The sequence below is a fragment of the Drosophila novamexicana genome, unplaced genomic scaffold, assembly GCF_003285875.2.
Source record: "Drosophila novamexicana strain 15010-1031.04,08,12 unplaced genomic scaffold, DnovRS2.1 tig00000986-arrow-arrow-pilon, whole genome shotgun sequence".
NCBI lineage: Eukaryota > Metazoa > Arthropoda > Insecta > Diptera > Drosophilidae > Drosophila > Drosophila novamexicana.
Window position 1 is genome coordinate 2,117,222 of NW_020824835.1, and position 114,716 is coordinate 2,231,937.

Sequence of the window (114,716 nt, forward strand, 5' to 3'; positions counted from 1 at the left end):
CAATCAAGTTCAGTTGCAACATTTTATGTTACTTGTGCCACATTTTTGTTTTGGGGCTTTCTTAAGTTTGTTTTTTCGCCCACTACGTCTTTATTTTAACAGCCACGCCCCGCTACAGTCTAAATACGTGAGAAAGCAAAAGCGAACCCAATAGCACTTTAGCAGGTACTATACAAAAAAGAAGAAGGCTGAAAGGATCTTCCGACCATTGAAGTCCATTGCTGCTGCTGGTAAAAGTGTTCGCCAAGTGTTGAGTTGTTGTTTTTTTGTTGTTGTTGCCGTTGCTTTTTCCGCTTTACACTGACTGATTTTAACCTTTTTGCCTAGTTTTTAACAGGAGGAAAGAAGTTTCTCTTATGTTCCGTTAGGTTCGCTGCTTTGTTTACGGCCAAACACAAAACAATAGCATTTTTACACATGGACGCATTTCAGGCAAGTTTCTCCTGCAGTTTCTGTTGACAACATGCATTCAACTTGAAGTTGAAGCTGCCGCTATAGCTCAACCTCTTCCTGAGCTCGGAATATGACCAGGACGGGGACTCGGACTCGTATTGCATATTTAATCCATTGCTGTAGGTCTTATTGCTCGCTCTAGATTTTTGCTCCTACCGATGCTCAGCTATCCAAAAGTGAATTATTGCTAGCATCTGGCGGCAACTGCTGCTGCAACTGCTGCGGCAACTGCTGCTGCAGCATTTCAATTGGCCAAATCATTCGACTCATTGGCTCGCTTCAAGCTTGAAGAAGCTCCACTCTGCAGCTCTTGGCTTTTGGTTTGCCTTTGTTTGCCGTTGGCATTAGTTATACAAATTGCACAGCGAAAGTTCAACAAACTGCATTTAAATGGGGCACGCCAGCTAAAAAATAAGACAGCTAAAAAACACGCACACAAAGCAAGTCAGCAACAGACTTGAATTTAAAAAAAAAAATGCCGCAGGCAGCCATTTTGTTGCCTTTCTACAGCTATTCAGACATTTTGTGCTTGGATCCATTTTCCAATTTTATTTTTGTTTGTTTTCATTCAATTTAAAAGCTACTTGAGTATCATAATAATTTCAAATATATATAGTTTCGCATTTTTTGTGTTTCTAAACATAATACATAATTTTCTTGGCCAATGCGTTAGTTACAGCTTCTAATCAGCAATCAAGGTTAATGCATCACGTTTCATTAATCAAAATTCTCTTGTGCATGCCCGAGCTAGCCGCAATTAAACCTAATTGTATACAAACTATGTATGAGCACGTGTTAGTTTTTCTAATGCGACACGACACAAACCATAAATTTCAAGTATGCACGCCCTAGACTGTTTTTAATGTTGAAAAAATATGGCATGCCATTTTATAATTATATTAATTTTTTTAGGCTTGAAGGCTTTTAAATGCTAATCATTATTTATGTATGTGTATATCTAACAATTATCAAATTAATGTTATTTTGTTTAAAACCTCAATGTATATTAAGTACAAAAATCGAGAAAGTCATACAACAGAATGGACTCTCATAAACAAACCAATTGTCCAGATTTTAAAATGCATTACATTGACATTTAACTTTTCCTTTCCAGAAACGGGTTAGCTTTATATATAGGTACATCAGATTTTTATTTCGAATTTTTGAGAAACCAATAAAAATTATTTGAATAACCATTAAATTTAAAAAATTATTTTCGAAAAACTAAAACACGTTTAAAATGAGATCATAGAATTTGCATCTCTTTATATCCAAGCTTTCCGAGCTGGCCCTATTTATATATTTTCATTAAATTATGAAGTTTTTAAGTTAATATAAAGTCGTACGAGTGAAAATTATAAATTAAAAATATTTAAAAAATACATGATCATAAATATATCAATAGCAAAATTCGAACACAAATGTCTCAGTAAGTAAAATTTGTTTGTTTTTCAAATAATTAACCGCGCTCAATGATGCTTTTCATATGAAATTGAATTCAGTTACGTATTATAAACAACAGCATCCTACATTTTAGTCAATAGTTCTCACGTGAAGGTCATTTTTTTTTTTTTTTTAATAAAGTGAACGAAATTACCACTAGCTACTTTTATTCATTTATCATTTAAAAATAATAAAAGTGAGAGCTTACCATGTCAGATAAATTGGCCAAGCCGCGCAGTTTTTGATATGCTGCAAATAAAACGGGGCAATAGGAAAAATATATTAAAAGATTGTTTTATAAAAGAGCGGCATCGTAAAAAAAAATGCGCAAACAATAAAGGACCCGAAGCGTCCGATCAATTGGGCCCCAATTAAAATGCTGAACACCAACTTTTATCTCACACGCCCCAGCAATGGAGGCAACAAAATAGCCACATCGAATGTCCAGTGCCCATTTTGTTTATTGACTTTATCGAGTGTCAAAAATGGCATCATAATCAGAGCAGAGAAAGACGGAAAAAATGGCGAACACCAAATAATAATGGCGCAGCTAATGCTAGCAAAACTCTGCGCACAGAGGACACTTCCGGCAGCCATTAGGCGGGGCACTGGTTACAATTTATGGCCCAAGAGCTAAATCAAAAACTTTATGAAATCGACATAAAAAATGCTGTGAGTAGCCCCGTCTCTATATAAAACCTTCCAGCCCTTCCCCCCTTTCCGCCCACATTGTATACTTATGTGCGTATTATTGACGTTGCTGTCAAATGAACCGCTAAAAAAAAGGAAAAAAAAATTACGCTAGGGGATGTTTGCGACTGGGGGCTGCTTGTTACATCAACTTAAACTGCTGACAGCTGAAAAATGCTGTTCAATTTGTTTCACCAATTTTTTGCCCTCCATTTAAAATTGTATAAACTGGCGGTTGACATTTGACATGCCCCGAGCAATACCAAACCGGGCCAACCATCGCGTCTGGCACTTTACGCAGGCAAACAAAAATAGAGTGAAAACAATGTGGCTTAAATGGCTGATATCGAACATTGTTTGCCTTGTTCTGTTCTCTGTTCTCAATTGAAGATAAACATCAATTTTATTTTAAAGCCATTCAATTTGCTTTCATTTATTCAATAATGAAAGGGATATTTATTTGCTGCTTATCGAGAATTAAATACGCTTGCTAGTATGAGACAAATTTATAAATGCAGCAGTGTAATCTCTTAACCGTATTTATTTTCGAGCTTTACAAAACGTTGTCAACCTATAAGTTGCTTACAAGTAAGTGGTTTCTATGGTTGTTTTACATAAATATATTCCGGATATTTATTTTTATACTTGTTCCGTCGGCTTATTTTAAATGGAGCAATGTTATATTTTACAGCCATACGAGCTAAGCTTACAAATAATGAATAACTTTTCTTTTTTACTCTAAAATAATCAAATAATTTAGTTAAATTTAAGTTAAGTTATATAATTTTTAAGTATTTATTTTTGACAAATGTGAATTTTTAATTGCTTACTTAAAAAAAATGTTGCTAATTAACTTTTTGAAAAACCTCTAAGCCTTTGTTTTTATACCTAATTAGTGTTGCTTAGTTTCTGCACAATTCAGACAAAATTCTGCACAGACGTTGAACTATTGAAAGTTAGTCTACTTTTCATTTGTTTGTTGTTTCCTTTATATCTTTTGGTTGATTGGAAAACAGAGACAAGGAATCAATTCAAGCAAGTCCATCAAGTGCTTGAAGCTCAATAAACATTATGCTTTCATTTGTTATTGTGCAAAACATAACATTTATTTCTGATATCTGTTTGTGTAGCGTGTCAGGCATGAGATGGGGGTTATTTGTCTACTAAGTGCATTCCTATGAGGACAGAGGGCGCTTCCATTCATTTTATTGGCTGTTAATTACAAAAAATAGGGCGTGGCATTGCGTTTGGGTATGACGCGCTCTGCATCGGGCACAGCCAGAAATATGTGTGCAAAACGCTCCTGAGCTGTTTTAAAGCTTAGAATGGCCGCCACATTGCCGCAACGATAGCAATAGTTGGGCGCGGACCACACTGTGACCAGTTTCTCATCGAACATGTACTTGAGGCCATCATCGACCAGCTGATGGGCGCGACAGATCAAACTGAGATTATTTATGCTCATAAAGTCGTTGGTCACCTTGTGGCCAAATAGCCAGCCGGCACCGCGCGGACTCTGATCCCAAGCCTCAATATCCTCCGGGTCGGACCAGACCAGATCGCAGAATGCGCCCTTATAGGGTATTTCGCCATTGCGATCAATTGTGCGTATTTGATCAAGTGTCACAATCTCAGGACTCAGTCCGCCATGCACGCAGAGCACCTGCTCGTCGATAATCGCAGCGATTGTGAGCAGATCGAAGACGTTGCAGCAGTATTTCCAGCCATTCGCATTGCCGTACTTGCTGAAGCACTCGTCAAAGAATCCATAGACCTTAGTGATCTGACGCGTTTCGTGGTTGCCACGCAGCAGCGTTATCTGGCTGGGATAGCGCGCTTTGAGCGTAAGCAACCTGGTGAATGTCTCCAGGCTATAGTAGCCCCGATCCACAAAATCGCCCATGAATATATAATTCGTATCGGGTACTTCACCGCCGGTGCTAAATAGCTTCTGCAAGTCGTAGAACTGACCGTGTATATCCCCACATACTGTGACGGGCGTGTTCACGGGCTGCACGTTGGCCTCCTCAAGGAGTATGTCGCATATTATCTTACACAGCTTACCCAATTCATTCTCTGGCAAATACTGACACTTCTCCACTATCTCAATCCATTTATCAACATCGCCCATTATAAGTGTCTCAATTGTGTCACTCGATACTGCTGCAATCCAGAAAATCGGCTGGGAAAGCTCACAGAAAAGAAAATAAACTGAAAGAGAGCTGTTTTCCTTTCACCTCAAGTTACTCAATACTAACTTGATTTGAATAAACGTACAATAAAAGTTAAAAAAAAAGTATTATAGATTCAAACATTATTGATATAAATACTCTTGTGCGGACATGTAACGAATTACAGATTGAATTTTATGCAAGTTATTTATAAGTTCTTTGCAAATGTGAATTCTATTGTATTGCATTCATTCATCGTCATCAAAAGAACTGAGAACGCTGATGACCGGAAATTATTCATATCTCAAATAAAAAAGAATGCTTTTACTGACCACACAAATTAAGATGCAAAAAAATGCATTTATAATATTGGCACAAATGTCGGTTGTGGGAACAAAGTATGTTCTGTCGGTTGCTTTGCAAAATATATTTTTATATAAGCCTGTTATACGTTTTTTATTATAACATGATGCAAATATTTTATATCATGGCTAGAAATACAAAAATATTGTCAGTAGCTCGATTCACAATTCGACCATTTGCTTCCTTTTCATATTCGGTTTGTAAGTCTGCTTTTTTACATTCATTAAACTAAGCTTGGGCTTGTACAATTTTTGCCACAGCTTTGCAATTTTAATAATGAATTATGAATAACTAATATATGTGTGCTTTTTTTTTAATGTACATACGTTTATAAGTTAGAAAGCATCTATCACTTGATGCGCTAACATTTTTTGGGTAGCCAAACCATTTCCCGACGAGACCTTGTCCAAGTGCGTTTTGGTTGTAATAGTAAAAAACAAACGACAGCCTTATTTAAAAGTTACATCATTATAGCTTTAGTTGCCCATGTTAATAATTCCCTTTATATAAACTATTTCGCTTCATTTATAAAAGAGAAAACACTTATGTTTATATTTATTTAAAGCACACACATTTGCTAATTTGAAATAATGACAAATATACTGCCTTCCGGCTTCTCATGGGCCCGAACCCTCAACCTAGTATTGATGGTGGTCTGCCAACATATACATAGAACAAAGGAAATATTTTATTTATTATCATATTCACTTTTTGTTGTTTTATAATTTATTATTATGTTCACGATAAAGCCTGAGGAACCAACTAGACTAAGCTAACTATGTTGTATTAAACATGTATGCTATTTTTGATTCAATATAAAAACATTTATAAAAGAAAACAAAATGTATTATTATTGATTTTTTCTTCGGGTGTAATAATAGCAATCATAAACACGTAAGAGGTTCTAGTCGGGAGCTCCCGACTTCTTCTTCTTCCAACATCAAATGCATATATATATTCTATTTTAGAAGCTATATGTGAAGTTTGGTGACTAGATCTTATTACTTACCTAAATTGCCCAAAAAACAGGATATCGATATCGATTTTTATCGATTGCTTGGAAACTGAGTAAGTTATCGATTATCGGAAACAAACTGCGCAGGCACTGGGAGCACCTAAAATTTCAAGTGTCTAGCTCTTATAGATTCTGAGATCCTTGCGTTCATACATACGGACAGACGGACAGACGGACGGACGGACAGACGGACAGACAGACATGGCTAGATCGAGTCGGCTATTGGTGCTGATCAAGAATTCATATACTTTATGGGGTCGGAGATGCTTCCTCTTGCCTGTAACATACATTAGGACAGATGCTTTCTTCTGTCTGTTACAATCAATTGCTCAATACCATTATACACCTATTTGTCATTTTCAATAGCTTCAAGGTGTACAAATTGAATAAGGAAAACACCTAAGACACCTAAGCCGCAGTCTCAATACGTCACGTTTGCAAGGCACCATAATAATATTAATATTATTAATACCCCCATAGTGCACTTTTAGTGTAAATTTCAGCTTTACACCTTCACAGTTTGACTTGTGCGTTCGTCACCGTTCAGTCAGACACTCAAAACAAACCTACTTGAATGTTTCAGACATCTGCTTAGTCTATATCTGTACATACACGTACAGATGCCGGAGTTCTAAGACCAGGAACAGCAAAAACATGTCGTTACCATAACAACTAAAGAGAAAACAGCAAAAACAACGCCAACAATAGCATTGGCAACAGCAATATAAACCGCCAGCTGGAATAAACATCATTATGCGTACGACTTGAACAACAACTGCAATAGCAAGAAGAAGAAAAACATCCTTTGTGGAATTTGAACCTCTTTAAGTCCACAAATCATAAATCCAGGTTGTTCCACAAGCCCAGGTGGCAAATGAAAGAAATTCTCCGTGAGAAATGCACAAGTTTTTGGTCAAAGCAAACCGGCTGAATTTGTAAAAATTTTGTTCAACAGCCGTAAATACGGCCCTTAATCTAATTAATTTCAAGCATGAATACATAAACTTTTCGAACTAAGCTTCAGAGTCTATTAATTTTCGGGGCGAGTGGTGGGTTGCTCTGCCAGGAATCTATTAGGCTGTAAACTTCTTCCGCTGCAGACACGCACACATTGATTAATTTTAAGACAATAATCATAAAGGCGTTGCCCACCTGACCACAACATCCCCCTCTCCACCTCCAACAACACTAACGAAAATACCGCCTTTGGCTTGTTGGTCCGTTGTATTCAAAATGGCGCACGTGCCTGGGTATATATTTTGTGTAGCATACTTTGCAGCGTCTTTATTTTAGTAAACCAAAGCACGTTGCTCGGCCTTTGAGCTCCTTCTCGGCCAAGTCTTTTGGTCGCCAGCAGAAGTTTTCTTAGTTAATTTGCTGGCTTGCAAGCTCATTGCTCAACTTAAAGCCAGACAAAGGCATAGAGACTTAATCAAATTTGTTCTTGTTGCTCTGCAATTGTGCTGGCAGATCTCCTTTTTTTGGAATTAGAAATAATTTCACACAAAAGCTTTATTTTCGACCGATTATAGTCTGAGTTTGTTTAAAAAGAAAAAACACTTAAAATTTCCCACTGATGCTTTTCAAGATTTCTCCCATAGATATTTATGATATAGTAATCCAAAGTGTATCAGACTTTGCACATAGGTAATATATTTCCGACATTCGTAAAGCTTGTAACCTTACTAATATATGGTGAAAAACAAAATAGTTTACCAAGCAACAACTTCGCATTCGACCGATTATTCTTATGGCAGCTATATCGTACAGTAGTCTGACCCAGGCTGTTCCAATTTATGTACAGCCTGCGAAAAAAAGACGAAGGCCTATGCAAAGTTTCCTGATGATAGCTGTCAAATTGAGAGATTAGTGGCGAATTCAGCTGTTAATACTGATCAAGAATATATACCTTATTAGGTATATATATTGCACATTTGTTGTCAAAGCCATATTACTCTACCACACTCCACCAGGAAATTACTCTATTATATTATTTTCGGCTCTTAAGCTTTTCCCTCTAAAACTAGCCTTTTTTCAAGCTAGCATCACTACTTGCTTTTCTTAATGTTGTTGTGCCTGCGTTTTGGCGCAAATTTTGCCTTATTTGTGCTGTTATCCTGGCCGAGCTTGGCACGCAATCGAGGCCAACAGGGCCAACGGGACGCTACGTTAACTCGTTCGGGGTAGCTGGTAGCTGGGTTCAAAAAGATTTCACCTGGCAAATAAACTTGCACAAACTGTTTGCGTGTTTGGCTGTTATTTATAATATGCTTGCCCATCCCCTTCCTGCTCTTCTAGCGGAAAGCCTTCAACTTGACCACGGACGCCACTTGCACAGCACAGGCCACAGTTCTAGAAAATTTAACATTTCAAGTTGCACCATCTTGACTTTTTGGTTTTGCTCGGTGCGGCGTTTAACTTTTAATTGGATTTCAGTTGATTTTGTTTTAACGTTGCTTTCTAGTTGTTGTTGCTGCTGTTGCTAATATAAGCGCATAATTTTCACAACAATTTTTCCACTAGCTGACCGCCTTTCATTAACATTTTTCTCATTCCGCATTCGCATTTAAGAGTTGTTCGTAATGTTCTCATCATTATAACTACTTTAAACATGCACACTAATCGGGACTTCTTAAAACATATTCATATTCGTTAAATAAGCAAGCAAAGAAATTAAACAGTTTTTACTTTTTTTTTTATCAAAGAATTCATATAAAAAATATAATATATGAAAACATACGAATACCTTCGCACGCCAAATATTTAATACCCTTCTAAAAATATGACTCGCGGTCTTGCATATATGTGAGAATTGTAAAGCTCGTATGTGTTTGTTAGAAATATATTTAAAACAAACAGCATTTTTTGCGAAAAACAAATCATATTTAGACCGTTTAATTGATAAGATTTAAGCGATATATAAGTAGCATAGTTAAACCAGTAGGGGCTGGGTCCAGATACCTTTTCGTTCCTATGGCAGATATGTGATATAATGGTCCGTTGTTGATACGATTTTGGATATATTTTTTTGCATTTATTGGTTTGGTCTAAATATAAATCAAAACAAGTTTTTCATACAAGAAATTGCTTTCCGACCGTTCTTCGATCGTTCTAATGACAGCTACATGATTATATGTCCGATTAAAGGTGCAATCCGGCCGGCTTCAAAACTGAGAGACTAGCTCGTATAGAAACAGACAGGCGGAATATATATATTTTATGGGGTCGAAGATGTCTCCTACACATTACACATTTCATGGCAAATATATAACAAAAATATAATTTAATCACGGTAATAGAAGTAATTTTTTATAGAAACTAAACAAAACTAAAAAGAGGAGTTTTAAAGCTTATATTTTAAGAAGTACACATTTGAAAAGGCTTTGCAGTTTATGCACAAAAATATTTATACTATTTTTACACAAATTTAAATTTCATTTATTTTAACTTTAGCAAAAGGACTCGCTTTTATCATAAGCACTTACAAAGGTCGGCTTCTTAACTCTTACCAGCATTCTTTTGCATAATTTTTGAATTTAGGTCGTTGCATTTGTGGATTAAAAGCGAGAAATATTTTACAAAAGAGTCCTTAAATAAATTCCACAGCTTGAACGCTCAAACATTTCTTTCTGAAATGTACACACACGCACACACACAACAGCCTAGACCCAAGCAGTTTCTCCATTTCCGCATCACATTCCAAGCATGCATCAATGTAAACACATTCAAAGCTATCAACAATTTATCAAGGCAACTGAACGAAATCTCATTTGCAAAAGAGGAAAAAGTTTTGCGTGCGCTGGGGGTGAGAAAGGGGCGGGCGGTGTGGGTGTTTGTTTGTGACGTAAAGGCGCCGCAGTGATTGTCAAACTGTTCAGCGGGCGATGCTGCCACAACAAACAAATAACCACAAAGCAGGTAAGAGAGACAGAGAGGAAGGAGGAAGAGAAATACAAACAAATAAAAACGGAAACCAACGAAAATTATGTTTTGTGCCCAACGCGTTAAAAAGAAATGCAGAAAAAATTGTAAAAAAAAAAGGGCTTGAAGATACCCCAAAAATTATTGGAGAAATGGAAATAAGGAAATCATGTTTAACTTTTGCCCAGCTAAACAATAAAATTGTAAAATTGAGGAAAAAGGAAAATGCCTTACATTTTACAGCAAACCACATATCAAAACACGCACACATGCGACTCGCATAATTCTTACCCCGATTTGTTTGCCCACCCGCGACTGCTGTGCGGCCACCAAACAGTCTACGACCAGCTCCCTAACCATCGAGCGTCGTGAACTTTGTTTCATTTGCGTGAAAAATGCAAAATATTATCAACAGCCAATTGCAAAAACAAAGCAGAAGCCAAGCGTGTGATAGCTGAAACATAATAACATAGCCAAGGGAAAAATGAGAGCTGCATGAAGTGAAGCAGGAGCAAAAGGCGCCACATATATATGTGTATGAGTGTGCCGGAACACACCTTGGTCCGATGCCACCAACTCGTTTTTTTGCCATAACAAAATTGTTGCAAAAACATTAGCATAAAAAGTACACAAAACATTTGCCAAGCTATGCGAACACTTTTCTACGTGACTGTGAAACTTTTGTGGTGTGCCTGGTGTGCGCTTATGTGTTTTTGAGTGTGTTTCGAGAATAATGAAGCGAGTGTAGTTTAAAATTGAACATTGTTGCCCGTGTCTGTGGCTGTACTTCCATGCAGACAAAATTGTCTCCAGTTTTTAATACGTTTATGCGTACACGAATATCAAGAATTTGACAAGAAATTTTAAATGAAATTAAAGAGTGAATAAGCAGTTAGAGAAGTGTGGGGAATATTGATTTTCTTTAAATATGAATAAACGCCTAATCATGTAATTAAAATAATTTATATGAAGAGAGCATTCTCTCTGCTAAAAAATTAAAAATAATGTCAATAATAATAATAATAATAGTAATAATAATAATTATAATAATAATAATTATAATAATAATAATTATAATAATAATAATTATAATAATAATAATAATAATTATAATGTGTAATCAATGTTAAGCCGCATTTGAACAAATTATAGATACAAAGATAACTGGATTGCCTAATAGATATATACCACTAGAAATACTTAGCAAAAATAGTAGATATGACAACATTTGTATGTAACTAATCAAAGCAAAGTACCATATATTAAACAAATATTTTTGTATCCTCTAAACTTTTGCTGCACTTGCATTTATTATAACTTGTCTTCCTATTGTTTTAAATTATCAACGTATGAATTGTAACTTTAAGTAATTTAAATATTTATTTGTTGGCTGGCTCGAGGTCCGTGTTTGTTAAAACAAACAATGAAAACAATTTTATTTTAATTTTCTTCCGATATATTTCGGTTGCACATCGGCAAACCGTCTTCAGGGCACTAACACCAAGATACAAAAAACAATTAACAATTATAATACAATAAATTAAACATTATTTCGAACATTTTACATACATTATTTTACACGTCTGCGCTTTTTGACGTGGAGATTGTTACTGAGGTTGTTTGGCTGTTTAAGAGGTGTCTGTACAAGTGAGCGCAATTTTCTGTGTCTGTCTTGTAGTTTAGTCGTTTGTTGGTTGGTGTGTTAATTATGTGTAGCATTTCCAATGTGTGTCGCTTGTTATAGTGTTGTTCTTGTTGTAAGATTGTTGTTTCATCAAAATTTGGTGTGTGGTTGCTTTTTATACAATGGGTCATAAGTGCTGTTTTCTGTATATTATTTTGATGTCTTAGTTTGAAGTCCGATTTATGTTGACTAATCCTTGTTTTTAGCTTCGATTTTGTTGTACCTATGTAGACACTATTGCACTTGTTGTTGTTTTCCCCGTTTAAGTTTAAGTAATTTATATAATAGCCCAACAATTTTTTAGTTTCCGTATCCCGAATTACGAATTTGCAGCGCACAAACCCAGCTCGTTTATCATATTTTCATGGGTTTGTACGCAAATTTGCCTATACACACAGGCACACACTTACAACTCATTGCCGGCAGGCAAGTCAAAGAGGATTTGTTCTTTATAGTTGCCACTAGACGATTCATTGCTTTCGCTTTTCTTTTTTGTGGACTTTTGGCTCATTTCAGGCAAATGATAAATTCACACTCTTCTTTGTTGTCTGGTGGCGCTTGACATTAAGTTTGTCCGACGCGCTCTTTCCTTCTCTTTCTATCTCGTCTGCTGCACAGATTGTCTGTCCCTGGCAGTAGGATACCGCCATATGTAAATGGCCGGGGGCATGGCATATGCAGGCCGCGTGTCAGACCAAGTTGATGCAGGGATTTCGTTTTCAAAGTTAACGAGCCAGCGAGCCAAAGGCGAATCCCGCAGTCAGTTTATAATTTATGGGCGCTTAAACTTTGGCTCCAGTTGCGAGGTGCAGACAAAAGGAGCAGCCAAAGCAAATTTGTCCAAAAATCTTGCAGGGATTACTGTATTGCAAGAAACATTTGCATTGCTAAATTAATGAACGTGCTAAAAAAAAAGGAAATGCTTTTCTTCGGCAACACCTGGCAACTGTTTCATTCCAGCACGTGCCACATGACGTATCACTAGGGGCAACCCTTTTGTGCCTTTTCTATTAGTAGGCAATTTTCACGCCTCATTTGAGACGTGCAGGAAATAAAGCTTTCAACTGGCGACCCGGCACAGTGCCACACACAGGATCAAGGTGACCCAAACAAACGCACACCTTTTGCACCTTTTAACGCCAGCCCCATATGGCAACTGCTTGCAACCCTCGGCTGTAAGACATGTGCCACATGTTCGGCCACACCCCGCAACGCATTCGAAACATCAATAAATTAAAGGTACAAATGTAATTTCGTATACTGGCCCAAAAGGAAAAGCCATAGGAAAATAAATAAGTTTCATCTAGCAAAGCTCCAATTTCAGTTTTGCCTTTAACGACTGCTTGTAAATAGATTAGGGCGTTGCCATGCCAACGCCTCAAAATGTACTCTGGGACAACTCTGGCCAACGATAATACGTACCACTGGCCTTTTGCAGAACCCCATTTCGCTGCCTGCCATTTCCAGTAACTGGCCATATTTTAGGCATTTTATCACATTCCGGCACAAAAGGGCTGCCAATACAGCCAGTTAACAAATTAACTGCGACTTACTATATACTCTTCATAATGCATTATTGGGCATTAATGAACTCGCACTATGAAAACAATAAATATACCATGCATTCGATTTTCTTTTTTAATACCGAAGTGGATTTTTAAATATATATATTTTTATACCCTGAACCCATTGAAAATCGGTAAAAGGGGTATTATGTATTTGTGGAAATGTATGTAACAGGCAGAAGGAAGCACCTCCAACCCCATAAAGTATATATGTATATTCTTGATCAGCATCAATAGCCGAGTCGATCTAGCCATGTCCGTCTGTCCGTCCGTCTGTCTGTCCGTCTGTCTGTCCGTCTGTCTGTCCGTCTGCCCGTCCGTCTGTCCATCCGTCTGTCCGTATGTATGAACGCAAGGATATCAGAACCTATAAGATCTAGAGACTTGAAATGTAACCTGTAAGCTGTAAGCTGTACCGATAATCGATTACTTACTCCGCTTCCAAGCAATCGATAAAAATCGATATCGACTGTTTTTGAGCAAATTGGGTAAATATTAAGATCTAGAGTCACCAAACTTGACATGTTGCTTCTAGAATATTATATATATATATATCAAGTATCTTTCATTTTACACCTATCGTCACCTCATAGCTACAAATCAAGTTAATAACCCAACTTGTATTGCCCACCAATTTATGCAACAATTAAAATTCAGAAATACGTGTTTGTGGCAGCTAGCGCAAATTCCACGAATTTCTGCATATATGTACACACACAAATTCATGCACGTCTGCTTCGAATTCTATCAAAAGCATTGCAATTGCGATTGTATTGTATTGTGTGCTGCCTTTACCTCTACCTTTATATTTACAATCGTTTCGAATGTGCCAATGACTTCGATGCTTGAAACTATCCTTATACTGATATTAACGCTTCTGTCCAAAAGAACGTCTGCCGTTAGATAGTATTAGCCAAATGTTAACTCCAAAATATACACGGAAACCCATTTTAGCAATACCGAAGACGATACAATGTAATCTCTTTAAATAAAACTGTTTGTCCTGACTGACTGACTGACTGATTGACTGACTGCCTGACTGATTGGTCAGTCAAAAACCGTAAGAGCTAGGATTCTAAAATGTTTTTATTTGATGGAGGTGCACGCCAAGACGGGGTTTTGGGAAATTCCATCCGCAAGTGTGGAAAATCGCGTTTATATATTTATATTTTGTTCTCAAAATCATTCTCAGAGATAACATTTTAAGCACAAAACAAGGCAAGGAAAGGAGGGGAATAGCCGCTAGTATAGTATAATTGTTGATTTTTTTTATTTGTTAATTTATTTATTATTTGTGCTAAAAAGCATATAAAACACGCTTGCAGATCAATAAATAAAACTAAATTTGATCAATAAATCATAATTTAGTTTATCTTCTACCCGTCTTCTTCCACGTTGAATACACTGAAATTCAAATGTGCCCGTTACATAAATTGTGTAACACTGCAAATACCACATTGCATATGCGTATCACAGGTAATCAACAGTGGCCCTCGGCATTGCAATGAGCAACGTACACCTCAGTGCCATCTGCTGTTTGTTACTTTAACACCTCTTTGTCATCATGACGGGGGTGGGGGAGATGGCTGCAAATCCACTTGGGCTCTTCAGTTCCTGTGTTGTCGCATTGCACAGGGCGCACTATCAAGAGGCTGTGTGGCTGAGTGAAAGGCGTCGGGGCGTAACGAAACCTCGACAGGTGAGTGGAGGCAACAGCCCCAACAAGAGGCCATTGATGAGGCAGCTGCACAATGTCAAACTGAACGAGGCCACAAACCAACCCCAGGCCCAGATCCACACCAAGCACTCGAGTCATTGCTCAGTGGGGTTGGAATTTTATTTTATCACACGCTTTAGTTTCTTATGTGAGAAGGGGTTGGGGCTGGGGCAGAGAGGGTTCGTTGCTGGACAGTTTGGTATTGGGGGCTAAGGCACACTCGCCGCTGGGCACACTGAAATTAATGGGTCGGAAAGTGTTGAGATTAATCATGGCCGCAGAAAAACTGTCGCCTGGCCTGGTCACGGAAGTGGCGTGTGTCCAGTGTCCTGTGCTCGTGCCTGTCCCGTGGCTGCTCATTAAGATCTGGCACAGCTAAGCCAAGATACTCGGCCAAAGCAATCTGGGCTATTTAATCAGCCAACGCTTTGCCAATGCACCAAACTTAAAGTCTAAGCAAATGAGCCATGTCGAGAGCCCAGCTAAATGGGAACGCGTCCGTCGGATAACGCAGTCGTAACGGAGGGGAGAAAATGCATTCACTCGCTCAAAAGCCGCTTGGGAGGGGAGAGTGAAAGCCAGTAAACCCGGACAGCAAAAGCGGCGACTTAAAAACACCTGCTAAATAAACCAACAGAAATGTGAAAGCAATTGGAAGGTGACAATGTAAATACTCTGCAAAAGTTCTTTTAACAGGAAAAAGATCAATAAAAATATGCAAACGAAGTAGACAAAGGAAATCTTTCGAATCTTAATACATTTGATATTTTTTATTTTTCTTTACTTGATATATAATATACATTTACTTTGTACATTTAAGATAACGAACTACGTTTAAAATCGAATCTTGTTTATCACAAACTAATTGCTGCAGCTGAAAAAGTGTATCTCCCCGATCTTATCACATTTACTCATCAGAAAACAATCCCAATCTCAAATGATCTGGCCTCTTAAATTAGTTGCTAATCTATAAAATATCGATTTTTTTCTGTCGCAAACAACGCTATATAATAAAACAAGATGAACGGTAAAAACTCAGCTCAGGGCACAGTTCTCATAATCAATGATTCATTAAAATGCATACCATAAAACTTTTCTTTTCATTGCGAAAGGTACTTTATGATTTATGATTATAAAAATATTTCATTGCGCTGCGTTGCAGGTTGCATTACCAAGTGAAATGCCCTCTGGGAGTGTATTGAAGAGAGAGAGAGAGAGAGAGAGAGAGAGAGAGAGAGAGAGAGAGAGAGAGAGAGAGGGACAAAGAGACAAAGAGATAAACAGAGCAACGGTCTACGGCATAGAAACATAAATTACTCTGAAATCTAAGGCAAACACCGACTTTATGCCACAGACGACAGCACAAAAAATTGTTTTGAAAAACTTCCAGGGGGGTAGATGGGGAGAGAAACAAAGAACTAAAAAATGTTTTGGGCAACTTCAACGGCCACTCAGCAATGTGTATTAAAATGAGAGAGCAGGGCGCGACAGGCACTTTCATGATGTGCGGACTATTTAGTTGACTAACTGACATACATAGATACGAGCGGAGGCAGCTGTCACACAGATACAGCTACACATAGATACAAATACAGATACTGTTACAGCTTCAGGCAGATACATAAACGCTACTGATAAGTGGGTAGCCAGAACCACAATGAGGCCAGAAGATTGTTGTTAATACTGAGTTGTGCGCCTCGTGTGTAGCCCACAAAGGTGACTTTTTGACAAGTTCATTGCGCTCCGGGCCCATTACAGATTGTAATTGACTTACGAACAGTCCTTGGACATCTTCGGGCAGTGCTGCCTCTTGCCATTTAAGTCATTTTTCAATTTTTGGCTAGCAGTCGCAGTTTGTGGCTCGTTTGTCACTTGAGCCAAGTGCAGAATGATAAATATCTAACACCCAACCAACCGCTTGGTAGACCATTAACCAAGCCACAGGCAACCACAAAACCACACACAGCCACAGCACCACAGCCACTCCTACAGCTACTGCCTTTTCTCATTTGCACTTGAAGTCTGAACTGAAATTCAAGTGGATGCTGCCAAGTTTTGAGCTGATTCTCATGTCCTCAACAACCTTCAATTCCACTCTTGCTCCGTCCTGTTGTGTGTTTTATGACCCAGGCAGACACTTGATGTGATATTTCCTCTATTGATAGGCAGACGCAACCTCTGCGCATTTATCACATCGATTTAAAGTGGCATTACCTTTTGCCCGCATCGCTATCTCTATCCCTTTCACAAGCTTCTCAATATCTATCTGTGTCTCTATCGGCCCGCTGGGGCAGTCCATAACTAAACACGTACTTTTCAGCGTCTGTCAGATGTAATGGAAGCGAAGGCGGCGTAGAAAGTTGAGGAAGAAAATATTCTGCTGCGCAGAGTCTGAAGCATTCCATTTATTGGCAAAATGACGTACCAGTACCTCGTACCCACCCTACCTCTTGAACACATTCTTCTGGTTGCAGCACCACTATGTGCTGGATATTTTCTACTAAAAGGGAAATATCAAATTGTCATCAGCTTTGCAATTTATTAAAAGAATTTCAATTCAAATTGCGTGTATTTATGATTTCTAAATACTGGCACATAACGTCTTGTAAAATGTTTTTTATTTAATCGAATATAAATAAAAAACAACTCTGAATAAAACTTAGTTATTTGTAATCACTTAAATCGGGAAAATTATTTTACAACTTTTAATATAGCCCAAAATATCTGAAACTATACAAATTTGGATATCGAATATAAACTTTAAATTATATGAAAATAAAATTATTTTGTTGAAGAAGCTTCTTAAATAACTTATAATTTCAGGTGAATACGCTTTGTGGTCTACTTTAGTATAATATAAAATTACTTTCGTTGCTATTTGTACTTTTTTTTTTTTAAATTAATTTTAGATAACTTCTAATCAAAGTATGTCAGAGTATTTCGTTATCGACTTAGCCATATATTTGACTTCAATTCTCGTCCGTTATTCTTATCGATTTTTTGGTCTAGTTTGGTTTTGGTTTTGGTTTTCGTTTCGTTTCATTTGATTTGCTTCGATTTTCCCACTCTCAATCGTTCTCATTCACTCTCTCTCCCTCTCCTTCTCTATGTGCATGCACATTCAAAAAAGTTTTTATCAGACTCTGTTGGCGGGGCTGTCAAACAATGCGATGGCGTTGGAATAACACTGCCAAGTGCAAGCAGAGCAGAAGGGGAGTGAAAGAGAGTTTCTGTGGTGTCCATGGGAGGGGGGAGAGGAAGAGATCTAACTGCAGAGCGTTGGCAACGCTGGCAGCAGCGACATGGATGGCACTTGAAGTTGAAGTGGCCGTGTACACAATTGTAATTTTTCGTAAATCTGCCGAGATGAAAATGCAGAGTCCCCAAGCTAACGATAACCCCGCCGCCCCCTCCCACGGTAAAGCCCATTGCCATTGCCGCCCCACAAGCATGGCAGACGGCCCTTGAGGCAGCCCTGTTGTAAAGTTTAGTTTTTGGAGTTGATTCATTTTAATGAAGGAAATGCTGTTTGCCAAAGTGTTCCGACAGAGACTTTATCAGTTGTTGAGGAAGAGAGAGAGAGAGAGAAAAAGAGAGAGAGAGAGAGAGAGAGAGAGAGAGAAGGAAGGCAGATACAAAATAAATAAGTCATATTCTAATCGATGGCAGTCCTAATAACACGCTGCCACGCCCCGATGTCAGAAGAATGAGAAAATTAATTGCATTTACACCTTGAAATTCTTGTCATCAGGTAGAAAACAAACCGAAATGCAATTAACACAAGAGAAACTGAGCATCAAATAATTGTGTAGAGGACGCAGTGTCACAATTTCAATTTCAATTTTAGCGGGGCTCAACAGTAGCAGGTAACAAAATAATTTATGACGATTATTTTGACATGAAGATGACGACGACACGAACAGTGCGAGCGAGAGTGTGAGAGATAGAAAGAGATATACTCTTCTGAGGACTGCACTCAGATACAAATCTAAAGAGCCTGCACACAAAAGCCATTAAACAGGATATGCATTGAAATATTTCAGATTAACATTCAGACAGAAGGACAGACAACACATTGCAAAGGCTATTATAGCAAAAAGGATCAGCCGACTGACTACCTGACAAGCTAGGGAGTAGGAAGACAACAACCCAGACAACGGCAGCAGGTGTGCACAACAAATCAGTTAAAGCAACGGATCGCCGAAAATATCAGCAAACAGCAAACGGGTCCTGCAACGACTGTCGACAGGGCCGCAGATCACGACGAGCTAAATTTGCACCTGCCGCAAATCAAAGAAGTTGCCACAAAACGAGAGCGAGAGCCAGTAAGAGGAACAGAGACAGAAAAAAAGCTGACTGAGCAGGTAACTCGAGGTAACTGAAGGTAATACAATCCCCAGCAGCGACAGCGACATCTGCTAGTCGTTTTATTTAGCAGAGCGACGTTGGAGGAAGTCGGGCAACGTAGCGTAGGGAGCACACACGTTGCCCCAATCGCGAAGCCGGTTTTGTGACAAGGGTAACCCAAATTTTGGCATTGCCCTATACCGTATACCGAACCGTATAATTTTGGGCATTAGCTTTGCTCAAATTAATGGGCAGTTGCAGCAGCCTGCAGCGACTGGCTGCGTCTGCGACGGCAGCTGTTAGATTTTGTGGCAGGTGAACTGGTTTACGCGTTCGGACAAAACTGTCCAACAAAATAAACTTTAAAAAATTCAACTGCCGAAAATTGGAAAACTTATTATTAAGTTAGATATAAAAAATGTAAATATAAATATAAATATAAATATACAAATATATATAAATATAAGAATCCTTTTGTTTTCAATAGAAATATTTACAACATAAATATAACAATTTGTATAATTTTAAAATATTTTCCTATGATTGAATGTATATTGCATTTAGTACATTTATTAAAACATAACATATTATAGGTATTTGAAAAACATTGACATAGATTCATTTTGTTTAAAGGAAATTGTTGCCTTAGTCCAATGAAATGCTGAGTAATTTCTTTTTAAAGCACCTTCAATGATCATTATTACAAAAGTATTTCCTTTCAGTAGCTTGAAGTTTCAATTTACTAAACAGCCTTATTCAACCTGCCTCCAAATGAATATAAAAATTATATATTGAATTTTATAAACATTAATAATATTTAATGAACCATCTATCAACACATAAGTATCTAGATTCGGCTCATAAACTCGTCTGCACAGTGTAATTAAAAGTGGAAGCCAATTAGAACGTATTATTGGTTGTATCGAAATGTTAACTATATACACATTGATGTAAGTATTTCAATTGCATCGATTAATTAATTGTTGCTACTTTTAAGTCCGCAATTACAGTAAATTACCCAAATATTTCAAATTAACGCAACATGTCTGCCAATTAAAACTTTTAACAAGCGCAGCGCGCACGGAATGATAAGCGGGTAGTTCCTTCCGTCTATAGAAAAGTTGAAAGCCGTGTGAGCCAGGGTAAAAGAGACGAACTTAATCGATTTTTGATTTCTTATTAATGACACGTGCAGGATACGCGGCAACGGAATGTGCCGCAACGTATGCAGCATAATTTCTGATGCTCGACAGGACGACAGGATAACATTAAAATGGAACAGGGCGCATTTTAATTATGAACCACGTCCACGTTTATGAGCTATGGCCATGTTTATTTTATGCTCGCACAGCGAGCCGCCCATGTCACGAATGGCTCGAAAATTATTAAATCAATAATTGATATGGTAAATGGACTAACGGTAAATGTACTATACACCATGTTGTTGCGAGCCGTTAGTTTTGTGTGGCAGCCAAATTGAGTTTACAGCTCGATTTTGTGGTTCGCCCGCAAATGCCTCGCATGTCCCGATGCCTTGAACTTGATGTTTGATGTTTGGCGACAGCGAAAGGGTCGGGAGCAACGGCAATTGTTTTGGCCATTTGGCTTACTGCTATTTTTCGGGGGTTGCTGTTTCAGTATCCCACTGAGCTGGCCCATTTAATCGGGCCATTATTACATGGCCAACAACGGTAATGAGCCGCGCTGCAGCGACTATGGCGACGACTTAACCCATCGACCCAAATTTAAACATGAAATGCAAGCCAAAGCTGCTTAAAATGAGTGGAAGATGGCGCTGAACACAAACGCACTCACACATACATATATACACCGACACACCTACTCATACATGTGTGCACACAAAAAAACACTTGCACAACAAGTAAGAAAATTTCAGTCCACTTTCGTCGACAAACCTGAAGCAGCCATTTTTCGCTGTTTACAGAATTTTAGCTAGAATTTCTTAAGTTAAAAAAAAAGGATTAGAGTTCTTGGAATATTGAAAACCATTTTAGTATATTAATAGTTTTAACTGAAACAAAGTCCAATAACCATACGAAAAAGATCAAAATAAAAAAATCAAAAAAATAAGCATTCCAGGTCATTATTAATTTGCGTTTTTATACATTTATAAAACAGAACAATTGCGCTTTTTCACATTTATTATTTATTTCAATTGCAATGCGAAGAAGGAATGTTTATAAATTAGCCATTATTTAATTCTAGTCTAGTATTTTTTTTTTTTTAGTTTTTCAGTAAAATGTAAACAGTTCTTTAACTTATACCTCATTTTACAACAAAATAGTATTTATGTCAATGGGTTTTTCTTACAGTGAGTATTAAGCCACCATCTCTGTCTGTCTTTCGGATTCCCTCAGACACTTGTAAGCCGCTTTCGCCAAATGTGGACCTAGTAATTAAATTTCAATTTGCTTGACGGCCTGCCTCGACTACAGCCTCTCACATCCTTAATGTCTGTGTGCCCTTAAGTAGGCAACAGCAAACACATCATTTGAATAGTGTGGAGTGAAGGAATAAGGATGCAGCTCATGTGAAAAACAACTGGCGACATAATGAAAACTTTCCACTTTCATTCACGTTTGTATCACAATAAATGAAATCCCACAGATAAATTATGCCCCATTTAATAAAGCTACCAAACGACCATCTTCCGCGCAACTTTTACGCAAATTATGCTCATCAAAACGAGCAGCTCGATAGGCTCGTGCATGACAAGCAGGTAAAGCAAGGAGGCGAACGGATATGGAAATGTGGTTGGGGATGAGGATGGGGATGGGGATGGTGATGGGAATGCGAATGCGAATGCGAATGCGAATGCCATTGCTGACATGTCGCAAGTGGCTTCGTTGATGAGCGGCAAAGAAATAAAAATAATAAAAATAAAAAAACAAGTCTCGCAAAAGTCACGCAACGCACATTCGAAGCGTCACAATCGGGTAGTGGAGAAATGGGAGCGTGGGGGTACCGGAGGTAGCCAATAAGCCGCTATGAAAGCTCAACTGGCAGCTGAGAACAGCCAGCTGAGCTGAGCTGAGCTGAGCTTCTTTCGCATGTGACATGTGGCAAGTGGGGCTGCTTGTCATCGACTTGATAATGGCCACCATCTCATGCCGCATCCCTGCTTGGATGGCTCAATATACATATATATATATATATATATACATATAAATAAAAGGTAAAATGGCAGAGAGCAGAACGCAAAAAGGGCAGGCGGCCATTTAGCAAATGCTCCACGTGCTGCAAAGCTAACAAAGATTAACGAATGGAACCCAACGCCATGTGGCATGTTGAGCACACACCAATTAAAAACGGTAGTGTATACTAAAATGCAGCAAGCAGCTGAATCTGCAGTAGAGTAGCTGCAGGTCGAAGTTGCAATAACCTACCAAAAAGAGTATATACATAATACAATATATAATTAAAATTAAGTTAAATGAAATATCAAATTTCTTATGTTCGTACATATAAGTCATGACTTAACGTAATAATTTTATTAAAAAATAATTAAGATAATTAGTTTGAGATAATTGATAACCTCTCCAATTGAAATTGATTTGGACAGTTACAAACGCTCACTAGAAGTTGGAAAAGCCCATCTCGATTAAAAATCTTAGCATCATACAGATTACTTTTACTAAATACATCCTTTTTAGGTAGGATGTTATATCTAACACAGCAAAATAAACAGGTTAATCTTTCCATTTTGATTATTTAAACTATCATGCATTTAGAGAGCTTTAAACATTTACAATTTGTAAGTATGAGTTGCAAGCAATCCAAATGTGATATTACAAAATATTGCTAGTTTCCATTAAACAGAGGAATTCGCAGTACTAATTAATACTTATTATGGGCATGTCAGTCAGTGGAATAAACTTCTGAATATTTCATTATAGCACCGCGTACAGCACAACAACAACAAGAACTAAGGTCAGGACAGCAACAGAGAAAACAACTTTTAGCAGAAGCCACAGAAATTTAATAAGTTTTAATAGAAAAGTTGGCGAGCTTCATTATGAAACTGCAGCTGTAGTTAGTTGCCGCATCTGTAACTACAGCTGTATGTAAGTATCTGTAGCTGTATCTCTATAAGGTTGTCTGCATGCATTCCATAGCAACGCGTTCTGCTGCTCTCCCTCTCTCATTCTATTCTTCAATTCCCATGCTGTAGCTACTCAGCACTCGAGTGCGGATACTTAAAAGTCTGTGGCTGTTACTTTTCCAAGTGCAGTTGAAATAATTTTACATTTCTTTTATATACTGTATACCCATTAAAAATGAACAGCAGAGGGAGTGCATGTACATATATTCTGAATAATCAGAAAGTTAAAAGTGGATAAGAGAGCTTCAAATTATGATTATATTCCCCTGTAGCCGCATAACCGACAAACATCTATCAACGGACTCACATATATTTTACCATACCTTCTTAAATATATTATGAACTCAAGAACTCAATCCCAGAGCTGGGAACGAGGAATCTTTTAGTTGAGCATTCCCAACTATAACAATTTTGACTTTTTTTTTTTGGCCAACGTCGCGTTTCATGCAAATTAAGTTAACTGTTGTATGCGTGTGTGTGTGTGTCATTGTATGCTTATGCAAATGAGCTTGTTTGGGTGTGCGTTGGCCCATGTAAATGTTTAAACTTTTGCAACTGCGCATATCGCCCGAAAATTGTCTGCTTTTCTCTATTTATGCTGACACCTGATTTATGGTTTATAATAAAATTTTAATTTCACCAACAATTAATATGACAATATTCGCACCCAGAACGCTAAGCCTAAAAGCTCACACACATACGCACTCGCACATATTTAATGGAATCAGGCAAATGCGATTAGCATTTTATACCATTTAAGCTTCAAATGCAGGAGCCAGCAAAAACAATGTGACAATGGCAAAAGAGTTATAAACACCCCTCCCCCACAATTACAGGCAACAAGAACAAAAACAATAATAGGCTTAGAAGGGGCATAGCGGAAAAAATAGTGTAGAACGTTAGGCGGTAAAAATCTGCAAACAAGTGTGCAACAAAGCGCACAATTGTAATTTAACTGCAGTCAGAGTCTAGTTGGTAACAACAACAAGAACAACAACAACAACTACAACAATTGGCAACAACAACACATGCCACAACAAACAGCGCGCGCCTCAAGTGTTGTAAGCGGCTTTTGTTGGCAATTGTTTGGCAAATGTAGAAGACCGAAAAAGAAGGGGTACGAAGGGTCTGGGTAGTGGCAGCAAAATTGGTTGGCAAATGGAATGCACACACACACAGAACACACACACAAGCAAGGGAATGCATACAAACCCATAATCCACTTTGCTGAGGCAACAGACTCAGCTGCTGCATCAAAATCGGATGTTACACATACGCCCCGTTGTGCCGTCGCTCATTCGAGTTTCAGCCCTTAGCCAAAATACCCTATATCTGAATTGTATTTATTAAACTGATAAAAACTCTTTAAAAACAAATTTTAAATTGATCTTAATAATTTTCTATTATGAATCTATTATAATAATTGTATATATATTTATATATTATTATATTCTGAAAGAAATATGAAATATTATATAAATAATTATTTTTACTCAGCAAATGTTTCAGATTTTATTAAGATATATATTGTATTCGCGTGCTAAAAGCTTTTCCATCTCCAATTTTATGTTCGCTCTTTTTGACCGAAATTAAATTTCAATCCTTAATTTCTCCACTAATTAAATAAACAGGAATTTCTCTGTTTCAGCTCAATATCTAAACCATTAATATATATATATTCAGAAAATATTCCGAAATAATTTATATTTGTTTCAAACGATTTTTTTCGATGTATCTTTTGACGACGTGTTCTTTAAACATGTTTTATTATTAAGGTTTTATATTCAAGGTTCAAGGTTCTCAGATTTAAATTCTTAATTCTCAATAATCGATTGTTATTTCAGGGGTCAGCTTTTCGCCAAAAGGGCTAATGAATACAAAAATTCATTCATGTGTTGATAGCATATTAAATGTGTTCAGTTTCTTGTCAATATATCATTCGCTCTTCTGCGCACACTCATCCCAAAGTCCAAGAAATTACTTACAAATAATTCTAAAGCCGATTCCAGGGAATTTCATGATTCATCACTGGCAAGTTATTGCACAATTCTAACTTCCGTTTCTGTTGGTTGCGCGACAATTTGGTTGACAAATGTCACAGCCACGGCGTCCAACTATGCAAAGCTACGTTCACAACATTACAGTCCGATACCCCACACGCGCACACACACGTACACACACACCAATACTAGACACACACACACAAAAGGCTGTCAACTGCCAACAAATGTAAAACAGCATAAAACACTCGTCGCCTTCACACCCGCCCGCTGGCGTACATGCCACGTGATGTTGTTCGTGAAAAACTTGACACTTAATTGTCGCACCCCTCTCTGTCCCTATGTCCCGGAATTTGCATAGTTTTTGTTGCTACTTATTTTATCTATGGAATCGTCTGGCGCCTGTTTCTGTTGTCAATTGTTGCACATTTCCCAGTCGCGGAAAACTCTGCTGAAATTCTGGGCCAATGCCCGTTGCTTATGGAGCGAGGTGGTGCGAAGTGGTGCAGCGGTGCAGCCAGTCATTTAGTCAGCCCCTCAGTTAAGCCAGAATGCTGGTGGGTAACAATAATGTGCTTTGTAAGTGAAACAATGAGCAGCGGAAAAGCATTTCCTGCAGCAGGTAAACACTAATAGAAGCGCATAAAGGCAAACAAAAAACGAAAGAGCCAAAACAGAAAAGCTAAAAGAAAACCAACTGACCAAATATAAAAGAGAAGAAAATGTTTGTAGCTTTTGTTAAAAAAAACTCAAACTCAAGAAAACCAAGTAAATGTTTTGCTTAAGGCTGCCCATAAATTAAAGAAAACTCATTTTTACTATAAAGTCAAAAGGGTTTTATAATAAATTAATTTGGAAATTTATTCGTTTTTTTATCCCAGTGCCTTAAGATGCATAAGCTGTATGGGAACCTACAACCAAATTAATTATTTACAATATTTTTGTTAATCAAAAAGCTTCTAAAACAGTTATAGATGCGGTATAACGATAAAAATATGCAACAGCATATGACCACGTTTGTTAAAACCGATATTTCTTGATAGGTTGGGGGTGACTATATTCGCCATAACTTTCGTAAATCCCAATCTCTTCCACTTCTACAAGCCTTACGGCAATAGATATAGCAACAATTAGACCCCTCACACAATATAATAATATAATAGTTTTCAATAGTTGAGGAAACGTTTAATTAATTATTATTATGAAAAAAAAAAAAAAAAATATTTGGCCATTTTTGCACCAAATTCTGATTTTAAAAACTATTAAAAAAACTAAAAAAATTTTTATCAAAGTAGTACATTAAACTTGTATTTACCCGTCTTATCATACCCTGTGCCCAATATTTTATAGTTATCTATGGCTCTTATAATATACGAGTTTGTAAGATTATAGTAACTCTAGAATAGATGAAAAAAAGAACATAGATTAAGCGAACTGTCTTTTCAGAGCCTTTTATTAATATGTACTTAGTTACCTTAGGGATGAACCTTTCTGAGTCATGCCTTATCAGGCTTTAAGGTGCCCATATTATGTCATTTACCCCCACTCTCTAGCTCTCTCTCTGTCTCTCTCTCTCTCTGTATCTCTCAAACAATCTATCTCTCTCACACCATCTCTCTTCTTCTCTCTCTATTTATCTTTCTTTCTCACTCCATCTCTCCCTCTCCTTCTCTCTCTCTTTCTCTATCCTGCTTTCTCTCTCCATTTCTCTTTCTCTTCGGGTTTTCTGTCTCTTCTCTCTCTTTCTCTCGCGCTCTCTCTCCTTCTCTTCCTTCTCTTCTCTACGTTCTCTCTCTCTATGCTGCCTTTCTTAACTTTCCTCTCTCTTCCACACATTCAATTGTTAATAACCATTTATAACTTAATCAGCAAATCTCTGACTTACGAATTAATAGAGAATGGAGAATTTTTCATCTTTTGTACACTCCAATAAAAGTCTTCCTTTTTGGTGAGTGAAAGCATGTAATCACATTTTAATAGCCATGAAAAGGACATCAGACCATAGATCAAATAGCAGCAGCAACTAAAAATCCGCATTAATGGACGCTCTGCCCTAAGAAACTTTTCGGCAATGTCGCACGGCCCAAAGACATAAAACAAAAGTTTGCTCCCTCACAAAAAGTTGCCCAACATAATGGCAAACACCAAAAGGGACCCAATCAGAGAGGGGGAAGAGAGAGCGAAAGACAGGGCTCCAAGGGGCTCAGCTGGCGCTTGGGGCGCCATAACAATGTGAAATGTGGAGAAATCTTCGAAAAACAAAATAAAGCAAATAATAAAATGCCGAAAATTAACGACAAATTGCGCATCATTAAAAACCGAAACAGGGCACAATGAATAAAGTGGCGGGTTGGGCAGGAGGGCTGCCTCTTCGAAGACCGTAGCCAATAATGAAGACAAGGCACCAACTGACACGGAAAATAGGGGAAACGGGAAGTACGTACCATCCAAGGAGCACCTGGGCACACTCATTTATTTGATTACAAGCTCAACAGAACGCGACAATAGAACCAGCCGAACACAAGGCAGATAGAAAAATGGAAAAACAGCAGCAGGCTGCGTACAACTCAATTCCTATTGGAGCAAGATTCTTGCAAATTACAAAATGTTTGCCATTTTATACAATTTACGCGAGTTGATTTAATAATGTCTCTATATTTTTGCCAGCTTGTCGCAAATTGTCCTCAGAAACAAATCATGTGCTGTAATCGCGAACTCTCTTAAATTCAGCAAGAAATACTCGATTTAACTCAGCAAAATTGACTAATTTTTCAAGAAGACTCTACTGATAATTGAACTACGGCGAAAATTAAGTTTTTGAGAACAGAATTAATCCCAGCCTTTTTTCCCTGTGTAAATATTTTGTTACATAAAGGCCGACAGCGACTGGTAAATTCAGATCTTAATTGCCAGACAAAGACACACAACACACACACAAACCACACACACATACACAAGTTGACACTACGTCGTCCACAGCACAAAGTCGAAGCCCGCAGCTGCAGCGCGCAAAAAAAAGTCCCAATTTCCCAAAAGCCAAACCCGAAACTCGGCACTCAAAATGACTCACTTTGCGGCATTGGAGCTGCAAATTTGTGTAGGTGCTGTCGGGAGTTGCCAACCCTCCCCCGCGCCGTCTTCACCCACTCCGTGCCCTCCGCAGAGACAAAGTGACAAGCCGTCAAGTTGCACGTGAGCTTCACATTGGCTTTCAGTTTTTCACATTTTTTTCTTATTTTCTCGTTATACTTTTGTAAGAAATATGTGTTTTGCACATTTTGTATATTGGTTGTGGTCGTTTTTAAGCACCTTATGAGTAATTTTTGTAATTGGGTTGTTAGAGTGCAATATAATAACCATAGTAAAGGTATCACTTGATGCGAGTTGAGAGCGACATTGGCTGAGGTTCAACGTTAAAACTATCCAATTCTAAAGTCATTAAACTGTATCTTAGATTTTCCCTGCAATTTTTACCGTTTCTTTTTATGCACTCATAGAGGGTATTAAAATTTTGTCATGTAACACATAGAAGAAGACATACCCGACCCCATAGAGTATATATATTCTAGATCAGCATCAAGAGCCGAGTTGATATAGCCATGTCGGTCTGTCTGTTTCTGTGCGAACTTGTCTCTCAGATATAAAGGTATCCTCTTGAAACTTTGCATAGATACGTTCTTTTGTTGCAGCCATAACATAAGTCGATATCAACCGGATCTAAACACTATATCATACAGCTCCCATCAAAACGAAAAGCAAAAAAAGTTGACCAGTCTCGACACTTCTGTACTTCTTATACTATAGACATAAAAAATCTCAATCGTTCGAAAATTGCGTTTTGTTCAGGATATCTTGACCAAACTCGACACTTCTATACTCCATACATATGTGTGTATATAAAAAATCTTATCAACATCAGAGCACTATATCATATAGCTAAGTTGAAAAACTGATTTGTTTATGAAGATATCTGGACCGAACCTGTTATTTATCAGTCATGATTCAAATCTTATCAATATAGCAGTATAGGAAGATTCGGTCGAAAAATTAGAAAGAAGATATATTGAATTTCTCGTTTTTAAACATATTTGTAATAATTAAATATCACATATATATGTAATTCAACTTTATATTATATTTATTACTTTTACTATTAAGATATAATGATTCACAGCAAACGGATTTTGATTAATTTTAGAGTATTTTTACTTCTGCTGTGCGATTTCATGTTCATTTTTATTTGTATAAATTCATTTGATCTTCTTTTTTGGACAGACTCTACATTTTTGTTAATTTTCATTTGATGAACATTTTAATCAGTATTTTTTCCACTAGACTCCAACCTTTCCATTAACTTTGTGGCAATCCAAGCCCCTTTCCTTCCCTTCCCATAGTCTTTCTCTCTTTACCACGCTGGATTTTCTATTTTACTCTTTGTGGGTCTGCGGTTCCATTTTAATCAAAACAAAATGCTAAAGCATACTGAACGATAGAAAAAGAACACACTAAATATTTCTTTAGTCACCCGGGCTCGACTTGATGATATCCTATAATGCGGTAACATCAACTTCTTACAGAAAATAGTTTCCTTAGTAATTTATGTATTTTAGTTATTATAGTACACGTATTATGCGATCGTTAGGATATTGAGCCAAAATGTGTAAAAATACTTGTACTAAAAGTCAAGGTTGTTTAGTAAGGTTTTGTATTGTTCATCATAGTCGCGGATTTTTTACGAGAAGTGCCGAATTGAAATACACACAAAAAAAATATAAAAAAAATCATCTTTAAAAATGAGTTTTTACTCTTTTTGACTCTTCATTCAACTGCAGTTTAGTAAGTAACAATTTAACCTACATACTATGAACATCATATATGTATATATTTTATATAGCAAAACCCCCTATCATAACATTTTATGTTCATTTTCACCCATTCCTTGCGCCCAGGGTATAAAAGCAAAGCCAAAATCAAAAACACACAGAGAAAAAAGTGGCAGCCACTAAAAACTAACCAACAACAGAAGTCGGTGGCTCCTTTTACGCTTCTCACACAACCTTCTGCCCCTTTCGCTAGTTGTTCTAAAACGTATTTGCTTTGTTCGTGTTGCTTGTGTTGTCGTTGCCGTTGTTATTATTGTTGCTGTTATTGTTGTTATCCATTATTAAAAGCATAATGTCACAATAAACGTGAAAGGTGCAAAATGTTGCCCGAAGGCAGCAGCAACTAGAGTTGAGGAGCAGCAACAACAACAACGAAAGATACTCCACTTAATAATACTTTTGCAGTTGACGCGACTTGCGTCCAACAAAACCCACCCCACCAAACCCACATTCTCCTATACCTTTGCATAAATTGTGTTGTATGAGCAGAAAGCGAAGTCTTCTTCTACTTTTGTCGCCGTCGCTGCAGTTGACAGGGTCTATCCCATTCCACTCCAACTCTCCATCGCTCCATTTCCCCATAATTAGCAAAACAACGAGGAGTACGGCTGGTCGGCAACTTTGGTCAACTCGCATCGTTGCGAGGCGCCATCAACGTCATTTGCGTCACTTTTGGACTTGTCGCTGTAGTTAGTTGCCACTGTAGTGGCTGCAGCTTTTTTTTTTTGCCAGACCCCCAGCAATCAGTGCCGACCACTTACGGCCTTGTTTTGCCTTTTCTCCACTCAATTTTTTCCAAGAAGCGAAATTTGCTTGAAACGAATGTAATGCCAGCTCTGGTTTTACGATTAATTTTGGAAATGAACATATAAATGACCAGCAAAATGTACAATGACGAAAAAAGAATCTCCCAACGGACACTTCTATTAGGCGTACACCCCTCTTAGGCGTACAGGTCCTATAAAACCATTATAAATCAGGCCAAACCCATTTGGCCTCAATTAGGCAGTTATGTGACCATCGCTGCCCGCCCAAGGTAGTTTTTCACAGCATTTTTATAGTTCATAGTACCACCAAACTTTTTTATCTGCCGTTTTCTTTATAAGCTATAGAAATAAAGATTTCAATTAGATTCCATTCTTTAATTATTGTAAGATTGACTTACTTTACAATTCTTGTAATTATAATTAATAATAATTAAACTCGAAATGCAAAGTTAAGTATTGTAAATATTAAAATTAACTATAGTACAGTCTTTTCAGCAATAGCCAAGCTAGGGAATATATTTTAAAGTATTTACTCTCGGTTATATTTCCCATTCTAATTGCAGCTGAATTGCAGCTATTTGTTTCAGTGCACGCAACCTTTGACCTCAGTAGACTGTATTGGTTCTGTGTTAATATCAAAAAGCACCTTTTAAATCACAGACTATTGAGTTGAAGTGTTTGCCTTAATTCACGAGTAACTCGAGGCAAACGCTTTCTCACGTGAGTTCCCGATCCCTGCATGAAACTGACCACGTACCGTCCGACCGTCTGTCCGAGAACATCCGCTCCTAAATTTGAACGCACTTGAACTGCAGGCAGATAGCTAAAGTAATGCCAGACATAACTCATAGATCTTTAAAGTTCGAGGCGCTCATGTGTCGCTTGTCTGTTTTTCTATTTTTTCTGCTTTTGGGCAAATGTCACATAGGCACTTGGCGCCGATTGTTAGCTCAGTGTCTCCTAGAGACAGAGAGCGAGAGTGAGAGGGAAAAGAAGACAAACAACCAAAATAGCCGCAAAAGAACTGGGCATGCACTTGTCGCTGTCTCACTTGCGCCCTCTTCCCCTCTCATTCTCTCGCCCTCTCGCTCCTCTTTAATTATAGCCAAGCTACATATTTGGTATGTGCGCCGTCGAGGCGGAAGTTTGTTTAGGATACACGAGTTTTTGCCAGGCAGCTGCACACAGCGGTCGCTTTGGTTGTGCCCCCCACCATCATCATCATATATATATACACACACACACACACACACATACACACACACACCACTTCTGCTCCCTGAACAAATTGCGTTAGTTGCTGTCGCGTCTAGACACGCGCCGCCACATTCTGCACAGCATCTCGCCGCTGCAAATTATTCAAATGAAGCTCGCGCGCGGCATGCCACATACACATTGCAGTGGCAATCGCCGTTGATGCTGTATGCTGTATTAATCTACTCTCAATTATGGTAACTTACCTATCACGCTGCTCGCAGTTAATTATAGTTAGTCCAATTAGCCGCGTCGAAACGATGGAAACGATTTTAAAAGAGATCGCTAACTTTTTTATATGTGTGTGTTTTCTTTTTTATTGCCTTTTAGTTTTATACGCAGCTTTTTGCTGTCTTGCAGTCATATATGTATATATAATCCGATGTGATATGTTTTAACAAGCTGTAAAAGACACAAAATGAATATTCAATTAGTTAGGTTTACATGAATAAACTGTATATGACTGATTGACTGACTGACTGATTGATGATCAGCGCACAGTCCAAGCTGTAAGATCTGATATGAAATCATTGCATGAAAATTTTTAGTTCACCTTTTTCTAAATTTCGATAGTTCATTAGAAGCTTGTTTTGAACATTATGCAAACTTTATGTATGTATGTGTTTATGTATGTATGTATACATGTGTATATATGTGTGTTGATGTATGTATGTGTTTTTTACTTTTCTTATACCAATCGCAGATCAAACTTTCAATGGATTTTTGATAACTTCCCCCCGCTGCGCATCAAAACAAAATGGCGCCCTACTATGCAATTCCCATGAATTCAAGTAACGCGTACAAGTTTTCATACTGTGGATATATGTTAGTGTTATGTTGTATGTATGTATGTACATATGTTCGCTTTTCCACAACGATGTATGGATGCATGCGTGTATAAATATATATTTATGTTAATATGTATGTATATATGTGGGTATCTGTATATGCATGTATGTATGACTGAGTGCATGTATGCATACAAATATATGACATGTATACACAATATACATATGCATGTATTCTTATACCATACGCAAAGAAAATTCAATTTGTATAAAAACTAGTGCTACTAACATCAAACCAATGACAATATAAACATTGTATTGACTTTGATCAAATGCAATTTGCTTGATGCTATTAAAACTAAGGACTTGAAATTAGAGATGGGCACGGGCCGTGCTCCGTGGCACGACAGTGTTGGAAAACACGAAACACACTAAACTATTGACTTTAATTATTATTCAAACAGTTTTCTTTTTTTAACCATCTTTATTCAACACATTGGCTAACAATGTCGGACGCAACGTCTCAATTTAGCAACAAAAAGCATTAACAAATAAGGACCCTCAAATAAAATGAATAGGAAAGGACCGTGCAGAAAGCCAGGTGTAGGAGCTTATTGTCACAAGAAACAAAATTATAATACCCTCAGCAAAGATATAAGAAGATACACGTTTTGTATCGGTTTTGGGTCGTGCCTGCCCGCGCCAATCTCTACTTGAAGCTTCTAATTCTTATACACCCGTGTATACCCGCATACGATAAGGTGGTTAAATTTTATAGCAGAGCCCCTTTGGGAGCAGGCTAGCCGGGAATAGATATTTTCCTCTTTTTATATCCTTGTAGAGTGTATTATATTTTTTTCATGATATGTGCAGCGCATAAAAGGAGACGTCTCCGACCCTATAAAGTGTATATATTCTAGTTTTAGTTGGGTTTAAAATGTCGAGCACGGTCAAAAATATGAAACCGGGTTGGTGTCTAGACCGGCGACGCTCGTTGCAACTTTTCTATGCCAAATGTGAAACAAAACGCGGCACAAAACTTCAGACACGCAATAAAAAGCTGCACAGAAATCAAAAATCAACGGCATAAAGTTGCAAGCCAAGCCCGCAAGGAGCAACCACCCAACCAACCCGCCATCTGTCCATCCGAGTCCTGAGTTCCTGTGTGTGCCTGGCAAGTCACAATCATTGGGGGTGGCTCTGGATTTGACTCTCTGGGCGGCTTTTAGGCTATTTGCCTGCGCTGCGATTGAGCAAGCGGCAAGTGGCAAGTGGGGTGCGGTTGGGAGGCGGGTCAGGCTACTGTCTCGTCTGGCGACGCAGACGCTGCAGACAGTTTTCTAATGGGATAAACTATATACATGTATAGAAATATCAAATACATTTGTGTGTATGTGTGTGTGTGTGTGTGTGAAAGCGTATTTGTGCGTGCGTATATGTGTACTCACTCGTAACATGGCGCGTATATCCCGTTATCGATACACACACATTGAAACAGCTGCTGTGAGTGCAAAAATTGGCAATATTAAAAACCAAATATTAAAAAAAATACATACATGTACAAATTTACAAAAAAATAAAACAAAAGCAATGATGCATACTTTTAACGCGCTGCCATAGTCATAGTCAATGGCTGCAAACAACAAATACAGAAAAATTTACACACATACACAAACATATACACCCATACACTAACACACAATTGACATTTTTGCGGGTAGTCTGACAGAATTTCGAAACAGCGACGGCGCCAACCTGCAATAGCTGTTATGGACGGGGGCGGGGGGTTGACGGTGTGGTTGTATTTTGGGCGGTCGCTTTGTTGTGCCGGCGAAAATGTACAACAAACCGGAATGCCAAAACAAAATTGCGTATATTTGGTTCATTCACTTACCGGCAAATTTCGCCGCATTGCAGGCGGCAACAAAAACAATGGCCAGACAGCTTTAACCGTTAGCTGTGGCCGCTCTTGTTGTTTTTGTTTTTCCTGTTAATTTAGCTGTGCACTTTACACTTATTTATTTTAAACCATTTGTTGTTATAGCCTTAGAAGGCATTCAGTAAGTTACACCCACACTCACACACACAAACGCACAGTTTTTACACCGTAAGCACACACGCATAATACAAAGAATTCTTATAAGTTATGCCGCGACACGTCCTTGCACATCAACATTGAGAGACCATTTGAAATGGTTTAACATAGACCATGTTGCCAAACTGTGCGCGGTTAACAGCTGTAAATGACTCAATAGTGCTGACAACAATCCGTTATGCTCAACTGAACTGTTAATTGAATGTTGATTAACATAGCGGCAACTATATGGTCACACTGCGCTGCACAGCTGTTTCCCACTCAATAAATATCGATATATTAGCTCGTGTTCCTATCGCAGCACCACCACAATGACGAATTATTTAGCCAACAACAACTAACATCCATACAGCATTTCAGCTGCATTGAGCTAAAAGAAGCTACCGAAGAAAGTGCAGCAGTCAACATCCAGTTGAGAGGTGGACCAACAAGAGTAGCGGAATGGTCGAGCTGCATATGAGGAAACGAAACGCTTGCGTCATTGTGTTGGGCGACATCGGACGTAGTCCACGTATGCAATACCATGCGCAGAGTCTACTCGAGGATAACTACAATGTGGACATAATTGGATACATGGAGACACGACCGCTAGATGTGTTGACTGCGGCGCAGCCCAAGTGCAAAATTCACGAGCTTCCAGCGGTGCCCATTACAAATCTAACACCAAAACTGAAGCTGCTCTTCAAGGCGATCTGGCAAACGCTGAGTCTGCTGATGGCATTAATCTCCATACGTCGGCCCAACTTTCTGCTAGTTCAAAATCCACCCGGCATACCTACACTGGTAGTCTGCTATTTTTACTGCGCCTTGACGCGCACCAAGCTAGCCATCGACTGGCACAACTACAGCTACACGGTGCTGGCGTTGGGTATGGCCGGCGGCGAACAGAGCCGGCTTATTCGTCTGACAAAACGGCTGGAACGGTACTTTGGCGCCAAGGGGCACACACACTTCTGTGTCACAAAAGCCATGAAGGAAGATTTGCAACGCAACTGGAACATTGGGTGAGCTAAGGAGCACAGGAGTAGCATTAGCCCATATCTGACTGTTTGCTTACAGACCCGTTACTGTGCTGTACGATCGGGCGCCGGCGCAGTTTCATCCCATTGAACTGGCCCAAAAGCACGAGCTGTTCATGAAGCTATCCAAAGATTACGCGCAATTCATGCCGCAGTGCTATGCGGATCTGAAACAGTCGGGCGTGTTGGAATCCACGGCGCTTACGCAAAAGCTGGCCAACGGCACGGTATTGTACAAGCCTCAACGGCAAGCGATACTTGTATCCAGCACCAGCTGGACCCCGGACGAGGACTTCGGCATACTGCTGCAGGCGCTGGAGTCATATGAGTGCGTTGCTGTAGATGAACCTCAAGTTTATCCATCTCTGCTGTGCATCATCACGGGAAAAGGTCCGCAAAAAACGCATTACGAAGCTCAAATCGCTAAAATGCATTGGCAAAAGGTGTCCATTGTGACCCCCTGGCTGGAGGCTGATGATTATCCCAGCGTTCTGGCCAGCGCCGATCTCGGCGTCTGCCTGCACTGGAGCACCAGCGGCCTGGATCTGCCCATGAAAGTGGTGGACATGTTTGGCAGCGGACTGCCCGTCTGTGCATATAACTTCAAATGGTGAGTGGTTCGAGCTTTGCTTCGAGTCATAATGCTTAAACTCGTTATTCCCTTTTAGCCTAGATGAGCTTGTCAAGCATGGCGAGAACGGTTTTGTGTTTAGCGATCATGTGGAGCTGGCCGAGCAGCTGCGCATCTGGTTTGAGCACTTCCCCAATAATCCAAGCATCATAGAGACACGCTCGCGCTTCGCACGCAGCCTGCAGCAGTTTCAGGAGCTGCGCTGGCGTGACAATTGGCGACAATGTGCTGCTCCCGTACTGGAATCATTTCTTTAGGCAGCTTAGGCAGCGTTTATTGATTTCAATAAAATTTGTGAACACTGCATGGAAGCCCTCGACATATGGTCAGCATGTAAGGTATAAAGATAAGTGTGCGCCCTTAAGTGTTTCGATATTCCATTTGTTGGCATTGAATCTGAACTCAAGGCCTTGTCTCCATATATTTGTAGTTATGGGCAAAGGGGACAAGTATTATTATTTCTCCTATGTAATTGAAGACATGTCAAGTGAAGAGCGTGCTCGCACGGCAAGTAAAGCATGTTGTCCGGCTCCATGGGCTCGTTGCAGATGAAGCAACCGTCGAAGGGCTCATTAAGGCGCATCACAATCTGATCGCAATACGGACATACGCGGCTGGTTTCTCGGTATTCCACAAAGCATGGATGTTGACACAACGCATGACCACAATTTAATCTATGCATATTGACTGGGATTCATTGGCTCTAGGCAAACGGCGCAAAAGTCAGGACGTCTGCGTGAGATTCAAATTAGCAGTTTCTAAAAAAACAAGAATCGCAAGCATTTACCTGTCTCGAACACGCTCTGTTTGGGTTGGTCTTCTAACGTTGACGTTATTATTGGGACGACCTGCAAAGTGTGTGCCAGAGTGCGACTGAGAGGACCTACTGTTGGGTATATTAAAATAAATTGTAGCTGCTGCAACAATTGCGCAGATGCCCATAACAATATCTAAATAATCCATGTTTCCGTCTCCGTATACAGATGTTGTAATCACTAGTTAAATATATTTATTTTCTCTCACTGACTTGCAGCTACTTGTCTGAAAACCCCCTAAAATAAATGTTTCGTTTTAATTTGCCAATCACATAATGTGCTTACATTTATTGCCACACTGTTCAAATAAAATCAATACTACTATTTTACACTAGTCTGGCAAACTAACATATTTATATACGTTTTTGCTTTGTATTTAGATTGGCAAATTAAATTTTTATCAATTCTCATCGTAAAAAATGTAACAAAAACTGTATGTGTATGTGCCTTATTGATATTAGACATAACTCGAAGTTGAGGTATTTTCGTTTAGCCGGCAAATGGTCACACACTCTCCTTATAATTATTTACCTTTGCTCTAAATTGATTTACTTGGCATGAGTAGCACAAGTCTCCACATATCACGTGATATAAATTAAGTTTAATAAATGCATCGGTCGCCAACTACAAGTTACAATTCGTCTCCATTGTGACGCCCTGGCTGACCGCTGAGGATTTCCCCAGCGTTCTGGCAGGCGGCCTGGATCCGTCCGTGTAATTGGTGGACAATTTCAAATGGTGAGTGATTGGGTGAGATCTCGAGTCATAATATTCAATGTCGCTCCTTTATTTTAGCCTTGATCGGCTGGTCATTCATTGCAGGAACGGATTTTTGCTTTGCAAACACTGGCCGCGCATCTGGTTTGTGCGCCTCGCTCATAAATCAAGCATCATTGAGACGTTCGGGCTTCGTTCGCAGCCTACATCAGTGTCAAGAGCTAGGACATTTAAAAACTTAGACAGCGTTTATTGTTTTCAATAAAATTTGTAAACACTAAAAGAAGGCACTTAACCTATTGATATCATAATAACTATGCATATATATATAAAGCTAAGTGTGCGCCTTGGTGTCTTAATATTGCTTTAGTTGATAAAGTCGTTAAAGTTTCTTTGAGCAAAGGGGACAAGTTTTGTAGTTTTCTTTCTTATATGACTCCAGACATATTTTGTGTAGAGCGTGCTCACACGGCAAGTACTGAATGGTCTTTGGCGACATGGGCTCGCAGCAGATGCAGCAGTCGTCGCCGGGCACGTTGATGCGTATTACAAGCTTTTTGCAATACAGACAGTAGCGATCCCACTCGCGGTATTGTGCAAAGCATGGAAATTGACACAGCGCATGACCGCAGTTCATTATATGCATCGTGTGGGCTGTCATTTCCTTTAGGCAAATGATGCACTTGTCGCCGGGTTCGCTAAAATGCAACCGATTACAATTAAGACTATAAACACACAAGAAGCTCATGTATTTACCTGGCACGAAAACGCTGCGCTTTGCCATCTTTTTTGCTTTGTCTTCCACAATCGTTGCTTTCGTCGCCGTCATTGGGTCGTCTGCCAGTGTTGGACTGATAAGAGGACACCCTTGCAGGCATACTAAAATAAATTGCAGCGGCTGCAGCTGCAATTACGCAGCCGATGCCCATTATCAACTGCATATAAACCATTCTTCCGTCCTCGCATATAACTGTTGCAATCGCAGATTGAATATTTTTATTTTTTGTACTGGTTAATTGGGTTGTTGTACAATTATATCGCTTTTTTAGGGATTTACAGCTCTACTTGTCTGAAATCCCCCTAAAATAAATGTTGTGCTAGTTTGCCATTCACTTAACTTTTTTTCCATTTGTTACCACACCGCTCAAACATAATCAGTGCTGCCACATTTTTAAATTAAGATAATCTAACATTTTGCATTATTGCAACAAGCTAACATACACATATAGGGTTTTTCTTTATTTTGATGGCAAACTAAACTTTTGATATTGCTCAACATAACTCATGTAAATAACAATGGTAAGCTTTTGTGCCTTATTGAAATTTAAGCAATCGTCAAGTGTTCACGTCTTTTATGTGGAAAATGTGGTATTTTCGCACGGCCTGGCAGTCGGTCACACCGCGTCCTTTTTAATTCTATGCTTTTTCTTTGCTCAAATAAATTTAAATTGTATAAATTGTAATTGCGGCAGTGCTGCATTTGAGAATAGTTTCTTGGTGTGCACAACATACGATAAAGAATTTAGAACGCTCCATCTACCGTGTGATATCGATTTGAGTGCACCGGTAGCCAACTACAAGCCAAATCGTCTCCGTCGCTACCCCTCAGACCCAGTGAACGATTTTTCTGGTGCAATTAAAGTACATTACTCACTGATAAGGCAACGAGGAAAGCAAGCATGGCGGAACGTGAGCGCAGCATACATGAAATGCTTAAAGACACACCATCGATGAACGACAGCTGCGATGCCGTGCACACTGGCACGGAAGGCGGCAGCCTGGGAATGATGGGGATAAGCGGCAGCGCCAGCAGTCACATTATTGGAACAGGCATCCCGTTAAGTACGTCCGCCAGTTTGCCATTACGAAATCATTCAGGTGTGTAGCTAAACCTTATACATATATAATTCGTGGATAACATTTTGATTTGGTGTTGGCATTCCTTCCGCAGCGCCCACCACACCCATGTCACCTATAAGTCCACAAGCGAGCAACGGTTTCCTAACATCAGCAGACGGCAGCAGCAGCCTGATACGGACGAGTGCTTCCAAGATTGATAGCATCAAGAACTGGAGCATATCAACGTATAAGTGCACGCGTCAGATAATGCTCGAGAAGCTGGGGAAATCACAGCGTACCGTCGATTCGGAACTGGAGGCGCAGATCGAACAGCTGCGCGAGACCCAACGAAAATATTTGTCCATTTTACGATTGACGCGCGCCTTCAGCTCACATTTCCAACACGTTGTGGTGTCACAGCAATCACTGGCGGACGCCTTTGCCGATCTGGCGCAAAAAAATCCCGAACTGCAGAAGGAGTTCATCTGCAATTCGGAGACGCAACGAAACTTGACAAAAAATGGCGAATTACTCTTGAATGCGTTAAACTTTTTCATCTCATCGGTCAATACGCTATGCAACAAAACCATAGATGATACCCTCCTAACGATACGACAATACGAGACGGCTAGGTAGGCCGATAAATCCTTATAAGCTATATAGCATAAATTATGCCTACAACTGATTCATCAATATTTGCAGAATCGAATTCGATGCCTATCGAATGGATCTGGAGAACACAAAGCCAGAAATAACCCAAGCGGCGGCTTCTCTGGAAGAGACCCAGCGCAGCTATGCGCATCACAAGGATCAATACGAAAAGCTGCGTGGTGATGTAGCCATCAAAATGCAATTTCTCGATGAGAATCGCGTAAGTTTTGTTTGCAGCCTATTTTATATGTTAAACAAAAGCGAATACATTTCCAACTTCACGCAGATCAAAGTGATGCACAAGCAGCTCATTCTGTTGCACAATGCCATTGCCGCGTACTTCTCAGGCAATGCCATGGCACTGGAGAGCACATTGAAGCAGTTCAACATTAAGGTGAGTGTGATCCTTCCCATGTGTATTGTCAACACCACTCATTAGTCTTTTATTAATTCTAGCTAAAGTCTCCAAATAACATCACTGGTTCATGGCTGGAACAGTAATATGGACCTGCACATCAGCACATTCAAGAAACAAAGTATTACCCCCTGTAGCACATGAACCACTTTTCGCCTACATGCCGGCATTTATGCGTATATTCAAATATAGCTGAAGGAGTACGCTCTCTATAAAAGCTGCATGACTTGAAACAATATCTAAAGCTTAAATTTAAGTCGAACTTCTAATTGATAAGCAGAAAGTGAAGGCGAGCACAGTCCATAAGGCACGATTTCCATGTAACTATTTACATTTCCACACAACTCGTACTTAAAATAGTTCCTTCTGTTTCAAAATTTATATATTTAAGTTGAACTCAACGCGCTCACCTCAACCACTTCTAGCCGAATAGCGCTCAGTGCAATATATTTATTTGTTTGAGTTTTATTTTAAGCTGATCAGTCAATAAGAACAAGCTACGTTGAAGCAGCGCGGTAAATGTATCTCAAATTTTTTGGCCATCTGTGCGCTTATTGGCTGTCTGGCATATTTAATTTATTTATTAATCCTTTGTATATTTAAACATAAAAAACATCACCCAAAATTCAACAAAAAAGTGTACACAAACCAAACAAGTTTTCGCTAATGTGTACTTTAATCGAATTGTTTACTAGTCAGCATATTATTTACAATAAAGGGAAGTATACAAATAAAAACCTATTTAGTTAAAAACAAAATTAATTAGACGCTGGAGGCCTAATTTTTCTCCAGCTTCAACTCGCTTAGCTTTTCATTAAGCGCCGCTGACTCATCCTCCTCCGCTTTAAACATGTCCTGACGTTCACATGAATTAAAATGTTTCTGGTAAGCAGCTATTTATTAAAGTTATATGGATAAACACCTACCGCATCGTATATCACTTTTACGATAAGCGAACAGCTCGGACAAGTGGCTACCTCCTCGCCCTCTATAAGCTCCTCCTGCCCAGCAGAAAGCGGATATTAGTAACAGCCAAAAGTTGGTTTTTGATGCGAGTTTACCTTGGAAATTTGAAATCGATCGCCGCAGGGACAAGGATAGTAGTACATCTCCTCCTCCTCGTCGTACTCGAAATCTTCAATCTCGACCTCGTCGTGGTAGATACTCATAGTGTCCCTGCTCTCTCTCTCTCTCTCTCTTGCTACCTATGATATTGCATTATGCTTGATTATTCATATAACACAAATGAGACGCACGCCAATAGCCCGCACGTTGCGGTTGCGACGTTGCCAGACTGTCGCGTAGAACAGCTGATCTGCAATCATTTCTACCCGAACTGTAAGCAAATCAAAACCGCTTGTAAATTTTTTTTCCTTACTACATTGAAAGTAAAAAGCGAACACGACTCCCATCCTAATAAGAGTCCTGACTGACTTGTTTATGATTTTATATTATGCGATATCACTCATATAATACAAACGTGATGCATGCCAATGGGCCTCACTTTGCGGTCGCCGTGTTGCCAGTCTGTCACATATAACAGCTGGCATGCAAGCGTTTCTAGCCGGCTTGTAAGCAAATCGCAAGCGTTTCCAAATTTTTGGTTTAACTGAATTAGAAAGTTAAAACCATGACCAACAAGAAGTATAGTGATGTCAACCTGTACGACTTGCTTGGCGTATCCATCGAAGCCGAGCAGATTGAAATACGCAAAGCGTATCGAAAACGCGCTCTCGACTGCCATCCGGATAAGAATCCCGACAATCCACAAGCGGCGGAACGTTTTCATGAGCTGTCCAAGGCGCTGGAAATACTTACTGATGTAACTGCGCGCGCCGCCTACGACAAGGTACTCAAGGCAAAAAAGGCCGCAGAGTTGCGTACCAAACAGCTGGACAGCAAAAGACAAAAGCTAAAGGAGGAACTGGAGCAGCGAGAACGGGCCGCGCTAGACAAGCAGCAAGTAGGTCAGCCGTACAGCACAATACGTAAGAGCGATGAGGAGGTGCTGCAGGAACAAATTGAACGCTTGCGACGCGAAGGTTCCAAACTTCTGGAGGAGGAGCAGCGGGCAATGCGGGAGCAGCTTAAACGCAGCTACAATGAACAACAGCAGCGCCAGCAGAAGCAACAAACACCCGGATTCGACTCTGCGCAGCATCGCATCACGATTAAATGGAAGGCGGATAAGAATGATGCCAGCAACGGCGGCTACACGCACGAGCAGCTCTTGCAGTACCTCAAGAAATATGGCGAGGTTGTGGCGCTGGTCATGAACACAAAAATACGCGGCCGTGCCATGGTGGAGCTGAACACACGAGAAGCCTGCGACATGGTTCTGGCCTATGAGAAAGGCAATCCAGCGAATCCATTGCACTTTCAGTGGGTATCACGGCTGGCTGAAGACAAGCCAACAACGCCCTCGACGGCGCCAAGCAGTGCAACGACACGGGATTACGAGGACTTGGTCATGCGTAAGCTGCGCCAAGCTGAGGAGCGCAAACGTTTAATCGAAAACATGATGAAAGAGGAAGGCGATGAATAACCGTTGAAAAGTGTAGCATAAGTTATAATTTATTAAAACCAGTTGGCAGCACTGCCGACAGCTGTTGACATAAATAAACGGGAAAATAAAGTGGGGTATATTAGGTTTTCGAAATAAGTAAAAGAAGTTTTTGTGTGCTGAGAACTGGAATGGATTGGAACACATTTATGTGTATAGAAAATTATTTATTTCTCATTTTTACGCCTAACAAATTTTGTCAACCCATTATATCAGATGAGTACATATGTTTTACACGTAGTAAATGTATATTTTGAATGCTTCTCTAGCGCAAAATAATTTTAAATAACACGCACTAGACTGCACAACAGAGCGTCCCAGCGTTCAGGCTTGGTACAGGGTATCAAGTAGTCGCTAATGCAGCTGCTTTCATGTTAGTTGAATGTGTATCAAAATGCCACGAGAGAAAAAATAAATTCGCTTTTGAGTTGCAGAAAACCTTGATTATAATTGTGATTGGAGCTTATGCGAAATGGATAAACGACAGCGCGAGCTGGAGGCTCTAGTGACCACGCAGAAGGAGCAACTGTCGCGCTACGAGAAGCGACTCAAGGGTAAGTCCGTGGTGCAGTAAAAATATTTGTTATTTATTATTTATTTCAAAATACAGACGTGGTCACTGCGTACAAGGGGCTGCTCAAGGAGAAGGAAGCACTCGAGACGAGCCTGGCGGCTCATGCGGAAGCTACGGGCGTCAAAGACGCAAGTGCTGCCGCAGGCGCTGTCACAGCCGATGGCCAAGCCAGCGGGGATGCTGCCGATGGATCCACTGCCACTGGCACCAGTAATGGCAGTGATGCGTCTGGCAACGATGAAAAGGGTCAGCTGCAGACGCAAATCATAACGCTGATGAACTCTCTAGCCACGCTGTCGGCGGAAAAGTCGCGCATGGAGGCCTCTTTCCAGGCGGACAAGAAACAGTTGCGCGCTCAGATAGCGCAAAAGGAGCAGAGCATACAGGAGCTGCACGCCAAGGCCAAGGAGCAAGCGCAGCGTGCTAAAAATGACGTGGATGAGGTGAAGGCCAAGTGGATCATCGAGCGACAGGAACGCGAAAAGGAGACCAACAATCAAATGATAATGCTGCGTGAGCTTCAAAAGCTGTATGCGGATGAACGCCACCTCAAGGAGAACATTGAGATGCAGCTGAACAACTTTAAGACGCAATTCGCCAGCAACGAGGCCGAGAACAGTCGCCTGCGGGAGCTGCAGCTGCAGCTAAAGGAGGCGCGTGCCCAACTGAAACAATGCCAGTCGAAGGCGGAACAAACGACTGCCGCTGCCGCGGCCACTGACAGCAGCGCACTGTTGCAGCAGGTGCGCCAGGAGATGCAGCAGCTCAAGGAGCAGCATTCGGTGGCCATCAAGCAGGAGCAGAGACGCGTGCTGCGCGCCGAAGAGCAAAGTCGACGACAGGCAGCACTGCACGAGGATCGAGTGGCCAATTTGGAGGCACGCCTAGCCGAGCTGAGCAGCACGGTGGGCAATTACGATCGCTTGCGCCAACATGATCAGAACAGCATACATGCGCTCAAGCAGCAGCTGCACGAGCTTGAGCAGGCGCAAACCCGTACAGCGCCCGCGTCGCGACTACTCAACGAAAGCGACGCTGACATGAGTGCTCTGGTGGATGAAATTGGACGCCTAAAGAAGCTGCTGGCCAATGCCAATGCGCACTCTTCCAATCCAATGGACCTCAGCCAGGTGCTGGGCAGCAGCAAAGCGGCCGTAACCGCCGATAGCCACGTGCACTGCGAGCAACAGCTGCAGAGCTTGCAGCAGTTGCTGGAGAACGGCAAGCAGCAGCGTTTGCAGCTAGAACAGAAGATTCGTCTGCAACAGACGCACATACAGACGCTGCAGGACAAGGTGCAGGTGCTCAATCGCAATATAGATGAGGCCGAGCAGGATCTGAAGCAGCAGGGCGACAAGATGCGTCTAGCGCTCAAGAACGAGCGCGCCAAATGGCAGGAGGCGAAAGCGGAGCTAGAGAACGAGACACGCTGCAAGCTTAACGAGCTGGAGCAGCTGCTTCAAAAGCAGCGGCAGCGTTCATTACAGCTGCTCGACGAGAAGGAGCAGGAGATTAAGACGCTGCAAACCTCCTTCGAGGTGTTTCACAAGCCCAACACTTCGCCCCTGGAGGCCAGTGAAGCGTTAGCCTACTCCTCGGACGCAGACAGTGTTGAAGTGGATGGAGAACGCGAAGCAAAACTGAAGGTGAAGCCGAAAAAGCTGTCCTTGAGCGAAAACTGTCACATGCTGCACTATGCCAATGAGCTGGCGCGCAAGGACATTGAAATCACAACACTCCGCAAATCCAAATACGCGGCCGAGTCCACGCTGCGCAAGGCTATACAGGACAAGGTCACCGCACAGCAGGAAATGCACGAGAAGATCGAGTTGCTCGAGGAGCAGGTGGACAGGTGAGTCGCGACCTCAGGCAAAGCCAGTGTGCGCTTATTTCATTTTTAATCTTCCACTGCAGACTGGAACGCTGCAAGACGCGCGAAGGCGCCAATTTGGAGTACCTGAAGAACGTCATCATTAGCTTCATTGTCACTCGGGATGCCGATGACAAGCGTCACATGTTGAACGCCATCAGCGCTGTGCTGCAGTTCACCAGTGCCGAGATGCAGACCATTAACGCAGCATTCCAGAAGAAATAGCATTCGATTGAAACATTAACAGTAGATCATGTATAGAACAGATTACATATATACATATATATAAATACAAAAGTTATATTATCCAAAGCCCGCCACGGGATATTTGTCTAGGTGGGCAGCCATTACGCCCGGGAACATGGCCAGAAACTTGAAGCGGCTGCCCATTTGCTTGGGATCGGTCAGCATCTCATAGCCGGAACGTATAATGTTCCGATTCTCGGGCAGCGCATGGGCCAGCAGCTGCTCCAGGCGCACCTCGCCTTGCATGCGCTTCAAAAAGTCGCCCTGCTGCACTGGCCCACAGCAGTGAATGTGACCGCGCGTCTCCGCCACGTGCTTGATGAGCCGAAAGTCTACATCGGCTGTAAGGTCCGCTGTGCCCGGCGCCAGCAGCGGATCGTGCAGTGCATGCTGCTTGAAGCCGCGAAATGTATCCTTCTTATCGCCAAGGTGGCCGTAGTCCATGATCAGCGCAATGCCACCGTGCTGCTCCAAACGCTCCGCCAGAATGCCCACATGGCGCTCTGCTTCCAGCGAGTACTCAAGGTGGTTGCGCGTCTCTTGCGGCACAGGTTTAAATAAACGCGAAACTGGCGTTTGCGCCTTGGACACAACGTAGCGAAAATCAGCGGGTTTTGAGCCCGTGTTCTGAGCCTGGGCCACATCGATGAGCAACTCTTGCCACTGGTCGTCAACAAGCCGCAGCTTGTGCACGGGCAGCGCATCAAAGAACTCGTGCGCCAGCACCAGCGAAAAGCCCGGCGGCACATCCTCCAGCCGGTGGTGCCAATAGGCCTGGGTGCCACTGGCCGTGGTGCCAATCTGGTAGTATGGCAGTTGCGCCTCTTCCGGCACCGTTTCGTGCTTGTAGCAAAACCGTTGGGCCTGCGCCTTGCTCAGAAACGGACTAATCTCGACCATATGCATGGTGAACTGGGCGCCCGTCTTGAATTTGGACAGCACCTTGAGCACATCGCGCGCCAGTGTGCCACGTCCTGGTCCCAACTCGACCAGCTGAAAAGGCGATGGGCTGCCCAGCTTCTGCCATTCGTTCATCAACCAAACGCCCACAAGCTGGCGGCGAGGAACGTTATTATTATTTAAGTTAGACCAGTAAAGTGCACAATAATCACCTCTCCGAAGATCTGTGAAATTTCCGGCGATGTTACGAAGTCACCCTCACGCCCAAACACATCCCGATTCATGTAGTAACCGCCTTGCGGATTCGTCAGCACCTCGCGCATGTACTCCGCCACGGTTATCGGTCCCGTGGCCAGCATTTTGGCCGTCAACTGCCTGGTCAGAGTTCTTTTGCCATTGCCAACAGACTGTGTGGTCGCCGTCTGCTCCGGCTTCTGCTTTTCCTGCACATCCACATTCTTGGCGCCAGACACCGCACTTAGATTAGGACGACGCACAGATTTGTAGCTGTAGCTGCGCCTGCTGCCAATTCGCAGCGCCTCGCGTAACATATTTTTTTACTCAATTCGTTGGAACTGCCAACTTGATCAAAAGTTAAAATAGAAAGGGGTTCTAATGTCGTTATTTTTATGTTTCATTCAAATGCAGTTTCTTTTTATTAAATTAAAGGCTTTGTATTACATTTCAAAATTGTGAATCATCAACTATTAATGCGCCCCTTCTCCCATTCCTTAGAACACCTTGATATCGGGAACAATCTTCTCGTTGTCGTAGATCTCCTTGGCATAGCACAGATTGGGGTAGTCGAAGGCGGCACCATAGCGATTCTTGCAGCCCGAGGTGGCCTTATCGCCGGGGGTGTACACGGGCTGACCAATCACGTTGGTTGTTGCAAAGTTGCAGGTCAGCACAAAGTGGTTATAGTAGTCGCGAGTGAAGCGCACAGCGGCACAGCCCACATGGGTGTTCTTTTCGGACACGGCAATGGTGAACTTGGCCACTTTCTTGTTTGGCAAATCCTCTGGGAAGCTGGCCAGAATCTCGGGCGAAGCATTGACACGCTCGGCAAACCAGTTCTCAATCTGCTCCTTGATGACCTCCGCATCGGTGTACTCGGACTCGGCACCGCTGTAGCTGAAAATGGCATTGTTCTGGCCAGCGTAGGCGAAGCGTTCGGTACTGCGGCACTTGTCTGGCAGTGACTGGCAAGTCTTCACATTGAAGAGGGCCAGATGTGTCAGCTCCTCGCACCACGTCATCTTTGCCATGCGTGCAGCCTTGGGCAGACCTTCGATTCCACCTCCGGCAACCTTGTTGCGCAGCTCATTAAACAGGGTCAGGATCAACTTCTCGTGTGGCTGAATGTTCACCTCCCGCACATCCTTAGGACATTCCTCACTAAAGTTCTGCAAGGCATTTGTGCTTAATTTGGGAGCTGGAGCGGATTAGACACTTACTCCTTTGTTATTGCAGCCTATGTGCTTGTCCAGGCAAGTGGGCAAGGCGCAGTAGTCCACAGCGGAGGCAATGCCTGCCAGGAGAGCCAACAGGAGAAGTACTTGCATTGTTCAAGTTATTGTGTTTACCAACAGTTCACTCTTAACTGATGATTGACTGGTGAAACAGTCGCTTATTTATAGCACCGGGATTACATATGTTGCCGAGTGACAGCAGTTACAGAAGCTTGAAACACATCTTCCTAGAATCACGGCACATTCGCACACACACACACATGCTTGCATTCATGTTTATTCAGAACTTGAGCTGTATATTATAACAACTGAGCTTAGTAGAAATGTCTGCTAAATCAAATCCATTCGAACATCTGCGTGCTCGGCCATTGGCGAATCGATTCACTACCTGGTAATAACCTCACACATGTGTGATTCTTTGTTTACCTAATGGAGCCCGGTCGGGTATAAATTGATCTACTTTCGTGGTCATTCTTCAGTTGCAAGACAACAACCAACATATAAGATGTTCTCTAAAGTATCCGCGTTCATACTGCTGGCCACAGCTTTAGTCGGCCTAGTCGCTTCAGTTGACTACTGCGCCTTGCCCACTTGCCTGGACAAGCACATAGGCTGCAATAACAAAGGAGTAAGTGTCTAATCCGCTCCAGCTCCCAAATTAAGCACAAATGCCTTGCAGAACTTTAGTGAGGAATGTCCTAAGGATGTGCGGGAGGTGAACATTCAGCCACACGAGAAGTTGATCCTGACCCTGTTTAATGAGCTGCGCAACAAGGTTGCCGGAGGTGGAATCGAAGGTCTGCCCAAGGCTGCACGCATGGCAAAGATGACGTGGTGCGAGGAGCTGACACATCTGGCCCTCTTCAATGTGAAGACTTGCCAGTCACTGCCAGACAAGTGCCGCAGTACCGAACGCTTCGCCTACGCTGGCCAGAACAATGCCATTTTCAGCTACAGCGGTGCCGAGTCCGAGTACACCGATGCGGAGGTCATCAAGGAGCAGATTGAGAACTGGTTTGCCGAGCGTGTCAATGCTTCGCCCGAGATTCTGGCCAGCTTCCCAGAGGATTTGCCAAACAAGAAAGTGGCCAAGTTCACCATTGCCGTGTCCGAAAAGAACACCCATGTGGGCTGTGCCGCTGTGCGCTTCACTCGCGACTACTATAACCACTTTGTGCTGACCTGCAACTTTGCAACAACCAACGTGATTGGTCAGCCCGTGTACACCCCCGGCGATAAGGCCACCTCGGGCTGCAAGAATCGCTATGGTGCCGCCTTCGACTACCCCAATCTGTGCTATGCCAAGGAGATCTACGACAACGAGAAGATTGTTCCCGATATCAAGGTGTTCTAAGGAGTGGTCCATTACATATATATATATAGGGAACAGATTATATTGATATCTGAATTGTAATATCATGTCATAATCGATAAACCGTAATAAAAAATGCAAATCCATACTACGCTATTTTGTTGTAGGTTGCCATAGTAGAAGTGCATTGGATAACTCGGTGCATCCGTCGTTTATCAAAATGAGATTATTTGATTTAAAGAGATGGCAGTTGTATGATAAAGTCATCCGATCCAATCGACCCCGAACTATCAGCATATGAAGAATGTGCACATAAGTACGTTTATATAATAGGAAATCATATACAAATAGCGTTTAGCTATTTATAAACTCAAAATATATACACAATTTGATTTTAAGTTGTTATTAGCTTATTCAAAACCACATTTCTTTATTGCGCCGACTCTACCGCAACGCAGACGGTAGAAGCCAGCAATAAACCAAACAAGTGCATTTTGTATTGATGTTTTACAAAGATTGCGCCAAAGCTTAGGCGGTGGTAGGTGCGGCGGCGGCAGCGCTGGTGGTGGCAGCTGCTTCCTCCTTAAGACGGTCCTTCTTGAGGGGACCCATGAAGGCCAGCTTGTCGGCCGGGGTCTGGAAACGACCATGACCCATCTTGGACGAGGTGTCGATGAACTTGAGCTTGATCTGTTCCAGAGCCGAGCGCTTGGTGTGACGCAGCAGGGACTTGCGCAGGGTGATGATGCGCTTCTTGGAGCCAATGCAGCAGCCCTTGATCATGACAAAGTCGTTGTTGACCTCACCATAGTGGGGGAAGCCACCCATGGGCGTGATGCTCTTGTCGGTCAAATCGTACTCAGTAGAGGCATTGTTTTTGATGACCTGCAAATTGGAGAGCAGAGAAATGTGTATTAGACAAGTAGAACACTAAGAAAGGAAAAGTGTCTTGGGTCAAACGTTATCAGTCCTATCATTATAAAAATCACGGTTAATCAACCTTTTTATTTTCTTCGATGTCAATATTTTTTAGAGGTTTTATCATCATTAAAAATGAGAGCGAGAAAGACATATGTAATCGTCTTGTGTGCTTACCTTGCCATCCTTGGTATAGATGCCGGCACCGATACGGTAGATCTTCTTGTTGATTTCAGTACGGTGATGGTAACCCTTCTGACCGGCACGTGCCACGGTGGTGGACACGCGGGACGGATGCCAGGCACCGATACAGGCAACCTTGCGCAGACCCTTGTGCGTCTTGCGGGGCAGCTTCTTGGTGTGCCAACGTGAGGTGACACCCTTGAATCCCTTACCCTTGGTAACACCAACGCAATCGATCATCTCATCTTGGCCAAACACATTGCGGACCTGGATGGGCTTCTCGAGATGCTCACGCACCCACTTGACCTTATCCTCAATGGAGCCACCATTCAGCTGGATCTCCATGATGTGCGCCTTCTTCTGGCGTTGATTGATCAGACGGATCTGTGCGACAAGAGTATAAACAAAAAGTTATTACCAAAAATTGTATTGCAATGTTTTAGGACTGTGCGTGATATGGTTTAACCGTGCGTTCATCGCCTGAGCGGCTGCGCACCGTTACTGGAATATATCAAGCATCGCCACCCGAAGGGCGATTTGATCTGCGACGTTGCATCCATGAACTGTGCATTGAGGGACACAGCGCGAATGCTTTTTAGGCCAGGCGCACCGACCGGCCGCGAAGCACAATCGGCACAACAAGACCAAGGACGTCGCCACTAATAGACTATTCAATACATATTGAGCATAATTACCTGCGAGTGGGCAATCACGCGGATGACCTTGCAGTAGCGGAGCATCTTACGAAAATCGTTCTCGATGCTCTTCTTGCCTAAATCATCGGTCCACTTCTTGCTGGCCTTGGTGAAAGCCTTCTTCTGGCTCTTGTACCTGATTGGAACGAATTTGGAGACGTTGCGAATTAATACAGAGCCGAGAGTCAATCGATCGAACGCTGCATCAAGTCTGTGCGGGCGAAAGATAAAACGGGAAGTGCACCTCATCGCAATTGAAAGCGAGCGGAGATGACATCTTCCATGACGTGCTTACTCACAATTGACGCATTATTGGTCAATGCAGCTCACACGACTTGCATAGATTTGAAAAGCTCTCTCAGCGAACTGATCCAAGAACTTTATAAGTTTCGTTTAAGTTAGTTAACGTCTAAAAAATGGTCCACATCGCACACGCAGCAAGTGCAAATTGTACTGCAACTGCGATCAGAAGGAAGGCAGCAGAAATGGTAGAAGGTTTTTCGACAAAGGTCATTCAGATACCATCTCATCATCATCCAGCAGCACGCAGCACATGCAACTTGCAACGCGTGCGACCATCCAAAAAAAAAAAATGGCGTCCGACATTTTGTTACATACCAGTTCTTATAGAAGCGACGACGGCACTCCTCAGACAAATGCTGGGCCCAGACATTTACCAGGGCACGCAGACCGAATGGCGTCTCGATATAACCAACGGCGCCAACGGCAATCATTGGTGGCGTCTCCAAAATGGTCACAGCCTCGACGACTTCCTTCTTGTTGATCTCTGTAAAACAAAAATTAATTTTGAGGTTAAGCACGTGGTTTTCAGGCGACCAAAAATTCAGGATTTTGCTTAATGCAAATCAGTCCGCCCTAGTTAAGTCATAATCACAGTTGATCATTTGTGTTCTAACCATAAAAATTTAACTGTTTCTCATCATGGAAAATTCGATATAAACATATTTTAAAAATTTAATTACTCACTTGATCCAGGACGATCGGCTTCGCGCACAATGTGCGTCATGCCGGCCTTGTAGCCAATGAAGCAAGTCAGATGCACTGGCTTGGTGGCATCATCCTTGGGGAAGGCCTTAACCTTGCCACGATGACGGCAGGAGCGCTTCTTGGGGTAGAAGGCCATGGAGCCATGACGAGGTGCAGAAAATTTACGATGAGACTGCAAATGTAAGTTTCACAAAATTTCTTGATTATTTGTTCATTTACTATCGAGTTCAATTTTACTTGAAAATGTTTTTTTTAGGTTATGTATGCATATTTAATTTAAAGTTGCACACACGTGTCAAAAATAAGAACTAAATTCACTTTAGCATCATAAGCTACTTTAATGCTCTTACTGCATATCACTACTAAATAATCATAAATATCTAATGTTATTTATATTTATTTAGATTTATTTATTTATATTTTTAGAGAATTTATCTTATTTCTTTTTTAATTTTCACGGAGCTAAACTCACCATGACGTCCGTTCACTTCAGACGCTGAAACAGAAAGAAAGGAAGTGAATGTTTGAAAAGCGAACTCGGCTACGCTTGCTGTGAGCAGTGTTGTTAATCATTTAAAAAAAAAATGAAGTTGGCGTTGATTATCTAACATGAGTGTTGTCAAGTCGCAAGGCTGCCAACTTGTGGCAATCTGAAGCGAAATTGTCCAACACATGCGTAAACATATTGGCGCCGGCAATTTGTTGCATCTCTTACATTATTAATAATATAAATCAAAATGCGAACAGTAACAGATCCCGATCACAGCATATTGATGGGCGAAGCCATCAGTTGCTACGAAATATGCGAAAACGACTTTGCCTACAACCTGATCTGTGTTGCTCAACAAAAACATCTCTCGTTGATATTAATTAGTTTGCCGGCAAGTACAAGAAATACAACAATAGAGTGTATCCATAACATAGAGCTTTCATTTGATTATGTTTAGGAGGAGAGCGGCGATTTCGTGTGGAATCATTTACAGGACATGGAGATACCAGACGAAGACGCCCGCTGTCACAAGATCGCCTTCTCGCCAGATACCTCTCTGAACTGCACGCCAAACAAAGTAACCATTTGCACTTCGATTGGGAAGTGCGGCATGACACTTTTCCACACGAACCTAAATCAGTTTAGCAGCGTGCAATCCTTGCGAGGACACAGCAATTATGTAAACGACATTGCCTGGGTCTGCGAAGGCGAGCTGCTAGCCTCTGTGAGCGATGACTTCACCTGCAAGTTTTGGAACGTCACAACGACTTTTGAGAACGTTATCACCTTCTGCCTGTCATCGGCGGGCGTATCAATTAAAAGCCATCCAGAGGATCCCAACAAAGTGCTTGTGGCTGAGAAGCGTGGTATGGTTTATTTATGATTGTTTATTGGAGCACCGCACCTATTAACACACTTGCCTTTAGGTATTATCCATTTGTATAATGTGCGCAGCAAGCAAACAGTTGTGTCCGTTGAATCGCCGAAATTTCCGCTCATGTCCGCGGATTGGGCAAACAGTAACAGGCTGTTTGTAACGGCTTTGGCTGGCGGAGATATTGTCACTTGGGATCTGAGCCGTCCATTTGTCCCAGCCGATATAAAGCAGGTGCACGAAGATGGCGGTCGCATTGTGCGCTTCGCTCCTGGCAGCACAGAGATCGCAATGGCCAGCATTGGTCGTCCGGATCTTACTTTGAAAGTTTTTGTGGCAAAGTCAACGGTGCCGCTAATTGAGTCGCCCCTGAAAACCTATGGTGGCCTGGCTTGGCACCATCGCTTGCCATACATAAGTGCAGCATCTGATAAAAAATTGTATTTTTGGAAGGTCCAAATTAAATAATCAGGAAGGGAATCATAATAAAGAATTTTTTAATTGGCACCAACTCAAAGTTGGTATTTTAATATTAGATTTAGGTTTGGTATTTTTGTTTGGGTATTTTTACAGATTTTCGCCAACGGTCACACTGCCATCAATGTATTTTTTATTTGTTTTTAATAAAATAAACACATCCCAAAACTGCTACTGGTTATAAAAATAGACGCGCAAGATGTCGACCCCCGAAACACAGGTTTCTAGTTTGCCTATGCCGCCGGAGCGGTACATCAGCAACTACACGGAGGAGAACATAAGGAGAAATCGGGCACCGCGGCCGCCACCACCGCCATCACAACATGAAGTGTACAGCATGTTTGGCATACAGTACAACAACGACGAGATGATACGCTCTCTAGAATCGCAGAACATTAAACGTCTCATACCCATTCACTTTGACCGTCGGAAGGAGCTCAAGAAGCTGAATCACTCGCTGCTCGTCAATTTTTTGGATCTTATTGACTTTTTGATATTAAATCCAGACAGTCCCAGGCGTACAGAGAAAGTGTGTTGATAAATAAGTCCATGTTATTTACATATAATTGATGTTTCCTATGCACAGATTGATGACCTGAGTCTGCTCTTTGTAAATATGCATCATTTATTGAATGAGTTCAGACCCCATCAGGCTCGCGAAACTTTGCGTGTGATGATGGAAATGCAGAAGAGGCAACGCGTGGAGACGGCCACGCGTTTTCAGAAGCACTTGGAACGTGTTCGTGATATTGTCAACAGCGCCTTCTCTGCACTGCCCACGCTATTTGACGAGGATGAAAATGGCGGCGCAAAAGTCAAAATGGAAGTGGATCCCTTGGATTCAAATGCGGCGGCTAAAAACGATCCCAGCTATCAGCATGATCGCATGATGTGCAAGCTGGTGGATGCCATTGACTGAGACATATACATCTATATATATATATATATATGTGCTGGAGAGATATATTGTCAGTCTTGCAAATTTGCCTAGGCTTACCTGAAATATATATAAAAAGAACTGTACCATAATTACATGTATAAGAAATAAATTTATTATATTTTCTATGACATGTTTATAATACACATTGAAATAAGCGACGTGTAAGCTGCAATCATTAAATTCTTCTTTCTGACAGTCATTGCCGAAACGTAAAATGTGCGGAATTTGTCATCAGAATCGGTCGTGCGCCCTATCATAATTAGCTTCAAGCTACTATTCACAATGGGATTTCACCATCTTGATGACGTATCTTTTAAAACGATAATGTTGCCTGGCCAACCATTCATTTATATTTGTATGGCTATTATTCTTTAATAAACAAATCATGTAAGTAGTTTGGTAAACATTCATAACTGCTAAGTCAGGACACGCCGTGCTTAACACGTGTTCCCCAGCCCCCCCCAAAACGTCAGTTATCCAAAGCTATCGTAGTTGCTACCTTATAGCTTATCATTGCTTGGGCCTCTCACTGATAAGCTAAGCGTTGATTAGGGTCTGCATAAGACTGGAGAATGGCTAGACAAAATATGTGTTTAGTTTAGCCCATGTTAGGCCAAGAATTGCAGTTGTCTAATTAATTTAGATTTTGTAAAATACGAATTTAATATTAACGTTTTTAAAAAAAATATAATTTCGATAATTAAAAAAATTTAATTATATCTATGGTACAAGGTCTGCACACCTGGTTTCCTGCGCTAATTAAAGGGCAGCACATACCCTTTTTTTTGTTTTTGCATTTTTCGATATGATATAATACAATGTAAAGCTGAATGCGTAGGGGGTTTAAATTTAACGTTTTAAGTGGGTTAAATTCATTTTTATGCGATTATAATCTTTATGGCAACGCCGACGAAAGCATGTTGACGCTGTGAAATCTATGATAAGAAAGTGTAAAATTTAAATGAATCTTCAATTTTCCACTGCAAGAGATGATAAAAACCTGGTGTCATTCATAACAGCGAATCATTTGCAAGCTGACACGCGTAGTGCTCGAAGTGCTTGGAAATCGTGAAAAACATCTGTGATAAATTAATAACCATATAGTATATTAATTGTTATGCTGATGCTATGGGACATTTTTAATTGACTAGTGCCATAAATTACTTAATAAAAAGAAATTGTGATACTCAAATCAACCATAAGGAATCGTATAGTACAAAAATATGGCCGAGAACAATATTGAAAGTGTCAACCGCGTCAAAACAAAAGGTAATGCTTGAAATGGCATCTATAAGATACAGAAAAAACAACATTAATAAAAACCAAATGTGAAGTAACGAAAGCGTTAATATTTTCAATATTTATAAATTTAAATAAAAAATAAAAACTAAACAATGACTTGTTAAAATTTAAATCGAAGAGACTTAAAAGTTTATTATGTCGTAAAAAAGAATATAGGCATCTTTCAATTGTGTTTTATCAGATTAAAAAAAAACCATTTAAAATTATAAAGATAAAGCACGAATTGATAAAAATTGTACTATTTTTAAGCGATATACAAAATAATGCTGGTGAATTCTTTAAAAAGGATATATTATTATTTTTTATTTTAAATTAGAGACTATAAAAAAAACTGCACAACCGTATACTCAAAAAAAAAAAACAAATTCCAAAAGAATTAATGGGCTGACTAATATTTCAATCCAAAAATTTGCAGACTCCGATACCGATACAGATGGCAATTCCAACAGCACTGCGGTGGCCTCAGCCGCCGCTCCAGAGGATGAGCCAGCAGATTTTGACAAGGCTATGATAGCATCTGGCTTTGGACGATTTAATCTAATACTACTGATAATGGCAATACCAGCGACCTGTGCGAATATGTTCGAGTCGTCGACGATGTCGTATATTCTGCCTATTGCCGAGTGTGATCTTCATTTAACATTAACCGATAAGGGCATACTGAATGCTTGTGCATATGCGGGAATGATTATATCGGCAATACCCTGGGGCTATTTGGCCGATACGAAGGGACGTCGCAAGGTGCTCGTCTATGGCTATTTGTTGACCTCGATTTGTGTGTTTGGCAGCTCGCTCAGCCAAAACTTTATAATGCTGGTGACGTTTAAGTTTCTCGGTGGCCTTATGTAAGTAGCGGGCGCTATCTATTTTATGAGTTGAGAGATTATGTTAAATCTAATTGTTGGCTTACAGTGTCAACGGCCCGGCAGCTGTGCTCTTCACGTATCTGACGGAAATGCATGGACCCAAACACAGATCTCATGTGCTGATGGTTGTGGGTATGATAACAAGCGCCTCCACATTGCTGCTACCCTTGCTGGCCTGGGCCACCTTTCCCCGGGACTGGGACTTTGTGTTCTTTGGCGGTCTTAACAGTAAGTTGAGGACGGGTGTATCTATGACATTTTTATTTACTGCATTTTGTGTTATTTCAGTTCACAACTGGCAGATATTTTTGTTTATATGCGGTTTGCCCAGTTTGATAAGCGGTCTCATAATGTGCCTTATGCCAGAGAGTCCCAGATTCTTAATGGCACAGGGCCGCAATGCGGAGGCCTTGCTGGTGCTGCAAAAGATCTACCAGATCAATACGGGCAAGCCAAAGGACACCTATCCAGTGGGTACATTTACGCTCTAATATAATGCAGTTTGACAGTTGTTTTTTTCTTTTTCTGCACCCCACAGATCAAAAAACTTGTTATGGAGGTGCCCAGTCGCGATGCTCAGGAGGACGAGGCTATCTACACGATTGAGGAGAAGCCGGCGGTGAAGACTGCCACAAAGCGACCGTCGCGCACCCTGCTGGAGAGCCTGAGTGCCGGCATGCAACAGATGAAGCCCATGTTCCACAAGCCCCTGCTGCGCCTTTCGATGCACTGCTACACGATGCAGTTCTGCATATTTCTGGGCATGAATACCATACGTCTCTGGTTGCCCCAGTTGTTCGCCTCAATGGCCAATTATGAGGCTGCGCATGCCAATGATGATGAGTCCGCCAGCATGTGCACCATACTCGAGTACAGCGTCAATAAAACAGCTGAGACCTTGACGGATTACAACAATGCCTGTTCTGAGGTGCGAACAACTATTCAACCTAGATAAGGGCTCTGTTTCTTAATTTTCTTGCATCCTTCAGCTGTTGTAACCATAACTCTCTCTCTCTCTCGCTCTCTCTCTCTCTCTCTCTCTCTCTCTCTCTTACAGCCCCAAGCCATATCCATGGATATGTATATTAACAACATTATCGTCTCGGCTTGTGGATTTGCTGGCTATTTCTTTGCTGGAGCTATAATACGTATGGCTGGCGCCAAGCGTTTGCTAAGTAAGTCATTTTATGTTTATTTAAATTTTATTTATATTTACTCTAGTACCAAAATAAATATTTATATATATACATTTATATATCTTTTAGAAGTTGTATTAAATTAGTCACGACTTGCGTATAAGTATTCTTGTTTGAAAACCAAGTTGGTAAAGCCATGTTCCAATGAAAATATCCATATCCAGGATTACTATGCAATATATAGCTGCCATAGCAATAATCTCCGTCCGTTTTCATAATATCGAATAAAATTATTTTGAGGCGTGGGCTTTAAGTGACAACAAAATTAGGAATATTTCAGTTTTTTGATACTTTCCTCCATAACCCAAAAATGAAAAAAATATCTTAATTTTAACCGCAGACCCTTGCTTATCGTTACATACGTATATCTGGTTGAAATATTTGGGCTCTACAGATTTCCTTAGCATCGGACAGTTAGCAGCGATAATATTATATTATAATATAATATAATAATAATATATTCAAGACTGCATGCCTCATAGTATGTGGCTAAGGAACGCAGAAGCAGAGCTAATGCTACAACTTTATGCTTGAGTATATGTACATATGTGTCCTGTATATGTGTACATACATATGACAAGAGAAAGATTCGAAAGCTTCTAATGACAGCTCAGCGCTAGATTCAGGGTATCTCGCGGATGGACACTCTCGACTAGAGCACTCTTTCATGTTTTTTTTTCTTTTCTTCAATTTTTCATATTTTTTATTTTATCTTTTACATAGCTTACGGTCTATTCATATCGGGTATCCTTGGCCTAGCGCTCTATTGGTCCATCAACAGTATCTCGACTATTATCATTTCTTCGGCTTTTGTCACAGTGGCGGGCATTGCCGTGTCCTCTCTGCTGGGCGCCGTTGTAGCGCTCTTTCCCACCCAATTGCGGTAAGATACACTTTTCCACGTACTGATTGATCTATGCCAAAGGCCAAACCTAAAATTTACTTTTTTATAGCTCATTGGTGGTGGCCACTGCCATGATGTGCGGTCGGTTGGGCGCACTCTCCGGCAATCTTCTCTTTCCGGTTTTAATACAGATCGGCTGTGTGCCGCCCTTTGTGATGGTCGCGTCCGTCATGTTGCGTATGTTTGCCCAACTACAATTTTTATTATTGTCGTACTTGCATTTTAAACATATTTTTGTTATTTTTATTTGCAGTTGCAGCCGTGCTCTCAATTTTCATTCCCAATCCCACAAAAGCGGCCTTTTCTTAAATGTTTACATATTGTTCGGCTCTTACGATTGTATTTTGAATCGTTTTATAGCGATTGTTTATTAAATTACAAACAATTGCACATTAATATTTTACTGTAGTTCTTAACTTGTAAAAAGTATTGTATGTATAGCTTAGCGTGTAAATCTGTATTATATGGAAGTGTTATTTTTCCGCTTAGTTTATTGTTTTTAAGTGCTCGTCTTGTGTTGTATCAAATACATATATATATATATATATATATAAGTTAACAGAGGCCAACGACACCAGCTCCATATAGCACTGAGCTGGATGTTCTTACGAGCTAACAGGGATCAGCAAAATGCAACATAACACCAGCCGCAGATGCTGACATAGCTCTGGGCCGGATGTTCTTGCACGATGGCAGCGCACGAGGCGCAAGCTAAGCATTCTAGCGGCCGTTGTGAAAGCACATAATAGCTTAGGTATTTTTGATCAATCTTGTGTAAATTTAGTTTTTAATGCGGCTTTTACTGAGGCACATCGGCCCAGGGACTTCGCGCTTAAATTAACTCACTCACTACGGCGTATCAGCCTAGTGTCTTAGAAATCATTACCCAAATAAAGTCCAATATAGATAATCCGCGAGGACTATTATAAAAAAAAAAAAAATATATATATATATATACTGTGAAATACATGTATACATACTTATGCATAAAGTGATAACTGTCAAGTTTTCTTTTCAGCAGATTTTGTATTATGCCATTGTTTACACATTTTCATATGAATCCTTGCTAATATCTCCTTGCATACCTATTTTAAAACTTAAAAACTTAAAAAAATTATTAGTAACTTGTTCCGCCTTTGGAAATGCAATCGTTAGTTATTTACAATGGCTATTTATCTAAAAATCTGCTTCAATTGAAGAGTACGATAAGATAATCTGAACTCTTGCATAAGCAATTTTGTCATTTACTTCATGATCCTAGTTTATATATTTGTTGTATATTTTTATTAAAATCATAAACTGAAGATGAAAGTGTAAAATTAAACCAATATTATTTCGTTGAATGAATTCATTTTGCATTTTGTGCATCTGCTTATTTTTTTTTGTGCGCTGTATTAAAAAAATAATGTTATATAATAAATTTGTATGCATTCAAATTATTATTGCATGCAAATAAAAATTCTAGGAAATTTATAGCGCTTAAGTTATTTAAGTATATATCGCTGATTGGATATTGAAGGAATTATAGAAATATACTCTTGCATATATAATAGATCCACATACAGTTGTGCTGCAGTCAATGCCTATGTAAATTATATTTAATTGCGGGATCCCAGCAATATTATTTATCAATCTGTTTAATTAATTCATTTACGGATTCACGTGACAAATATGGAAAATAAGCCAGCGAAATTTAATGTTTGGGTGTATGGGCAGAAATAAACAAAAACACCAACTATGAGAATAATCACGATGCCAATGGAAAATATAAATATGCCAATCTCATTAATACCAATTATCTGCGGCGTTCAATAATGCCCCTTTCAGGAGAATAATCTTGTATGGAAATCAATGCACTCGAATAATGCGGCACGAACTATGTGAAATTGATCGAATAGTGGAATTAATTCATTTGCTTGTGCAGAATGTTTTTATTATGAGTTAAAAATGAATATACAAAAAACCGACGTGCCCATTGACCGATTTTGATGCAATGCGCCAGTGGCTGTGATTTTCTTTCTTCATTTAGCCAAGTTATTTTTTTTTTTTGATTTGGCGCGAGGCAGTTGCGAGAACTGTCTATGGGGTTGGTCGTCGCAAAGTAATGCGGCAGATGACCAGATCCTAGCCACAACGGACAGCGCGAGGCAGTCCTGTGCGTAGTCAGTTGGTTGTGTTGGTTCAGCAAGCTGTTGTGTATCTGTAATTGTAATAATTAATTGATTTGGTTTAGATATTTATTTTTGCTTCACTTATGAATTTTGTTAGTTCTCTTAAATATAGCTGTTCTTTTGTTTTTAATATATCTTCAGTTGACTCAGCGCGAGTTAAGATTTTGTATTTTCTTCTTAATCTATTAAATTTCTGGCATTGGAAAATTGAGTGTTCTGCGCTTTCTATATCATTGCATACTTCACACATGTTAGTATCAACTTTGTTGATTTGTGTAGATAATTTTTGTCATACGTATGTCCAGTGAAGAGGCGGTTTATGAGTTTAATATTAGATGCTGTCCACTTTAGCTTCTTATACCATGGGTTTTCTGTTAGGACCGGCAAAAAGCTAAAAAAAACAAGTAAGAGGTTCTAGTCGGGAGCTCCCGACTAGGAGATACCCTGAACCCTCTTCTTCCAACCTCAAATGCATATATATATTCTATTTTAGAAGCAAAATGTCAAGTTTGGTGACTCTAGCTCTTATTATTTACCAAAATTGCCCAAAAAACAGGATATCGATATCGATTTTTATCGATTGCTTGGAAACGGAGTAAGTTATCGATTATCAGAAACAAACTCGATCTGCGCGGGAACTAGGAGCATCTACATCTACAATTTCAAGTCTCTAGCTCTTATGGGTTCTGAGATCCTTTGACTCATACATACGGATGGACGGATGGACGGACGGACGGACTGACGGACGGACGGACTGACAGACATGGCTAGATCGACTCGGCTATTGATGCTGATCAAGAATATATATACTTTATGGGGTCGGAGATGCTTCCTTCTGCCTATTACATACATTTGGCTTTCGCACAAATACAATATACCCTTATACCCATTTTTAATGAGTCCTTTCGCTGCTCTAAATGCATCTCCCACACTGTAGCGATGCGCCAGTGGCTGTGATTTTCTTTCTTCATTTAGCCAAGTTATTTGTCAATAACTTCGGGACTTATTATCCGATTATTTTGATATTTCCGGAATAAGTACACACTACTTAATTTGTACATCGATTTTGTATCGATTTTGAGATGTTAAGAGTTATCGATGCTATGTATGTGATACACGGAATAAACTTGTGTTCCAAATTTGATATCCTAAGTAGATGCAATTTCTAAAATTGGAGTGTTTATACAGATAGGCAACTTGTGGACACGACTGTATCGACGCAATTAGTTATCCTGATCGAATATATATATATGTATTTTATCTTCGATCAGTTGATTGGGTAAGTACAAACATATTTTTCTTAAAATTTTAAATGTGTGAACCTAGAAAGCCTTCAATTTATTTTCAAAATTAGTTTTGTCAATTTTAGTGGGAATTGGTTAAAACCAAGCCCATATATATATACTTACGATTCAGATGGCTCAAGCAGGAGATTCAGGTAACAAAATTGCGGATTTCGAGACGGCGATTGCCGAATGCGGTTTTGGGCTATTCAATGTACTCATTATGATCTGTGCCATGCCCTGTCTATCGGCTATGGTCTTCTCCGCCTCGTCCATGTCGTACGTAATGCCAACAGCTGAGTGTGAGCTGAAGCTGACCGTGTTGGACAAGGGTCTGATGAATGCTGTGACCTATGCAGGTAAGGCATATAGAACGCATGTGAATCCCATATAGGAAAAATTCTAATGCAGCTCTGCAGGCATGATTATCTCAGCCATACCGTGGGGCTTTGTGGCTGATACGATGGGACGTCGCCTGGTTCTCATCACTGGCGGTTGGATCGATGGTATCTGTGTGCTGTGCTCGGCCCTAAGTCAAAACTCCTCGCAGCTGATGTTATTTAAGTTCTTCGATGGACTAGTGTGGGTATCGAGCCAATCGCATTTACTGTGCTTATCCAAACGATTTTTGATTCTCTGCAGTATCTGCGGTCCATTTGCGGTGGTCGTCAGTTATCTGGCCGAATTCCATGGCAGGCAGCACAGGCACTATATTATGCTTTTCGTTGGCTTAAGTATTTCCATCGGTGCCCTGACATTGCCGACAATGGCCTACTTTCTGCTGCCGGTGCACATTTACTTTACTGTTGGAACTCTGCGCTGTAGGTTGATTTATGATATGCTGAATAACCAAATCTGACTTGATTGAAATCCACCTATGCAGTTCACACTTGGCAAATCTTTTTGGCGCTTACCTCAGTGCCCAGCCTGCTGAGTGGCTTTCTGCACATCTTTCTGCCAGAGAGTCCCAAGTTTCTCATGTCCCAGGGCTACTACACCAAGGCGCTGGCTTCCCTGCAGCGCATCTATGCGGTGAATAAGCGCAAGAGCCGCGACACCTATCCGGTGAGTTAGTTATAAGCCTTTAATTTGTGATTTTATGCCCATACATCCGGTATAACCTGGATCAGATCAAAACTCTGACGGATGCCACGCCCGAACGAACCGACGAGGCTCAGGATCCAAGCAAACGCGACTCGGTGGCGCTGCGCTTCCGTAAAACCAAACGTAAATTTATTGATGGCCTGAAACAGCTGAAGCCCATGTGTACCACTCCCTATCTGGGATTATCCGCGCGGGTGTATTGCCTGCACTTTTGCCAAATCATGTGGTAAATTCAGTTTAGAAATGGGCGCGTAACATGCGTTTGATTAATGCGTTACCATTATAGGAATTTTCAATCTTATTAATCAATTTAATAATTAACAATTTTTTATATCAGAGTGCCTAGGGGATAAAACAAAATATCTAAAGGCTCTCGAAGATATTAGTTATTATTATTTATTTCTGCATAGATAATTGGTTGAGATAAATAATAGAGGAGTTTTGTGTAAGTTCCACAAATCTATTCTAAAGAGTCAGAGATTTAGCAAATACTTTATTTGTACAGCTACTATTAATTGTTCTTTATATTTATTTTTTTCATTTTCTTTTCAAGTTTGTTTACTAGATAAAGTGGCAGGAGTAAAAAGCATATAGGCAACTTTTTTGTTTCCATAACAATTTGAATTGAATAATTTTGACGTAAAATTGTATTACAATAGCTTATGGTGTCTTTCGTAAACTGTATTAGGAAATTTACGAAAATCATGTTAAATTTACTATTAATTTAAAAAAAAAATCCTTTTTGTAAGCGTCGGGAAATTTTTGTCCAGTCACGACCATGTCACGCGTCCATCTCTTTAACATGCCTCGCTTATGATTGATCAGTAATTATGTATTGACAGCGTGAATTCGGTGCGCCTATGGCTGCCACAGATCTTTGCCACAATGCACACCTTTGAGGTGCAGGGAATCGACGATAGGAGTATGTGCGCGGTCCTGGGACTCAATTTGTTGCGGCGCAACGGTACGACCGCAACGAGGGAGGAATGCGACATAGTAGGTAGGCGGTCTATTGACCAAAGTTTCAAGCATTAAGGTAATGAACCCAACACGTATAGCATCAGCAACCGGAAACATATAGGGACAACATAATTGTGGCAGGCATTGGCCTAGTTGGATTCCTGCTCATCTTCCCCCTGCTGAGCATTCGCGGTGTCGCCAACCACATACTAAGTGAGTTTGCATAATTTACATATGATTATTGGCCACTTTTTTTTGTTTATCCTGCACAGAGGTCAGCCTCTTTATATGCACGTTCCTGGTGGGTGGTCTCTACTTTGCAACGTCGACGCTGGCAACGCTTATTCTAGCCGCGGTCTATTTGACTGTCATGGGCATTTGTGCGTCCACGGTTATTGGCATGTGTGTGGTCGTGTTTCCTACATTGATGAGGTATGACTGTAGTTTTTAATTAACTAATTAATGCTCAATGTGGCTATGCTTTGCAGAACAATGGTTCTATTGCTGATCATGACATTCGGCCGTTTGGGTTCGGTTACTGGAAATATATTACTACCCTTCTTTATACAAATGAGTTGCTGGGCCCCATTCCTTTGGCTTTCCAGTCTAATGGCCAGTAAGTGTGTTGATTGTTTCGTATACAACATATTTAGGCTATAAGCATTTCTTAACTTTTGTTCAGTTGCATTTACATTCTCATTGTTCCTGAAAGTGGATGTCCAACAGTCACTTAATTAACTGATTGATTGGTGTAGTTACAAGAATTTAATAAAGTAATATGTAAAAATGTATGTAAAAGAAAAAACCAAAATAATAATAAAAAAATAAATTAAAAATAATGCAGTAATTCGAATGCACAGCTTTTTCCCTTCTATTCAACTTAAATTTACCGACTGCTCATTGAGCAGTCCTTTAAGAGCAATAAATTTTTAATAAATATTAAATTTAAAAAATTAAGTTAATATTTAGTTTTAATACATTTTTAAGGCCTACATGCATAAGAGTAAAGAATGGTCCCAAAGCACATTCTAATTATTGAGTCAATATATTTTAAATGCTTTAAAGGCAGTTCATACATGAAACACAGTTTTAATATATTGATATAGAAATCAAATGTTTTCTCTAATTAAACTTATACATTTTTACACGTAGCTACCATTAAAGAGCTGAATAAATTTTTCCAACTTTAATGAATCTACGCCCAATGGAACATGAACAAGTATTTGTAAGTTTTATTTTTTCTGAAAACTAATGCCCAAACCACACAATGGGATATATTAATCAAGTTAGTCGAGTGTATTGCGGTTTATGCAAGCTAATTACATTTTAATCACCACGACAAAGCAAATGCTAATGGGACCAAGCAGCAAACCCGGAACCCCACTTTCCAGATGTGGCCACATGCAGCTGTGACATATTATTAAAATTTTTGTGGTCATCAATTAATTAGCACGTGCTATTATGAATTCAAATTGCGCTTGAATGGCTGCCAATGTGGTTTTGCACATTCCATATCAAATAAGTAAACAATATTAAGTATGGGCAGAGGTAAACTTTTTTGTCAGAAATTGTATCGCATAAATCAAGCAAAACAGTTGAGACAATTTCTGCCGCCATTTGTTGCCTCGTTTTGGGCTGCACACAAGACAAGCTCAATGTATGCCTATCATAATGTACGTACGCATGTATATATGTATGTATGTTTCGTGAAAAATATATGTATTCCAATGGGTTGGCGCCACCATTTGCTATGTCACTCGCAACCCATTTCTCATGCTGTCAAAGCAAAGTCAAGTGGTAATTGACACATGTTGACTTGTGGCAGCCACCACGTGTTCGTCTCTTTTCTCTGCTTGGCTTGATATGAAATCTAAATTAATAGTTTGGGCTTTTGATGTCTAGCATAGGTCCACTTCATTTCGGATTCACAGCCAAATTAATTGATTGCTCAGCTAAGTGCCTTTAGTAAAATCGAATAGAGCTGAGGCAATTTGTCTTGGAATACTATTTCGAAACTTCTCCAAACAGTTCAGTTTTGATAATATAATTAAAGGAATAAAGCAAACGGAAGGGACATTACAATTCGATTTTTTAATAATATGTTTTCTGCAATCTATTGAAAACTACATTTTGCAATTTCAAATGTTGTGTTCCAACGAACTTGTACAATTACTTGAATAAATTGGATGGAACTTTTCTTAAAAGTATAATAAGTATTAAGTTAGGTAAGTACTACCTTTATGCCGCAGTTGCAATTTAGAATGAATTTATGTGAGCTTTTCGAGAGGTTTCCTGTGAATCTCGTGATTTTGTAACTCAGCAAAGCATGAGCAGCAAAAGTGCTTTATCGATTCCAATTCGACTTTTTCGTTGCATAGTTTATTAAAGAAGTGGTAACACACAGCGAAGATTCGATTAGACTGGTTGCCCAATGGATACCAAATTGTATGGAGATTCAAAAGAATTCAACAAAAGCGTTTTTGAACTTTTCCTACACGAAATAACGTTAAATAAGACTTATTATCCTGCAAAAAACGTCGGATAAAGCGAAAAAAAATTGGCTAATTTTTGACAGCAATTTATGAATTAGCTTTCCTTACAGCATAAAAGAGAGAGATAGAGAGCGTGGGAGAGAGAGAGAGAGGGGTGATGGCGAGGGCGGGGTGTGCGTCAGATGCATCATTAAGTGTGTCCCCAGACTGCGCTCTATAAAACCAAAATACAACAAACGCGCATAAATTTAACATAATAAACATGTTGGAATCAGTATGAATATAAACAAGAGAGTGGTCCTCTGCAAATGTGCAAATATGCTTAGGGCGGGCGGTTATGAGTGCGTGCGTATGCGTACGGGGCGTGGTCATGGGCAGGTCATAGTAAATGTATGCCATAAACTAAACGTAACAAAAAAAACAACAACATAAAAAAGAACAACAAAACGAGAATGCATATGCGTGCGTATAAGAAGGCGGCTGAATACAGGGCAACGCGTGTATGTGTGTGTGCAGAGATGGTATGTAGGAGTATACTTGGTGTTGGGGCAAGAGGAAATGTCCAAATGGGCAGTCATAATCTGAAATGTGCAAATACATGTGTATACACGCACACGCACGAGCATATAAACAGCCAGATAGGCAGACAGAGAAACACACTCAAGCATTTGCAGACTTGAGCTAACACAAATACAAGAACATTACACAAACAAACAAGCACAACAAATAGACGCACGTCCCACACATTTGCGCTGCGCTTTGGCGCTCTGTCCTTGTTCATGTCCTCTATAATGATTTACAGGTCATTCATCATATCAACACGCAGCGAGAAATTTATTTGCCGTAGCCGCAGCCGCAGCCTAAACACAAACCAAAGGCAATAAGTGCAAACGGCACTAACAATGCTGCCAGCAAATTAGAGAGCACTAGCATATACGTGCTTTAACTCGCTCTCTCTCACTCTCTGTCTCGCTCTGTATTGCTGCTATAAAATGTTGCTGGGGAAAAAATGCTTAGCAACATGCTGACAGCTATTTATTACTAACTTCTCTCAACAGGTTGTGCAAATGTTGCTATGCCTGCGTCTGTGTCTGTGCTTATGTTGCCTTGCTCATGGCTATTCCGCCTTGGCATACGCGGCAGATATTTTGTAGTCACAATGTAAAGCGGACAGTCGTCGGCAGAACTCGTAGCACCAAAGTTCACGCGCAAGCACGAGCTCCTCTTACGGTAAAAAGTCCTGCGATTGTGTTTCAATGTTGCTGTAGTGTTGCTGTACCTAACCCCTAACTCTGTCAGAAGGCAGAGTAACACGAAACAAAAGACTTCGACAAGCGAATTCAAATAAAAAATGTGTAAATTCTTAAAAAAAAAATAAATTTAATTCAGTGTATTACAATCTGTGTTTATTGCAGTGATATGTGTTAAGTGTTTAATGTCAAACATAAGAAATGTTAAATTAAATATGAGTATAAGCTAAATTTTATTAAATAAATTTTAGTATAATTTGTTTACTAACTTATTTCAAATGTAATGTTAAGTAAATGAAATTTAAATGCTAAATGTGATCAAATACTTATACAGTTTCAAGTTTTGTGCGTTTAATTAAAGTATTACCTAATTAAAGAGCAAAAATTATATGAAATTGGAAGAATAATCCTAAAAATAACTCAATTAGTTAATCGAAGAATCTAACTATAATTTTTGATAAAAAACCCAGTGTGAAACATTGAATTTGATAATATTTATTTAGAACTCTACAAATGCTCTAGCTCAACTCAAATACACGAGATGTTTAAACATTTTTTTACAAATCTAAGCTGCGTATACGCAATATTTATAATTCATAGAGTTTAAATTCAAAACGAGAACCAGTGCAATGCGTCGCAACAGCGCCATTAATTTTTTCGCTGCATCTCTTGCAACTTGCTGTTCGCCCAACCACTCGGTTTGTTAAAAAATTCATTAAAGACGATTTAACTTGCACCCGCGACTTTCTCATTTAATCCTTAAACTAAAAGTAAACAAGTTAAGACGAAAGCGGGTATTTATATCCTGCAAATTGGCATGTGCATGTGCTCCTCGCACAACGCCCCCTGTTGCTGCTATTAATGCTGTGCTCCTGTGCTGCAACGGTTTTCGCGTTCACCTATAGAGAGCTCTATGAAATTTCGGTGAAATAAATTGCCGTTAAGCGTGCGGGTTTATTACGCAACCAACGATTAACGGCTGCCCTTGCACAGCCCGAATTGCGTATAGTGTCGACCATACCCCCACCCATAGGATAGAATTATGTCGGAAATTGTGGATACGGAACTGTTAGTGAACTGCACAATTCTCGCCGTGCGTCGTTTCGAGCTGAACACCATTGTGAACACGACGCTATTGAACACCCTCAACCGCACCGAGGTGGTCAGCCTGTTGTCCGGCATCATCGAGAACCGAGATAATCTCGATAGCATCAATGAGGCAAAGTGAGTTGAAAAAGCACAGCCCTACCACAAGATAGCCCGGCTCTCCGGTCAAAAATTGCATTCACTTTTATGTCATTTCCTGAATTTTCATTACGTTTCCCCACTGTTGCAGTGAAATGCTGTACTGCAGTTGATTATCAAAGGAACTTAAAAGGTATGCAAAGTTAAGGATGGGTGGGGTTAATATCCGGAAATGTATCTCAGCGGGACAAATAGAAAGAAAACCACAGCATCTACAGATTGTTGAAAGGATAATTATTTTAATAATTAGATTAGGTGTACTTTTTTTTTGGTTGATGTGAGTCTACCCTTTGCGATTAATGGCCACCCTCAAATATTTTAATGTGTGTGTTGACTATTTGAAATTTGAAGTCTAGTAAAACACGCATATGATAACTAGGTTTTTATACGGTTATTGTATGCTGCGTACAATTTTTATTAAATGATACGCTATAATACCAGTTTTACATATATGTATACATTTATATTTGTCTTCTTCTCCCAAATCGCTGTCTAATATGCCCAATATTGGAACCAGCCGTAACATACCCAATAACTGCTATTGACAGTCCAAGAGAAAAATAAAAACAAAAATCCTTTATATATCTGCCTGCCTCTTAGGAAACTCAAATTTAGCTCAAAAAATTATTTAAAAGAAATTCTAATTAGGTTTTATATTTATTTTGTAATTATATTAAGTACAGAAGGGACAAAATTGTAGCTCACACATACTTGCTTACAAAACTTCTTCCAAAGGAATTGCAGCTAAGATTTTGGTATTTTATAATTATGAGAAATATACAAGTAAAAAAAAAACTAGCTTAAGCAAGAATTATAGTTAAGATTGGCTGTTATAAATTAATTGTATATATAGTCAATTTTTTCTACATTTCCGTTCCGTCTGCGCCAAATGTGCTCAAAAAGGATAAGCAATGCCATTTTTTTTTTCAATTTGAAATATTACATGAAATTGAATGGGCCTGAAAATATGTAGATATGCCAGCTAATAAATAATACCAGCAATTCGAAACGCCCTTCATTGAACGCGATTTCAATTGTGTGGTGAACCAATTTGTAATACATTGGTAATTATTTTTGGGCTAACTATCACTCGTAATACCTATAAATGGAGATTTAATGCGCGCCATGGGAAAACGCTAACTGAAATTAATGTGCGGCGTTAAAGCACTTAATTGTGAAATACTTAATACTATTAAGTCAATGTTTTCATTATGCTAACTACGTGCATTACGGGAGTTAGGCAGAGCTCTTGGAAATTGACCGTACCATTCGGAATAATTGGAATTCCCGTCTGTTTTGCAAATGAATTGTAAGTTCAAACTATAAAAGCTCTTAATTTTGGGGAAATTTAATGCCCTAGCGTCATCTGCTGAATTCCTATTTCCATGAATTTAAATAGGTGACAATTAAATTTCAACTTTATCTGACACTTCGACGGAGGTGTTTTCTTATAGATAAAAACAGTTAAATGCTAGAGGAAAATATCTTAATCTATAGAGCTCTTAATTAAACAAGCAATTAATCGAATTAAGATTTTTTTATCCAAAATCTTAAAGTCTATAGTGTTGGGAAGCCAAATATTTTATTGTTAAGTAACAAGTCCAAGTTAAATTTAAATAAATATAATTGAAAATGATTTAAGGTTTTTCTCTTAAATCACATTTTATTTATATTTTTTGGTAAAAAATGTTCCAAAACGACATTTAGAATGTATGTGTATTGTATGGGAATGAATGGACCGTAGAGAACTTCCCTATACTTCACACAAGCAAACATATCTAACATGTGCTCAAAAGCGCAAACAAAGTGACAATAGAGAGCTTTTGATGTGAAGCTGAAGGAATACAAATACAGTACATGTGCAAGTAATTGGAATAAAAACATGTTGGACTCAAGCTGAGGCAAGTGAGAAAAGAAAGTACTTACGGATGTTGACAGAAAAGAAAAGCTATCGGCCTTGCCAAGATTAAATGCGCATCAAAAAATACTGATAAAATTGTGTGGATTTCAGATTAAATATCAATGCTAGTTTAAGTTTTGATATAGCCACCCAAAATGCACACTAGACATTTTACCTCTCATTCAAATGGTTAGTTAGTTTTTACATTGTCCTTGGCTATTAAATTTGTGGCTAAGGCTTACACTTTTATTAACTGTTAAATATACTCACATATATTTTGTGAGAATAAACAAATCCTTTATCAGTCGCTTCAATTAGATTTATGAATCGTTTAGTTCCAGTAGGTTCTATTGTTCATTCAATTGCGCAATAAATGTAATTACAATTAGTAACACGTTACAATTTCCCACATTAAATCTTTTCAAATAACAAAATAACTTTTACCATTTAGTCTCACTTTTTAGCAATTACATGCCTCATAACAAAACATCGCAGCACGTTTTGTGTAACTTTTTCGATTATACTCTTTGTATTCTGTTGGCGAACAACTCAATTAAAAAGCTTGGGTGTTTCCCTTGTGGGTGCTTGACTAGAAGATACTCCGTGGACTAGCCGAAAGTTGTCTAATTCTAATACCACAGTAATAAAATCTGTATCTGAAATAAACCTAAGATGTGTGTGATACACGTGATCAGCATTTGCAGTTTAATGTGTCTCACGGTCTCCAAGATCAAAATTCAGACAGACGGACAGATGGACATGACTAGAATGATTCGGTTCGTGTTGCGGAATGCTGTTCAACTATTTATCAACTTTACGCAGGCAAAGATGCTACCTTATGTTCGCATAACTTAATCACTCCCCATATTTCGACTCAATGGACACAGGGTATACAAATTTTGAATTTGTTTTCCCAGCAAAACAAGTTGATAATTGTGTTTGGCTTCAATTCGTTATTATATAGCCACATTGATGGTTAAAACGCAATTAAATATAAGCCTTTAATGTTTCAAATCCGGTTTAGCCTTAAGATAATTACATTTAAATTGCACTTGCTCGGAAACTGTTCTATATAATTTGATTTAATTTTTGATTAGGATCTGTAATTGTCATAGGTAATAGCAATAAATAAGCCGAATTAATTTTGGTTTGAAAGATAATTTAATCAATATGCTATATTAATTATTATCGGGAGTACCCAACTATAGGATACCCTGAACCTATTTAATGCTGACCTATAATATATATTCTTTACTCTTCCTTTTGCCTGTTCTGGCTGTTTGATCTGTTGAACGGATTTTTCCAATTAGATTTTATTGAGCGTCCATTATGGGGTGGCATGCCACGTGTCCACATTAACTGGTGTCAACACCTAACATTGCGTCATTGTACTTTTATTACCTTGTTCGGGAAACTGTCATTAAGTAAGCACTGGGTCAGAAATATTGAAATGAGCTGACTGTTTGCATAAAAATGAATACAATTTGGAAATGCGAAGCATTTTTGCCTGTGTAATGGATATTGTTGTTCATTTTGTGTATTTCTGTTATTAAAACAACAGAAACAATAAGAAACAAGTAAGAGGTTCTAGTCGGGAGCTCCCGACTAGGGGATACCCTGAACCCTCTTCTTCCAACATCAAATGCATATATATATTTTAGAAGCTATATGTCATGTTTGGTGACTCTAGCTCTTATTATTTACCAAAATTGCCCAAAAAACAGGATATCGATATAGATTTTTATCGATTGCTTGGAAACGGAGTAAGTTATCGATTATCGGAAACAAACTCGATCTGCTCGGGCACTAAGAGCACCTACATCTAAAATTTTAAGTCTCTATAGGTTCTGAGATCCTTGTGTTCATACATACGGACAGACAGACGGAGATGGCTAATTCGACTCGGCTTGTGATGCTGATCAAGAGTATATGTACTTTATGGGGTCGAAGATACTTCCTTCTGCCTGTTACCTACATTTGCAAAAATACAGTATACCCTTTTTATCCATTTTCAATGGGTTCAGGGTATAAAAAGGGTATCTTAATGATATGTAGTAAGTAAGAACTGGAAAACTGTTCTGAACACTATTCCTTGCCAGAATCAGTTGTGTCCGTATGTATGAACGCAAGGATCTCAGAATCTATAACATCTAGAGACTTGAAACATAAACTGTAGGTCTTCCTATTACTCGGGCAGATCGAGAAAAAATATAATGCAAGTATCTTTCATTTTATTTTATCACCACCTTCCCGCTCCTACCTCATAGATATGATTCAAATAAATAAACCAATTTGTACTGTAATATAAGCCACAATTTAAACGAAATTGTCATTTTGAGAATACAATAATATTCAATAGCACAAAAGAAAACATGTTTTGGCTTTCCTCGTATCAGCGACAGCAAGCGCAAATTGCAAGAATTTCTGTATACATGTACACACACATTCATACGCGTCTTCTTTAAATTCCATCAACAGCATTTTAATTGCGATTGTATTGTTTTTTGTGCTTTTAATTTATTCAGATTTTTTCTCATTAAGACTGAATTATTGGTGTGGCTGTTGAGTAGAGGCGGCAGCAAGAACCCTGCCGGGGGAATTTTTTTTTTTAAATATATTTATATTACTTAAGCATATATTACTAAAGTTGAAATAAGAGGGTTCAGGGTATCCCCTAGTCGGGAGCTCCCGACTAGAACCTCTTACTTGTTACCAAATTATTTAGTGTACAACACAATTGGGGAGTGTCCAACAACGGGGCACGCAACTGGGAGTAAATAAAAGCCGCGGCTTTTCGAAATTCGGAAATTCGCAAATTGCTTTTTAGATCTCACATGACTATGTTCAGCTGGATAGAAGCGAGCAACAACAAATAATTAAATTCAGAGCAAAATTCTATGCGACAAATCCCCAGCAGAACTTTGACAAACAGTCCAGTTAACAACAACAAAAAAACGACAACAACTAGCAAATGTCCAGCGGAAAACTTTCATCGAAATATGCGCAGCTAGTCCCCAACCCGCCTAAGCAAAATAAACACATCTTTGGGATTTATTTTGGCCAGCTTTGCAGCTTGGCTGTGTTCAAAGTAAACTTGCGTTCTTTATGCGAACTAGTCAGCTTTGCTCTGCACCAGGTGAGATGTGTGAATGCGTCTGCGTGACACCAGTCCCGCCCCGCACGCCTTGACCGGTTGTCCGAGTTAAGCTCATTATGAGGCCTCTGGCATGCGGCTTAGTCGCAATCAACGCAAATGCCTTTTATGTGTATACGTATGTGTAAGTCTGTCTGAAGTAACTTTATGAGCGGCGTCTCGCTTTAGTGCCGACCACGGTGCGTATACGTATCTATGCATCAGGGGGAAGGCCGGACCAGGCCAGGCGGTAAGTGCACATTCTACAAGGTTCTTGGGTTTAAAGCTGGCAAAAACATTTTCTTTTGGCATTTTTATGCTTATGACTTTCGATACGCTTATTGATTTTGATGCGACTCGAATGACAAGAACGAGATGGCACGCACACACACACACACACATTCCATTTTAGCCATTGGGCGGCTTTGGTGTTTTTATGGCCGGGTTTCAAATCCAATCACAATTTATGTGTGCGCATAAAAATAATTTAAAGTACTTCAAGCAGAACACACTCGCAGCAAAAGCCAAACGAAACGAAACTGTTTGGCTTAGTCCTGGACAACATAACAAAGCGTTCTGGACAACATAACAAAGCGTTCTGGCCAAATGTACGTGTGTGCGTGTGCTCTCAGGCAAATGTTAAGCTTACAAAAAATGCCAAAATGGCTACGATGAATGCGACTTGAAAAATACTCGCAATTATGCCGCCCACTTTCTTGCTTGAAGTGGGTCAAGGCACCGCTTGGCCCTTGCCAAAATTTGCATATGACAAATTTTTCAATTAAGTTTTTCTTTTGCGTTTCACATTGACTGAAAAATGTTTTCTGTTTTATGGCCCCCTGTTGAGCGGGCGCAACTATTGCAGCAGTCACATGTGTCAAAAGGGGCGAATAGGTGGACAAATACATTTTGCGGCTTGCAACATGGTAGGTTGTTATCACTGAATATGTTCGTCCATATGGGGTATACCCCCTATCTAAGATATTTTTTCTTTAATCGAATCAGACTCGTTCCCTATACAATAAATACAGTAAGATACTTGTAAAACAATATTGTAAAATTTAAAATTCGTTTAGTTTATTTCAGATTTTAAATACATTTTCTTTAACTTATTTGGAGTAAAGCTGAAACCTTTATTCATATTTATGTATAATGAGAAAAGTAGATTATAATTTATGCTATTTTCACATTAAAGGATCCACTCATTAAACAGACTTAACTAGGGTCTGGGCACGCACCGCTGTCTATTATATGCATAAATGCTGCGATGTCTCTGCTAAAGTCCGTAGTAACTACAGCTTTTAATAAATTCACTTAATGTTTGGCAGCTAAGTACCGATGCCCCTTTATAATTTTAATTAAATTGCGAAAATTCCCCGTCTACACATTAGTATGCACTTAGTGGGAACAAAATTCAGATTTCGGTCGTTTTCCAGGCATTGTTCATTTGCTGCTCGACACTTCCGATAGCTTTCCCTAAATGCGGCCTGATAATGGGAGATGCCAAAACAATGAACTATACCACAATCTCGACCCATAAATCCAAATTGAACTGGACGGATTTGCATTACATCAAGGGGGTAGCGGGAGCGGGTTTGACTGCGTACGTGCCCTGAAATTTGTGTCTGTGGACCCAGCATATACTTATATAGTATATACGCATGTATGTAAATGGTCATAGTTTCTGGGTTCGGCTGTCGATAATAATGAGCCTGATGATTCGACTGAGTGGTCATGATTTTCACAACAGAGCTCGTCCTTGGCCATTTTTCAAGGGGTGAAGGGCGGTTGGGGGCGGCGGATTGCGATACCATTAGAAGGATTTCAGTGAAATGGATTTCTAAAATTTATTGGTTTGTTTTTGAATTTTGTCAATAAGCTGGGCAATTACTTTGACATCAATTTAAACCGAAGCGCACATCAAAAGTGAAACTTTTGTACTTTTCGACTTTTAGATACTCTTATATAGTTCGTACCGAAAGGTAAATGGATATATATTATCCAATTATTCGAAAATTTGAACTGATTCTAGATTGTGGCTCAAAAACTTGGTATTATGCTTAAAATTCACGCCGGCTAATAAACTTTTCAAGAACGTGACTCTGCGCATCATAAGCTCTCGCCCTTACCTAGCAACAGCCACAACTTTTCCAGTTGCTATTTGCAACTTTTTGCTTGCACCTCTGCAGCTCACCTTGGCTGGAAAATGCAGCTGCGGTCGCGACCATAGTATCTGCGAGCGTAACTGTTACAGCTACAGTGACTCGAACAAAGGCAGCGAGCCACAAACCCCTCAATTTGGGCTGCTTCGTTGACTGTTCGGCACTCGTGAAATATGCACCCGATAATACTAAATGTCAGCAGCCCCAAAAGTCAGCCAACTGCAACTGATGTGCATACAAAATGCGCCAGCAAATAGCCAACAATAATTTTTGTCTGAACTCGTAAATACACATATATGACATATACATATTTCAAAATTGCCAACATACTCTTGCGGACCGACAACTATAGGCTACCATAATTATGAAGGTTGTCGCGCGCGTCAGTTTTGCCGCTGCAGAGCAACTATTTAATTGAATAATTCGTGCCATTTAATGGAGGTAATTTGTTGTCGGTAGCCCTCGTGCCTACCTTCACTATAAACGTGTGTATAATATATATTTAAACATCATATAAATGTGTGGCAAATTGCCATGGGGTGAACTATGATTGATGTTAATTTCCTTAAGGCCGCAATTTACTTCAAGCGCTCAAATGTAGGCAAGATTATTTTAACTGAGAGCTAATAGCTCTATTTTGATGGTGCTTATTTGCAAGATTACTACTGCTATCGATTTACAGAACAATTGAGAGTTCTCAGTGCTTTGATAACTAAATTGCTTTATGATATAACATGGCGTGTATGACATTTTAATGGGCAGAGCTTTTAATGTATTTCAATTTACATACGAAATTGACCAAGCAAGTACACAGTTACGACATTTTTCAGCTGCATTTATATTTAGTTCTTTTTTCTGCTACATGCGTAATCGAGTTTAACTAGAATTTGAAGAAACACATAAAATATTATTCTGATACAAGTGAAGTTTAAATCAGCCATACCCAGCTTATGGCACGCGCTTGCATGGACGTCACATTTTAGTCAAATAGACACGGGCTGTTCGCAGAAACATTCAATAAAATGTGCACTGTGCAACAAACGAAGTGTAAATATTAGTCAATCGTTTCATCAGCCACGTGACAGTCCAACTTCCCTTCTAAGTGAGAAAACAAATTTGTTTATTCCAATTGATTGTTGATAAGAATTATAAACAAAAAATTAAAAATTCGAACACTATACCTGCACACATGCCTGCTTCAAAAAAATAATGAAAGAAAACTGTTTTATTTTTAGAGGAGTTATGATAACCGTTAGAATTCTCTGTGTCAAATATTTTAATTGCTTTTTTGGGAATTTTTTTTTTAATAAACAAGTTCCATCCCATTTAATTGTCAGTCTAAAGTCGAAAAATATGAGGGAATATTGTTAGAAGCCGTCCATATATATATAGAATATATATATATATATATATATATATATATATATATATATATATATATATATATATAAATGTATATATTCAACATTTAAAGGTCTGTGTCATATCATCTAACTTTTTTAAATTATTCAAGTCTGTTGCTGGCAAACAACCCTTTCATTTTTTTTGCTTACAAATGCAATTGCTCCGTAATCAGTGCAGATATACACTTGGAACTTTCTAATATATGAAATGCATTCGATGCGCTTGCCAAATCTGCTCCACAATAGTTTTTCCACAGATATTTTTCTTGCAAACAACAAATAAAAGGAAGCATACATAAAATAAAAAAAATAAAATAGAAAAAAAGTGTTGTGCAAACGAAAAGGTGTTTGCCCTGGCCACAGTAGGCTATATTTATTATGTCAGCAATTATTTTGCTATCGTGAAATTAATTAATTAATTTTACTTCAAATAAAGCTGAAATTTATTTAAATCCTGTCAGGATAGCGACAAAGAGGATTACTTCGCCCGTCTGGTTGTAAGCAGCACTCAAACCTAGACATGAGTTTTTGTTCGAAATTTGTGTCTTTTATTTCTTTTTTTGTTTATTATTTCTTTCCGACAGTCAAAACAAACAGCAATTACCATAATTACACGCGAATCAAAATGGTGAGTGAAGGTTGTATGGCTTTCGTGTAACTCGGCACGACAGATACACGAACCGAATATCGAAATTTACTGAATTTAAAACAATTTTATCAAACGTTGATATTTTTATAATACAATTTTTAAAACCATCTAGTATTTCTCACCCCTTGATGCATCGTGTGGAAAGTCCGACCCCTAAGGCACGTACTGGCAAGGAAAATCTACTTAATTTGCTTCTGTAAAACAATTCATCCTGACCGACTAAGTGATTGCTGTTCAAATACAGTCCAAATCGTAGGAGCTGAAATTTTTTACTGTCTTAACCTTATTTTCCATCCCATTAAAGACGTCTGTATTCTTCTCGATTAGAAAATGGGGGTTGAATGTTGCCCCCATAATAAGTAGAATAGGGATGTGGAAAATTTAAAAAAATTAAAATTATCTCGGGCAGAGCCTGATACAACCCGATAGTTAGCTATAGAAAGTCAAAGCAGGGAAACGCAGGGTAATACCAAGTATTTATCGTGTCGTTTTATGTACGGAGGCTTTGCTTGGCAGGCACGAGCTCCCGCGGTAAACGATATTTTGATATACAATACGCGGCCAACTCTAATTGGTGTGTCGCTATACATTTTGCTGCGCAAAAGTAGGCAACACAAATTGCATGCCACTCGTGAACAGACAATAACAAAGCTTTTCCGTTTCCTTATCCCTTATCCCTTTGAGAGCATTATTGCATTGACAGCTAAGCTTAGTTAAGTATTGGTGCTTGGGTGAAATTTGCTGTTGCTTGGCAGCAGCCGCAGCATGCAATTATGCAAATTAAAGTCAGATACATTTTCAATTTACAGTGCACTAATATATCCATTATGCGCAATTTCGCAGGCGTACTTTTTATTAATATTGAAACATGATATTAAGTGCATTCTCAGAAAATTTACACAATTCCATAGAATTGCGACGAATGTTAATTCGCGTGTGCATCAATGCAAATTTCGTGTCATTTATTTTGACTCTTTAATTGCCCCTGAGGCATTGTTGAAAAAAACAAAGAAGCAGATAAACAGTTTGTTTGGACCACACTATAGTTGCCATACTAGTTTGTTTTATCCTCGTCATAGTTGTAGACGCATCGCAGATACGTTAATTCTCTGTTATTATTACAAATAAGCCAAGGAACGTGAACAGCACTTGAACACACACATCCTGTGCGATAATCAAATCGATATTGTGTTTGCCCCAACTAATTGAGTGAATTACGAGTATGTGCGGACTGGTAAACATATAATTAAGTAAGAAATTTATATGCCGTTTTCAAACACCATTGAATAAGTTAAAAGAAGCAGATATTACGACAGGAAGTCTCAAGCATTTCGATGGAAATGTAATCGCTTTCATTTGTTGTATTTTCATGAAAGTTTTGATATTCTTTTGAAGAAAATGAAAGCTGTTGCTGTGCACACACATTTTCTCGACATTCGCATTGTGCAGGTTCGATGAATTGGACTATGTATTTTTTTTTTTCAAGAATTCGATTTTTTAAGAATTCAGTTTTTAACCTGGCTGCCGGTTGAGCTCACGTTATTTAACAAATATTTGCTTTTACCACCCTTTAAAGTTACACAACTTAAGTAAAACATTTTAGATTTTAAGCGTGCAGGTGTCTATATTATCGCAAGAGGGAAGAACCGTCAATTTATCAATTCTCGACTTTCTCAATTTCCATTCAGAGCTGTATGCCTTTCATTGCTTTTAAAGGGCGCAAAGATAATTTCTCGGAAGAACTTCTTAAGCCCCATGGCATGAGTTTTTCCAATCCATGTAATTGCAGCCAATCGTGTAATTGCAGCCAAACTTATTTTTGAACTTTCCATTTTACATTTTAGCCTTCAAATCTGACGAAAGGATTAGCATCACAGGGAAAATGCAGTAAAAAATAATAGCAAGCTCTGCTAATTTGAAAGGATTTTTTTTATCAAAGGTTACATGTAAATAGGAAAAATAGGATTTAAAATGAATCATTAGCTAATACTTAAATAGCTGAAATAGTTTCAAAAGCAAACAGCACAAAAACACGCATAGGCATTTATTTAAAAAAAAGAGCATTTAATTAGCTTGAAGGTAATGGTAAATCCCTATTTAAATTTCTCATTTAGTTATGCTTAATGTGGGAAGCCCAATTAGAAAATAAGATTCAAAATTAATTATGATGACCTTTAACCACACAATACCAAAACAGCGAACATTTTATAAGTATAGTAATATGTGTGGGTTCAGTTGATGGATGAACGCAAAGCAAATATATATATATATATATATATAAGTATGTATATATATATAGATTGATAGGTAGGGGCTAGGGGATAGGGGCTTGTAAGTGAGCACGTTTGATAATAAGTATCTTTTACATTTGGTAAATCAGAAAATAACTTTCTGTACTATCAGAAATGTAGTCTTTAGTATACAGCTTCGGTATATTTTAGCAAAGTATACTGCACGAGAAACCATATACCAGGTTTAGTGCAACTATTATTATAATATTCGAGGTATATCTAAGAAAATTCATGCCTTACAATCGAAATTTTTCGATTATATGAAAATGGTATGCGAGAATATATATTTTTAAATTTAAAGTCTCTATTCTTTGTGGTCCTTTCCTATTCTAGCGTGTCCTTCTGATTAACAATATTTATACTTAATTTAGTTTTATACGAGTGTCAACCTGAGTATTTAGGAAGAAAGGTGTTCGTAGAGAAAAAAGTATTCTTAGTAAAAATAATTAAGAATAATATTTGCTAACTATATTTATGAATAATAGATAATAAATTACAAAAAAATGAGACAGATGGAGATGCAAAATAATATTTATAGAATAATTTATAGTGATCTTGTGACACGAAATAGTTTTGCATAGCGTAAGATGTGATAATTCTTGGTAGGTCTGGACGGAATAGATGATCTAAAAGAGAAGAAAAATCTTTCCCGCCTTATTTACTTCTCCTTTAACCCACACACGTTATTCAAGAGTTTAAGTTACTGACCTGTATTCTTGGCAATTGCTCTGAACTGCTTCGAATAATGTTGGCTGCATAGTCAGGAAAATTAATCCCAGGCCAACTGAGATGATAAGATATAACGCAGAATTGATTGCACGTTGCACTCTGACAAGCAGCGGTTTGTAAAGCTGTGGTGTGTAGCACAATGCGGCGGTTGCCTAATTAATGAGCTAGACTTACCATTGGCCACTAATCAGAAGGCCAGTCAACCAGCCAGTTGAAGAGCATTTTAGCTTGACTTCAAGCGCCCACTAATTACCTTAAGACACGAACATATATGCTTATCAGTGTGAAACCAGTGCAGCCTCGAGTGGAGCTTAAGTGAGATTCTGTGTTTACGTCGACGTCGTTTACCAAGGACTGTTGCTCATTTCCACTGGCGAACGGATGCAGCTCAAATGAAATCACTTAAAACTACAGATTTGATTTTCTGCGCTACTGCGATTCCCCTTCATCATCATCGGCAGTTTCCTTTATTCAATTTGCTCTCATCATGAGCTTCATTGATTTTCTATTGTCCAAGTTGAAAAGGTGAAAAGTTAAAGGCCAAATAAATCAAACCGGAGCTTGTGCACTCAAAAATCAAATTAATTTTCACAGTTGATTTATATATATATGTTTGTATATATATTGTACTTGAGCTTAGTTTTTGTTTTTTTTATTAAGCTTAATTTATCCCCTTATGTGAATAAAAGCTTCTCTGAAGTTTCTTGCGGAACATGTATATATAAGTATTTCGTTATCTCTTGATGCAACTTGACAAAAATTCTGAATTCTGCAGGTTTTACACCTGTTTGAATCGGCGAAATCAAATTGATTCTTCGCTTAGCTAGAACTATAATCGGATTCTTTATTCAATTGTAAATAGAACAAACATTTTTATGGTCCTCAGTAAAATATCGTATAAATATATTAGACTACTTATGCCATAGGAAAAATCAAATTAATCCAAGCTTTATAGCATTACTGCTTTATGGCTGAAAGAGCCTCCGCATCGCGTAAATATTTATATGTAATATAAACTTTTTTTTTAAATTAAATCAAAAAGCGTTTTGAAATTCAGATGTGTATATGATTACTTTGTGCATGATTTTGCTAGCTTTGTTCTCTTCGTTGCATACGAGCCTTAAGTGGTTATAATTTCAGACTGATGATACATATTTAAAGTTGGTAGCCTGGTGATAATAGAACCGGAAGGTTTCTGAAGTAGTTATATAGACAACCTGCTCGCTTTTGGTGTTGTTGTTGTTGGTCGTTATGACCATCATTTGGCCTTGAGCCGGACAGCTAAAAGTTGAATTTGTCTAAGTTTAATGCATTTTGAACTTCCTAATAACGATTTAAAAACTGACCAAGCGATGTGGTCCTGCTGAGTGCAGGTCACACCACAGAAAACAACAGAAATGCTGGTTTACACAGAAATCCTTTGAATACTCGTGTTTGACTCGTATTCAACATATGCACATGTGTGTTTGGTATGCAGTTTTATTGAACCTACTGTTGCGTAAATTCATTTATATTTTGTTGAACCCATGCATAGACACATGTATGCGCAGCCATGCTCAAAGGATTTGTGCTAGCTCGTGTTTGCAATTGCTGTGCATATTGAAAGATTTGCATTTGTTTATGTCTATGGATATGCATATGCATGTATATATATTAAACTCAGTTTCTCTCTCTGTCTCTAACTCTTCCGCTCTCTCTCTCCCCACAGGGACTTCCTCACTGAATGTTTGTTTCCATCACCCACGCGTCCTTATGAGTTGCCGTGGGAACAGAAAACGATTTGGGCCATTGTATTTGGGCTGATGATGTTCGTGGCCATTGCGGGCAATGGAATTGTTCTCTGGATTGTTACAGGTAAGCACTTGATAGTTAAACAGGCTTTAGATTGTTTTATGGCTGAAAATGGAAGAAGAACTTAAGCGCCACTTTAAAGCGTATTTTCGACTTAAATCGCGCATACGCCACGCGGTCGCAATATTGTTTGGTCGCTTGGCTGCATCGATTGCTGGCGTTGTTTTCAAGGATAGGTTGCTGCTAATATCCGGTGGATTTCTCTTTGTTGTCACGTCTCACATTTTGGCCACTTTTCGTTTTGTTTGCAGGACATCGCAGCATGCGCACGGTCACAAATTATTTCCTGCTGAACCTGAGTATCGCTGACCTGCTAATGTCCACCTTGAATTGTGTCTTCAACTTTATATTCATGGTGAATTCGGATTGGCCATTTGGCTCGATTTATTGCACCATCAACAATTTTGTGGCCAACGTAACGGTTTCAACATCGGTCTTCACCCTTGTTGCCATCTCCTTCGACAGGTGAGTGCTAAGTGTTTGCTATAATCTTCATTGCATCTATACCCGCATCCGCATCGGCTTCCGTTTGTGCATCCGTGTTCTATCTTTGCAGATATATTGCCATAGTACATCCTCTAAAGCGGCGCACGTCGCGTCGCAAAGTGCGATTCATTCTGGTACTGATCTGGGCACTGAGCTGTGTCCTCTCCGCGCCCTGCCTGCTCTACTCTAGCATCATGACAAAGCAGTAAGTGAAGCATTTCCACAATATATATATGACCTTGCCGGCCCCACAAAGTCAGCAGCGGCAAGTCACAGCATCAGGGGCAACAACCGCCGCATATTTTGTTTATTTTCCGCTTTTTCTACCTACCAGCCGAGTAATAAACATAAAGAACTTTGTAAGACGAAAGCTCAAGATACTTTTCACGTAGATACTTTCTCACACGAGCGCACCACCTGCAGCGCAGTCGCCCGCTGTGTACCCTGCCCCACACGTACGAGTATTCTCATCGATTCGCTGATGCCCCTATCCGCAACATGTATGCCGCGCAGACCTACATATTAGACAACATTATGTAAAGGCGTCGATCTAGACACCTGAAGCTAAACAGGCCAAGTAACTTAACTTTCATTTGAATTTTACGCAAATTTGCTCACTTCAATGAACCAAATGGCATATTCACTTAATAGAATTGAAGCATTTTTTATTATTTAGCCTACTTGACTGCCTGACTGACTGGCTGACAGCCTGGTTGGTTCGCACAAAGCGCTCTTGACATAAAACGTTGCCTAGGGTAATAGACTACGGCTCTAATAAATGCAAGTTTATATATCGAAATATTTATAACATTATGGGAGGCTAATCTGTACCTAAGTGGAGATACAAGAGGCATAGGCAAAGTTGAATAAGGTAAAATGTGCAAATATTGGGCCTGAAATAAAGTACTTTCCTTAAGATTCGTTATAAACACGGCTAACCTTAGGATTTATAGCTGCTTGGTGAATGAAATTGGCAACAGCAAAGGTTGTTGGTAGCTTAGATATTTTTCCTGAGAAAACTTGAACTGTGCTTTAGAATGAGCAGGATTGGAGTTAAATGAAATGCGCACATATTTATAATATAACAACTTTTTGAGAGCACGGTAATTCTAAGACCTGAAAAATATACTAAAAAAATCGTTGTATATATATATATTTTTAATTGAAAATATTATATATATATATATATATATATATATATATATATATAGTTGTGGAGAAATATAACTAGCAGATAGTTAGTCATATATAACACTGAAGATGGAGAAAAACAAATCATATTTCAGCAAATTCATCTAATTGCTTTCGTTCAAGTCGCGTTCAACTGAATAGATTTAAGTACAACGAGGTGAATACCGCAGAGAATTCAATAGAAATGCCATCTGCTCATGCAGGTGACAGGCAACTGGACTAATTTAAATGCTCGAGTTGGCCGACAGTTCGCCCAAGTAATTATCTGACTGCCAGTTGCATTGTTAATGGGTCCCGAATTGGTTGTTAACAAATTGTCACCTATGGGGACAACTCTTTTAAGTGCGCACGCCACGACGCATAAAAGCTGCGATAATTTTCCAAATTAGGTTTTCATTTTGCCATCAAATGGGCATGAATAACTTCTACGCTAAAATGCTGTAAAAACTCCTTTCAACATGTTGCTTTCCGTCTGGACGCTTCTCGTTTAACTTTGAGGCGTGATAATATTTAAGGGGCACTTTGGTTTAGGTTCGCTTTCCGTAATTAAATAATGTTGAAAGTGTTGGGGGCCACAAAAACGGCAGAAGCTCCTTTATACATTATATAAAATTCACTTAGGCGCGGGAAAAGTTTTGTTTACCTTGAAATTTAAAATAATTTACCCCAGTCGAGATAACGGTAGATGATTTATAATTACATGACAGTTATTACAACGGCAAATCGCGTACAGTTTGCTTTATGATGTGGCCCGATGGACGTTATCCGACATCGATGACAGACTATGTGTAAGTATTCGAATGGTATTTACCATTATTAAATAACCTGAAAATGTTTACCTATTACCAGCTATAATGTGACCATATTGGTATTAACCTATGGCATACCCATGATTGTAATGCTTATATGCTACTCGCTTATGGGTCGAGTACTCTGGGGTAGTCGCTCTATTGGGGAGAACACGGATCGTCAGATTGAATCGATGAAATCGAAGCGAAAGGTGGTTCGCATGTTTATAGCGATTGTGTCCATCTTCGCCATTTGCTGGCTGCCCTATCATCTGTTCTTCATCTATGCGTATCACAACAATCAGGTGGCATCCACAAAGTACGTGCAGCACATGTATCTGGGCTTCTACTGGCTGGCCATGTCCAATGCAATGGTGAATCCTATAATTTATTACTGGATGAACAAGAGGTGAGAGAAATTAAAAACCTTGCAAAGTATAAAATAAGCATAGTCGGGAGCTTCCGACTAGGGAATACCCTGAACCCTCTTCTTCCAACATCAAATACATATATATATATTCTATTTTAGAAGCTATACATTAAGTTTGGTGACTCAAGCTCTTATTATTTTCCAAAATTGCCCAAAAACAGGATATCGATATCGATTTTTATCGATTGCTTGGAAAGGGAGTAACTTATCGATTATCGGAAACAAACTCGATCTGCACAGGCACTAGGAGCACCTACATCTACAATTTCAAGTCTCTAGCTCTTATAGGTTCTGAGATCCTTGCGTACATACATACGGACGGACGGACAGACGGACGGACGGACAGACGGACAGGCAGACATGGCTAGATCGACTCGGCTATAAGTGCTGATCAAGAATAAATGGTGATACATTGCACTTATATTATGATAAGTTATACCGAATCTTCCTTTATAGTTGGATTAAGTGGTTCGACGTTAATGTATGGTAAAACTGGTTATAATATTTAAAAAAGGAAACAATTTTCTTATGCAAGATCTTAGTTTTTGAATAATATGATGCATGTTATAGAAGTCCAAACTGTCCGATTCCTACAGTCGTACAAGGCTATATCGATAATTTCTCAGGAAATCATATGCTTTATAGGATCGTTAATCATTTTATGTCAAATATGTAATACCCTCTATAAGGGTATAATAAGCAATTAAAAAATAAAACTAGAATTAATAGTGAATGGAATAATTATTTTTAACCTGTTTGTTTTTCCTTTTATAGATTTCGCATGTACTTTCAACGGATTATTTTCTGCTGTTGCTTGGGGCTTATGCGCTATAGATTCGAGTCGCCAAAGAGCAGGATGGCCAACAAGAACAGCTCGAATCGCCATACAAGAGGTACGTACGAAGGGACACTGTAAGTATCTCTATTATGTGATTTTCCCAATCGGAATGTGCAGCTGAAACCAAAAGCCAGTGGAAGCGTAGCACAATGGAAACACAAATCCAGCAGATGCCCAAAACGTCGTCCCGCGATAGGGATGCGGGTGTCCAGGGCCTAAACCACACGGCCGTCGAGTGCATCATAGAGCGACCCATAGATGACAATAGCTCCCCCATTTGCTTGTCCATTAAAAACAGTGCCGGCGAGCGGCAGCGCGTAAAAATTAAATACATTTCCTGCGATGAGGATAACAATCCCATCGAGGAGGGATCCGAAAACAATAGCAGTCACGATTCCAATCACAGTCACGGCCACGGTCACAGTTGCGGCCGCAGCCATGGCCAGAATGCGACGGCAATTCAACAATTGTGATGGGAAAGTTCCTATAGGGTTTCGTTTTAAAAAGAGCCAATCAAAAGGAAAGGAATTCCATTGTAAATACGAAACACGAATTTGTGGCTGTCAGCAGCAGAAAACTAATACGCAAAAATTTATAAAATTATAAGAATTTTAGAGCTAAATGTAATACCTTCTCATGCATTCCTATATGTACTTAAATATGTGTAACATTAAATAAATAATATCATCGAAGACAGCTGTAAGTTTTAACTGTTGTATATACAATAGAATTTGTATTTGTGTATCCCCATGCTTGTATGAAAATACTTATATTTAATGTTCAAATAAGCAAATTACAATTTTACTGATAATAATTTAAAAGCTAGTGCGGAGAACACAAATTATAAACATCTGAATTTGTATTTAGTTGATTGTGCTTTTAGCTGTATTAAAGTTTTTGTTCATCCCAAAAATATGCAACGTAATGCGAATATGTTGAACATTTTGCTCATAAATTTGACAATTGATTTATATGGTCCGGTTAATAACGCTGACATAAACATATGTATTTGTGTAAGTTGTAAATAAATTATAAAAAAAAAAAATTGTGAAATTTTAAGTAATTGTCAAATTTTTGCTGTTGCTTTTGGCAGTAATTTTTGGTCGGAAAATCAAGAAAATATAAATATATGCAAAATTCAATTGAAAAGTACGTTTTCACCTGCGACTTTTACTTTAATTTTAACTGGCATTTTGTGATTCATCATTCCAACTTGTGCCACCATCGCGACCCTGGCTTGCGTATTTAAAAAAAAAAAAACAAAAACGAAAACCCTTTGAACTCAACCTTCCTGTGCTGGCTTGTTTACTTTGTGTTGCATTCGACTGATTCTAGGAAAGGCAACCATCTGGCAAAGTCGAGTCTGTGAGTTACATTTATATATTTTTTATTAACAGAGCTACTTAACTTATCGACATTATACTCCAAAGTAACATACTATTAAATTAATCACATAATTTTTTTAAATTACAAGTTTTTCACACTTTTCGGAAAATCTTTACAACCTTGTTGCACATTTTTCGCAAAGTCCACGCCCCCTGGCTAGAAAATGCTGGTGCGGAATTGGTAAAATTTTTAATTTCGTTCGATAGGGCTGCCATCTTATTTTCAAAGCTCTTAATAAAATGTTTATGGCAACGATCTTTGACCAAGCCAGGCCGAAGAAGTAATATATTTATACATTGGAATTACGCGTTCTTTTCTTTGGATGGGACAAGAACCCGAAAAATAAACATATCTAAAAAATTTGCAATAAAACATAATTTAGTAGAATCTATCACTCGAAGGCTCTTAACATATTTTAGGTTGCTTAGACAAACGCCTAATATATGCATGGAGTCTCTTTCATTTGTATGAAAATTTGTGCAAATGTGTTTCACGCTTCAGAGCATTAATTCACATTAATTCGCTTGCCTGGCCTTAATGCCTGAATATGTAGTAAATAATTTCTTGCTTGTATTTGTCAGTGTTTTCTAAAACACTTAAAAATAAGTTGTGCAAAAGCCTATTTTATTTACTTTAGTTTATCGAACATTCAACGGAAAACTTACCCCAGCACACGGTGATTTTATATTCATTCAGCTATTTAAAATGTACACGTTAGCATTTCGAGTGCATTTAAAGTAAATCCCAATGGCATTTAGTGCATATTTCTTAAAAAATATCAGAAGAAATTTCGAGGAAATGTATCTTTCACTACATGTGTTACGAATGAAGTTTATGTAAAAGAGAAAAAAATTAACAATGAGGATTTCTATAAGCTGTCAATCAAAGACAATTTAAACATAACAGATATATTCTATCTTATATAATCCTAAAAAAAAAAAACCGGCAATACAATATAATATAGTAAATGTTATATATTCTCCCCACAACATTTATTATCGTTATGTGAGCATTTATTTTCCAAGAAAAACTTCTTTGACTCGGGTTACGCAGGAGTAACAACAATTGTTGCGTCAATTGTGGAGACTGCGGAGCTAAGGGATGGAATAGAATTAGAGAGGCATATGTGGGAAGGAATACTAATTGATTTTAAGTAATCACTAGCAAAAATTGTTTTTCCGTGAAAACTCGTGCAAATACTTTCCGCAGAGCTGCGACACAAGTAATAAATCCTTCGAGTAATAAATCCTTACATATATAAATAATCCAATTTAATTAGAATATATTGCAATGCTCCAAGCAATTTGAAAACTGTGGCAAACATATCCACTGGCTTTTCAACGACATTCCTGTCTCAGCAGCATTAATGCGCCAATTTGCTTGTTGTGATAACTTGGCGATAAACCCTATTTACTGCTATATGCTGTTTGTTTTTTTTGTTTAGCAGCCTACAACACATTTAGCCTAATAGGATTTAATGGTTTTTTATGGGAGAAAAGCAAAGAGAGAATGACACCAGCAAGGGCATGGAAAAGATTCCATTGAAATATCGTTCAATGGTATGAAAGCATAAAATAACAATTTGCATAATAAGATGATTTTTCGGCTAGCGGTTTCTAATGCCTTGTCGCCGTATCGAGTTTTTTGCACTCGCTTAAGGTCATTGTCATGACAGCAAAAGCCTTCAAGTTCAGATGAAAAGAATCCCTTTATGCCATTGTATGACTACCGCATGGATATCACATGCGTTTGCTTGTCACGTTGCCCAAGCAACAGACATCCACATTCAACAGTCGGCAAATGTTTGCGGCATTCCAAAGGAGGGGTGAGGGGCGGCAGATCACGGCGTCTCAGTTTGCGCCCACCAAGATGTAACTGCTTGTAGTCACATTAAATAGCAATCAATTCCCCAATGATATGCACAACATATGTTGGTAAGTAGTCCATAAAAAAACGGGATTTAAGAATACCCGACTAGAATATATCCTGAACGCAGCGTCGAGCTGCATAGCATACAAGCGTCTTCTATACGTGTTCTGCTTCTTCTTCTAGCTACATATTAAGTTTGTACAGTGAGACCCTTATTCAATTTTTAGGTCACAATTATGGAACGCAACTGTATGTCTGTACCAAACAAAAATGTGTAATATATTTTTAATTTACATACGAAGCTCCGTGTATATAGCTGCAATATGAGTAAAAACAAATAAATTCTTAGCTCTAGACATGGACATGACTATGAATGGAATAAATCAAGAATGTGTACACTTGATAAGTTCGGAAATGCTTATACCCATTTTGCCTACTTTAAATGGACTCAGAGTATGAGAAAAGAAATGCTTTAATTTTAATAAACGCGCAAACAGTTGCCCAACTAATTGGCAAATCTAAAGAAACGATTATGTTATTCAACAATTAATCTGATATTCTGCGAAAATGCCTTTGAATTATTCTATTTAATTACAGGTAACAATGGAAACTTTTGACAAGCAAGAGAATTATACGATTTAATCTTCTTGGTGAATTTTTAAATTTAATTGCCATAATAGCAGCTGCATATTACAGTACTTAACTTAAAGTAAGATATAAGTAATTAATTAATTAATGCTCAGAAATTTTAGTCGAACTAAAACATTTTTTTCTAGGCAACAACTTTATTTTCCAACTTGTCGTTTCCATGAATTATTCATTACAGGTACATTATTATCAAAAAGTAACCAAATACATAACTCTTGAAAAAAAATGCCTAGCACTTTTATCTCTAAACTAAGGTTGAATATTTACTCCAAATTTAATGTCTGTATAATAAACCTAATAACTTGAAGCTAATATTGAAATATCCGACAACAAATGAAAAGTAAGAGACTAGTTCGTATGGTCATAGGAAGTCGATTATGTGGTATATTAAGTAGAGTCGAATATCTCCCAATTTAATTACAATATTACAAAATATTGATTAAAAAACAACAAGAATTTGTTGACTATTTAAATTGAACTCAATTCAAGCCACGGAAATTGCAGAAGGGATTATTGGGGCCACATCCCGACCGATTTTTCCCCATACGTATACAATTTAAATATCTCGTGTACTTCTGGCATTTAAACAAGGCGCTAATTTGACATGACATTTAGAGAAAGGGTCATCAGCTTGACAAAGGTCGAGCATGTTATAAAATATGTGTATGTAATTCAATATATTTTCGACCGAAATTATTTTTGCTTCTTTCGTATACCAATACAAATGTCATGTCACTGTCAAATGCAAAAGCTATTCCAAATTGTATTTTTCGTATGAAATTCTAATAACAAATTCAACTTCGCATTTTACTGCAGATATTTCAAATGCTATTTTTATCCTATACTTATGCAAAATTGTTAAAAAGGGTATTATGAAGTTTTGCAAATGCATCAGGCAAAAGTTGGCATACCTGACCCCAAGAAGTATTTATGTATATAGATTCTTGATGAGCATCATCAGTTGAATCGGGCTAGCCATGTCTAGTCATCTATCTAGATTATATATAGGTATGAGCAGGTAAGCATGAATTAAAGATTCGGCTATTCGGGGCTAGATACAGGGTAGCTCCTAGTTGATTACTCTTCCCTAAAAGCTTTTGGTGCACAGGAAACCTAAATCGAATGTGGAGTCAATCACAAAAACGAAAAAACAACAAGTACGCATAACATACAGCATCAAGAGCAAATAGAAAACCTGACATGGGATGTAGTAGGTATGGGCCACGATTGGAATATATGCATGTATAACGAATTGAAAGGCATAGAACTTGGATACGAGTATATTTGCAAAAATACCAAGCCGTTTATTAAATACATAAATACTAATTCGCAAGTCGCAAACACTCAAACAAGTCGATGGACTAAAAAGACACCGTTTTAGGCTAAGCATTGGGGATATAATCAATCAAATCAAATATTTCTGTTTGGTTAGTTTACCCTTAAGCCTTTGACATTGCAAAGCTAAAGAATATATATTATGTAAGTTGTTCTACATAATTTTACATTTGGAGTCTGAGCTTTGTGTTTTTTTTTTTGACAGTATAGCTTGCTTACTTATTGATAAAAGTAAAATAGAATGGAGTGTTAGTTTGCTTCGTTAAATCAGAGTAGTCTGTTTTATAGTTATCATAGAGTCAGTTATTAGAACACAATTTTAAGAACAAATATCGTTCAGTCCAAGATTTTAACTGCTCCCAACATATATTTCGTTTAAAATAAAAATTTCTTTCAAAATGATTGGAATACTTGTAAATAAAACATCCCTTGGCGTTGTGGCTGGTTTGGCCAGTGCCGCATTCCTTGGGTATTGCGTCTATTTCGATAGTAAGCGCCGGAACCATCCCGAATTCAAGAAGAATCTCTACGAACGCCGTCGCCGCAACCGAAAATCCGATGAGAACGAGGGCGTGCCAGTTTTAACTGATCAGCGATCGATCGAACGGTATTTCATGCAAGAAATCCATAAGGGCGAACTGCTGATCACTGAGGGTAACTTTGAGCGCGGCGTCGACCACTTGGTGAATGCGATTGTTGTCTGCAACAAGCCTGGCAAGTTGCTCAGTGTCCTGCAGTCGACGCTGCCAGTCGAGGTGTTTTCTTTACTCGTATACAAGTTAAATAACTACAATATAAACGCCCAACGACCGCCAAGTATGGCCGACAATTTAATCACTGGACTCGTTGCTGACGACGGGAGCGTCGAATAAGCCATCGAAATCGTCAACTCAAAATGCCAAATTCCTATTTGTTGTTTCAAGATTCAAGTTAATCCGTTCAAAAAATAATATATGTGCATGTGTAAACGAACTTAAAATTGATTGATGAACTTTTAATTACTGAAATAGCTTACTTATTTTTTAATGCTTTTTGGTTTATATAATTACGAATAACTGCCATCAAAATAATATTTTTAAATGAAATGTTTTACAATATTCCATTTTTAAATTCAAGTAGCTAACTTGCTCAAGTCCTTAGCATACTTTTTAGAGTATCAAAATGGAACCCAACTTTTTGTGTGCGTGCTTGTCTCACAGACAAATAACTTTATTTTCAAACAGAATCGTGATAGGTTTCGTGCAGAATGGTTGACTAGTATACTCAGATACCCTGTGTCCAGGTCGAAATAGGTAAACAATATTTATGCAATATGGGCCATGTTATATTGAAAACCAACAAAAAAAATGTTGAATTGCTTTTGATATATGTGGGCGAAATTTCATATTTAATGGCTGTAGCTCTCACAACTTATTCGGATGTCGATTTTTAGCCAGAAATGATCGAACCCCGTTGTTGATGTCGGTAGAATTTAAATACTTTTATAACGCCCGTTACAAACGTTTGTACAACTTTATAATGCTATTTTTTATACTCTGAACCCATTAAAAATGGGTATAAGGGTATATTGTATTTGTGCAAAATCCAAATGTATGCAACAGGCAGAAGGAAGCTTCTCCGACCCCATAAAGTATATATATTCTTGATCAGCATCAATAGCCAAGTCGATCTAGCCATGCCCGTCTGTCTGTCCGTCCGTCCGTCCGGCCGTATATACGAACGCAAGGATCTCAGAACCTATAAGAGCTAGACTTGAAATTTTAGATGTAGGTGCTCCTAGTGACCGCGCAGATCGAGTTTGAGATATCGATATCCTGTTTTTTGGGCAATTTTGGTAAATAAAAAGAGCTTAGAGTCACCAGACTTGACATATAGCTTTTAATGTAGAATATATACATGCATTTGATGTTGGAAGAAGAGGGTTCAGGGTATCCCCTAGTCGGGAGCTCCCGACTAGAACCTCTTACTTGTTTTATCTTTTTACAGTGCGTGGGGAAAAAACTGTAAAAACTTTTTCCGCGATAATTGACAATTCAGCTACGCAAATGATAAATAAGAAAATAGTAATGGACTCGTAATTTCAAATTTCTCATTAATTTCCTGACTAACACATTTTGGTCAGCTATAGCTGGATTGCTTGGCTGTATTTCCGCTTGGCAGGCTGAACTTAATCGTTTGACGAAACAATTAAAAGCTGATTTGGCGCACAATCCGTACGTCAAAATTAACAAGATATTTGCATTGTTCGCACCCGGACCATTGTTGCCATGTCTCTGTTCCTGATTTGCCTGGACTCACTGCTCACATACAAAATGGTTGTCGGTGCCTTTCCGGTTGCATAGATACAAATATACATATATCTCGTACTTGACAGCCAAATAAACTGCACACTGGAGGGTTTATTGATGTCCGACTCTATACAGTTGATACCCTGACTCCGTTTGTGTGCATAATTTGGTAGCAAGTCGACCTCAGCGCACGGGACATTTGTCATTTGCAGCCAACACCGCAGCATCTATTGCACTGTAGGGCATGTCTATGCGGGTATTGACTGGAACGAAGTGACCTTTACTCCCTGTGAGTCGATGGACTCACGTTCCTCCTCCACTCCACAGTACTGCACTGACATGCGCTTTAAACTGTGTTTATGCAAACTTGCGTCTTCTGTTTGTCTTGGGTCTTAAAGCCGTGGTGGCCATTATTGAAACATGGTCCGTATATTAACCCCAAGCACCAAGCTGACACATCTCACGGCACTTAAACAAGGGCCACATTTGTCTGGGTCACGTCATAGAAAAGGTCGTTAATCTACAAAAAGTTTAGATAAGAATTTGGCGCGCTTTTTGCGCCTTCGATTTCTATGCGGGATCCTTTGATTTGGGTCTGCTTTTGAAAACCAAATCCAGATTAGCTCGAGAGTCTTTCACAATCCGCTGCTCTGCTTTTACAGCGCTCTTATGGATTGCTGCCTTCATACACAATAGGGCTGTCAATGGATTAAACCGTATATAGAAGCACAGTACTGGGATATTTATTTGGTGGAATTCAACACTGCCGCTGCTGTGGTAAACAACAAAATGCACGTCAAAGTAATTACATAATGCGCTGTTTGTCCGCCCCATTGTCTTTCAATTAGGAGATAGGACAAGGCACTCGTCTGAGTGGAACGCGACCGTAAAGTCAAGGATGCTATGGAGGCGTCAGTCTCGGCGCCGCTTTGTTCTCAGACTAATTTCTAAATTGCGTCACTGGCAACAGGCAAAAAATTATAAAAATGCTAGACGTGCACAAAAAGATTTAGCTCAATACAAAAATGGAAAAAAAAAACATAATTTTATTTAATGAAAAATTTTTTGATATCCCTGTGGTCCTGACAGCGGCAGCTCTGACATTAATCCAGTTTAGGCAGCTCCCGCATTTCGTTAGCATTCATAAATCATATTTGCATGTTTGTACATATGTACATACATATATTAATTAGATTTGTGACGGAAATACCTCCCGTCCAGGCAATCTAACTTTGTTAGCGCTGATAAAGTCATTAAGAGAATCAAAATATGATATGTCCTGGGAACTGAATGTGGGAAAAATAGCAAGCTATGTGATTTTCCTGCTCATTATAACGAGGAGCTTAGTTAATATATAAATGCTTACTAGGATCGGAGATGCCCCCTTCTGACTGCACAAAACTATTTACCCTTTTTCCATATTCAATGGGTTCTGGGTTGGAAAATTAAAATAACATTTTTCTGAATTTTTGCTTAAGTTAATTGTGATACATGCAAAAACTAGGCATATCTGCTGACATTATAGCAAATTGAATTAAAGTTCCATAAATAACCGCTTCAAAATATGGAAAATAAATAGGCTACAATATTTTCAGGCCGCTTGGCCCCACAGCAAAACACATGTTAACTTGAATAAACAACAAGAAAAAACAAATATGCAACTTTGATATGCCGAACTCTAGATACCCTCATACACCTTTAACCTGTATAGGTAGATAGGTATTGCCTTCAGCAAAGGCATGTGACTCGGTTTGACATCGTAGACATATCTTTGCTTGAAAGATCAACAATGTTTACTTTAATACATTGCACTAGTAATATATAATATCCTATGTAAGTGAATAAAAAACGAAATAATCCATGACAATGTCAGTACAAAAAGTAGTTTGCTCTTCTAGGTGTACATTTGTAATTTGTAAATTTGCATAACCTGCGGTCATATAGTAAAAAAAAATTATAAAATCTGTTATTTCATTTGCAGTTCTACAATTTCTAAACCTCTTCCAAAATAGGCAAATTTAAAAGTGAGAGAACGAAAATGTTGGATTCGCGCACAGTCGATTTTGAGCTACGCCCTATAAGCTTAATTTTTTAATGGACGCGTAGTCTTTATTTATTTCGTAGTATATATTTCAAATCTAAAGTCTCCATTGCATTCATCCAAAAGAGACAAAACCAATATACTCCTCTCAGTTTTTGAAGGGCATCTTATGATCGAGTACTCTCGTTTAAAGCATTCGTTGATTGTTCGTTGTTTTTTTTTCAGCCTTCAACTATAAAAGTAACAAAACTCTCAACACATTTTATCCAGCACAGACATTTATTCCCAACTGTGAATATATGAGTGTCTCCCTGCGTATTGTAGTGTGCGCGTGTGGCTATATGTGCGTGTGGGGTATTTTGTCTGTGTGTGTATCAAGTTTTATTTCATATTTTTTTCAGTTTTTCGCACGTTGTACAATTTGTGCCCTCAGCTGTTTTAAATTACATTTTTATGTTTGCGTTCTGAAGTGAAAAGTCAGTGAAACTACAGAAAACTCGTCATTTTCCTCTGCCTCGTCAACTGTTTGTGTGACCCAACGGAAAACAAATGGAAATGAACTGCAATCATCCAGTGGAAACGGCGTGCAATACAAAAAAAAAGTTGTACATTACCGTTTCTAAAATATGTGTAAAAAACAATCGACTGAGGATACGCGAGCTTTAAATAATATTTGCATTAAGAAAGGCAAGAAATAAATGGTATGTTCAAGACGTAATATGAAATAAAAAAGCACTCCCAATAGTTAAAAAAAAAGTTTATAAAATAAAGTTCTGAATTAAATTAAGTCCTTTTCACTAAAGAGAATTTATATATATATATATATATATATATATTATATATTATATATATAATATATAATTTATTTCAGAAATGTCTAGTAAACGATTTGTAGAAACAACGTAAAAGGATTTTTTTTTAATTTGTTTGTACTTTCTTTAAAAATAAGATAAGGTCCTTCAAATGGTTATTATTTTACAATAATTTTCTTAAGAAATCTTCTTTCTATAAAGTGATTTCATGAAATCACATACAAGCATTTATTTTGCCTTGACCTAATTTAAAACTATGTTTATATTCACAGAACTCTCATTAATTTAAAACATATTTTAAATAGAGGTAAATACTATAGCTGCTTCTAACAAACGTCTTTAGAAATACATTCCAATGTTATATTCTTTAGAAGATGCATTGTTGTAAACTGTAAATAGTAATCGTTTTCACCTATACTTAAACAAAGATAAGATTCTCGGAATGTCTATTATTGTACAATTTACTTTAAATTATGCTATATACTATAGTAGTTGTGCACACTTATTAAGATATTAATTTTAATGTAGTTAGCTTTAGAAAGTGTATAAAAAACCTTTCGACGTGATCCAGATTAGGCTTAGGATTAGTTTTCTGTACTTAATATAAGGAACTGGTTGCAGGCATTAAGTTCTTAAACATTTCTTGCTAAATACAATTTAAGCTGATTTGGCAGTGTAACACAGTCAGTTGATCGTCCATAAAAAAAATATTACAGTAAATCAAGTTTTATGACTTTAATTTTTAGTATGCCCAGCAAAAAGAAAATAAAAATCCCACCATCTTAAAGCTGAGAAAACAACAATAACAGTATCAAAAAGTGGAACAGCTGCAAGTGCGCTTGTCTGCAAAGTTTTAAAAAGGAAATGCGCTTATCGACGTGTTGGTTCTTCTGCTACTTTCTGGGTGTTTAATTGTGTGTGTGTGTGTGTGCGTGTACATCCATGCCTTTTCCCACCATATGTTACTCTTGATACCCTCTGCCCAAAAAATCTTTACACATTTGGATTTGGATTGAAAGTAAACTTTCCGATCCTATTAGGTATAGAAATTCCAGAAATTAAATCAAATTTATAAATATTTAAATTTTTTTTGAAATATCTTTAAATTGAACAAATTAAGAAACGTTTTAAATAACTACATGGTATGTCTCAGTATGAATGTGTTTTAAAGTACTTGAAGTCTGTCAACAGATCATGTCATAGTCAGGCATACTTCGTTGTTTTATATTGTTTGCATTGTGTCGTCGGCTTCTGCTAGTTGAGCACATTCTATAAGAGACTGCGTTTGAAATTGTTTGCAAGCTGGGAATGTCATCAAAGGCTTTGTGTTATAAAACCCACTTCTGCTCCAAAGTTTTCATAGTTGTGCGACAGCCGCACAAAAGCATTTTAGAGTTGATTCTGAAGCCTGCGATAGGTATTTTAATTGACCAACCCAGAGTTCTCTAGTCAGACTGCCGAGCACTTGAAAACAAGAGTAATGTAAAATTGTACCTCCTTTATGCCGTGGCAGGCTTTTAAGTAAAAAAAACATGGAATTGCAATTTGCTTTCGATGCATCTCGGCTACCAGCGACGTCGCACCTGAGGCCAAATGTCTGTGGCCCCGGCCATGCCCAAGGCTAACAAGTACACGCGGACAGGCAGGTGAAGATTAATGGCATGCGAGCTATTTCCTGGCAAGTTCCTGCGGTTTTATTTCACTTTGTCTGCCTCAGGCGCTGACAAGTTGCCTGTCGTCACAGAGCTATGCACATTCGCAGCAGCGAAAACTGGCAGTGAACACCTTGGAGCAGGGGCTACCATGAAATCATACCGGCAATCGCCGCTATTTGTCTAGCACAATAAACAAGAGAAAATACAAAAGAGGAACATTTTAAAAAATATTTGTTTACATTTTTAAGGATTATGATTAGACAGAGCACATACGCAGACAAATGGAAATTTGCATATGGCATATTAAATTATGTAGAAGTATTACCTTCTCGGTATATGAGTGAATTTTCTAATAATAATCATATATAGTAATGATAATAATAAAACTAATGCCGATAATAAAATTAATTCTAAAGAAAATGCTTAATAATCATGTTAGGATCATGTTTATTGATAGGCGTGCTTTGTTTAAAATTTATATGATTATTGATATCAAGCGTACTTTTTCTGAAATATATAATTATTAATTTCAAAACAGTAATAATTATAATAGGTAAATTTGCGAGGAATGACTACTCCCGGGGAAAATAGATGCCTTCTGTCAGAAATCAAGGGTACAGGGAGACCATCAGGTATTTAAATTACCGTTAATACCTCAACATCTCACTAATGACTTGTTGCTAATCATTTTAAAAAAAATCTAAATTTAAGTGGATACAATTTTAGTTGAAAGAAAAAGAAATTGGTCCACTTCTGGCTGCCCATCCTTTATACGATTGCATATTCAGTAATGTTCTCTCTGTCTGTCACACATTTGATTAAATTAACAATAACCGAATGAATTTTAAATTATAAATTGATTTACTTATCGGCTTCATTTGATTATATTTGCGAGCTCATAAACATATTTATAACATTATTAAAAGTCATTCAAGGATAAAAGGCAGAAATGGAAAAGCACAACAATTTCAGGGACAAAATGTTTATTCAATATAATATGGGCGTTTGTTTTCCAATTTACATTTTACAAAAATAAAAACAAAAGTTTCAAGGCTGGTTTTATGTCTATGATATACGCGCGTATATTTCCATATGGATTCAATATTCCATTGCACTTCATTGAATCTGAGTATAAGGAGAAGACACAAGGGAAATTCACAGAGGGACTCGTACTCGTACTCGTATTCGTCTGGCTCTCATCTTCTGTTCGATTTATTGTGCCAAACGACAATAATGAAAATATGAATGCTCAGCCAGTTATGAATAAATTTAAAATGTAAATAATAAAGCAGCGCAAAACAAATTCTTAATACTGTAATAAACAAGATAACAAACAATAATGTAATATGATAGGCACATAAAAAATCTGTCAACAATGTGCAGAGTTCTCACTCTAATTCCAACTCATAAATATTTATAAAGATTCACAGCATTTGTTCATAATAAAATGGCATATAAATTTTAAAAAGCTTTTTTAACTTTGAACAATTAAAACAAATGACAGTCGTTGCAAGCAAACTAATGGAAAATTGACGCTCCGGAAATGTAGAATACATTTTCTGTATGATTGGGAGGCTCCCATCGGATTGGTAAAAACTTTTGTGCTACATTATATCTCCTTCGTAAGCGCATAACGTGTTGTTCCCAATAATTACATACTATGGGTAGATAAAGAACAACACTAAGCCGCTCGAGAGGCAAAAACAAATGTTCCCAGCACTTTCTTAACAGTTCAGAAATCAATAGAGCAAACACTGAATGGGCTGATAGAGGCACAGCTGGGATAATTGGCATGCACACTCGTATCCACATATAACGAGTCAATCCCCTCTGGAAATGTTCGAGCTTAATTTGAATAGGGCCAGAATTGGCTTGAAGCTGGCAAACAGATTCGGGTTTATTTGTTCCTGCTCTTTGTTGGCTTCTCATTTGACTCAGCTTTAAAAAGTTTTAATTAAGGTCATCTGGAACTGCAGCGCTTTTCGCAGTCCCGACTCTGTCCAGTATGTATTATTTACACCCATTTTCCATAGAATGCCATTGCCACTGCCACTCCGACTGTCAGTCCGAATGACAGCAAACATTATTATTTTTTACGAATGTTAAAACTGAAGCTACCTGCATAAATGTTTAAGGAAATGGTTATTAAAACGGCGTCCAAATATTTGCACTTGCACAAATGTTCCACGTAAATGTACAAAATAAAAGAAAAAAAGAAAAACAATATTAAAGAAACAAAAAGAATTCCGAGTTTCATTTTGCGGTTGATTTTCTGTCACTTTATTTTATGTTTCTCGCTGCCGGCCAAGAAATTTATGGGCCGCATATAATGTTGATTTAATATTTATTGCAATGATTGCCACAGTCAAATATCGGACTTCTTTTTTGTAATGTGCGTATATATATACATGTGGATATCTGCAAAGTTAAAGTTACTCGTTTACTCAGTAATTTTTTATATCTGCACTGGAATTCGACAACAAAAACTGAATTTTTATTTTCAGCTTACAAGTTTTTATGGCCCATACGCAGCATTTGTTGTTGTGAAACTTGGTCATAAACTTGAAAGCACATTAATTGAAAGGACAAGGTTTTAATGGCAGCTGAACTCGGCTTTTCGTTTCGTAACTACTTGCTATTGCAGTTTCTTAGGCTTCGTTGCACCAGACTGTTTTCCAAGTTAATAGACGCAGTAAATGACCCAGGGAAGCGATTGAGATTTGGCTGATGGTGATGGGAACATAAGGAGAAATGTCAAGTTAAGTTTGATGAGGACCGAGAAGCACATAGAATTGCAGTAAAGATTTCTAAGCTGATTAAATTAAATTTCTCCAGACTATTGGGGCTATGGTGTCACAGCTGTCAAATTAAATTATCATTTGTATTAAAGATGGCTTATTCTTGAAATATGTAGAAAGCGACTACTAAAAAATTAGATTAAACACTGTCGACAGCTTTAATAGAAGTGCCTGGCGAATCTGAAAACTACGATCATTAAAAGTTACACTTTTTTTTTTAAAATTGAATATGTTCATCGTGTTTTTGAAGACTTCCTCAAGTTATTTATTAATTTGCTTTCTAAGATGTTATTAAATATAAAAGTTTCCTGTTATATAATAAGTTATTGAATCTCAACCGCATAGTTATATTTTAAATACTTTAAAAATGGTCCTTTGACTATAATAATAACAATTTTATTTCCTCGATAGTTACAATCTACAGTTTTTTAGTACTTCATTTAAAAATAAAATTTTCTTTGACAGTACAGCATAAATACTACTTAACAGTTATGTTACTTTTACGATGACTATAATAATAACAATTTAATTTCCTCGATAGTTACAATCGACAGTTTTTCAGTATTAAATTTAAAATCTTTTGAAAGAATATCATAAAAATTTATATGCAGCTGTACGGTAAATAAATACCATAAATAATGAAACCCTAGTTCAATACACTAATTGGTCTTCTTTCTGTCGTGTTCAGTAATAATTTTCGTTAGACGAGTGTATTACACACAAGTATGCTGTTAACATGATTCAAACATGTTCATCGAATATATTTTACCCGCAAGCTATTTGCAGGTCCTTGGCTTTGACCTTCTGTTGATAAAAGCGAGAAAAAAAAGTATTAGCGCAGAATTGAAATGGAATTGGGAATGCAATGCACAACATACCATTCACAACTTTCGAGTGGCTCTAGTCGTCTGGAATTCAATTCGAATATTTACGTAGTAGTTGTGCCCGTCAGCAGCCAGAGGATTTAAAACTATTTCATAGCGCAAACATTTAAAGTCAAGTTTAAATCAGTTCGCTTTAAGGGTCTCTGGGGATTTGGCTGAACATTTATTTAAATTAAGCGAACCAGCGGGCACACAGTAAAGTAGCCACAAACTGGTCGCAAACACAGCTAAAAATGGCGATGGCCAACAAATTTTCACTTTGTGCTCCTGTAAAATTCCACTTTTTATCTCAAAAGTTTTCTATACAGTTTTCCTTTTTTTAGAGTAAGATGCTGCTGCGGGAACAGGAAACGATTTCGAAAGCTTGGGGATTTTGCTGGTCAAACATTACCAAAAGTTGCTGGCCCCTAAAGCAGAGTACGATAGTCAGGATAATGTTAATGTTTACTCCGTGTAAGCGCTGTCGTTTTCCAACTTATTTATATCGTATATGGTGGCCCATCCATTACCAATACTCTTTTACCGCCAGCCTCATCTGCGCCGCGTTAACTTTTGCTAAGCCAGTTGGCGGGAATGGCAATTAGGCCAAAATGTGGCCGCGTCGCGGATGGTTGAGACAGCATCTAAGACGCCATTCAAAGTGTTTACGTCCATGTAGACAGCCGAGAGTTGCAATATAATAGGCAGCTGTGACACTCAACTCAGATAGGTGGCAACTTCACCAGACTCTATGCAAATTTATGTTGGGAACGTGACACGGCACTTATATGCGTGCCTGAATTAACCAGGTTGGTTTACTTTTGAAAATCAAGATTGAGTCACGTTCCATAAAATTATATGTGGCTAGCAAGGCAAACAGTTTGACAGGGAACTCAACTGGCTAATAATAGAATAATGTACTTTTCAAGTGACAAACTTCAGTTCATTATTTATTAAATAAACTGCTCGAGCAGCTTTAGCTCTAATTGAGTTGATTTTTCTTTAGATTTCCTAAATTTTTCAGATTTTTATATATATGTATTTACCTATCTTAACTGGCAGACAGACTCAATGCCTGAATAACTGGCTGACTGATTCGTAGTCTGACTGTATGATAGACTGAATGATTGACTGACTGACCAACTGAGTGACTGATAGACTGGCTGACTGATTAACTGATTAGCTTAGTGATTGACGAACTGACTGACTGCCTGACAGACAAATTCAAATACTGACTAACTTATTGACTAATTGAAAGACTGACTAATTATTTGGTTGACTGACTGATTGATTGTCTGATTGGTGACGCAACGCGCAGCCCAAACAGTAAGACCTACGAAAATGAAATTTTTATAGGTGCTTCCTTTAAGAGCGGAAATGAGGAATAGTTTTTCAAAAAGTTTGAAATTTCAGATTAAAGTGTATACGAAAAACATTCGGCTGGACCGCTGTCAGAAATGTCTGCTTTGCCAACTAAATGACTCAAGTATCTATCTTAATGCCTGCAGAATTGTAGTCGCAATTTTATAATCCCAGTAACAGTAACAGGACCCTCATCAGTAAAGTGGACTTTGCTGCCGTTTATCACTTTTGAACAGATTATTGCGCGATCGCAATAGAACTTTTTACTTGCTTATCTTGTCGCTACACATCATGAATATATTCGAGTGTATGACACAGTTTAAATGCCTCAAGTAATGGCATTACATAAAGTTAATTTAAAAGTTATTCAGACATCCTTGTCTGCATATAGCGTATCCGCCAGTGCAATCGCTTGACTAGAACCAACCTCAATTTGAATTTGTTTCTTTTTATTTGCTATCACTTTACAGCCTCAACATCTTGCTTTAAATTTGTTCAGCATATTGGCCACGCTTGCCGCTCAATATAAATTTTAATAAATGCACAAAGTTTAGAACTTTACCTCAATTGCCGTTCCCGCTGGCAGTCTGCAAAAGCGGCAGCTCTACCAATAAGGTCCACAGCCTTGAAATTATTAAAAAAAAAAGAAAAGAAAAGGGAATCTATGAATATATACATACACGTGGGTGGGTTGGCACAGAAGCCACAGAGTTGGTCCTCCATGCATTGGCCCAGTTGAGTGCTCGCAAAGACCATCAAATCGCTTGTAAAGTCGACATAATTTAATTTGCGCTGCTTGCCTGGAAACATATTCGTCGGGTTATACTTTTTATGACGCCCTTCAATGTGAATTAAGCATTTAAAATGCTTCACAATGAAACTGGAGAACTTTCACCTCAACCTCAACGCTGGGACTTGACTTCAACGACAAGAGGCCAAAAGGTTTTCTTCTACACGCAATTTGTGTTCCATTTTTTCAGTAATTTAAATTGTTGAGCCCACGCAGTCGTAAATTTTGTTTGACAAATTGCTAACTTTGCTGGCGCTGGAGTTTCATTAGAATCAAAGAAGAACAAGATCCGGCTGTAAGCCGTATTTAAAACTGAGTAAAAAGCCCATAGACAGTTCGACTTTGATATAGCCTACTTGAGTGGGTGTTTCCCTGTGTCATCCTTTAACCTTAGGAAAAGGACAATTTATTAATTATTAAAAAAAGGGCATTATAATAGGAGGCGCCTTTTTGAAAGCAGTCTTCTCACAGACTCGAATAACTACAGTTATGAAATTTGATTAGCAGATGAACGAATTTTTAATAAAATGTTGTTCACTAACTTAAAAAATGCACTCACCGAAGGCTATCATCGATTTAAGTTAAGAATTAATTATTTTCTTTGATTCCATTGGTGGGTGTACAAAAGTAAACTGAAAATCAAAACTCAACTTGCCATGTTAAAAACCTTATATTCCCTTCACTGCCTGGAGCATGGGTGTAATCAAACGTGAGTGCAACAAAAAACGTTTTGCCTGGCTGCTGCCGCGCCTGTTGGAGGCCTTGCCTTTATTCTTTGCCACATAAGCAGCTTAATTGCGCGCCTTTTGATGGCCGTCTCGTAGAAGGGACGATATGAATCGGAATCAAGTGTCGTTCATCAAATAAAAACCCATCCACAGAAGTGACGCACATGTCCTGTTCTGCTTACTTGCTTGCCACACACATTTTGCTATGGTGTGTGGGTATCGTTGCCAGGCCTGTCTGTAAAATGTTGTGGAACACATTAATTGAAGGCTCGTTTCTGGTGTCAACGTCTGAGCCGCAAAATGAATTGCAAGCCAAGCGTTCATTTGATTGCGGCATGCACAAGTGCAAAAATTACCAGGAAAGAGTGCCTGGCATGGAGTTACAACAAATACGAAAAGAATAACGTTTACATGTGTGTACAAAGTAAATATTACATGGTGTTTATAGATTAAATTTTACATTTTAAATCGATGTGGTACATTGTTTAGGTAAAAACCTAAATCATATCATTATCGATTTGGAGGTACACGCAGTAAATAATAATAATTAATATTACCATAATTGTTTTAAGACAGTAAAATGGCCAAACGACCGATTAACCTTTTCGGGCTCTTACATATTTATTTTCGTCTACAGGGTATACATTCTTAAAGCGTCCGTGGACAAGAAGCGAAAACCGCAAAACCGCCACTAAGAACGCGCCAAGATTTCTGTATACTGATTAAAATTTGTCACGCACTCGAAATGTATCCCGCGGGTGTGGATATAAATTGATTATAAAACAAAACAGAAATGTATAATACTAGAATACAAATGTTAACGCACTCAACATGGTGTACAAATTACCGCAATTATATAAAGTCTGTGGATTTTATTGGATATGCTATTTAAGGAACTAACGCCATAAAAAAAATGTCGGTGCATCGGCTTACAGTTCAAATCAGCGCCTCGGATTATAATTCGTGTCCTCAACCTAGTTCTCTATATCCGTAAGCCTAGTTTTTGTTTTAGCAATAGTTCTAAGGTCTAAAAACAGCTGAAAACATGTAATCCGTGATTTGGCGACATTGATTTTAAAACATTGGAAAAACTGTGTTCAAAAAATTAGTTTTCTTCACTTTGTGAGATATGTATTTATATTTACATGTCTGTACATGTATTTATAGTCCATGTGTTTATATGTGTATCAGGACATCAGTATATCCTACTCAACTTGGCTTTTACCTAGAGTGAGCAGGCTAGAAGCATGTCAACATGCATTATAATAGCATTCCCAAGGCCAAACAAATATTGATCGTAATATTAAATTCACTTGTATGAAGAAAAAAAATTCACAAAACGAAAAATTTAATTACATTAAAAATGCAAATTTTTTAAATAATAAACAATTTTTTCTTGAACGAAACCGCTTTTTGTATAAAAAAGTTTCCGCTTGTGGTATGGTTCGGCTATAATATTTGCGGCTGGCTTGTTTCGCGGCATTTAGCAAAATAATTAGGGAATTCTGGACTTCAAGCGGTTCAATTCACGCCCGGTTTGCCGTCTTGGTGCAAAATATCAAATATAATTTTAATTTAATATTACTTATCGCCTTTGCCCCATCATTGTTTTCGTTGCTAAAGAGGAAGTTTTTTTTATTTGTACTATATATTGATGATGCTTTTAATATTTAGCAGGAACATGAATTAAAATAAAATTGCTTGCTTACACTTTTTATTAGCACGAAGAAAAAACTAAAATCTAATCAAACTAAATCGCACCCTCAAGAAACACGTTTTCCTTGGCTTAGCCCAAGCGAAATGAGGCAAGAAACCCCGTCAAGAAAAAACGAAGCGTGAAAGTTTTACATTTCCAGGAGCTTTGCTGATGCTCTTACTCGGTTCCGCAGCATCTAATCGCGTATTTAGCGCTCTACATGATTCAAGAAGTTAATTCGAAGGCGACCAGTTAAGACTATTTCAATTATTTCGAAAAATAATAGAAATTAGTTTCGAATACCCTATAAAATTATATTCATGTAACAACTTTAGAGCAATCAGGCATTAAATGCACTGGAAGAATACAATATTATAGCACCCTTTGTTAAGGAAAAGTATACAATTAGCTATTTTTCTTTGCACAAAGTAACAAGCAATTTTTCCTTACTTAACTAATTAGTCAAGAGGCTAAAAATAATAAAAGACAACAGCTATCTGTGTCAAATTGCAGGGATTACAACTAACAGAAAGTTGTTGTTGCTATAACGAAAAACCTCTCAATTTTAATTAGTCAAAAGAAAAAGTATCCGCAGTGTAGAGACCAAAAAAATGCCTCAAAATACATTAAACTAGTACAGTGAAAACAATTTTTATTTAACATGTAGAAAATCTTTTTTATTAATAATAATAATTGTTTGGTTGACCTATGATATATTTAACATAGATTTATAATAATATATTTTTTTTTTATTTAGGGTCATTTATTTGATCAACAGTTTTATACATTGGAACAATTTAATATCAATTAATTGTCATTGGCTTAAATCTTAACTTTTGTTTAGATATTGGTAAAATCGAAATGCGAACTATAAGAAAGGAAATAAATAAATCCATAAATAAAATAAATAAAGAAATAAATATATATGATTTATTTTAATTATTTTCAATGCAATATTACTATATACGATACCATATATTTAAAATAAACTAATACAAAATATAGAATATTTAAAACAGTTCCAAAATTGTTTAGTAATTCATTTATTAATGTCACAGATCGTGAGCGTTGTGCCACTGTGCTGTTACCACACTTGAAAACTAACAGTCAATTTGACCAGACTTAAACTGACCAAAAACAAAAAAGAAAAATAAATAAACCTAAAAATCTACAAGTCTGTTTCGGCAGTAGGCGAACCATTGGTGCGCTTAACAGATAGACCTTTAGTCTCACTACGCTCTACGGACAATAACACTTTGAAGGGAATGCCAGATCGATATCAGAGGCTCGCATAAATTGATGAAACGTCTAAATGGACTGCCAAATGGGCCAAGAGTGTCCTTTCTTTCACTTCAACTAACAATGCTTAACATTTATTAGCAGAGAGGTAATGTTCTGCAAAGCATAAACGAAAGATAAATGACCGTCGAGTCACATTTTAAGACTGTAGGGGATTGGCTTAAGTTGGCCAAGTTTTGCTGAAAGTATATGCTGGTAACGACAGTTGGCCAAAAGCCGCAGGGTCACGTCAAGGCTCATATAACCGGAACGACAGTTAATTAAGGATTTAGTTTGTCAATAGCTTCTACGTACTTAAGCAACTTGACTTGGAAACAGTCGCAGTAGGCAGAAGGAATACATTTTGTTGTTTAAAATGAAAACAAATTCTTTTCGGGCTCGTAAGTATTAAAACACATATTTTGATGTGGCAATCAGCGATACCCCTGCAAATGGCAAAATATATCTAAAAGTCGACAAAAATGGATGCTCGTTAGATAAACGTGATACCAAATAAAACAAGAAAATGTGTTTATAGTTAAGAGTGCTCGGTCAGCGTATACCCTTTATAAAATAATTCATGCATTGAATTGACGCACACGATGGAGCCGTTAGATGCAGTTAGTTAGCCTAGATTGCCAAATAAATACTAATTAGGCAGCAGCCTTTTGTTGTTAAGGCTTGTAGTGTATACAAATTCCGATGAAATGTTGAATATTTCTTGACACTCAAATTATATTTGGCGCATTCTGAAAGCACACAATAATAACAGTACATTGGCTTTGTTATGTTTTTATTGCTATAAGAACCACAACATCAACAACATCATGAAAAACGTATAAAAACTCTGCGATTGACGTCAGGCACAATACTTATATTTAAATGTAAATTATTAGCATGTTTTGAGCCGCTTTGATGTATTTTTGGATCCCATTAACGAGGATTGAAATATTTGCTCGAGAACCGGAGACCTGTCTACGTATTTAAGCCAAGTTACATATCGATTCACTTTTAAGTCGTAATAAAGAGGAAAATCGAAATAACAAAGATTGTCTCAAATGGGGAATTATAAAAATGTGTAATTCTTAGACTAAGCCAATTACTGAAGTAAAGTTAAATTAATTCAATTATATTTTGGAAAACGATATCGGTTTTAAATTTATATTTTATTATGAAGCATTTACCTCGGTGCACAGCACAATACATAAATAAATGTCATATTATTTCCGCGTATTTTTGCTGAACTTGCCGTACCTATATTTGCATAAAGAGAACACACGAAAAAATTTACATAATTTTATGCAGGAGTAAAAAAAAGAACCTCCGAATATTTATGCATTTGTATAGCACAGTATTTGGCGCTGGTCCTGGGAAGTACGATTTAATTATGAAAAAGTTAAAAAAAAAATGAGAGCTCCCCAAACTACACAATGAAGGGCTACGTGTGAAGCGAAAATTCCTAATTGAGATTCTATAGAAGCTTTCAGCATTTGCACAGTTAGTTAAACAAGCATAGATGGGATGGAGGGCAGCAGGTTTCTAACGGGTGGGAGGGAATCTAAATAATTCCTATTTGTTTAATGCCGTACGTCGATTTGACAGCTACCAACCAGACCCAGTCACGCCCCTTTCCTTGTCGCTTTTGTGGCCTGCACGTCGCAATTGCAAATAGAATAAAAAATTCCTCACATTTCGTTTACCATTCCCCAACCACTCTCAAATCTTTCTCATTCATCCTGTTTTGAGGGATGCTTCTTGGCCCCGGCGCATGTTCGCAATTGCGCAGCAAACCAGCCTCGTTGCCTAAATCAAAGCCTCAAATTTTGCCTAGCAGGTGCCAAAGCAAATACCAACCAGCCCACCGAAAGGCGAAAACTGAGAAACCGTTTAATGTTGGCAACATTAACAAAGGCTATATGAAAAGAGAGTTTAATGTCCGGAATATGTCGCATGATATACAGTACTTAAATTTAAGCCAGCCAAATTAAGGGACACTTAATTACAACAAAAATATACATAATTAAACTATATAATAAATTATAGGGTACATGTATACTGGAGGATATCATGCACAGTCGCTCGGGGCAACTGAATAATGTGAAAATTGCGACGACTCTTAAATACTCGTCCTAAAAGCCAAACCTTATTTTAAATAAAATAAATAATTTTGTCTTTATGTGTTTCAGTCCTACTCGGAACGATTATAATTTTTATAGTTAGCACCCATTAATCTTCCATTTCTTAAATTGTTTTTATACCCTGAACCCATTAAAAATGGGTAAAAGGGGATATTGTATTTGTGCGAAAGCCAAATGTATGTAACAGGCAGAAGGAAGCATCTCCGACCCCATAAAGTATATATATTCTTGATCAGCATCAATAGCCGAGTCGATCCAGCCATATCCGTCTGTCTGTCCGTCCGTCCGTATGTATGAACGCAAGGATTTTAGAACCTATAAGAGCTAGAGACTTGAATTTGGAAATTTAGATGTAGGTGCTCCTAGTTCCCGCGCAGATCGAGTTTGTTTCCGATAATGATAACTTAAGTCACCAAACTTGACATATAGCTTCTAAAATAGAATATATATATGCATTTGATGTTGGAAAAAGAGGGTTCAGGGTATCCCCTAGTCGGGAGCTCCCGACTAGGACCTCTTACTTGTTAAAATTTATGTTGTTTTTCTTTCTTTGTGTCGCTTATAAACCGACGCTAGGAAGCCTAGGCCACACACGCCCTAGTTGTCACGTTCTTAAAAGAAAACTTAAATGGTTTTTGATTGTTGTTATTGATTTAAATACAAGCTTTGACTACCGTTTTCCATCACTTGAAGGTTGAGTTTTCTAAAAAGTCGTCTTAATGCTCGTCCAGATTCGGTAAAAACTTGAACTTCGTAGCTTTTATGGTTCATGCGATGCGTTGATCACCAATTGTTCAGTCAGTTAGCTTGTCAGTCAGGACATGCACACTTGTATAACCTAGATTACAAAAAATTAAAATAAATTATATAAATTATAAATTATATATATAAATTATAAAAGGATATAAATAACAACATAAAAGCAGGCGCGTGCGTCAATTCAGCTGAAAGACATCCTTGCGTATATGTCATACGCACAGTAAATCATTCGCTTGCCTTGATAAATGTTACTCGCGGGAGGACCATTGCAATAGTGCTTTTTCTTTCGATTGTCTTTCAAGCAATTGCCATACATGTGACCCACATGTGGCTGATGGCACTACACAATGGGAGAGGCAATCCAAAACAAGGCCAGACTAAAGATATAAGAAAAACTTCTTATGTATGAATCGCGTGGAAATATTTTAGACAATTTTTGAACAACCATAATTTAATCCATACAAATTTTAAGCAAGCTTCAAGTTTAAGTTGATTTAAAGCTCACCTCAAATGGGGCAATGACAGGACCGAATACTCATAAATAATAAATGGGAGACCGCTCTTAAAAACAAATTGACTGGAAAGATGGGGTCGAGAGTGCTAAAATGACTATGCGAATGTTTGGACATTGGTCAAGCTTGTTTATTTACATGATTTGTGTAATATTTTATGGCCGTCTCATGCCAGCTTCCTTGCTTCTTCGTTTTGTGCGACGCTTGAACTAACCAACGGTACGTGCTCATTAGGTGTTTCCCCACCTGGCCACGTGTACTCGTATTTACACTTGTCAAGTTTGTTTAGCAACCCGCACAATTTCGATTTTATCGTGAATGCTCCATTGTTGTATTGATATGATTGCTTTATATTATTTCCCATTAAATGAGAATTTAAACTTTTTAAATTCCATTATATATGAGCAAACTGTAATTACAAGTGTAATTTAATGAGGCAGCCGATATATTTGCTTCTACTTTATCGATTCTTATTGCTTGCTTTCATTGAAATAATGTTTTTATATTAAAAAATAAAAACCTTGCCCTTGTGTTTTGCTGGCTTAAGCACGGTTTGTGTTTAAAATTGTAAAACAATTAAAATCCTACACTCCACTCGCTTTTGTATGTACAATGTTTACATATATACATGTAAAATTTATATTGAGGTGCAGCCAACAGTTTTTCGCGCGGGACTTGTTGCACCCGTCAAAAATCATGAAGCTTGTTACCTAAATCCATTTCCCACTCATGTAGACTGCATCGATAAGAAAATTTATAACTTCATTTAATCAAGTCTTTATATAGAACTCTTTATATTATAATTTATAAAAAATATTATAAAAATTGTTTTGTGTGCATTTATTTATTTTTTTTTTTTGAAAATATTTTTAAACATTTTACTTAATTTTAATTATAAGCACGAAACCATTTTTTGGAAACTTATAATCGCAGGAAACGGCGAACCAGCTTACTTACAAACACATTTATATTTTTCTTTCTTGGTATATCTTAGCTGAGCCCTCTCTGCAGTTGAACGTTCCTGGATATTCTCTTTTCAACGTTTGTTATGTGTGCACATCATAGAAAGAAGTGCATGCAACTGATGCTCGTTTTTTAGGGAGACGGGACTGTTGTCTGTTGCGAAGTACCACAAAATTTGCTGCATTTTGGCACGTTTTGTTTGTCTTTAATATTAGAGAAAACAGTCAAGTGAAGTATGAAACTAATCTGCTGCTGCTGCAGCTGCTGTGATTTAAAGCAGGTA

General features: G+C 38.5%; 16 protein-coding genes, 2 long non-coding RNA genes and 2 other non-coding genes across 22 annotated transcripts; 11 read left to right on the plus strand and 9 right to left on the minus strand.

Moving 5' to 3' along the window:
- Positions 1-3,499: 3,499 nt before the first annotated feature.
- On the minus strand, positions 3,500-4,832 carry LOC115765744 (serine/threonine-protein phosphatase 6 catalytic subunit-like). Its single transcript, XM_030709408.1, has one exon. It carries the CDS (start codon positions 4,715-4,717, stop codon positions 3,806-3,808), a length of 912 nt encoding a protein of 303 aa, XP_030565268.1. The 5' UTR covers positions 4,718-4,832; the 3' UTR covers positions 3,500-3,805.
- Positions 4,833-11,494: 6,662 nt separating this feature from the next.
- Positions 11,495-11,992, minus strand: LOC115765746. The gene is made up of 2 exons (XR_004018145.1): positions 11,626-11,992; positions 11,495-11,550 (listed from the first exon to the last, which is right to left on the minus strand). It is a non-coding gene; the product is annotated as an uncharacterized LOC115765746 (long non-coding RNA).
- Positions 11,993-35,585: 23,593 nt separating this feature from the next.
- On the plus strand, positions 35,586-37,293 carry LOC115765775 (chitobiosyldiphosphodolichol beta-mannosyltransferase). Its single transcript, XM_030709447.1, has 3 exons — positions 35,586-36,283; positions 36,339-36,908; positions 36,967-37,293. Exons 1-3 carry the CDS (start codon positions 35,721-35,723, stop codon positions 37,184-37,186), a joined length of 1,353 nt encoding a protein of 450 aa, XP_030565307.1. The 5' UTR covers positions 35,586-35,720; the 3' UTR covers positions 37,187-37,293.
- A 1,529-nt stretch (positions 37,294-38,822) lies between these two features.
- On the minus strand, positions 38,823-39,543 carry LOC115765783 (RING finger and CHY zinc finger domain-containing protein 1). Its single transcript, XM_030709457.1, has 2 exons — positions 39,218-39,543; positions 38,823-39,159 (listed from the first exon to the last, which is right to left on the minus strand). Exons 1-2 carry the CDS (start codon positions 39,409-39,411, stop codon positions 38,844-38,846), a joined length of 510 nt encoding a protein of 169 aa, XP_030565317.1. The 5' UTR covers positions 39,412-39,543; the 3' UTR covers positions 38,823-38,843.
- Positions 39,544-39,607: 64 nt separating this feature from the next.
- Positions 39,608-41,490, plus strand: LOC115765778 (arfaptin-2). Of its 2 annotated transcripts, none has more exons than XM_030709451.1 (6): positions 39,608-39,760; positions 39,852-40,339; positions 40,413-40,932; positions 41,003-41,171; positions 41,238-41,345; positions 41,408-41,490. In XM_030709451.1, exons 2-6 carry the CDS (start codon positions 40,141-40,143, stop codon positions 41,450-41,452), a joined length of 1,041 nt encoding a protein of 346 aa, XP_030565311.1. In that variant the 5' UTR covers positions 39,608-39,760; positions 39,852-40,140; the 3' UTR covers positions 41,453-41,490. The 2 variants fall into 2 exon arrangements, with proteins under 2 accessions (XP_030565311.1, XP_030565312.1); XM_030709452.1 differs by having other exon boundaries at positions 40,071-40,339.
- Positions 41,491-42,122: 632 nt separating this feature from the next.
- LOC115765784 (DPH3 homolog) lies at positions 42,123-42,657 on the minus strand. The gene is made up of 3 exons (XM_030709458.1): positions 42,428-42,657; positions 42,293-42,367; positions 42,123-42,221 (listed from the first exon to the last, which is right to left on the minus strand). The coding sequence occupies exons 1-3, from the start codon at positions 42,533-42,535 to the stop codon at positions 42,144-42,146; spliced, it is 261 nt and encodes an 86-aa protein (XP_030565318.1). The 5' UTR covers positions 42,536-42,657; the 3' UTR covers positions 42,123-42,143.
- A 62-nt stretch (positions 42,658-42,719) lies between these two features.
- On the plus strand, positions 42,720-44,013 carry LOC115765780 (dnaJ homolog subfamily C member 17). The gene has a single exon (XM_030709454.1). The coding sequence runs from the start codon at positions 42,997-42,999 to the stop codon at positions 43,909-43,911; it is 915 nt and encodes a 304-aa protein (XP_030565314.1). The 5' UTR covers positions 42,720-42,996; the 3' UTR covers positions 43,912-44,013.
- A 146-nt stretch (positions 44,014-44,159) lies between these two features.
- On the plus strand, positions 44,160-46,675 carry LOC115765774 (GRIP and coiled-coil domain-containing protein 1). Its single transcript, XM_030709445.1, has 4 exons — positions 44,160-44,302; positions 44,364-44,483; positions 44,540-46,355; positions 46,418-46,675. The coding sequence occupies exons 2-4, from the start codon at positions 44,402-44,404 to the stop codon at positions 46,596-46,598; spliced, it is 2,079 nt and encodes a 692-aa protein (XP_030565305.1). The 5' UTR covers positions 44,160-44,302; positions 44,364-44,401; the 3' UTR covers positions 46,599-46,675.
- Positions 46,621-48,102, minus strand: LOC115765776 (protein arginine methyltransferase NDUFAF7 homolog, mitochondrial). Its single transcript, XM_030709448.1, has 2 exons — positions 47,732-48,102; positions 46,621-47,672 (listed from the first exon to the last, which is right to left on the minus strand). Exons 1-2 carry the CDS (start codon positions 48,068-48,070, stop codon positions 46,677-46,679), a joined length of 1,335 nt encoding a protein of 444 aa, XP_030565308.1. The 5' UTR covers positions 48,071-48,102; the 3' UTR covers positions 46,621-46,676.
- A 41-nt stretch (positions 48,103-48,143) lies between these two features.
- LOC115765782 (allergen Tab y 5.0101-like) lies at positions 48,144-49,123 on the minus strand. Its single transcript, XM_030709456.1, has 2 exons — positions 48,977-49,123; positions 48,144-48,925 (listed from the first exon to the last, which is right to left on the minus strand). The coding sequence occupies exons 1-2, from the start codon at positions 49,082-49,084 to the stop codon at positions 48,251-48,253; spliced, it is 783 nt and encodes a 260-aa protein (XP_030565316.1). The 5' UTR covers positions 49,085-49,123; the 3' UTR covers positions 48,144-48,250.
- Positions 49,124-49,476: 353 nt separating this feature from the next.
- On the plus strand, positions 49,477-50,449 carry LOC115765781 (allergen Tab y 5.0101-like). Its single transcript, XM_030709455.1, has 2 exons — positions 49,477-49,619; positions 49,671-50,449. Exons 1-2 carry the CDS (start codon positions 49,497-49,499, stop codon positions 50,343-50,345), a joined length of 798 nt encoding a protein of 265 aa, XP_030565315.1. The 5' UTR covers positions 49,477-49,496; the 3' UTR covers positions 50,346-50,449.
- A 303-nt stretch (positions 50,450-50,752) lies between these two features.
- LOC115765777 (60S ribosomal protein L3) lies at positions 50,753-53,666 on the minus strand. 2 transcript variants are annotated; one of them, XM_030709449.1, is made up of 6 exons: positions 53,580-53,661; positions 53,087-53,279; positions 52,718-52,886; positions 52,100-52,235; positions 51,399-51,788; positions 50,753-51,188 (listed from the first exon to the last, which is right to left on the minus strand). In XM_030709449.1, exons 1-6 carry the CDS (start codon positions 53,580-53,582, stop codon positions 50,832-50,834), a joined length of 1,248 nt encoding a protein of 415 aa, XP_030565309.1. In that variant the 5' UTR covers positions 53,583-53,661; the 3' UTR covers positions 50,753-50,831. The 2 variants fall into 2 exon arrangements, with proteins under 2 accessions (XP_030565309.1, XP_030565310.1); XM_030709450.1 differs by lacking the exons at positions 50,753-51,188; positions 51,399-51,788; positions 52,100-52,235 and adding an exon at positions 52,258-52,477 and having other exon boundaries at positions 53,580-53,666.
- On the minus strand, positions 52,561-52,638 carry LOC115765797. Its single transcript, XR_004018150.1, has one exon. It is a non-coding gene; the product is annotated as a small nucleolar RNA U83 (small nucleolar RNA).
- Positions 52,962-53,043, minus strand: LOC115765796. The gene has a single exon (XR_004018149.1). It is a non-coding gene; the product is annotated as a small nucleolar RNA U43 (small nucleolar RNA).
- Positions 53,667-53,694: 28 nt separating the features above from the next.
- On the plus strand, positions 53,695-54,964 carry LOC115765779 (nucleoporin Nup37). The gene is made up of 3 exons (XM_030709453.1): positions 53,695-53,988; positions 54,055-54,463; positions 54,524-54,964. Exons 1-3 carry the CDS (start codon positions 53,845-53,847, stop codon positions 54,937-54,939), a joined length of 969 nt encoding a protein of 322 aa, XP_030565313.1. The 5' UTR covers positions 53,695-53,844; the 3' UTR covers positions 54,940-54,964.
- Positions 54,965-55,070: 106 nt separating this feature from the next.
- LOC115765666 (mediator of RNA polymerase II transcription subunit 7) lies at positions 55,071-55,995 on the plus strand. The gene is made up of 2 exons (XM_030709324.1): positions 55,071-55,477; positions 55,535-55,995. The coding sequence occupies exons 1-2, from the start codon at positions 55,148-55,150 to the stop codon at positions 55,865-55,867; spliced, it is 663 nt and encodes a 220-aa protein (XP_030565184.1). The 5' UTR covers positions 55,071-55,147; the 3' UTR covers positions 55,868-55,995.
- A 955-nt stretch (positions 55,996-56,950) lies between these two features.
- LOC115765622 lies at positions 56,951-66,469 on the plus strand. The gene is made up of 18 exons (XM_030709272.1): positions 56,951-57,157; positions 57,606-58,035; positions 58,103-58,284; positions 58,345-58,526; positions 58,595-58,984; positions 59,114-59,231; positions 59,976-60,135; positions 60,206-60,333; positions 63,715-63,969; positions 64,030-64,192; positions 64,253-64,431; positions 64,494-64,675; positions 64,741-64,940; positions 65,557-65,710; positions 65,773-65,887; positions 65,947-66,106; positions 66,163-66,290; positions 66,357-66,469. The coding sequence occupies exons 1-18, from the start codon at positions 57,112-57,114 to the stop codon at positions 66,410-66,412; spliced, it is 3,228 nt and encodes a 1,075-aa protein (XP_030565132.1). The 5' UTR covers positions 56,951-57,111; the 3' UTR covers positions 66,413-66,469.
- Positions 66,470-69,729: 3,260 nt separating this feature from the next.
- LOC115765734 (tachykinin-like peptides receptor 86C) lies at positions 69,730-89,250 on the plus strand. The gene is made up of 8 exons (XM_030709400.1): positions 69,730-70,640; positions 84,637-84,782; positions 85,031-85,244; positions 85,336-85,470; positions 87,164-87,244; positions 87,306-87,653; positions 88,449-88,567; positions 88,630-89,250. Exons 1-8 carry the CDS (start codon positions 70,459-70,461, stop codon positions 88,983-88,985), a joined length of 1,581 nt encoding a protein of 526 aa, XP_030565260.1. The 5' UTR covers positions 69,730-70,458; the 3' UTR covers positions 88,986-89,250.
- On the plus strand, positions 79,683-80,102 carry LOC115765735. Its single transcript, XR_004018144.1, has 3 exons — positions 79,683-79,756; positions 79,844-79,887; positions 80,021-80,102. It is a non-coding gene; the product is annotated as an uncharacterized LOC115765735 (long non-coding RNA).
- A 4,804-nt stretch (positions 89,251-94,054) lies between the features above and the next one.
- LOC115765678 (mitochondrial import receptor subunit TOM20 homolog) lies at positions 94,055-94,752 on the plus strand. Its single transcript, XM_030709337.1, has one exon. It carries the CDS (start codon positions 94,149-94,151, stop codon positions 94,620-94,622), a length of 474 nt encoding a protein of 157 aa, XP_030565197.1. The 5' UTR covers positions 94,055-94,148; the 3' UTR covers positions 94,623-94,752.
- Positions 94,753-114,716: the final 19,964 nt, after the last annotated feature.

Bases quoted from the DNA above. Each gene is read 5' to 3' on its own strand.
- LOC115765666 (XM_030709324.1), top strand. From the start codon at position 55,148: ATGTCGACCCCCGAAACACAGGTTTCTAGTTTGCCTATGCCGCCGGAG. The intron at 55,478-55,534 runs GTGTGTTGATAA...TCCTATGCACAG, and splicing joins GTCCCAGGCGTACAGAGAAA to ATTGATGACCTGAGTCTGCT.
- LOC115765780 (XM_030709454.1), top strand. From the start codon at position 42,997: ATGACCAACAAGAAGTATAGTGATGTCAACCTGTACGACTTGCTTGGC.
- LOC115765778 (XM_030709451.1), top strand. From the start codon at position 40,141: ATGGCGGAACGTGAGCGCAGCATACATGAAATGCTTAAAGACACACCA. The intron at 40,340-40,412 runs GTGTGTAGCTAA...TTCCTTCCGCAG, and splicing joins GCCATTACGAAATCATTCAG to CGCCCACCACACCCATGTCA. The intron at 40,933-41,002 runs GTAGGCCGATAA...CAATATTTGCAG, and splicing joins CGACAATACGAGACGGCTAG to AATCGAATTCGATGCCTATC.
- LOC115765777 (XM_030709449.1), bottom strand. The intron at 52,887-53,086 runs GTGAGTAATTAA...TTTGTTTTACAG, and splicing joins AGCCGATCGTCCTGGATCAA to AGATCAACAAGAAGGAAGTC. The intron at 52,236-52,717 runs GTATGTAACAAA...CGTTCCAATCAG, and splicing joins CGTCGCTTCTATAAGAACTG to GTACAAGAGCCAGAAGAAGG.
- LOC115765779 (XM_030709453.1), top strand. From the start codon at position 53,845: ATGCGAACAGTAACAGATCCCGATCACAGCATATTGATGGGCGAAGCC. The intron at 53,989-54,054 runs GCAAGTACAAGA...GATTATGTTTAG, and splicing joins TGATATTAATTAGTTTGCCG to GAGGAGAGCGGCGATTTCGT. The intron at 54,464-54,523 runs GTATGGTTTATT...ACTTGCCTTTAG, and splicing joins GCTTGTGGCTGAGAAGCGTG to GTATTATCCATTTGTATAAT.
- LOC115765734 (XM_030709400.1), top strand. From the start codon at position 70,459: ATGTCGGAAATTGTGGATACGGAACTGTTAGTGAACTGCACAATTCTC. The intron at 85,471-87,163 runs GTAAGTGAAGCA...ATTACATGACAG, and splicing joins TCTAGCATCATGACAAAGCA to TTATTACAACGGCAAATCGC. The intron at 87,245-87,305 runs GTAAGTATTCGA...ACCTATTACCAG, and splicing joins ACATCGATGACAGACTATGT to CTATAATGTGACCATATTGG.
- LOC115765784 (XM_030709458.1), bottom strand. From the start codon at position 42,535: ATGAGTATCTACCACGACGAGGTCGAGATTGAAGATTTCGAGTACGAC. The intron at 42,368-42,427 runs GTAAACTCGCAT...TCTGCTGGGCAG, and splicing joins ATCGATTTCAAATTTCCAAG to GAGGAGCTTATAGAGGGCGA. The intron at 42,222-42,292 runs GTAGGTGTTTAT...TGTGAACGTCAG, and splicing joins TAAAAGTGATATACGATGCG to GACATGTTTAAAGCGGAGGA.
- LOC115765678 (XM_030709337.1), top strand. From the start codon at position 94,149: ATGATTGGAATACTTGTAAATAAAACATCCCTTGGCGTTGTGGCTGGT.
- LOC115765744 (XM_030709408.1), bottom strand. From the start codon at position 4,717: ATGGGCGATGTTGATAAATGGATTGAGATAGTGGAGAAGTGTCAGTAT.
- LOC115765774 (XM_030709445.1), top strand. From the start codon at position 44,402: ATGGATAAACGACAGCGCGAGCTGGAGGCTCTAGTGACCACGCAGAAG. The intron at 44,484-44,539 runs GTAAGTCCGTGG...TTCAAAATACAG, and splicing joins CTACGAGAAGCGACTCAAGG to ACGTGGTCACTGCGTACAAG. The intron at 46,356-46,417 runs GTGAGTCGCGAC...CTTCCACTGCAG, and splicing joins CTCGAGGAGCAGGTGGACAG to ACTGGAACGCTGCAAGACGC.
- LOC115765775 (XM_030709447.1), top strand. From the start codon at position 35,721: ATGGTCGAGCTGCATATGAGGAAACGAAACGCTTGCGTCATTGTGTTG. The intron at 36,284-36,338 runs GTGAGCTAAGGA...GTTTGCTTACAG, and splicing joins CAACGCAACTGGAACATTGG to ACCCGTTACTGTGCTGTACG. The intron at 36,909-36,966 runs GTGAGTGGTTCG...ATTCCCTTTTAG, and splicing joins TGTGCATATAACTTCAAATG to CCTAGATGAGCTTGTCAAGC.
- LOC115765622 (XM_030709272.1), top strand. From the start codon at position 57,112: ATGGCCGAGAACAATATTGAAAGTGTCAACCGCGTCAAAACAAAAG. The intron at 57,158-57,605 runs GTAATGCTTGAA...AAAAATTTGCAG, and splicing joins CAACCGCGTCAAAACAAAAG to ACTCCGATACCGATACAGAT. The intron at 64,676-64,740 runs GTGAGTTAGTTA...AACCTGGATCAG, and splicing joins AGAGCCGCGACACCTATCCG to ATCAAAACTCTGACGGATGC.
- LOC115765776 (XM_030709448.1), bottom strand. From the start codon at position 48,070: ATGTTACGCGAGGCGCTGCGAATTGGCAGCAGGCGCAGCTACAGCTAC. The intron at 47,673-47,731 runs GTGATTATTGTG...CCTCGCCGCCAG, and splicing joins TTTCACAGATCTTCGGAGAG to CTTGTGGGCGTTTGGTTGAT.
- LOC115765782 (XM_030709456.1), bottom strand. From the start codon at position 49,084: ATGCAAGTACTTCTCCTGTTGGCTCTCCTGGCAGGCATTGCCTCCGCT. The intron at 48,926-48,976 runs GTAAGTGTCTAA...AATGCCTTGCAG, and splicing joins TAGGCTGCAATAACAAAGGA to AACTTTAGTGAGGAATGTCC.
- LOC115765783 (XM_030709457.1), bottom strand. From the start codon at position 39,411: ATGGTTTATATGCAGTTGATAATGGGCATCGGCTGCGTAATTGCAGCT. The intron at 39,160-39,217 runs GTAAATACATGA...GTTGCATTTTAG, and splicing joins GCGCAGCGTTTTCGTGCCAG to CGAACCCGGCGACAAGTGCA.
- LOC115765781 (XM_030709455.1), top strand. From the start codon at position 49,497: ATGTTCTCTAAAGTATCCGCGTTCATACTGCTGGCCACAGCTTTAGTC. The intron at 49,620-49,670 runs GTAAGTGTCTAA...AATGCCTTGCAG, and splicing joins TAGGCTGCAATAACAAAGGA to AACTTTAGTGAGGAATGTCC.